Raw genomic sequence first — 120,507 nt, 5'->3', positions numbered from 1 at the left:
ACTGGCAGCCAAATGGCTTGCAGCAAAGTGTCTGTATGCAAATCTAAATCAAAAATTTTCAGGATCAAAATTACAAGATATTGTTAATGACCTAAAATGTACTAAAATATTGAAAAATGTGTGTTATTTTCAACATTTTTAGCATATGGTTATTTCTTTCAGGATTTCAATTCTACTTAGTTCTATTGTTGTTGAGACAAAAACTATGGTGCAGGCAATTGGGAAATAAGGGTGTGCAAATGCATGCCTTTTAAAACTGTGCAGCTTGTGATAATAGTAGAAAAATTTTATGCCTAGCATTAGAACCAATAGCATCTCTAGTTTTTGGAAATTTTAAAAGGATTCCTGTCCTATTTGTAGTTAGGGAGCTAAGTGGTAAAATGTTCCACTTGACTTAAAACTTGATGTTTTAAAAATATAATATGTTTGGCTTGTGTCAATAATATAAATTTTTCATGCATATTTGTAAACTCTTGTAGTTGGAAAAATGAGTACTATTTTCATGCTATTTGCAGTTTAAAAGCTTCGATGAAATATGCAAGAAAGTCTGTTAAAACATTAGCATCTAATTTATTTGTAGCTATTTCTAGCACAGGAACTGTTGTTATGTTTCCAAAAACTAGAGCTTATAGTGGTTTTAAGGATATGAATAACCTTTTCCTACTATTAACACAAGCCTCATAATTTTAACTTAAAAAGTGTATGCATTCCTTTTTCAGTTCCTATACTCTAATATGTAATGATCTATTTGCATGTCAAGTTTTAAGCCAGTTCGGACATTTTACCATCTATGCCTAAGTTATATGTACAACAAGAATAGTTTTCAAAAATTAGAGTTTATAGCAGTTCAAACGGTATGTATAACATTTTTCTACTTTTAACACAAGCCACATAATTTCAATTTTAAAAAGGCCTTCTTTTTTGTTTACACACCCTTTAACTCCATTAAAAGTTGTTTGGTAACCAAAACACTTCACTTTAATTTGACTGAGGATTAGAATGTTTCTGATCAGGTTATTAGATATTGACATTAGAGAAAAAGCTCTTATTTAAAACAGCTTTTTCTGAAGTTTTTTAGTAAAGAATTTTTTCCTAATGATATATTATATGCAGTTAATTTTTTCCCCTATATATCTAAACTAAACTCTTTGACACAGATAAGCATACTTTTAACAGACTTTGTTTTTATTTCAATTTATGGTTACTTAGAAAGCAAAAGAGAAAAGATTTTAATATTATATACAATAACAAAAAAAGAGAGATTTTTTATCAGTATCCTGATTACTTTAGTTTACTAATCTACTACTCACCTTAAATTACAAATATGCAATTTAAATTTATGTCTTTCTTTAACAAAAGGTTTATTCAAGTGTACTAAAACATAAAGAAGTATGAAGTTTAGTGTCAAACACAATAAAACAAGATTTTATCAATTCAAATACTTTTCAATTTATTTGTTATTACATTAATCCTCTACCATCAACAGTTATTAATTTAGGATTCATCTTAGAAATACCCATACAATGGAAAGAAATGGAATAATACATGGCAGCGATGTTGAAAAGAGACTATCCAAGGAAAAACACACAGCTCAATTTGTAGGAATATATTTCGATTAAATCACATCTAATCCTTGTCAACCTGCACAAAATTAACCATATTTCATATATTTATAGTACAATCAGATATATATTTTTAAAAAAAATTAGGTTATTTTAAAGTAAAGAAACAACAAAATAATGAAAAAGTGCTCGAAAATACAAAGAAAAAGTTAAACGTATTATAATGAATATGGTTATCCCTTCTATTATTCTTTACTGTACAAAGGTTTGTTTGAAACTGAGCAATTTAACCACTGGTTTTGGTGTAAAGGGAAGGGGTAGAAGGGATAGGGGTTTAAAAGAATCAAAGTTCAAAAGAATGAAAGTTTTGTAACTGAAAAGAAAAGTTACTCAATTTCTAAATCAAGGAAGATAATTAATATTTTTCTATTATCCCCATAGTTATTTTTATTTTACACAAATAAATGCATTTCTGACAGATAAGCCACTTGTATGACAAATCATGAAAAGAAATATTGAATATAAAGAAATATTTGCGTCAAGTAATATTAGCCACTTATTTTTTGAAACATGTTGCATAATGTATGACTAATTATTTATTATTTTCAGCACTAAAACTATAAGTCTTTACTAAGGCCACAGGTGATAAGAGTTTTTAGTGCACATGAAGAATCTGGACTAACAATAGCTTTGAAAAGACAATAAAACATATTTTGGAACCTAAACAAATTTTTCATTGTAGGTTAGGTGTTAAATATTAACCATAAGTTCAAACTTTCTTGAAAATTCTAGCTTACTTTGCCAGAAAATATAAAATAATTGGTTGGTTCTAATTAGAAGTGTCAAAACTTACTAACCAATAATTTTAATCTGAAAGAGGAATAATTTTTTTTAATTATCATTTGGTGATATACATTTATTTATATTTCATTGTTTCATCAGTAAAGTCATCATCATAATGTAGATCATATATAAATCTAGAAATATATTTAGCCTTATCTTTTATTGTTTCTGTCTTTTTCGTTGTATGTTAGGTGTTAAAGGGCGAATATAGGTTCGATATGTCATGAGCTTATATCAAAGGTGCCATTACATACTTTTAGAATATCTATGCCAAATTTAAAAATTCAAAAAAATCCTTAAGTAGAATTTGCAATTTTCTGTTTTAATTGAACATATAATAAATGAGATTGCCGACAAAATCGTTTATTTTAGCCCTTTACTTTTTTTTGACTATTTTGCTTAAGTTTGATTGACTATTACATTGGCACGCACCTTAAAAGATAATTTAAATGTTTATTATTTTACATTATATACTAGTTTTTTTAATTTTTAAAAAGCATAAAAATAATTTGCGTAGAAGGGCGTCAGGAGTATTGACAGGGTAAATAATAGGTCTTAAAGTTTATTTTCTGTACAGAGATCTTTGATTAATTCATGATGATATAAACAACCCTTGTGTACGTATTTTCAACACACACACACAAGGCCACAAAAAAACAGGGATTTGAAATCATTCTTCCTCCAAGAAAATTTTATCGATTATTTTTTTTTACTTTTTACATTATTTGATGTTTTTTTTTAACTTTTAAATAATTTACTTTATAAAGGTAGAAGGAGGGTATATTTACCCCTGATTAATTGGTTTCCACGTTATTACGACTATCATTTAACGAAAGCTTTTTAATTCAACCTTGCCATGAAGCCTTGTGTGATGCTAGGGTGTTTGAGTTCTTAGGGAACCACACTAATTACAAAATATTTTCTTCGAGATTGACGGGTTTTAAGCTATAAACAGACTTATACAATTGAATATGTCAATATTTTTAAGTTATTTATAATCTATGGAATTGCACCTTTGATATAAGCTCATATCATATCGAACCTATATTCTATCTCATTTCCTGTGTGTGAAAGAGCCCAAACTGCGTGAATTTTTAAGTATGGGTATGACACATAACTGAGAGTTGGAATTTTTTTAATATTTCCATACTGGTGGGCACAGGATGCCAGCAAACCTGGCAGGGTCATCCAGGTAAAGAGCAAATTTTTTTTTGTTTTAAGAAAGCATTTTATCTTACCAAAATACTAAAATCTCCTCTAGTAGTACATCCTCATATAGAATACAGGTGTTTAGGTAAATTTCAGGTTCCAGGTATGAACCTGCAGGTCCTGATCCTCCAGGTCTCCAGAAATATTTAAAGGGTTCTGTGGCCTCATTTTTTAATTAGAGACTTTAAATTTTAAATTTAAGCTTTTCTTACATGTATACATAATGTATTAAAATTTCATAAAGATTCACCGCCTTTTCCTGCCAACCACCAACTGCGGCAGCTTGCAGCTGCCAAGTACAGCTGCGGCCGCTAAAATCTATATTTTGATATTTCAAATATAAAAATTACATAAAGATAAACATTTTCTGCAAAAAAAATTTCTTCTAGCTTCAAAAATAAGAGAATTACAGCCATTTAAAATTTTTAAGTAAAAAAGGACCTGAAAACAAAGGTTGTTAAATAAAAGGGTGAAGGAAGCAAAAATTGACTTCAACTTACTTAAGGTCGGAAATTCATCATAAAACAGGGGACTTGCACAAAAAAATTTAGGCCTCCAGCTCTAATATAAATAACATTAATATATAGCTTTTAATATGGGGCTCTTTATTTGATACAAAATTTGTTAAAGGACCAAGGAAATCTTCTAAAAAAACATAAAGAACGAAGGAAATCTTCTACAAAACGTAAAGGACCAAGGAAATCTTCAGCAAAAAAAAAAAAAGAAAAAGAAAAAAAAAAAAGGAAAAAAAAGAAGAAAAAAAATGGGGGGGGGGGGATTTTTTTGTGTAAGGGGGGGGGGGGGGTTGGGGGTGTCCCATCCCCCTAGAAAATAGCTTATAACCACCACAGGACCAATAGGTATATACCCTGAAGAGTAGAATTTGATCAGTTCAGTGGTTACCGAGATCTTAAGCTTCAGACGGACGGACAGACGGACGGTTAGACAGACGGACGGACGGACAGACCTCAAGCTACTTTGTATTATAGATATCCATACCTACTGAACAAAACCAAATATCAAAAACTCAAAATTTCTTTTTTCAACTTAAGTTTTATAGAATATTTTTTTTACCGGAACCATTATCTGAATTTATGAATTGTTTAAAAGTATCATTAAATGGGTATGACACATAACTAAGATTTGAATTTTTGTTAGAATTTATGTTAGATAATCTTTTAAGTTAAAAGTTTTAAATTCAAAGTCTATAAGTCAAAATTGCACTCAAAATAGTCTTTCAAAGATTGCTGGAGACCTGGAGGATCAGGATCTGCAGTATGATATCCTGAACCTAGTAAAGATATTTATATTTATACTAATTTTTGTATTTACTTGGATGGCCCTTACTGGTTTGCAAAATCACTCAGCAAATTTTTCAAGGACTATTAAAACTTAGCTATGGAATAAAAGGGTAAAGGAAGCAAAATATGAAATTCCTTATCAAAGAGGTTAAGGGCACAAAATGTGTACACAATCTGGCTCGGATATATATATTAGCTCACATCAAGTTAGCTCTAAACCCTTATTTTTACCTGTGAATGTGTTATAAGTTATAGAAAAATTTTAGTTTTAAATTATATGATTATTTCAATACTTTCATGCTATTAGAGGTTTATAAATGGATGAATGTAGACAATCCATCCAATTGTCTGCCCATTTTTTATCATGAGACAGTTAATTATTTTTTGTAACTAATGTTGGCAGGATGTTTTAGTTACTTCTGGCACCAGATTTGGTCAAGAGTCATTTTAGGTTAAAAAAAAAATTTGAAAGGAGCTTATTATCAATGTTAATTTGTGTTTGGAACAAAAAGGGCATAACAAGTATGTTTAAGTATTTTTTAGGAACCTTTTTAATATACCTGGATTTCAAATGGCTTCTGTGACCATTGGAATTAATTGATCCAAAACAAGATTTTAAGAAAATTTATAAATTTGTGCCATTTAAACTACAAGATTTATATGTTTTTATTGGTATGTTTAGAGTTTTTTAATGAAAATTAAATGGATTAGTTACATTATATCTTGGAGACATTTTACATAAGTCCAGGACAAAGAAGAATTTTCCTATGTTGCAAGCTATTTTGTTAAATTTTTTGATAAATTTGCAATTACTTAAGTATAAACTTAAAGTATTTGTGTAGCATTTGGACCATAAATGCAGGGTTTTTACTGTAAAATGTTTTTTTTTTTAATCATATTGCAAGTTTAGCCAATTTTATAGGTCAGTTATATTTTAGACTGCACAGTAAATAATATGAAAAACTTACCTTTCTCTTTAGAAAAAAAATCATAATACTCTACTAAAGGTTTTTTTTAATGAATTACCAAGTTGTAATTGTAATTAATTAAAAATTATCCTCCCAACAAATAGTAAGTTTGAATTTTTGAAGTTTTGAAGTTGAAATTTAGTTATTCTTATTTACGTTTTATTTCTATACAAAATTGTGACAACAGACACGCCTACAAATGTCATTATTTGTCAAATACTATTGAAACTAATAACAAAGACTTCTTTTAAATACACCTATAGCAAATATTTTTATGTCTGAAACATCTTAAATAGTAAAAAATAATTAAAATGTGATTCAAAAAGACTATTGTGACTATGGCATACTTTGATATACTGTTAACATACTTAATGTTAATCCTATTTATCTCTTTTATATGCTTTAGTTTGAACTTTGATTCATGTTTTTACAAATTTGTGATTTATTTGTTTAAAGGACGCCTGCAAGAAATAACACGCTTTAACTGCTGAAAGATTGCCACAAGAAGACCCAATACCCCAAATTTAAAGTCTTCAGCTTCAACAACAAAAAAGTTCTAGGCATTTCAAAATAGCATTTTATGTACAATGGAATTTTTGAAAGATTTCCAATGCTCATAAAAGAAAAAACAATATTAAATTACGTCGCCCAGACACAAAATTATAAACTTATCTTTGTCAGAAACTTAGATTGCCTGTAACTGATTACATTTTTATAATAAAAACACCACATTTCATAGTCAAAATCTATGAAAAAAATTTGATTTAAATTGCACTTTTAAACGAAAATCACATCGGAAACAAAGGGGTAAACTAATACAAGCTTAGCTGTGATTGGTTGTTAAGCTGATTCAGCCTTCTGATTGGCTACAGTACATTCAGTACAACGCAAGTCAAACATAATTTTTTTTAATGATTTTGACTATAAAAATGGTTATTTTTATTGTAAAAATATAATTAGTTACTGGAAACCTAAATTTATGACAAAAATAAGCTTATAATTTTGTTTCTAGGCCACGTAGTTTAATTTCAAAGTTTTCAACATGAGCATTTTAATTCTTTCAAAATTTTATTGTACATAAAATGTCATTTTAAAATGCCTAGAACTTTTTTGTTATAGAAGCTGAAGGCTTCAAATTTGGGGTATTTGGTCTACTTGTGGCAGTCTTTCAGCAGTTAAAGCGTGGTATTTCTTGCAGGCTTCCTTTAAGTTACTTAGAAAAAATGAGGGGCCTTTTGTCTCAACAAGAAATAAAATTAAGATATAAAATATCCATTAAATATCTTTTATTCCTTAACATTCAGGACCCCTTCTGAACCTTAATTGGATGGGGGGTGGTGAGTTATTAATTAAAAACATTAAATAAACTTTAATATTTAAAGCCTAGTTCACAAAAGATATAGGTCAACCTAGAGATGCTTTAGGTTCACTGTTTTATAAAGGTATTTGTTGGTTGTACTTGTTTAGGTTGACCTATATAAAAAATAGTTGACCTTTAAAAGTTATTTGTGAACTTGGCATAAGTCTCTAAGTTAAAAATTAAGGTCAATGGAGTTATTTAAAGATTGCTTGAGACGTGAAGGATCAGGACCTGCAGTATTAATATTTTGAACTACTTTAATCCAAAATATAGTTTTACTTTCTATATAGTTGACCCTAACAGGTTTGCTGGCATCCAGGATGGAGATATTCCAAAATTTCAACCCTCAGTTATGTTTAATATCCATTAAAAAAAAATTTGTATCTATTTCAGAATCTAAATATTAAAATAATGAAAATCTATCAAAATATGCTACTAAAATTCAAGAAAACAAGAATTTAAAATAGACGGGTTCTTAAATTGTTTATTACACAAACATCACAGTAAATATCACATAAAGTTTTAATCTATGAAATTATATTTTCTTGGAAACAAATAATTAGAAAATCCAGCCAAAATAATTTTATTCAATATAAATTTTTTTGTGTGCTAGAAATTGTGTTAATCATTCTTATTGATTTTGTCTGCTAGGATCATAACAAATTTAGCAGCAATTGTGCGCTTGTGTCCAAATTGAGTAAGAAATTGCTAAATCCTTTACATAAACTTTAACTGGGTCCTCAAGGTTAGAAACCTCTAATATGTTGAATATTTGATTCATTGTCTCATCCCTAGATCCCTGATGTTTATACAAGGATGATTAAATGCAAATCAAAATTAAAACAAAATAGCATTAAATCTTATATTAAATCTTACTATTTTTTTATAAATGTTCTTAACAAAACACGAATTGAAACTGGCAAATTATTAAAAAGTTTTTGTAAATTTTTGAAGAAAGACAGTCAAGTTAAACAAGGTATTGAATCAATTACTCTAATAAAGATTTTTCAGAGGTGCAGCTTTTAGGTCAGTCTTCAAGTAAAAATTGTAAAAATTTGTATTGCAACTAGCTTAAAGGTACAAAAACAATATCATGAATTTTTATTTAAACCATTCAACTGAGTTCTTTTCTCTTATTAATATATTTTTCTCTGATATCCAACAGAGTTTTATCTTGTTTGTTGAGTTTTAAAAAGGGTAAAAACCTTATCTGACCATGGACAATTTTAACTAATAAAATGAATAGCTACTGGCTTTTTAAAGTGATCAAGAATTCATTTTTTCAAAATGCATTTTCGTTTACCTTTTCCTATTTTTAAAGTAATTTCCATAGAATAATGCCTTAAAAGTTCAATTAAGTTAGAAAAAAATCAGTTTAAAATGCCGAGATTATTTCCACCTAAAGTTCAAATTAAAATCTGTGCAACAATTAAACTATAAAATAATAAGCCATTTCTTCGCTCACAGATAAAAACAAAAAAACAATACTTAGGAAATATTTTTATTATACATCTCTTTTAATATTTGCCTTCGAACTTTTTTTAAAATGTAATGAAAAAGTTTGGTTTATTTTATAAAATCATTAACCAAATTTTGGTATGTTTGAGCTGGTTTAAAGACAATAGAAAAATTTTTTAAATCTATAGAAAGAATGATATTTAAGAATTAAATTGTTTAAAAAGTAAAAATCTATTATATTTGCTATATACTTCAGCAAAAAATTCAATCATTTTATTAAAGTTTTTCCATAAAAATAAACATTATTTTTTTTATTCCAATGAAAAGTTATTGTAATTCGTTACACACACACACACACACACACACACACACATATATTACCTATCTTTCCACACACACGCACACACACACTATTGTAGTATAACACTAACACACACACACACACACACACTATCGTAGTATAACACTAACACACACACACACACTTAACGCACCCACCCACGAACCCACTTGCTACCTAAATAACCAGGAAACTAGAGGCATAAGACAATGGCCGATAAATTAATGGATATTCACAATGAAAATATACACAAAATTACCCATTTTGTAAACAATATTTGGTGGTTTAAACATTTGGACACTCAAAGTAATAAACCAACCAATTAAAATTCTATGAAAGTCCCCAAAGTTAATTAGCCAACTAACAAAATGTCATTAACTTTGGGAACTAATGTAATAAAAAGCCAAATGTCCATTTTCTCCCTGCATACATCTACATAGGAAGGAAGAGTTTTAAATGAAAAGATTTAACAATATCCTATTTTATAAAGTTGTAAGCTTTTTTTATCTGTAGAGAAGGGACCGCTGAAACGATATGGTTCACTTTTACAGTGAAGCTTCTTATAGTTTTGGGAAAGGTTTTAGGCTATTTTATTTTTATTAAAAAAGTTGTTTGTTGGTTTTAAGCTTTTTTTCTGCCCTTTTATATCCCTTTGAATATCCCTAGATACTAGAGAAGCAGTTGCTTGTGGATTAAATATAAATTAGAAAAATATAAATTTAGATTTGGTTTCTTTTTATACATTAAATAATATTTATTTAACAACTAACCCCCCAGGTAAAAATCTGAATGTTATTTATATTTAAGGAATGATTACTAAATCTTACAGAAGCTGCATTAAATTTTTGGCCAAATATTGCATTGGGCAATGTTTACATAAAATTGAATAAATTACAATACTATATGAACATTTGATATTTGATTTGATTGGGTATTTTTTTGAAAGAAAACTGGCTACATATTCAGAAATACTTTGACTATGATTACAAATATTACAATACTGCATTGAATGAAACTATTTCTTTCTCTTGAGCAAGGTATAATTGGGCTTGAATGAGGTGTTTACCCAAATTTCTTGCTCTTTTGTATCCTATCATTGGCATCAGAGGAATTTTTTAAAAACTGTTTAATTACCTTTAAAGAAAACCTTTTTTTACTTTATAGAATTAGATGCAGAAACAATACAAGGGTTATATGTTATAAACAAAACACAGGTCTATTCTTAATTTTTACACAGACAATTTTTTGTAAGGCTTATGTGCGTATAATAGTCTTCACTTTCTAAAAAGCACTTTATAACTTTAGATTTATAAGATAGATAAGGGAGTATTTAACCCCAACCAACCCCCTCCCAAACAAGCCTGGGTTAGTATTGATAATGGTTCCATCGGGATTGAACCCAAACAGGATTGAACCCAACGGGATTGAACCCACGGAATTGAACCCGCACGGGATTGAACCCAATGGGATTGAACCCAACGGGATCGAACCCACACGGGATTGAACCCACGGAATTGAACCCGCACGGGATTGAACCCAATGGGATTGAACCCGCACAGGATTGAACCCACAAAGGTGTAGGTTTCCCCCAATTTTTCTTTTTTAATTTTTGGGGGTTGTAAGTCTCCCCCTCAATTTTTTTTGTTCAATTTTTTGGCGGGTTTAAGTCTCTGCACCCAAATTATTTTTTTTTTCTTTTTTAATTTTTGGGGGTTGTAAGTCTCCCCCTCCATTTTTTTTTGTTCAATTTTTTGGCGGGTTTAAGTCTCTGCACCCAATTTTTTTTTTTTGGGGGGTTGTAAGTCTCCCCCTCCAAATTTTTTATATTTTTTCAATTTTTTGAGGGGTTTAAACAACCCTCCCAAATTATTTTTCCTTGATTTTTTGGGGGTTGAGAGCCTCCCCCACCAAATTTTTTTTTTCTCCAAAATTCACTATGGTATATATATAAAAATAATTAGGGTGTATCAAAATTTATTTTTTTATTTATTTATTTGTTTATTTATTTATTTTTAATACTTAGTTAGTTAAATCCAGCTTGCACCACGTGGAGGTCAAGTATCATTGCAAGCCATTTTTTTAAATTTTTTTTTTTTAGTTTTTTTGTTTTGTTTTTAGTTTTTTGTTTTAAAAAAATAGATGATTTGTGTGGTTTCAATTCCGTGTGGGTTCAATCCCCTGTGGGTTCAATCCCGTTGGGTTCAATCCCGTTGGGTTCGATCCCGTGTGGGTTCAATTCCGTGGGTTCAATCCCGTTGGGTTCAATCCCGTGTGGGTTCAATCCCGTGGTTACCATTGATAATTACTTGCCTAAAAATTTTTAATATGTTCATGGTCCTTTGTCTAGCCTTTAGCTTAGACCACAACATCTATAAATTTATCCTTTTATTTTTCTGATAAACAAAAATTTTGCTTCTGAGAAAATAAATCCTCTGTAAAAATGCTTGTAAAATCTCAAATTGTGAATAAAACAAAAATTTTAACAATATCTAATTTGTGATATATAAATTACCATTCCAATGGCCTTCTTGTGCATTATTAAATTTAAAGAAACTCATTTTAAAAAGTAGTTTCTTAAACTGAACAATTAAAGTGTTCACAAAGCTGGGAAAAAGTTGATATATGTCACTGATTAATGTTTTTTAAGAGTACTATTTTGAGAATTAAGTCTTAAATACTTCCCATTTAAAAATAAATCAAACTTTTAAAAAACGTATTTATTCCCCTGAAAACATCGTTGTATTTTGAGTTTTATTATACATATCTTAAAACCTATCAAAATCGACAAATAACAATCTTTTTGTTGAAGTTTACTTGCAAATTTAGAGTAGAATAAATTCTTTTGTTACATACATATTAAACTAACCAAAAAAGTTTGTAATTTCTTTTTACGGGGAGATTAAACTATTTCTACCAAATATGGGTATAAGGTCAGCTGATTTATAGTTGTCGATCTTGTGAACATAGCACCCTCATCCTATCTCAATATTTACTACTTGCTAAAAAAGCTTCATCATACTGCAGAGCTAAAAATACGATTAGGCCCCCACATAATTTTAAAGTTTTTACTTTAGATAAAATCTATAAAAATTATTTAAAAGAAACAATCTTTAAAACATGAATTAATTAAAGGTATAAGCGTTTTCTGAGTACAGCCAGGTTGTATAAAATACACACACACACACAAACATACATATGGACTCCACAGAACTTGATTGTTTAATACTTCAAAACATGGAATAAGATAAAGAGCACACAAATTATATTCTTTTAATATTAATCTGTTATTTATGGATGTACATTAATTAAAGCAAGGCTTTTATCTTAATCCTAAACACAATGTAAAGATGGTTCCTGAGGTAATAAATCAAGTCAGTTAGCAATAAACCTATACAAAAAAAAAATGAAATAAAATAACATGTTTTTTCAGTTATGGGAATAAAATTATTTACTTTTTATAGCTGTTAAAATTTTCCGTACTGGTCCAAACTTACAACTTAAAATACACTGAAGGGACTGCGACTTTTACAATATTCAGTAATGTTTGGTTTCTATACTTCAACTTAACAAAATCCGCTGGTACCATTTGTACCAAACGAAAGGTAAGGAGGGGGGACGGAGAATGGAAGAGGGAAACACGAGAATGGCCAATGTAAGTGAGTGAGTGTGTGTGTGTGTGAGTTAGGCAGGTATTTAGACAGGTATTTAATTAAATTCGACACATTATGAGGATTATTTTACATGATAAAATGCTTATTTTTATGTAAATACTATAGAAACGCGCTATATTTTATGCTGAATATGTGCAACAAATAATATTTGTTTATCATAAGGAAAAAGGATGAGAGGATGAATACTCACCCCAATTTCATTGTAAAATATTACTTCCCCCCTACTAAAATAATTTGTCTGCTATTTATGTAAACCGTCCGCGGCTTTTTGCATCTTAATCATAACCTATTCTATATATGTAAAAAAAAAATAAAAAAAATGTTATCTTATTAATTATTATTATTTTTCTGTAATTTATTATGTTTTAAAAAAAATTTAAGAAAATATTTAAAATACAATTTGATTTAGAATCTTAAAAAACAAACAGCCGTGGGCGGTCTTAGTGCAGCAGAAAAGTATGTTTCGCCTAGTTTAAAAATAGGAGGGTTCACCTTTTATGATCAAAAATTTATTTTTATTCAAATTAGCCTAAATGTAATATTTAAATCTAATTAACATGATAAAACTTTTAAATGTTTACTAATAAAAAATTAATAGTTTAGCTCTCAGCCACCAGGTTCGCTAGTTGTCTACTTCAAAGACATACATTAAAACTAAGGCTAAATATTAAATAAAAAATTTCATAACTAAATAATCTAAATAAGTGAATAATCTCTAATGCTATCTATGTTCTTTCTCAGACAATACTCGTTTTAACAATATTTTTAACAATTTCAAGTGATGTTATTTACCCCTCAGGGTTTGGCCCTTTAGTGACAAAAATCCAAAACAAGAAAAATACAGGCAGAATAAAAATTTATGAACGCTTTGATATTCTAGTTCTATATCCAAAGCTAGATGGCACTGAAAAACTGATTATTATAATTTACAATCAAATGTTCATATTAAATTTGTAAAAACGTTTATTTATTAAAAAATATAAATTAGATAGACTGCAATATAAATCTTATAAGCTAATAATGAGTGTTATGATTAAAGTCAGTAGCAAAGTCATGAAAAATTAATAATGATAATTTTATATTCTTTCATTAGGTTTTATCAGAATGGATGATAATTCAAAATATTTCTATATCATCCTATAAAAATTAGATTTATGCTTCAAACAGCAACTATAATTGTCTTGAAAATATATTTAATTTTAAGATATTCCCATTTTGAAAAGTGGTGGAATAACATTAAAAATTCAGCGCGGCAATTGCTCAATATAGGCCTCTAGGCCCACTGCCTATTTTAGTCCTTCAAATACCTCGATTTCTCTCTTTTATTATTTTCTCTATGTTGTTTATTCTTTTTAAACATTTCAATTCTTAACCCATTAATGACAATAGGGTCTTAAACGACGCACAAATTCAAACCTATACTATCACTCTATTTTTTTATGCTGTCCTTTTTAAATGTTTGTAAATAACTGAATAGAGCTTCAAGTTTTGTCCTCTACATTGCTTGGCCTCTCACTTCATTCGATGACCAGATGAAATCATATTTTAATGGCAGAAGTGGAAAAAATAGGAAAAAATTTCCACACCAGGCCTAACTTCTTTCTTTTAAAGAATTAAAACATACTTATTTAAAATTAATTATAGCATTTGTTATATATTTTTAGTTTCTGCTAAGTTTTCTTTAATTTTAGTTAGTTTACATACTTTTTTTTGATAAATTGTTGTGCGTCGTATTCGACGCATTCGGACTAATAATTTTAGCCATTGCGTCCTTTTTGACCTTATAGGACTAATCATTTTAGGATTTTACTGTATAATCTCCTATAATCTACTAGTTGCTACGCCCCTAACCTTTAGGACGTGTGGGGGGTGTCAGGAAAATAGCTTAAAACCATCCCAAGGTATTTATAAAGCTTCCCTGATAAGTAAAACCAATTCAGACCTTCAATTTCTGTAATATTTCGCTTGAGCCAAAAAACCTTACTACTTTATAGTATGGAATACAATACAAGCAGCGGCTACGCCCCTAGAGGCATCTAGGGCCCCTTAGATTGCAAGGGGAGTCAAATCCCCTCTTTTAATTACAATTTTTTAAAGAAAAAGTTTTTTTTTTAATTTTTTTTTTTTTTATTTTCTAGGGATGATTTCTCTTAAGGGATGGTGGTGGTACCCTCCTTCAAAATAGTTATACACCTTACCAGGACCTAGTAGAAGCTACCATGTAACGAAGCACCATATAGGTTCAGTGGTTAGCAAGGTCCTTTGGTACACACACAAAGACATACAATAACATGTTACTTTATTTTAAGGATATAAAAGTAGTAGCGCAGATAATCTACAACTAGGGTCTGTCTGTACGTCCACCTGTATGTATTTCCATTATTGCATCCAAATAAATAATAGCTACCTCACAACTAGGGAATGTATGTATGTCTGTCTATATATCCAAAATTACAGCCAATTAAAGACTCTAAATATGTTTATACTTCCGTAATTTTTATTGCAGCCTAGCTGTTAATACATTCATAAAAATAGCGCAAATACTCTACAATTATGGTCTGTCTGTACATCCGTTCGTCTGTATATATATAATTGCATCCAAATAATTAACAACTACGCTACAACTAAGAAATGTATTTGTTAGGGATCTAAAATAGTAAGTCAATGGCCGATAAATTGATGTACTTACTCAGGGATATTATACCATAAAATCTTTCTGTAGATTACATTTAGTGGTTGAAACATTTGGACACTTAATAAACCAACCAATCAAAATACAACAATTCCCCACAGTTGGTAAGACAACAAATAAGAAAAAGTTATTATAAAACTTTAAGGATTAACAGGGGCTGGGGGGGGGGGGGGGGTGAGGGGTTGTCATGTATTGGGTTGTTCAATATGATTGTCAACAAAATCATATTTCTTTGCTAAACATTGTAATAAAGTGAAAGGGTATCTATCTGTGTATCTGCTTAACTGATATGCTTCTTTTTTTACTTTGTAGCTTATCATAGGTCCTAGGAAGGTTTACAACTATTTTTGGGGAGGTTACCTCCACCCTCCAAAGAGAAATCGCCCCTTGAAGGAGACCCCCCAACACAAGAAAAAATAGAATTAACTTAATGAAATTAGTTCTTTTTAAATAAAAAATATTGTTGTTGAATTCAATGACCTCTCCCCATCTCAAGTGCTCCTAAAGGACTCTAGGGCCGTAGCCACCAGTACTAAATAATTATATTCTGAATTGTTTCATACAGACGAATGGACATACAGACCGACACTGTTTGTAGAGTATCTGTGTTATGTATCCTTTTAATAAAGGAACAGGATATACTTTCTACATGTGTCTGTGTGTTGTGTACCAAGGGATCTCACTAACCACTGAACCGATATGGTTCTCCTTCTCATAGAACCTGGTAAGGTTTATAAATATTTTGGGGGAGAGTACCACCACCCTCCAAAGAGAAATCGCCACTTAAAAAAGACCCCCAGCACAAGAAAAAATAGAATGAACTTAATGAAATTAATTCTTTTTAAATCTAAAATAAAAAATATTGTTGTAGAATTCAATGACCTCTCCCCATCCCAAGTGCCCCTAAAGGCCTCTAGGGGCGTAGCCACTAGTACCAAATAATTATATTCTGAATTGTTTTATACAGAGGAATCGACGTACATACAGACACTGATTGTAGAGTATCTGTGTTATGTATCCTTTTAATAAAGTAACAGGATCTAAATACATTCTACATACATGTGTCTGTGTGTACTAAGGGATCTCACTAACCACTGAACCGATATGGTTCTCCTTTACATTTTAGCTTCTCATATTTTGAGGGAGAGTACCACAACCGCTCTAGGAGAAATCACCCCTAGAAATAGTAAACCCCTCTCATTATTTTTAAAAAATTTTTCTTTAAAAACTGTAATTGAAAGAGGGGGTTTGACTCCCCCCAAACCCAAGGGTCCCTGGATGCCTCTAGGGGCAAAGCCGCTGCTAGTATAGTGTTCCATACTATAAAGTAGTAAGGTTTTTGTCTGAAGCTAAAGATTATAGAAATTTCGGGTCTGAATTGGTTTTACTTATCAGGAAAGCTTTATAAATATCTTGGGATGGTTTTATGCTATTTTTCTGACATTCCCCACCCACCCTAGAGGTTAGGGGCAAGGCAACTAATAGATTATACAGTAAAAGCCTAAGATGATTAGTCCGATATGGTACATAATAGACGCATGGGAAAAATGATTAGTCCGAATGCGTCGGAAACGACGCAAAAAAAAAACTTCTTTGGTATGCCTCAAATCAAAAAATCTAAAAATACAAATGTCTTACAATCCCTTAAGGAAGCTGTGTTTAAAATTTCAAGTGATTCTGACGACAGGGGGGAAGTTCGGCACTAATGGGTTAAATATCATTCTTTCTACAGATTTAAACAATTTTTCTTTTGTCCCTATACCTGCATAAACAAAGCGGTATTTGATTAATGATTTTATAAAATAAACCAAACTTTTTCATTACATTTTAGAGAAAGTTCAAAGATAAATATTAATAGAGATATATTACAAAAATATTTTCTAAGTATAAATTATTTTGTTTTTATCTGCAAGCGAAGAAATGGCTTATTTTAATAATTAGTTTAATTCTTGCTCAGATTTTAACATTATTTTCATGTGGAAATACTCTCAGCATTTTAAACTGATTTTTTTCTAACTTAATTGAACTTTTAAGGCATAATTCTTTAAAAATTACTTAAAATATAAAAAAAGGTAAACAAAAATGCATTTTGAAAAATTAAATTCGCGATCACTTTAAGAGTTCACAGTATATAGAAATATTAAAACTTATTTTAGCATTCTAGAGAAAAAGAAGAGGACAGTTGCAACCATGAAGTTTATATTTTCATTTAAAAATAATATCCAATTATGAAAGCAATGTTTTTTTCTTTCTTTTTTAGTTAGGGATTTTTTTTTAATTTGTCTTAAACTCTTTTGGTTTCTTTAAAAGAAAATGTTTGCTATTTTATAATTTTCATATCCTTGTCTGATATTATATGATGAAGATGAATATTTTTAAAAAGCAATACAGTTAAAGAATTTAAAACTTTATTGTATTACATAAATATTGAAAATCAAAACATGACAAATAAATTAAAACAAAAATTCAAAGTTTCAAAAGTAGCAATCTTCATCCTGAAATTTACAAACTATTTATAAAAGTGGAAAAAATATTTTGAATTTTTCTTTTACATTCACCTGTCAATCTGGTTTTGTTCTTTTTACTGAAATAAAAGACGCATAATTATCATAAATATAGATCAAATGCTAAATACAGTTTGATTTTTTTTTAATAAAAATAGATTAAATGTGTATTAATTACCATAAGCTTCTGACAAAGTATCGGTTGTTCAAATGAACATTGTGCATCGTTAAAAAGATATTCGTTTCGAAGTCCTGCATCTGAACCCCACAACTAAAAAAAATAATTTTTGAACTTATAGTCAAAATTATGTAACTTTTTGTGAATAATATATGAAGTGAATTTCTTTTTCTTTAATAATTAATTTTTAACTGTGGACATACTTTAATGTGATTAAATTGCTGTAGCATTAAGATTTACCTGTAAACAGTGTTCCTTTCCATGAAAATTATCTGGTTGCCCAGGTGCCCAGTATTGACTAGTATCTATAAAAACATTATATTAAATGCTTGAAAATAAAATAAGTGGATGTATTAATTTTTTTCTTGTAAAAATAAAAGTTTATTTGAATTAATAGTTCACATTTACATGGAGGGAATTGAGCTCCGTTGATCCAATAAAAGGCTTTAGCTTGATCAATATCAGTTCCTCCCATCCAAAGTCCAACTTTCACTTTGTATACATACTTTGCAAGGTCTAAATATATGATAAAATATTATACTGTAAATTTTAAAAAAATAAATAAGTATAAATTATGTATCCCAATCAGAAAAAGTTTATAAAAATATTATTGACTGACATTTAACAAATGCCATATCCTGTAGTCCTGTTACAAATGCAAGCTCAGCACCATGTTTGTTGCACTCCCTTACTGCATAAATCCATCTCATTGACAAATTTATAACTTTGTAGCATTTTCCTAAAAAAAAAAAGTAAAAATTGCAATCTTTTATAAATATATACTACAATTTGGTAAAACTTTAAGTATTCTATGAAAATGTATAAAATGAGTGAAAAAATTAACAATAACATGAAATAATTGAAATTATTTTTTTACATCCTAAAGTGAATAGGAAAAATCTTCTGTTTACCTGTAATTGAATATGGATACCATCCTTGTGTAGTATCACAAAATCCTAAAACAATATATCAATATATATATATTTTTAATTCAATTACTTAATTACTTTAGAATAGAATTAATATAATTTTGAGTATTCTAATTGCAAAATGATTTATCTAAACTAGTAATAAAATTAAGGTTTTAAGTTTAATGACTCTTTCAGATACAAATATAATTTTGTCCTTCTTTTACTAAACTAGAAAACCAAATAAAACTATTCCAGTTAAACATTTGTATTTAATATCTTATAAAAAAGGTTTAAAAAAAATGACTACTTGTTATATTTAAATTTTGTTTAAAAATGGTTTTGGTTAAATTTAACATACTTTACCTTGCACATAGACTGGAGTTAATACAGCAAGAGCACACAACAGCAAAAACATTTTCTAAACAAATCAAAAATCATAAATCTACTTATATTATAATGATTTTTGCAAAGAAAAAACGAAATAACTATAAAGTAGTAACACTATAAAGATAATGAGAATGGAAATAAAAATTGCTAAAACAATGACATCTTTATTTTTTAAGAGCAAGGTGATTGTTACTTTAGACAGTTAGAAGGACAAAATCAGTATTACAAAAGTTGAAGAAAAATCCACAATTTCTCTTATATAATTCTAATAAAAGGTAATATACAATTACACGTCTTCTCTATTCATAATGCATTTATTTTGGCCAATAAAATTTTTATAAGGTTAAATTTTGGTTCTCTTGATAATAATATCATTTTAGATGCTAAAATTTCTATAATACCCTTTTACTCTACCAAGAAATACTAAACTAGTAAAGGGTAATTTTCCGGTTTAGCCTCCCTTGAAAGAGGAATTGATTGTTAACACAATAATATTGGTCAAATTATACCATTATGGCCAAATAGTTTTGGGTAGTACAAATTAATATTTGCCAATATAATATCATTATGAATAGAGGCCAAAACAGTATTGTGTATTACAACATAATATATCCAGAGGATATCATTATGGAGGGAGGATAAAATGAAATCTTAGATTATATTTCATATTTTATAAAACTCCTTTTAACCTATTGACTGTGGTAAAGTTTTACTGAAAACATACTAAACAAGCTTACCATTTCAGTCTTGTTTTCAAACTGATGAATTTTCTAATTTTGGTTTGCAATTTATACAAATGAACAAGTGTTTTGTTTTATTTTAGGTTAGTTCTAGTAGCAATTTAGTTTTTAAAAAAAATTATTTTCATAAATTGATTTAATTTAATTTTCTTTTTGATTTTTTACAAAAACTGAATCATTATGATCTGTCTGATTTTATAACAATTTTTTTAAAAGTTTATTCTGCCTATTTGAGAATATAAAATGCAATATTTATACGTGATAAAAATTCACATAAAAGTGTAATATAATTCCTAAAACATCAAAGGGGAATATTTTTTAAATAATTATGAAATATGATTATTTATTAGACTTTTCAGTGAAAGTGGCTTACACAAATGGTTCTTGCTTTAAGATCTCTGGAAATGATGAGACAAGATTCTTTCTATGGTTAGGGTTTATACACCCTTCAACTTGTGAAGTCATTAAGGTACAATTCTCGTTTTTACTGTAATAAGCTAAAAGGTGGGATCATTTAAGTAATCCAACATACAACCAACCCTTTGATTGCACCACCTCTGTCTGAGAATACCTAACTGTGCATGGTAGTGTGCTGTGCCTGTTTATGGGCCAAGGCATTCCCACTACTATAACTTTTTATGTTGCTCATCTGACAAAGCAGCAGTATGAACCATTTTTTTATGTATTTAGTTATGACGCAGTGTTGGGTGGATGCGCTACTGTGTTGCAATTTATCCCCCTTTGACTACAAAAGAAGAGGGTGTGGGGTTAATTATCTTTTAAAATAGTTTCAAAACTAAAAATCAATAAAAAAATAGCAAGGTCTCCAATATTTTTTTATTTTATTTCTGTTTTTTTCGAACATTTAATTAAAATTTGTGTTTTTTTATACTTCAACAAATAAGTTCAAATTTAACAAATATAATATTATGAACTGGAAAGTAAAGAGAATGCAAGTATAGCTTTAAAAATAAATAACTGAAAGAGATATTAAAAAGATAAGAAATATTAAACCCCAAACAAACATAATATGCAAATCGGAATTTTCAAAATAGCAGCCTTATTATTCATTTAGGATGATTTTACAATAAATATGAAATGTAGATGAATCCTTTGGTTACAAAATTCCACTGTTTTTTTTATTAATCAGCACCAATAAAGTACAAGATCTCAAAAACAGCATTTGGGGGAAATACTGGAGAACAAAAATAATATGCAAATCCAAAACAAAGCAATAAAAAAAAGAATTTTTGGCACTTTTTGTCACTTTTAAAGATTGATACTGATAAATTAATATTTTTTTAAGGGATTTATGCATTAATTATTATGAAATATAGTATAAGATAGAAATTAATGATTTTTCTAAATAAGAAATGTTCAAAAAAAATAAATTTGATCCCTATCACTTTAGAAGACAGCTGCTTAACCCCAGTTTTATGGATGAACCTAAATGCATTTTAAAGATAAAAATTACCCTGAAAAGTATAAAAAAATGTTTTTTTTATGTGTTAAAAAGATTCATTTTAAAATCTTGATTTTGAGGGTGATGACCTCTAAGTTGCTCCTGTTGGTGGTGATGGTGAGCCAAATGTTCTTAAAGTGCATGTCCATTACAACAACTTGTCTATTAACCTATGTACAATTTTTTGAAAACATAGCAACCTCCAATGGAGCCTCGAGACAAGAAATATAACCATCTTCTAAAAACTACAGTATTCACTTTATGAATTGGAGTAAATAAAATTGCAATTCTTTTCTTTTTTAATGATGCTGGGCTGGAGGCTGCTATGACTACAAAAATTGGATCATAGTTTAATATATAAGTTGTCATTATGGACATGCACTTTGATAACATTTGGCTCACCATCACCACCAATAGGAGCATCTTAAAGGTCATCATCCTCAAAATCAAGATTTAAAATGAATTTTTTTAACACATAAAAAAACATTTTTGTATACTTTTCAGGGTAATTTTTATCTTTAACATGTATTTAGGTTCATCCATAAAAGTGGGGGTCAGCAGCTGTCCTCTAAAGTGATAGGGATTGAATTTATTTTTTTCAAACATTTCTTATTTAGAAAAATCATTAATTTCTACCTTATACCATATTTCATAATAAATAATGCATTAATCCCTTAAAAAAATTATTAATTTATCAGAATCAATCTTTAAAAGTGGAGATAAGTGCCAAGAAAACTTCTTTTATTGCTTTGTTTTGGATTTGCATATTAATTTTGTTCACCAGTATTTCCCCCAAATGCTGTTTTTGAGATCTTGTGCTTTATTGGTGCTGATTAATAAAAAGATAACAGTGGAATTTTGTAACCAAAAGAGGCATCTACAATTTATATTTATTGTAAAATCATCCTAAATGAATAATAAGGCTGCTATTTTGAAAATTCAGATTTGCATATTATGTTTGTTTGGGATTTAGATTTAAGGTCCTGTAATAATGCTCTGCTGTTTCGTCTCTTATCCACTTATTATAGGCATTTTGATATTTAGGAAAACAAGTCTATTATCATTGCCAATGCAGGTTAAATTTTCTTATTTCTACATTCTAAGAGAAACCAGGTTGAAAGAATGATTTCTGTATTGATAACTATTGTTTTATTGAAAGATATATTATACAGTGCACCCCAAAAAGATATTTCTCAACCCATGTTATGGTTGATTAGTAAATAAAGGTTTTAAAATAGTATATGAGTAAATAAGTATTTGGTGAACAAAAAAGATAAAAATAGTTACAAAGTTACTATTAAAAAAGGATCTAAAATATTCAACATCATTATACTATCTAGGATCCATTGTCCACTGGATGCATATTTTTTCAATATCAGGTTAACCATGACCTGTAACACTGCGCGCGTTAACTCAACAGTTTTTTTATATAAAGAATTCAATAAATCTGCTCCTGATATGTATATAAAGTTCTATAAATGCAACCTTTATTGGTAGGTACTTTTTACATAGAGAAACCTGTAAAAATCAGATGTTTATTTTTAAATCTATCTATGAAAATAGTGAAAATTATTATTCAAAAAAGCATTCCAATGTCTACATACATAGGACAGATAATAAGACAGATTGACAGACAGACAAGAAGAATGATAGACATTTGTAAGTGAAATAATCTAAAAAGAAATCAGCCATATATCTCTAATATGAACCAAGAAAATTACATGTCTACATTACAACAGAGAGATAATTAAATGAAGGGACAAACGGACTGACCAACAAAATTGTTAAAGTTAAACCATATCAGTTCAGCGGTTGGAGAGATCCTTTAATACAGACAAAAGTTAACTTTTTTATAAAATGGGATATACAATAAGTTTTGTGGCTGAATGATAATTTTGTAAAAATTTAACAGAAGTAAAGACGTAAATACTAAAATACAGATGCATTTTAGCTTTTGTTGATATTTTCAATAGGATATGCAGCAATTATTTGAAAAGAAAAAAATACCTAAATAAGAGTGTACACAAGTGTGAAGATGATGTTTGTGGGCGTTACTGCTGTCAGATGATTTCTAAAGATTTGGAGATATAAGACGTAAATAAAAAATATGTTTTTAAGAAAGCTTCACTAATTATATTAGAACTGATAATAATTCAGTAGTAGAGAAATCTTAACAGACAAAGAAATAATGCCTTACTACTTTACATAATAACATTATATAACAAGAAATATTACAATCTTTTAAGAACTACTGTATATATCTTATGTATTAAATAATTTAAAGAACCTGATTGAATATTTAGGGATTTGTCTAGATTTACAAATACAAAAATCGGAGCATAGTTCAATAGATGTATTGTCATAATGGTCATGTACCATATGGTATATCCTTCACATTTTTGGTGTTTATTTTTTCATTTTCCCTTTCAACAAATATTGAATTTGTAGTCTCTACACTCTATTTCTGTTTTGTCTCTGTATGAATATGACTGCTATTTGACATACATGGATGTTTTTTTTCCAGATGGTCCTATTTTTCCTTCTGCATGTCTGAAATGCGCAGCTGCCTAGATCAGAGGGGTGAAGCCTATTTGTTGTTTGAACAGAGAGCAAGGGTTCATCACTGAGAATGTGTACATTCCTGGCTATCTGTCTTGTTCCTGCCCGAACTGTCCATTTGCTGCAAGGAGAGGCTCAGCCACAGCCACAGCTTGCACAACCTATGGCTGGCAGTTGCCACCAAGTCAACATAGCCAAGCCCAAAGATTAATCAATTGGTTAATACTCAGGTTTCCATAGCATTACTATGATTCTAGAAGAACCTGCGGATTTGAGATATGAGTTCTGGGACAATTGGGCCAAGTGTCTGTGGCAGATAATACCCCAACCTATAGGGAGAGATGTCTGTAGAGATAGCAGGGCAATTCAGGGAGAAGATTTGGTCACCCTGGAGACAGCCAACCCACCATAGTTAAACATGATGTACCATACTATGTGAAATATCTAATAAGTAAACATAATATTATTGATAAAAATGCTTTTTATACTATGTCTTGTACCCAAGATAGCTTTGAGAAGCATAGCTTAAAACTTGTCTGACAGTCCAGGGGATATTCCTTGTGAAGGCATTGACAGATTCTTTACATCTTATGTTCACCCCATCAGAACTGCTAAATGTCTGTCCACCTATGGGGGAGGGAAACTATACCTGAGTTATAGCTTGGCTGCTTGGAATCTGCGTGATCCTGGCCACTGCTTTTATAGCGACAGCCTGGGACTGCTAGTTGCTGACTCATGTCACTGCTTACACCCAGGAAAGTAAATTCTCAACTAGCATCATCAAGAGAGAGTGCCCTGTGGTTCAACCCTACGCTGGTCTATACAGCATAGAAAAATGAGATACTAAAGGTTATGCCTGTTCTCAGGAGGTCTCAAGGTAGTCCTTACAATGTGGAATCATCGGACACATGAAAGTGTACCTAAACTGCGTTGGCTAACCAAACTCAGCAGCGAAGTCTGCTGCTCCATGGCAGACACATGCAAGTACAGCATAGCTGGCAGATCTGCATTTGTGAACATAAAACTGGGCCATCCAAACTACCTGATGCAGGAAATGGCCAGCAATCTGGTCAGCAGTAAGGAAGGAGTAGACTGTGAAGGAGACACTGTCCACCTCAATAGCATTATATGCACAAATACGCTCGTATTGGAAGATAGAGCGCTGCTGGTAGCTGAATAAGTATTCTGGTGGAAGGAGACCAGGTGGAATGTACAGTACAACCAACAGGTCAGACAGACAGATTGTTGGCAGATATAATTCTACTTTGTTTTATGGATATGATAGGTTTTGTGATTAAATGATAATATCTTATAAATTATAAAAAAAGTAAAGACGTAAATACTAAAAATTACAGATGTATTTTAGCTTTTGTTATTGTTTTTAATAGGACTTGACACATAATGACATTTGTAGGCGTTCCGATTTCAGCCAATTTGTAAAGATTCGGCATAGTAAAGGATGCATTTTTCAATAGGAATGTACACGTAATTTTAACACACTTGTTAATAAATATAACTTTAGTTTTAGATTAAATCTTTGATTAGAGAGAGGTTTTGTGATTTTTATCATAGTTCAAATTCTAGCTGTTCTTGCATACTACATCTAGCAGCTGCGCCCCTAGTATCTATATAATGAATGACAGAATATAACTTGTAACCATCTCAAGACATGTTATTTATAATGACATCTTCCTAGGTCCTATTAATATGAATTATATAATTGGTTAAGTGGTTGGAGAAATCTTAACAGACTAACAAAAAATTACTAACTACTTTACATTATAACATTTAAGAACCCTTGAATAATCTGTATTTGCTTTAAGTGGCTGTAAATCATTTTGCATTATGGCTTTAAAACTGATTGATATCTGCTGGATAAGAACCAGTTCTCAGACATATTGAAAAATCAAGTATTGTTTCATGTATAGCCAATTTTCCACGAGTATTAGATTAAATATAAAATTATCTTTAATGGATATAAGGATTTTTCTGATTCAGTATCATAATTGAACAAGATTGACAACAGCAATAAAAGCAAAGGTCTGAAATGGTAGAACAAACAAATAATAACTTTAAATAAGCAGAAAGCAGAATATAAATGTGTATTTTTAAACAAAATTGTAAGTACATTTGTTGCAAAACTGCTTAAATACAGGATAATGCGGGATAAGTTTAGCAGGCCTTTTTCCACAAATGACAGTGCCAAATATGCTACTCATCATCCTTGTATAAGGTGTATATAAAAAAATTGTGACAGCCAATTGAATAGAAGCTATGCTCCTATAATATATAGTGGTGGATAATTCATGGATATTTGAGATATTCCACCCCAACCATCAGTGTATATAAACAGTAATTTCACCCTTTTTTTGATGTCCTTAACTCCCTGTGTTACCCTATTCTGGTGGACTCAAAATCTGAGATTCGGGAAATGAATGAACCCCTGAATTCATATAACCTACAACAATTATAATAGATATCAAGCTACACCCTAAAGCTAAGATGTTTATTTTTAAAATTCAGGAAAATTAAAAATAATTTTAACATTAAAACAAGTGAAATGGTAGAAAATCTGAAAGAAGTAAAATTTGCATAAAATGTTAATATTTTCTTGAAAATTCAAAATTTAATATCTTTTACTAACAGAAACTGTATGATACAATAGCAATTTATATTGCAAGGAGGGAGAGGACATTAGATTGTTAATTACACTAGTCACTGAGGTTTAATGATAAGGTTTTCTTATTTGTTGGCTAAGAAACTTTGGGGACTTTTAGTAAGTTTGATATGTTGGTTCATAAGTTGTTTGTCCAACTATTAGGATTTCTGGTATATTGGCAACAGTAAATATTATTTTTATTTTGATAGGATAAGTTTTGTGATTTTATTCTAATATCTTACAATTTAAAAGAATTAGAGATGCAGATACTAATAAATTATACAGATGCAATTAATCTTTGTTATTCCTTTCAAAAGGACTTGACACATTATGACATTTGTAGGCGTTTAGTTGTCAAAGGATTTGTAAACATTCTAAGATAAATGACGTAAATAAACAGATGTTTATTAAGAAGAATTCTTTTATCATTGGCTAAATCAGAACTTGACACGTAATTTAAGTCCACTTGTTTTGTTATTTTCTTTCTTAATACATAATATAGATTATTTAAAGGTTAGGTAAGGTTTGGTGATTTTTATGTAAATCTATAAATTCTAGCTGTTAGACTCCATCTAGCGGCTGCTGAGCTGCATCCTGGTCTCCCTAGCCACAGTGCTTAGCCCCCTAGCCTGCCTAGCCATGGACGCTAGCCTATAACCTAACCTAACCTTAATTATCATTTTCAGCCATAGTCTTAGTTCTAGGTGAAAGGGGAGGGGGTTGGGTTAGTTAACAAAATTTTCAAATTGAAAAAAAAAATATTTAAAAGAATATACCAGTTTTTATAATTTGTATTTATTACTATACCAACTTTCTTAGAAATATAACTTACTTTTCTCTGTATGTGAGTATATCCTTAATTTGGATTGCTTCTCTATCAAGCTGTCCAACGTTCACACTCAATTCTAGCCTTGCACGATGGTGACAGCTGCATAGATACAGTGACAGACAAAGTGGATTATACTGATATTAGGACTGAACTTGAACCAGCAGTATCATTCTAGCTGCAGGTTTCTGTCAACAAGGAGAAATCCTATTCTAACAAGAAGAGCTGTTCCAGCTGAAGATTTTGGTCAATGGCAAGAGAGAGAAAGCACTACCATCTAAGAAATACAGATGCAGGGAGGTATTATAATTAGTTTAAACCGCCTGCAGAAAAGATCTACCCCCAAGAGCAAGGGGCATAGCCCGTGTAAAGGAGCGCTGTTCAACCAGAGAGAAAAGGGTACACAAACAGTAATGGGAGCAGAGTGCGTTGTTGTCCCTAGGAAAGAGGAAGCAGCCACTTTTAAATGCTAGTTTTAGTAAACCACGCAGTTAGCCGTGGTAGCAGCTATTAGTTCATGTAAAATTGTGGAATTAGTGAAATTAGCATAGAGATATGAAGCCACTGCCAACTTTTGAAAGGATCATGATGCCTGGGTATCTACACTTGTGTTGGAGTAATGGGGATTGGACTGCCCCAGCTGCGGTCAGAAGTGATACCAGCTAACTGTAAGACCAAAGCTAGCCAGCCAAACACCAGCAGCAGCCTCCCTTTGCAGCTACAGGAAGGGCAAGTTACCCTGAGCATGACTATCCACCTTCCCAAGGTTCTGTAAACTAATACCTGCTTCTGGGGTTACAAGCCAGGAAACCTGAGTGCAAGGAGCCTCCAGTAGCCTACAAGCTACACAGCCTAGGTTGCAGCAAGGAGTCAACAGCTGCAGGCAGTTCTGTGACTAAGGGCTGCAACCACTGCTATGTCAAGGGTCACCTCTCCTATGATTACCTTGTTAAAGGTGAAAGAGACAGAAGCATATCCTGTGCCTGCTGCATGCTGGCAGTCAAGACCAGCAACCTCACCAGCAACGTGTTAGGCAGCCAGGCTATGACTGCAAGAAAAAGAGGGGACAGGAATATTATTGGGAATACTCCATCCCCACCATCAGTGCCTAAACAATCATGTCACCCCTTTTTGGGTCCTGAACCCTCTAGGGCTAATAAAATTTTTTATTATGTGAAATATGACTGCTCGATATATAGATATATATGGCTGATATATTTTCAGATGATTTTTTCTTATATTCTTGGAAGATATTTGAGACAGATTATTAATTTATTTGATAAAGAAATACAGTCTATTGTCAACCATTATCCCAGGCGATTAAGTACAAGTGAGGACCAAGTGATCACATGTTTAAAGGATGCGTGGTGGCAGTATCCATAAAAAGACATTTGATTGGAAATCTGGAGGGAGCAGGATATGTGGGAGGACTATGGGGACCTGGCACAGATTTTTTGGAGGACAGACATTATTCTACTTTGTAATGATATAGATATGATAGGTTTTGTGAATAAAGGATAATATCTTAAAAGTTTTAACAAAATTAAAGACGTAAATACTATAAAACACAGATGCATTTTAGCTTTTGTTGTTGTTTTCAATAAACTTGAAACATTATGATATTTGTAGGCGTTACTGCTGTCAAATATTTTCTAAAGGTTTGGCAATTTCAATAGAAATGCACACGTAATTTTAACACACTTGTTTATTAGGGTGGGTTGATTTTTATCTGAGACCATAGCGGGAACTTGCACATGATTTTTATGATACAGCTCTGGATGATTTAAAATTTAAAAACCATTTTCTAACACAAATTCAATTGTATAGCTATTTGTGACTAGAACTAAAACAGTTATGGAATCACAACTATGGCTTCATGGTGCTCACGGAAAAGGCCTTGAGGTGTAGAATAGGGAACTTTTCATATCCTTAGAAATGAGTAAAAAAAAACATTTTAAGTTATGTTTCAGAATTGGCCAACATTTAGAGGTTTTTTGGTAATTTCTACGGCTAGGAATCATAAATTTTTAAATAAAATTCAGATTCTACATTGAAGGCTTTTTTTGGAAGCTCCATGAAGCCATATTTCTGATTCAAAAATTGTTTTACTCCCATTCATAAATAGCTATACAATTTCATTTATGCTATTCAACGGTTTTTAGACTCAAGATAAATTTTAAATCATCCAGATACTTATAAAAATCATGTGAAAGTTCCTGCTATGGTCTAAAAATGTCCAAATTCGACCCACACTATTGTTTATAGTGCTATTTCATTCGTTTTAGATTAAATCTTTAACCATAGAGAGGTTTTGTGATTTTTATCATAATCCAAATCCTAGCTGTTCATATATTACATCTAGCTGCTGTGCCCCTATCATATCTTGGAGAATATAAACAGAAACTATCCAAAAACCGAAATTCTAAAATAAAAAAGCCTAAAACCCTAAGGGAACCTTTATTATCTAACATTATAAATAACTCATTTAATTGAGAAGAAAGTAAGAAGCTGCAATGTTTTACCCCTCCACCCTCATACCATTATCTAACTGAAAGATAATTGTTTAATAGCTCAAGCAATTCACTGCGCACCCAGGGGTAAAGTGTGCTAAAGCTCCTTTTCAATCATTGTGATCCATCATAATCCCATTACCAACTCAGATATTTTCGTTGTGATATTTGATTATTATATCAAATTATACCTGTAAAAATTAAACCATTTATGTACAGACATTCCAATGATATAATCTTTTACATCCACTAGACCAACCCCTCTTTTTGGGGAAAGTGGTTTAGTTTTTTCTTTATTTAAATATTGGAAAGGACTTCATTTTCTGCAAAACCACAATCATTATTTGCTTTATGGTTAAGGGTTAGGTTTCAAATAATGGAAGGATGTTGGTTTTTATTAGGGTTGGGCCGGATACTTTTTTGGCCGGATACCGGATACCGGATATCCGGCTGATTTCAAATGCCGGATATCCGGTAACCGGCCGGATATCCGGCCAAATTACCAGATATTAAAGTAGTAAAAAAAAATTTCTTCAGAAATCTTATATAAATTTACATAAAGTTAAACTTATTCAGAAAAAATGTTCTTCTAGCTTCAATAATAAGAAAATTATAGCCATTTACCGGATATCCGGCCGGATAACCGGCCAAATTACCAGATATTAAAGTAGTAAAAAAAAATTTCTTCAGAAATCTTATATAAATTTACATAAAGTTAAACTTATTCAGAAAAAATGTTCTTCTAGCTTCAATAATAAGAAAATTATAGCCATTTAAGATTTTAAAAAGCAGAGATTTTTGGTGTAAAGTATAAAAAATTATAGAGCCGGATATCCGGCCGGATTATTTCAATATCCGGTATCCGGCCGGATATTGAAAATGGCCGGATATCCGGCCCAACCCTAGTTTTTATGATGAAAAGTTTGAAAATAAAATTACTATATTTCCTCCAATTATCAACTTTGATTATGTTATACTAGAGACCTCTTTTAAACAAAATTGTTCTAGGTACCATGGTAGAACTATGAATGAAAAAATAGTATAAAACTTAAAGGTCACCTTTACCAACAAACAAAAGTTTTTCCTTTTTTTTCTGGGATGAACACTAAGAAAAGTCAATTTTAACCCATTAGTGCCGAGCGCCACTTTTATGGGCCGATCGAGCTGTAAGTTTCAGGGAAGCTTTATAATGGTCAAAACGGAATTCGTATTTTTTTGTTTTGCTCTAGTGGCGTGCACAGGAAAGTTGCAAAAAAACCCGGTTCGGCTTGGCCATAAATACCAACCAGGCATTAACACCCGTTTTTGGTGCTTTCCCCCAGTTTTAAAACCCGGTTGACCTGTATAAACCCGGTTATTTTGACCAAAAATCGAAAAATGTAATTTTTGAACGCCAAAAGTGAGATGAACACTTTTTAGAACTTTGATACGATCCGTAATTGAAAACTACACAACCTCATGTAATCTAAAGAGCTACAAGTATAATACGAAGCGATTTATTTCAAATTTAGTGTTTCGGCTATAGGTGCCGCCGTTTTCGGGTAAAAAAACCCGTTGCTCGAAGTTTTAAAAGACACACACTACAAAAAAAGAACATATAAAATTTGGGTGTTACATATCAGAAAACGATCATGAAACTATTGGGTGACACCTATAGAGATTACTAGGGTTATTATGGTGGCTCAAACCCTTACTAATGACGTTAATTGTTATTTTTATTGGTTGAAAAGTTAAAACCGGGTAATAAAAACCGAAACCGAGCCGGGTTTTAAAATTTTCGGGTATGTATGGCCAAGCCGAACTGGGTCATAATAGGGCGTAAAAAAACGATAAAAAAATCATATAAAAAATAATAATTTGAATAAAACGAATTCACATATAGATGTACTTGTCAATAAACATTAGATTTCACGAAAAAAATCAGCGACTTTACTATAAAAACAAAAAAAGTTAGAAGGGGTATTTTGAATTTCATGATTTTCAAATTTTGTTGAGCTATACCATAAAACGGAAGTAAGCTAAACTGCCTGCTCCAGGGGGAAATGAAAGCCAGGGTAGTAGAGGAGGGATTCATACTGAGAATGATGCAATTATGGAGCCGGAAACCGTTTTTTTTTCCATTTTTCGGAACCGGGTTTTAATGTCCGGTTCAGCACTAATGGGTTAATTAAAATCAATAAAAATTTTGGAATTATAGTGCAGAAGTTACCTTTTATAATACAAATAAGGATTTTAATTGCCATTTATCTTAAAAGTGTATTTTCTCAATATGAAACGCCTAAAAACATTGGGTTTTTAAAACTAATAATTTTTGTAATAAGTTGTACTAAAACAGTAGCTTTAGGTCTTATTAGAATACAAATAACGAAAAACTGCGACAAATCTACGTTTAAAGACTTCAAACAGGAAAAAGTATTTAAATAAAGTTCATGTCTCAACAGACATTGTCACCAATAAAGAAAGAAATATTTAAATAAAAAAAAATAATGTAGGTTAAACGTGTTCTACAATTAGTCTCATATTCAATAACTTTCAAAAAATTATACTAAATACAAAAAAAAATATTACATCAAAATAACTATATTGTTTATACATGAACCAGGAATAAAGGCCAAGGTAAATCTTTAATTTTTTCACTTTAATAATTTTGCAGTATGAATTAGCTTTCCTCAAAGATTGTAATTTTACAGAAATATATTTTAATCCTTTTTTCTTCATACATTTATCCCTAGTGATTTATATTTTATATCATTGTTTTTAAAATTTAGCAGATGAAAGCTGGTATAAGACATTCTTAATTGGGAAAGATAAGATGAAAGAAAAGTGTGATTTAATATCAATTTAATATAATAAAATATTTTTTTTAATTATGAATTATTGTTTAACTGTCTTTAATAAAGTTTCTGCAATATCATTCCAAGGAATAAAAAATATTGACTGCACCTAATGAATACTATTATTAATTTCCTGGATGTTTTATAGCTATTCTATCTTAAATTTAGGTTTTGGAATACTTTTTGGACATTTTATGGCTTTCTCAAAGATGTATTGACACCGCTTCTACTTGTAGAATATACCAACAGCTAGGATTTGGATCAATATAAAAATCACAAAACCTCTCTCTATAATTTAACATCTTCTTATCTTCAGGAGTAAAGAAAAATGTGTTTTTAGTCTCTGGAAGTCTAGATATCTAATTATCTATGTAGATAGTTATGGAAACCCAAAACAAATCGTATTTCTTCACGATTTGAAATTTTTTTTTTGTAATCAATCTTTTATTAATCCTATACATAGCATACACCAAAATGATAGTTTAGAGGTACTAAAAATAAATCCATACAGATAGATACAGATTTTGACTGAATGAATAACTCTCAACAATGCCAACATAGAATGTAAACTGAAAATAATACATTGGAATTACAGTGGTATAAAAACCAAGAGACCAAAACCTGTCTCATTCACCAATGAACATCAAATTAAAATATTGGTTTTACGATCAGCTCCTACTTACAATCTTTACTTTATTTTGATTTATAAAAATAGGGGGTGGAATTATAATCTTTGTTTATGAAACAATCTTGCTTTAAATCTCAACATATAAATAGGGAATGTATACATATCATGAGTATGATATTAGCTTTGCTCTAGGATGTAAGCTGAAAAATTTTAGATATTAGTTTTATAAATCTTCATATATGTATATATCTAAATTTTGAATGGCATCGGGGCTGCCAGGATTAATTAATCAAACTTTTGACCCTAAACCTTAATTACTTAAGTAATAACATTCTTGACTTTTTCTACAACTAAGGATAGAAAAGTTAAATCCTTATGTTATTTACAAAAAGACATTTGGAATTTTATATTAATGTAAAATGAAGTAATTAATAATAATACAGAATTATTAATTTTGATCTCTAATGGGGGTGGGACTCAAATTTTCACAATTGGATAACGCCAAAAACACTTGTTATTTTATATAAATTGCAAGCCTAATATTTCTAATTTAGCAGATTTCTACTCATTTGTATATTCTACAAGTGATAGGTAAGTCATACTTTTAACAAGCCTGGTCTTTATTAGCACTGTATTTAATCATGATTAGTAGATTTGTTTCTAGATGAGGTTGGCTCCGACTTTTTGTTTGTTTAAAAAAGAAAGAAAAAAATTAGATGGAAAATGACTATCCCCCCAAAAAGTAGAATATTTTATATAAAAGGTTTTCTGATGACAGGTATTTTTAAGGACAAAGAGGTCTAAAAGGTTAAGAACTTTAAAGTTAGTGAAACTTTACCTATAGTGTGTAAAACAGTAAGACAAATTTTAAAAATTCAGCTTGTAAAAAAGTTATTCAAGATTTACTTTTTGGTTATAGTGATTTTATTTACATAATTTTAAAAATATCAAGAAAAGATGTTGTGTTATGCAAGGTTTTCAAATGTTTTTCTTTTTCTATGATAAATTATTAGAATTTCTTTTCTTTTTTTTACACATTATGATCATTAGGAATTTTGTTCAGCTATCTTTTAATTGCATTAACTGAGATCTTAAGTCATTTTAAAGCTATATATTGATTGTACTGAAGAGATAAAATCAACCTTATTCAACATTCACTCAAAGCCCCAAAAATAATGGACTTAAAAGTGTATTAAACTGTATATAAGACATTTGCGAATATATTGATACCATTAATTTGCCTCTTAAATCAAAAAAAGTAAGTTTTTTTAATATTTTTCTCTTGCTACAAATCAAATTTCAAATTTGAGTCACCAAAAATCCTAAACTAATTTTTGCTCTAGAAGAATCAATTTTTGGAGTTAGAAAGTGCTTAATACCTCATTTTAATTGCCTGGCATTGCTTTATAATATATAGAAAATAACTTGGTTGTTTATAGAACAGCTGACTAAAAAATCAAGGTTTTTCTGATAAACCCACTATAGTTGTTGCTCCATAAATGATATTTTTTTCCCAATTTTTTTGGCTGTAAAGAAGCTTTATATATTAATATAACATCCACCTAAATTTGACTTTTGGTATTTCATTTATAACATCACCAGAGGGAATTGAATTTTGGAAAAAAATATCAATTTATATTTTACACTGCTATGCATTGTTCTTGTTCTTGTTTCTAAAAAATATTTATATTATTAAAAAGAGAATTATTTAACGCTTCTATAGGTATGTTTATCATTTTTCTAGGCTAAATATAACTATAATTACACCATTTTAAAGTTAGACATCATAACATATTAACACAATTATTGAATCAGTCTGTATTATTAAGCTGGCAACCCTTAAAACAGCTGCATTTCATTATCCTATTATATAAAGTAGTAAGCTTTCTTGTCTTCAGCTTAAGATTTCGACAATTACAGTACCTATTGAGTTCTCTGTTTTATGGAAGCTTCTTATAGGTCCCTGGATAGTTTTGGAATTTTGAAAAAAATATCAATTTATATTTTACACTGCTATGCATTGTTCTCGTTCTTGTTTCTAAAAAATATTTTATAATTAAAAAGAGAATTATTTAATGCTTCTATAGGTATGTTTATCATTTTTCTAGTCTAAATATAACTATAATTTCAGTATTTTTTAAACATCATTATATTCAAGTTATTGTAATTTTAAATAAAATATCAATATCAAGAACTATTGGAACAATTTTTACCTTGCAAAACAAGGTGTTATAAAGTGTAGGATCCCTCACAATACCTATCTGTCTGTCTATAATGCATTACACATGTAATGCTAATAAAGAGGATGCTATAAGAGTGTTATTATAATGTGAACTTCTCATAATTGAATGGGCTTCCTGAAACCAGAGACCATGAAGTTGGCCTAGTCACTACAAGGGGGAGTGCAGGAATATCCAGGGGGAGGTGCTTGTAAAAGGGTGATTTTTTTAGGGATGGGAGTAATCACCCCCTATAATATATTATGGGGGGTATAAACCCAGCCTTTTAAATTTTTTTTAATAGAAGTAAAAAATCCTGAAAACTTAAAAATCTAGGAATCAAACTAGCACCCCAACCAATAATCAGTTCCATGCCAAATGTAGGAGTGGAAAAACATTGGAGGGACAAATGCATGAGTCCCAAACGTCAGAGTGGAACAAACGCAGGAGTGGGACAAACATTGGAGTGAACAAATGCAGGAGTCCCAAACATCGGAGTGGACAAATGTAGGAATGGAACAAACGTCAGAGTGGACAAACATTTAGGTGGACAAACGTCGGAGTAAAAAACATTGGAGTGAACATTGCTTAAATAAAACCTAGGAGTGACTGCTATTTTAATAATATTACAATTTTGAAATTTTTATACCTCTGTCTTCAAAATAATGACTATGGCTGCAGCGCTCGGCTGGGTTTATACCCCCCATAATATATTATAGGGGGTGATTACCCCCATCCCTAAAAAAATTACCCTTTTGCAAGCACCTCCCCCTGGATATTCCTGCACTCCCCCTTGTAGTGACTAGGCCAACTTCATGGTCTCTGGTTTCAGGAAGCCCATTCAATTATGAGAAGTTCACATTATAATAGCACTCTTATAGCATCCTCTTTATTAGCATTACATGTGTAATGCATTATAGACAGACAGATAGGTATTGTGAGGGATCTTACACTTTATAACACCTTGTTTTGCAAGGTAAAAATTGTTCCAATAGTTCTTGATATTGATATTTTATTTAAAATTACAATAACTTGAATATAATGATGTTTAAAAAATACTGAAATTATAGTTATATTTAGACTAGAAAAATGATAAACATACCTATAGAAGCATTAACCCTTACAGCTCGGGCCCCAATTCCCACCTTAATAGATTGGGGGGGGGGCTCCAAGAGCCCCCCCCTTTATCTCGGCTCCTGTTACAGATAAAGACGTAAAATTTTTATCTGGTGGTTCATGTGTATTTTTAGAGAAAATTACTTTTTCTAGTCATAGCAGCCAGGGCGCTCCTTAGCCGCTTTTTAATGGCCAGCCGCTAAATTTTAAAACAGCTGTAGAGCAGCCAATTTTGCAGCTAGGATGACCAAATTTTAGGATGAACTTTTATTTTTCATATCAAAAAAATTATTTTTTCTGATCATCGCCAAAAAACGGCAAATAACGGAAACCGCCAATTTCCGCGGTTAGGGCGGTAAAACGGCGGTTGGCGGCGCTGATTAATATTTTTATCTGTTTGATGTTGCTCAAGAATTTACCAAAAAAAATTATAGGACTCTAGCTGTAATAGAAGCCACGATATTCATGATATATGTCTGTAGTAAAAGCTGGACAAAAAGCGGTCATAAAGTCGGTCAGGGAGTGGTCAAACGGTCATAACACATTTTTTCTCAGAAGGTCATTGATATCTAAGTATTCACCAAAAAAATTTTAGGTTTCTCCTTATACACAAAAGTCATAATGTAGAAATTAAGATTTTTTTAGAATTTGTTTCTAATTTTGGTTCTACCCAACCGACTTTGACTGGACACCACGACCGACACAGACCAGATATCCTAATAAAATCAACTCTTGCTGACGTATAATTACTAAACTTAAAAAGTCATAAAGTCACAGCACTCCATCTTACCTACAACAAAAATGAGATCGAAAAAACTAGAGGGGGGGGCTCTTGGAGCCCCCCCCCCCCGATCTGTAAGGGTTAAATAATTCTCTTTTTAATTACAAAATATTTTTTAGAAACAAGAACGAGAACAATGCATAGCAGTGTAAAATATAAATTGATATTTTTTTCAAAATTCCAAAACTATCCAGGGACCTATAAGAAGCTTCCATAAAACAGAGACCTTAATAGGTACTGTAATTTTAGAAATCCTAAGCTGAAGACAAGAAAGCTTACTACTTTATATAATAGGATAATGAAATGCAGCTGTTTTAAGGGTTGCCAGCTTAATAATACAGACTGATTCAATAATTGTGTTAATATGTTATGATGTCTAAATTTAAAATGGTGTAATTATAGTTATATTTAGCCTAGAAAAATGATAAACATACCTATAGAAGCGTTAAATAATTCTCTTTTTAATAATATAAATATTTTTTAGAAACAAGAACAAGAACAATGCATAGCAGTGTAAAATATAAATTGATATTTTTTTCCAAAATTCAATTCCCTCTGGTGATGTTATAAATAAAATACCAAAAGTCAAATTTAGGTGGATGTTATATGAATATATAAAGCTTCTTTACAGCCAAAAAAATTGGGAAAAAAAATATCATTTATGGAGCAACAACTATAGTGGGTTTATCACAAAACCTTGATTTTTTAGTCAGCTGTTCTATAAACAACCAAGTTATTTCCTATATATTATAAAGCAATGCCAGGCAATTAAAATGAGGTATTAAGCACTTTCTAACTCCAAAAATTGATTCTTCTAGAGCAAAAATTAGTTTAGGATTTTTGGTGACTCAAATTTGAAATTTGATTTGTAGCAAGAGAAAAATATTAAAAAAACTTACTTTTTTTGATTTAAGAGGCAAATTAATGGTATCAATATATTCGCAAATGTCTTATATACAGTTTAATACACTTTTAAGTCCATTATTTTTGGGGCTTTGAGTGAATGTCGAATAAGGTTGATTTTATCTCTGAAAGAAATGAAAAAACTATACAAACATTTTGAAAATAATTACTTATGACATTATTTAATCTTCGAATATATAGAAAATGCGGATTTTGATCCTTTTACTTGCTATATTGGCGCCAACATTATCACAAGGTAAATTTATTAATAAACATTATATGGTGGTGTACATATATTTGCACAAAGGTTTTACATTCAAATTTAAGTATTTCTAAACAAAATTTCTTGAGCATAATAACATAAGCTTTAAATAAATCTAAATTAATAAATAAAAAATTTTAGGTGAAGTAGTTTCCCCAGAACTTTTTTTTTTTTTTTTTGGGGTGGGGAGAAATTTTAAAATTTAGGGGGGTAGAAAATAGCTTAAAACCATCACAGGACCAATAGGTATATACCCTGAAGAGTAGAATCCGATTGGTTCAGTGGTTACTGAGATCTTAAGCTTCAGACAGACAGACGCAAGGACAGAAATCAAGCTACTTTGTATTATAAATATTATTTTTGCAGAAGTTAACTGCCCTACAGGGTGGACTGGAAATCAGATAACAGGTAGACATTTTAAAATCAAATCATGAGCAGCAAAAATTATACATAATTTATTTCTTTTCTTATATCAATATTACCAGCGGCTTCGCCCCTAGCCTCTAGGGGCTTTTTTCTGAAGGTACAGGGGAGAATTTAAAAAAAAAATTACATTTTTTTTGATATTTTCTGTATTTTATAACATTTTATAACTCTTTATAACATTTTATATTTATTATATTATTTAAACCTTTGAATTATTTTCTATTTTTTTATTATTTTTTAAAATTTCTTTGCCATTAGCCTTTTTGGGGCTTCGCCCCTACAGGAGAAGGAAGTTTTAACAATCTTTTTGAATTTGATAAAACAAAGTTTTAAAAAAGAAAAGAAATTTAAAAAGAAGAAAAATAATTGAAAATATAAAAGAATAGAAAAAACTATAAAAAAAATAAAAAAATTTATAAAAAATATATAAAAACATAAAAATAACGTTAAAATTAGAAAAAAATAAGAACAATTTTTTTGGGGGGGAAAATTTTCATTTTTAGGGGGTTTGGGTTGCCCCACCCCCCAAGAAAATAGCTAAAAACCACCACAGGACCAATAGGTATATACCCTGAAGAGTAGAATCCAATCAGGTCCGTAGTTACCGAGATCTTAAGCTTCAGACGGACGGACAGACATCATTCTACTTTGTATTATAGATTACAAAGTTTTTTAGCTTTATTAAAACAGACAGACAAACATCATTTTACTTTGTATTATAGATTACAAAGTTATTTAGCTTTATTAAACAGTCACCTCAACTTTTCTCTGATGCCAATAATCTAATATTATCTTTATTGTAAAAACTAAAACAACAAAATAAAGATTCAATCCTACCCACTGCAATTTAATTAAAAATGTAGGGGCATTTAATTTTTCTCTTCATTCTTGCAGTTTTCAGGGCAATATATACAGATTTAGCTGTCAATATAATCATATTGAATATTTGAATATAAATTAATTGATTTAATTAGAATCAAACTTATAATGGTTTTAATGGTATATTTAAGCTTTTTATAATCTAACAGGATCATGTTTTCTCTTGGTAAAAGAATCACTTGACTGGGAGACAGCTAGAAGGAAATGTGAAAGTATTGGTAATGGTGCAGTTCTTGCAACTATCCATACCAGTCAGGATAATAAGTTTGTTAAAGGTATAGTTACATATAAATTTAGGAAGTGTAAAGGAGATTAACTAAAGAAGTCATATTAAGAAAAATATTCAGGAATTATGGATAGATTTTGAATGGAAAATAATAAAAAATATATAGTTTTGTTTAATTAATATTTTACTTGTCATATATAGTTCAAACCAATTTCTAACTATTTTATTTTATAACATTTGAAAATCATATCAAAAATTATAGGCCTCTCAGTCACGTTAGCTATAAATTAAGAAAAAGGAAAAAGCAAAATTGATTAGTTTGTTGAAAATTGTTTTTCAGGAAAAATTTTTTTTATAAAAAAAATATTTAAAACATTAAGAAATTAATTGTGTTTATTTGCAGAAAAAAAGATATAAAAATCAATTAATTTTATTGCAGACATACTTGCCAAAGAATCCTCTATACCTTTTGCAGCGTGGATGGGGGGGACAGATTTTTATAATGCAGGCAAATGGATGTGGACAGATGGAACTGCAGGTAGATTATATTACAAAGAAAAATCTAGATAAGATAATCTTAAAATTTGTACACCTAATTGTATTTTTTGGCAAGTAAAATAAATATTTGAAATTTAATTAAATTTATCAAACTACAATAGTAAATTAAATACAATTCATATTATATTTAAAAGTATGATTTAGTTTTAATTCAAAAAATCAATTAAGAATATTTACTTTTTGTTTATAATCAATAAATCACATATTTTTGGTTTGTAACTTTTTAAAATGTACACTTGATATAGAATCATTTACATGTATTTAGTTTCTTGCTTTACTGATTGGGATAAGGGACAACCCTCTGGTATATATGATAACAAAACCGAAGACTGTCTTGCAGTAAGATTTAAGATTATTTCATAATTATTGATATTTTGTTTTCTGTAAACCAATATTACAAATTATTTTCAAATAAAGTGGTGGAAGGGTTTTTCTTGGAATTGGAATGATGTGAAATGTACAGCAAAACTTTCATCAGTATGTATGATACCAGGTATAAAAGATATTGTCAGAAATTTTAATCTTACTTGGTCAATTAATAAATAAAAATAAAATACTTTCTTTTGCTGTAATTTATATTCTTGTTTTGTATAAAATAAACCACAAATTTGGCATGATCATCTCATATAGAAAGTAAAACCTGATTTTTTTTCAGTCAATAAAATAAACCACAAATTTGGCATAATCATCCAACTTAAAAAGTAAAATCTGATAATTTTTCAGTCAATAAATGTGGAAATGGATGGACAGAAGATCCTGTGTCAAGTAAATAAGAGTTGTTAAATCTTTTATTCTGCTATAAGAAATTAAACTTAAGAATACAATAAACTTAATTTTAGGAACATGTTACAAAATACTTGATGATAAAAATGACTGGGAAACAGCTAAAAAGAGTTGTGCTTCATTGAATGCAGAACTTGCTTCTATAAGAACATATCAAGAATACATGTTTGTTAGAGGTAATACTCTAAATGTTGGGATCAGGTGCAGTTCACTGTAAAATGTTCCTGGAATCAAAAATCTATAAACTTTCAATTCTCATAACAGTGTAATTGCTTACTTTATTCATTAAGTTTGTACATTTTTTTATTAATAAAAGAAAATAATATACATCATTTTAAATCTTTCAGACTTTTTGAACCCATCTGATGAGCAGAACTTTTGGTTAGATGGTAATGTTGCAAAAGATGGTTCATGGGTTGGAGTTCCAATGGCTCCCCAATATCTTTAGGTACTTAATAGTTGCATGATACTTCTTAAAAATCTTGGAACATATTGATTTCATTTAATTTTAATCTAGCAACTTATTCCAAATGGAGCAATGGACAGCCAACTTTTTCCAGAAATGAAAACTGTCTTAAGGTGATTATTGCTGTAACAATTTTCTTAAAATTATCTCTAATATTAAAATTTTTCTATATTATTTTGCTTTTAATAAAGAATTCAAAAAAAGGTATAGAAATAATTTATCAAGAAAATCTCTTTAACCTCTCAAGGTTTACATTTTGAGATAATCTGATTTCTTTTATATGATTTAGTTGAGAAGATCAAATATGGATTGGTTTTCAGCAAACTGTGGAAGCAAATTATCAGCTGTTTGTAAAAGATATCCTACACATAGCCCAACTTCTAGAGGTATGAAATTAGATTATGTTCACAACTAAATGATAAAAGTTTCTCTTCTTAAATTGAATACACTTTATTTAGGTAAAAATGTTTAAAATTCAATGTATCATGTGTTTAAAGTAATATCAGTTTTAAAAAGTGAATTTGTTTTATAACTAAGTTTAGCCCCTTCATAATTTCTAGATTGAAGATCTGATTGTTAAGCCTAAGTTTTTAAGGATCTTTCAGCATTGTCGATTTTATGTTACTACATTTTATTTGTATAATTATGTGCGATAATTAATTAAGAATTAAGATTTTATGTTGATTAGATAGATACATCAAATGAATTAGCTAAATATACATTTATGATTTTAGTAACTTGTAAAGAAGGTTTGACAATAAATCCAGAATCAGGTACACTTTTTGCAACTCTAAAATGATAATAAATAAAGTTTTATGGTTATTTGGAATTATCCTTGACTTAAACAGTGTTTGGCTGTTTGCTCTTGTTGACTTTATATAGTATAGTTTTAAACCAAGATACAAAAGCATATTTTCAAACTTATAATCAATTAATATTTAGGATCTTGTTACACATTAGTGAAAAATTACACAGATTGGTATACAGCAAAAAAGAATTGTTTGGATATTGGTGGAAAACTTGCTACAATCCGCACAAGCCAGGAAAGTGAGTTTATCAAAGGTGTGTAAAATTTGCATTTCTTTTCTTGTTCACTAATGTAATATAAATTGTAGGTTATTTCATCCAAAACAATAGAGGTGTAGTTTGATTACAACTATATCTATTTAGTATAGTATTCAAAGGAAGTTTTTTTTAAAAGTTAAAAGAAATTATTAAAATGAATTTCTACAACTTGAATTGCCCTTCCTAACAATCTCTATTTAAAATTCTCAGCAACAAGACAAAAAATGAATAATTTTTGGAAATATTTCAGATTTTTTGATTACTGAAATGACAACCTTTCCAAATGGAGCCTGGTTGGGTGCCTCAGATGAAGCTACAGAAGGATCCTTTGTGTGGACAGATGGATCCCCAGGTATTAACTAACCTATGAATATGTGAATTCCTTAAATCAGATATCTATAATTGAACACTAAACTACCTCAATTCAATTAATTTTTAATTCAACTTTTGGTGTATATTTTTATTTCATATGATTTAATTTAGAAAAAAATATTTACTTATAATTTTAGAGCAAAATTTTTTTTTCAAGTTTAACAACCAATCATTAAAATATTTCAGTTACTTTTACTGATTGGAGAAAAAATCATCCAGCTACATCTCCAAGTTATAGGCAAAAGTTCAACTGTGTTGCGGTAATTATGAACACATTATTTGATTTCAATTTAATATTTAGTTTTTTTGTTTCATTTTTTATATATATGATTATATATTGAAAGCTTTTCTAGAAATCCTGATATTCAACATCTATTAATCATCTATCATCTAAACTAATTGTCAATAAAATAAAATAATTAAGTTTAAACTTTCAGGCAAATAGATATGGTAATTATACGTGGATAGATACGAAATGCAGTGTTAGTGCTTATCGTTCTCTGTGCCAAATAGAAGGTAATTTCTGATTTTGTACACACTTGTTCTATCACTTGTTTTGCTTTATACAAGGATCTACTTAACTATCAAGCAATCTTACTGTATAACACTTTACTAGAATTTAATGTAATGAAAGTGTAAGTGTGCAGAACCTAATAAATATTTTAACAGCTGGCTGATATATTTGTGGGCAGTATACACATACAATGGGGGACAATGGGACACACAATGTGGGGGCCCAGCTCCAAAGGGGGACATAAAATATTTTACTTCTGCCATAAGATTTAATAAGCCAATATAAAAAATGAGATATTTTCAAAAAATATCTGTAAATCTATATTATTTTCTTTTTCATTTTAGCATGAGTGGATTGTAATTACCCTGACTGAAATAACAAGACTTTTGGATTACTTTTCTTTTTTCAGTATTATTTATACTTTTTTTAAAGATTAATAAAATTAACCTATAATTCATTTAATTGTATTTTTAAAATAAAAGCTTTAATGCGTGGTTTGGTCTGTTTGTCAATAATGGTTAGATGCACAGGGACTAAGAAGCAAAAATAGTAGACCTATTATTAAACCTTTATTTAAACTTATGTCTTTTTTTACTTTAAAATTGATATATCAGGCATATATTTCCTTAAATTAATAACAAAAAAATAATAGGTTTTATCTATCATTTTCCAAGTAACTTCAGTTGGCTCATAATTAATTACAAAGGAAACAAATATAGGCAATATTTCATTTTAAACAGAATAATAAAGTAAGAGTATATACAAACTTAAAAGTGGGTAATTTGTGGGTATTAAAAACAATATTTTTTACCAGTGCAATAATAACTTTAATTTGGAAAAAAAAATTTGTTAACAAGAAGTGGTCATTATTTGACTAACACAATAAAAAGGATACTTTTATATAAAATGTACCCTCTGAAAACAACCTCTTTGATAAAGACAATGAGGTATTTTTTTTCTCAACAATACATTTAGAAAGTTCTATCCAGGTAATAAGTTTAAACAAATGCTTCCCAGTTCCAAGGTTTAATAATCAGATGAAAAATGTTTTCTGGCTTCACTACGGACGCCACCCTTAGGACATATTTTGACAATTGTCTCATAAGGGCAATGCTGCTTTCCATCAGTCTTTTTCTCTTCTTTTACTGTCCAAAAATACCCAAAACAAACAACTAACTTTTTGATCTCACTATCTGTTTCTGAAAGTCCTAACTATGCATGGTAATGGGTTGTGCCTGCTTTGTGCCATGACATTTATTAAGCCTTCTCTAACTGTAAGTTTTAAACCAAACACCTTGCTGGTAATGAACAGATGCGCTACATGTTAAGGCATTTTTACTGGTTACCCTTATTTAGTTAAAATTAAACCTAAACTTTTTAATGATTTTGACTAAGAAAGAGAGTGTTTTTATTGTAAAAATGTAATAAGTTACAGGCAACCTAAGTTTATGCCAAAAATAATTATTGGACAATTGGAAACTTCAAATTATCAAGTACCTAAAATTTCATTTTATAATATCTATTGAAGGCTTCAAATTTGGGGTTTGGGTCTATTTCGGTGTATTTCTTGCAGGTTTTAGATAAGATTTATTTTTTTAGAAAATAAAGATTACATTTATCTGCATATTATCTTTTTTATTTTGGTCTAAAATATCAACGACTTGGCTGGTATGTAGTAAAAAGATTAGGTTCGCTCATTGTGCATTCTTCTATCATGTTATACATATAAGGTTGAACCTAGTAATAGTGTCTAACTTTTTATCTTTGTGACGTAATAAAAATCCATCTCTTTTTTAGGGGTTTCCTTTCCCACCTCCCCTCTCAACCTTCCATTTTTGTTACGTCACAGAGATGAAAAGTTAGACACTATTACTAGGTTCTATAAGGATGAAATATTAGCAATAGGTTAAAATATAAAAATAACATTCTTATGAAATAAGTAGAAAAAAGTTAATTGCAACATTGGGGTCATTGGACAAAATCTTAGCCATGCCAGCCCTAAATATCCACTGTATTGCTCCTGAAGTCTTCTACTATAACTATATCAGAACATACTTGAACATACTGTGCATTGATAAGGTAACACCAAACAGACAACCAACTCATTGATTGAAAATACTTTGTCTTGAAGACCTAATTGTGCATTTTAATGGCACTCTCCTTACCCTAACCATCAATGTTGTGCATCTGTCAAAGAAGCAGTAGGAACCTTTTTAAACATCATTAGCTTCAATGCAGGGTTGAGCAAAGACTCTAGACCATCACCTTCCTGACACTATCAGATGTGCTAAGTAAGAATAAGCAAGATTTGGGAAGATTGGAATAAGGAAGAATAAGTAAGAATATGTCAGAATAATTAATTATTTTCCAAAATTAGGTAATATTGTACAAAAGCTAGCTGTAAAATTTGAGCTTATAAGATACAAACCAAGCTAAGCCAGTACAGTTATACCAATTGAATAATTAGTCATTAATGCTCCAATATTGTTATTATATATCTCTTTACAGCAGAAAATATCAGCAAGTGCTGCAAAATTTAGAAAGCACTTTTAAGAATTCAGAATGTTAAGTGAGAATAGATAAATTGTGTGAGATAAAAGAAAAATTGGTGAGATTAAGGAAAATTTTCAGAAACAAGAATAATTATGATAACAATTTATATTTTTTAAAATAAGGAAGAAATACATAGAATTTATAAATATTATTGAGATTTTGTTTGACTCAGAAAGAATGTGTAGGAATTATATAAACATTTGAAAGATTTACCAAAGTTCTGTGGTAATAACAAAGAATCTGTGAGAATAAGTAATATTTTGTTAGAAATAGGAAGAATTTGTTAAAATAAGCAAGAATATGATGTGGCAAGTAAGAAGGTGTAAAATTAAGCAAGAATTTTTGAGAAAAAGAAGATTTTGTGAGAGTATGCAAAATTAGGATAAATGTGAAGAATAACCTATATTTTGATGATAATTAGGAAGATTCTTTGAGAAAAGAAGGTGATTTGTGTGCACTATTTCACCTATGTGAGAAGGTAAACTATGTAATTTTTAAAAGCAATTTATGGGAGGTTAAAAGAAAAATAATCAATCAATTAAGGTATGATTTACAATTGTTTCAAGGAGAGAGTGATAGAGTAATATAAAAAAACAATAAATAAACAACCTCTTTGAAAAATGGTCAACTGTAAATTTGTAAAGCTTAATTAACCTATAGTCTTTTATTAACCAGGCTCTAGCAACAATGTTGGTAGCTCAGTGGTAATGCACTGAGGTACGGTGATGAGAGTTCGAATTCTAGTCCCCATGTGGCAACTCGAATTTCTCAGTTGAATACATTCACGCAACTTCTCTGGTTGTGTAAGAAGGGGATTATTGAGTAAGTTTGGATACTCAATAGTCACGTACATAATATCAGTACTACCCTTATCCCAAGCTCCTCTGCAGAGAGCGTCAATCATTACAGTGACTTAATTTGGGACACCTGCCATACTCGGCGAGGGTGAGGTAATAATGAGTAGCTCTCATGAGATAGCAGGTTAAGTCATAATGGGCATGAACGTGGAGCTTGATAGCCCTAGTGGCTATACAAAAGTGTCTCAGCCTACTCCATGAGTACTTGGGTCCAAACCCTAAGAAACTATGGCTAATCAATCAATCAAAAAACAATGTTGGTACATTTTACAAATAATGCTTCTGATGGAATCTTGAATTTTTTAAAAGTAAAAAGAACTCAAATTTTAATAATACAGGACCATTGCAACTAAAGAGATTTAGTAAAAACTACTTTTCAACTTATTAAATTCAAAACACCAAGAAAGCATTATAAAATCATACACTTAATTTGATTATTTTTTTTTTCTCTTTGTTTAAATTTATCAAAACGTCAACTTATCATCCTTAATTTCATTAATAACCAACTTTGCTTTTAGGTGAATTTTTTATTTTGAGATATGTAATGTCTTTTCCCTTCCTTCAGATATTCTTAGACTCCTAATTCCTTTACTTCTTTTTTGTAATTTTTGACAAATTAACTAAGCACAGATTAGTAGTAGCACAACACAATTTTGTAAAATAAATTAACAAAAAATATTAAGTTCAAAGAGTGTATTAAAAATAAACATCTTAAAAATCAATTAGCAAAAATTTTTAAATACAAATAAAAAATATTTAGTGAAGTTATGAAACTTTTAGTGAGTAATGATTATCTTTTTTTATATCTGGATAAATCATTACTCACTCAAAGTTGCATTTTGATTACTCATATGATTTCCATTCAATTTCAATTAGAATTTTATTTTCCATATTAGTTGTCTTTTCCCTTTCCGCCTCCATTACCTTTTCCTTTCCCACCTCCATTGCCCTTTCCCTTTCCTTTTCCACCTCCATTTCCACATCCATTGACATTTCCCTTACCACCTCCATTCCCCATTCCACATCCATTGCCCTTACCACCTCCATTTCCCTTTCCACCTCCTTTGCCCTTACCACCTCCATTGCCCTTACCACCTCCATTACCCTTACCACCTCCATTTCCCTTTCCGCCTCCATTTCCATTTCCTCCTCCATTTCCATTTCCACTTCCATTTTCACATTTGTTAACTAAAAGTGTAAGAAACATATTAGTATTAGGAGTAAGTATGTTTATAAATTAATATTTTAATAAAAATTACCAGGTTTCTGACAAACAGAATTGTGTTGCTTAAAACATGCTCCACTTCCCCATTTGTCCTCATCCCACTGAAATTATAATATAGTTTTTCAGCATAATGCAAATATTGATGTGAATAAAGTAAAAAATAATCAAAGATTTAATTGAAGTTTGATTAAAGTAGTAAACTAAAAAGTTGATTAGTCAAATTTTACATTTTTTAATTTGCTAAATTGCAAAATTTTATTAAAAGCATAGATTGTTTGTTACCAGTAAACATATAGGATATCCATTGGGATTAGGACTGGGTTCTCCTTCAGCCCAGTTGGTAAAATTCACTAAAGTTATTTTAAGTAAAAACAATTAATCTATAATAAACAACAAAATAACACTATTTTAATAATATGTGTGATTAAAAAATGATTTTAAATACACAAAACAATGATTAATATTAAGGCCTTTCACAAAGAGCAATTATATTTCTTTTGATAACCTCTGAACTTAGTAGACTTAAGTGTTTAGGAAAGCTTAAGAAAAATTACTGTTTGATCCATCAATCCACAGAAGGTCAGTATTAGGAGAAATGTTGTTTGCTCCCAAGTAGAAGCCCCACATTCTTGCAACAGCACTGTTTATCAGATCTAAATATACATTTTTATTAGTAGTAATATGAGCCCTAAACAAAATGGCACAACTGGAAATTTGTATACATCAATTGACTAACCATTAACAAATTGACTTTCTTCGGAGGAGAGAATTGTTACAAGTTCAGCATTTTCTTGTTTACAGTTGTTAACTGCACTTTCCCAGTCCATAGATGTATTGACAACCTTCATGCATTTTCCTAAAAAATATAATTGTATATAACAGAGAGTAATCTTTTATGCAATTTAGAATTATATTGGAATTATCTTCACAATATATATAAATGCTTATTATGTTCATTGTGTTGTACCTGTTCCTGTATATTCTGTCCATCCTTCATCACAAGGTGTATCTAAAATAGCATAGTAATGTTTTAATATCAAATATAAAAATATCATCTTTTAACAAGTTTTGATTTACAAGTAAAGTCTTACCATTACACTGTCCATTTCCATTTCCATTACATTGGCCATTACCATTGCATAAGTTTCCATTTGCACATGAAATAACTTTTAAAAGCAGATTAATTTCAACATTTCAAATATTATGAATAAGATTAGTTTTGTGATACCTGGTTTCTGGCAAATGAAAGGATCTATGTAATGACATCTTGAATCATGCCAGTGCAGTCCTTCACTAGTTATTTCTCTGATCTATATAATCTAAGCATTAGATATGAAACTTATTTTTTCCCATAAAATAGAATTTTAAAAAACTCTACCATAACACAATGTTCAACATCCTTTCCATTATCTGGTTCTCCAGTTTCCCAATCAGTGTAATTCACTTAATTATATATAATAGATTAAGTAAGCAAAGATGTAGAAGTCAACATTTTGTGACTATGTTTGGTGCAATTTACAGTTGAGATAAAAGTATAATTAATCTAAAAAATACAATTGGTTAGTCTGCTTGAGGCAAGCAGCACTTAAAATTTGAGAGTGATAAGTTGACCCCAACATTATCAATCAAGTTTTAATAAGAAAACTAAATTTTTAGGGTGATATTTTATTTTATGGTATTTTTCATTGGGAAAGTAATGGAAACCTTGCCTTATCTAGTTAAAAACCTTCAAGGAACCCATAAAAAGCTACATTGTAAAGGAGAACAATATTGGTTCCTATAAAAATATTACCTGGAGACCCATCCATCCAAAAAAACTTTGTTGTTTGATCGATATCATTTGCTCCTATCCAAACACCAAATGTCCAAACACCATGTGTCCAAACACTATCTGTCCCTTTAGCAGCAATTATAAGATCTAAAGAAAATATTCAAATATTCAGTCAGGCTAACAAGTATTACCAACAGCATATTTTCTTCAATATAAAAGTAAAACTTATCATGATGAAGATTTTAACTAACCATAAACAAATTGATTTTCCTGGGCTGTATTTATAGATACAAGTTCAGCATTTTGCTTAGAACACTCAATAGCAGCATCAATCCATTGCATTTTCTTGAAAAAGAATTTGTAACATTTTCCTGAAATTTATAGAAAAATTTTAGTTTCTTCAATTAATGTGTTATGAGATATTAAAATCTCTATACATGCTGTTTTTGTTTAACCTGTTTCTGGATTTTCAGTCCACCCAGTGCCACATCTTTCTGCTAAATAAAGTATATAAAAGATGGAACAGTTGAACAAAGATAAAATATAAAATGGAAAAAATTAAATAGATCATTTATATAATATGTTTAGTTAAAATTTCATTGATACATACAATCCTAACAAAAGTAATAATTATTTTAAAATTTATATTTAATTACCTTGGGCCAAAATTGGTGCTATAATGGCAAGAACATACAGCCAAAAAATCATATTTCTAAAATTTTATTTTTTTATGATTTTGATTATGTCCATACTTGAACAAAGGCTAAATTGGACTGTAAAACTTATTCCTAATTTTTATCCTGAGAAAAATTAATCCTTACCTTTAGCTGCAAAGCTATGTGATAACTGATAAAGTTAAGACATTTACAGTTTTTTTTATAAGGATAAACAGATGTAAAATTAATTATTCACAATTCAATACATTTAGGTGATGTAGGGTAATTTTGGACAAAATTTAACCTTTCTTGATAACACAATAGATATTAAAAAGTCATATTACCTGCTTGATTGACATAAATCCATTATTGTATCCTTTACAAATTACATTTTTTGTCCAAAATTAATTTCTGATTTAGTATGTAAAATTAAAAAGATAGCTTTAATAAAATGTCAATACTGAATTTTACACACCTATAAAAGTATATCAGGTCATCTTTAATATTGAAATAAAAAATAATTATGTATGACTTTGTACTTTTTTTTTTGGGGGGGGGGGATTTTTTTCTAGGGGCGATTTCTCTTGGGTGGGTGGTGGTACTTTCCCCCAAATAGTTATAAACCTTCCCGGGACCTAAGAGAAGCTACCCTGTTAAAGAGAACGGTAAGCGGTTAGCGAGATCCTTCTGTACAAACACACAGACGCACAAACTCACAAACATCTTTTTACTTTAGTATAAGGATATGACTTGTACAGAGATGTATTTGCTAAATTATACTTGGATTGGGAAAGATATTGGCTTTTTACACCCAAATCAGGATAAAAGGCTAATTATAGTTGACTTTTTAATTAATTGGAGTATTATTAACAAACATGTTTTATTAAAACCATTTCTCAAATAACAAGAAAAATTATTTTTACTTTGAATAAAATACCACTAATAACTTTATACAATATACATAGTATATTGCTTGTCTATTAAATGGTCTGACCCCTATGACATAAAATTTGCAGAAAACTTCCCTTAAAAAAAAAATATGAGATAAACATTTATCTTTTTACATAAGTAGTTCTTTAGTTTAACTACCCATGGCTTATAAGCACTTGTTATTAGCTGGACTCATTAGTTTATCAATTTTAGGGAATATTTAGGAAAAATCATGGGAAGGTTTTAGAATTTTGGATCAGTAATATTTGGCATAAAATCACTTTACATAAATTCATTTCACATAAAACATTTCACATAAAGTATCATTTGATATAAACTCATTTCACATAAAGGTACACTTCACATAAAAACGTTTCACATAAACTCATTTTACATAAAGGTACACTTCACATAAAGGTACTTTTGACATAAGGGTACACTTCACATAAAGGTACATTTGACATAAAGGTACATTTGACATAAAGGTACATTTGGCATAAAGGTACACTTGGCATAAAGGTACATTTCACATAAAGGTACATTTCACATAAAGGTATGTTTGACATAAAGGTACATTTCACATAATGGTACATTTCACATAAAGGTACACTTGGCATAAAGGTACATTTCACATAAAGTTACATTACACATAAGATACATTTCACTTAAAAACATTTCACATAAAGGTATATTTGGCATAAAGATACACTTCACATAAATTTTTTTTTAACAAAATTGTATATTTTACATATAGGTAAACTACACAAAAAAACGTTTCACACAAAGGTACATTTCACATAAAGGTACATTTCTCATAAAGGTACATTTGACATAAAGGTACATTTGACAAAAAGGTACATTTCCCATAAAAACATTTGACATATATTTTACAAAAAAAAAACTTTTCATATAAAGGTATATTTGACATAAAGGTACATTTCCCATAAAAAATATTTCACATAAAGGTATATTTAACATAAAGGTACATTTAAAATAAAGGTAAACTTGACAAAAAGATTCATTTAACATAAAGGTACTCATCAAATAAAAGTAAACTTGAAATAAAGGTACATTTCATATAAAACTACACTGCATAAAATCATTTTTTTTTATAATTTTATTCTGGTACCCAAAATTTTATACTGGTACTTAAAGTTTTATACTGGTACCTAAAGTTTTATACTGGTACCCAAAGTTTTATACTGGTACCCAAAGTTTTATACTGGTACCCAAAGTTTTATACTGGTACCCAAAGTTTTTTATTGGTACCCAAGAATTTATACTTGTACCCAAAGTTTTATACTGGTACCCAAGTTTTATACTGGTACCCAAAATTTTATTCTGGTACTTAAAATTTTATACTGGTATCCAAAGTTTTATACTGGTACCCGAAGTCTTATACTGGTACCAAAAGTTTTATACTGATACCAAAATTTTTTTTTGGTGCCCAAAGTTTTATACTGGTACCCATGACAAATATAATTTATGATAAATTTTAATTTATGTGAAATGTATCTTCATGTGAAACGTTTTTATGTGAAAAATTCTTTAGTGAGAAATTTTTTATGTGAAATGTATCTTTATGTGAAGTGTTTTTATGTGAAATGTACCTTTATGTGAAATGTACATTTATGTGAAATGTACATTTATGTGAAATGTACCTTTATTAGAAATGTACCTTTATGTGAAATGTACCTTTATGTGAAATGTACCTTTATGTGAAATGTACCTTTATGTGAAATGTACCTTTATGTGAAATGTACTTTTATGTGAAATGTACCTTTATGTGAAATGTACCTTTATGTCAAAAATACCTTTATGCCAAATGTACCTTTATGTGAAACGTTTTAAGTGAAGTGTACCTTTATGTCAAATGTACCTTTATGTTAAGTGATTTTATGTTAAGTGTTTTATGTGAAATGAATTTATGTGAAATGATATTATGTCAAATATTACTGATCCAGAATTTTTAGCTATTTTTGAGTTTTTTAAGTATTTTTCTCATAATTTTAAATGGAAATTAAAGTTTTTAACTTAATTGTTAATTTAATCATCTAATGTTATTAAAATTTCTAATTAAAAAGTGCTAATATTTTATATATTTGTGTACTTAGATTTTTTGTATGGCAACAATAACAAGTGCTTTATATCTGAATAGGTTGTGAAATTGTATTCAATAAACAACAAAAGTCTTTTATTTGCAGCAAAGCTAATCTAAATTTACTTTGACTGTCCTTCTGTAAGTTCTACCATGGAGAAATGTTTTTTTTTTCTAGACTCCTGTTTTTAAGGAAGATTTGCATCACCACAGAGCATCAAGTACACAACTAAATTTGTTTGACAGTCTGGAGATAATGCTACATAAGAAATTTATATATTATAAGAACACATTTTACCAGTTTGTCAATCTATGTTTTTTTGGTTTTGCTACTTATGAACGTTGTCATCCCTGTCTTGAAAATGCATCAGGCAAAAGAAAAGATTAAAAGATTTCTGGCAAATGGTGTTACAAAATAAACCATAAGTCAATCTTTTATAGAAAAAAAGATGTGTATTATCATTTAGTCCTCTATTTCCACAGAATCTATGTAATGTATCTAAGGACTTATAACACTGAACGTCTTAATAAGAAAATGTTGAAGAAAGTCTATTTAATTCACACCGGTAGTTATGACAACCTTTTGTGTTTTATGCTTTATTGTTAAACAAGATCATTTGTAACTAATTGTAGCACCACTATTAATACTTTTAAAAGAATTGTATGTTTAAAAGTACTGAAATAAATTAAATTATTTAAACTAAAATAAACATAAATCTACCATGACAATCATGTTCCTAGGAATGGAGAAGAAGATCAAAGTTTGAAATTTGGGAAAAATTACAATTTAAAGGGGAAAAAAATTTTAATTGATTACTTAGATAATTAGTACAAAGCCCTAGGTAGTGATGGTTTAGAATATTGTATAAAAGCAATTGATAAAATCAATTAAACGGTACCAAAGTCAAATTATTCATAACAAAAAATTAGAACAATAAAGTTTGATAGTTAGTTATCTATAATATTTTTTTAAATATTGATAATGCTAGAATGAGTAAAGCAAAACTTAAAGTTTTGCTCCCTCCTTTGTAGCCAAAGAAAGTATAAGTTACAAGTTTTGCCATGTGATCATTATTTTGGAAACCTACCCGTTTGTGCAATCATACAAATATGTTAAATATAACATTCTTTTTTATTTGATTTTTTTACTTGATTGATCTGATTTTTGGTATATTGATTCCTGGGACACCAAAGTATAATGTTATAGTCGAAGCAACGCTATAATCAAGTCCTAAAAGTATGTCCATAAACATTATTCTGTATCAAGCAGTTTTTCAACAAATTTACTTACAATGTTGCTTCGACTCTTATCCATTTATATTCTAATTATTCAGTTCTGACACTATATAAGTGTTAATGTCCGTTTGTCCTACCGTTTCAGTGCTTCGCTTTCATGGATGTTGTCATCCTTGTTTTTTATAATATTTTAATTACTCTGCTTTTCTTGCAGACAGATTGCTAATTTTTTTGTAACTAAAAGTCATCTATGTGTTTTATACCTTATTTGGTCTGTCTGGTCATCTATAATGCTTTAGAGTATGATAAATTTTCCTTATGAATTTGTGTTTTCTTTTCTGGTATTCATTACAAAAATCTTGTATTCTACCCTGAGATTTGTAGTTGAACATCTACTCTACACCTTACAATATCCATCATATAAATGGGTTTTGTGAGAGAAATATGATTGTTCTTAGTTGCTTAGAAAGAATAATGTTTAATGTAAAGATTCCCATGAAAAACGATTTAATTTCTTGCATACAAATATAAAAAAGTACTTTTCATAAAAAGGCGTAAATAAAAGTTTTTACAAGTGTATCAAGGAAATAGTCTTTGTTGTTATTTTCTATAAGATTTGACTTTTTTTAAAGTTTGTGGGCGTAACTGCTGACAAATAATTGTAAAGATTCTGCAATAATCAGATGTTTTTTTTAGAGAAGAATTCTTTTGTTGTTGTTTTCAATAGGAATTGAACTGACACGTAGTTTTATAGCACTTGATAGGTTTTGTGATTTTCATCAGAATACAAAATCTATATTGTAGTATCACATTCAAACAAAAATTTAATTTTTTCATCAAGGTTTTATTCGTAGCTTTTGAAGGCTGCCATTTATAATTGTATTTTTATGTCCCATGTTTACCCTCAAAACATCGAAAATGGCCTATTTTTTGACAAATAATGTAGACTTTGGAGTTTACTATCCTACCAACATTGATTACAATATGATATTTGCCATTAAAAATTTATAGGATATTACCATACGATATCTTTTTAGTCAATAATTATTGCATAAAATGACTATTAAATAGAAAATTGTGTCCAATAATAATACTAAAGAATAAGAAAATGCATACATTATAAAACTTTTTTAATGATCATCATGGTTTGTTCACAGTGCAGTAGTTAGTTTGCTCTATATGGTTCTCAATCCAAGCAAACTCAAGGTGGGAGACTCACTGCACGAAACTAATCACCTGTTGTAGAAGTAGAAGCAATATTAGATTGGTTGTATTAGACTGCAAAGATGAATTTATTTAGATGGTAAATACATTATTTATAAGTTATTCATCTTTTATTTCATTTTAAGATGTTATGCCCTTACTCGTCCTTGGTAAAGTGCTTGGTTATTAAGTTTTTTTTTCTATTTCATCCTTTCAAAGGGGCTTGTACGCTCTATGCTATTGAATTTAAATTATTAGTTTAGTAAAATAAGGATCATGAAACATCATTATAGGTGAAACCCTAAATAAACATAAAAAAGATTAAAGTAAGTTTGTTGCAAAACTGATAAAATATAGAATATGTTAAGGACATACCTACATTTTTAGGAATTGATTTTATTGATATTTTTACTTATATCATTGTCCAAAAATAATAATTAAATACATCTTAAAATGGACCTAATGACTTTCTGTTAACGATGTTAGTTTTCTTAATTATAACTGACTGTTACTTGGATCATTTTTTAAATCGATAGGACAATTTTAACATGCCTAAATTAACAATAAAAGCTATGTATTACATAAGAACGAACCGACTCTAATTATAGAAAAGCTTTGCTTCTTAAAAAGAGTTAAAGAAAGTACGTACTTAAAATTTCACTCTATTTCTAGGGGGCCACTTGAATTGCGCCAATTTATTGAATTAACTATAAAGCTGGGAATTACACAAGATAGTGCATTTAGTAGATTATATACAGATAAAAGATACCCTGAACTCTAATAATATACAAGAGCAAATAACCACTAAAAAAATTGTGTAAGTCAAATTTTGCAAATAAACCTTATTTAAAATATTAGTTAAACTGGAGAAAATTGGGCCCTATTTTTGTCCGTCATAAATATTCATACTAAAATACTTTTGTGGTTGTCTGCCAGTCTATGAACTTTAAATTATTATAAATTTCGTCATGTTTCTTTACTTTCACTCCTTTAATTTTTTTGAAAAAAAAACAATCATCTATAATACAAAGTAGAACGATGTCTGTCTGTTTTTTTGTTTGTCTGTCTGTTTGTCTGTCTGTTTGTTTGTTTGTAGCGAAGGATCTCGCTAACCGCTGAACCGATCGGGTTCTCCTTTACAGGGTAGCTTCTCATAGGTCCCGGGAAGGTTTATAACTATTTTCTTGGGGGGTGGGACACCCCTAACCCCCCCCCCCAAAAAAAAATAATTTTTCTTTTTCTTTTTAAAACTAAAATTAAAATAGTGGGGTCGACTACCTCCCCCCACCAAAAAAAAATCCCCCCCCCTAAATTTTTTTAAAAATCTAAAATACGAAAAAATTGGTTTGATTAAACTTCTTGGGGCAAAGCCCCTAGAGGCTAGGGGCGAGGCCGCTAGTATTTTATAAAGTAGTAAGGTGCTTGGTCTGAAGCTTAAGATCTCGGAAATTACTGGCCTGAATGGGTTGTATTTTAAAAGTATTATAAATGTTTTAAGCTGGTTTTAGAATATTTTCCTGGTTAAAAAAAATCTGGGTACCAATTTAATTTACAGTCCCATATCCCATCCCTTTATGACTTTGTAATTTACTCATAGAGTGAAACTTGTAGCTGGCTAAAATAACAACCTTAATTTACCTCCTTTACTCCATCCTCTCCCCCTCTACTGGATGAACAAATTGACCAATAAATGAGATCCATATTAGCAAGCTAAATTGACAATAATTTTACTCTGTCATAATATCCACATATATTCTATAAAATTATAAAAGACGACCTATTGAAACATCTTTTAATATAAAAATATACAATAGGGCCGGTTAATGAGCTGAAATACAAGATATTTATTATTTATTTTTATGCTATGGCACAGGCAATAAAAGCAATAACAAAAAAAAACAATCAAAGTAAAGGCTTACATTAATTTTAAAAATCATCCAGCTTTCAAGTAGTATAGAATATATTGCAATATCAAATTTTCTTATTTATTTGTCTTTTTTTGGCGATGGTCAGAAAAAGTATTTTTTTTGCTTGAAAAATAATAGCTTGTCATAAAATTTGGTTTTCCTAGCTTTAAAATTGGCCGCTCTACAGCTGTTTTAATATTTAGCGGCTGGACGCTAAAAAGCGGATAAGGAGCGGTCTGACCACTATGACTAGGAAAAGTAATTTTCTCTATAAATACACATGAACCACCAGAAAAAAATTGTACATCTCTATCTGTAACCATAGCCGAGATAGAGGGGGGGTCTGTTAGGGGGTTAAGTAGGGGTACAGAAGTTTAACTGCCTGTTTTTGCCGGTTTTGGTGCTGGTGGCGCCAATTTTTTTTAACTGAGAATAATATCTTAATAAGTTGTAAGTATAAACAGATAAAAATATTATTTAGCGCCGCCAACCGCCATTTTACCGCCAAAATTGGCGGTTTCCATTATTTGTCGTTTTTCAGCGACGATGGTCAGAAAAGGTAATTTTTGTTATAAAAAATAATAGTTCGTCATAAAATTTGGTTTTCTTAGCTTTAAAATTGGCCGCTCTACAGCTGTTTTAATATTTAGCGGCTGGCCGCTAAAAAGCGGATAAGGAGCGGTCTGACCACTATGACTAGGAAAAGTAATTTTCTCTATAAATACACATGAACCACCAGAAAAAAGTTTTACGTCTCTATCTGTAACAGGAGCCGACAAAAAGGGGTGGTCTGTTAGGGGGTTAAGTAGGGGTACAGAAGTTTAACTGCCTGTTTTTGCCGGTTTTGGTGCTGGAAGCGCCAATTTTTTTTTAACTGAGAATAACATCTTAATAAGTTGTAACTATAAACAGTGAAAAAAGGGACAAGTAGCCACTTGTGAAACAGGAATTAGAGCTCTTTACTTTACCTTATCTAATGTTTATGCTCTTTCATGTGCCTTAGTGTTTTCATTTTTACAATATAGAGCTTCACTAGTTAAGCATGTTGTCTGTTCATCTGGCTTTTTTGTAAACATAAAACAGGTATTGCTGTATTTAACCCACTTAACATTGACAGAAATTTAGAAGCAATATCCTATTATATGCATTGGCTTTGAGCATTTTGTACAAGAATAAAAATATTTAGCAGCTTTCAATAAAAATCTGAAAACTGTTCTATGCCTATTTTAGAAAAATTTATTGAGGTTTAACTGTTGGAAAATGTGAAATTTTTTTCTTCTTTTACAACAAGGCCCCAAAATAATGATGAAAAAAAAATATTGCTCATTAATTTTTTAATTTTAAGGTAAGTAGGTTATAATAAGCAATAATTTTGTTCCATTAAAATAACACTTTCCATACCATCAGAGGTTTCATTGCAGTATGATCCAAATACTGTTTTCTTATTTGGTTCAACTATAAAAATATTAAATTCAGATCAAAGGATACAAAAAATAAGTGGAACATTTAATATATTAAATTCTTTGAAATAAGAATAATGATTTTGTGTTGTTTTACTTACTTTCAAGATCAGAATTACTGTATGTGTGGTATCTGCCTAGGTTAAATGGCAGACACCAGAGTTCAAATGACTACGGCAGTGCGAACAGACGTGGACACATATATTATAGAGAAGCTACGCTTCTCTAGCAATCACTAAATAATAAACAGAGTCTATTCAGTTGTTCCTTTATTCAGGGTCTAAGGTTTACTAAAGTTATATACAACAAACCATAAATACACAGATAGGAATAAGTAATCATAAACAGAATCAATATAATACATATACAATAGTCAGTTTGGGCAATAATGATCCCCCATCCCTGGAAAGGGTGGGGGGAATTAACAATACAGCTTAACCATAATAAGGCTGTCAGAATCTATCATTAATTTTAGTCATAGGGAGGGGGTCGGCAGACCCCTTCCCCAGGACTCGGGGGAGGGCCCTCGGCCCTTCCCCGAACCCAGGTCAGGGTTGCCATAGGCATGGCTCACGGTTGCCGAATACTACAACTCTCCCCTCGGAAGGCTGGGAGGGGGTTTCCCTGCCAGACTTCCAACAGTGGTTGAGGCCTTCGGCCCGCTCCTTAGGGCTAATCTATATACAAGCGATAACGATTCAATGGAATCCTTGTGGTGATTTTCAGGGCTGATGGGCCCCCAACGTGGGATAGAAGGTAGAGGCTGGCTTATGTTGGACACGTAGCTCGGCGCCAGCAGGTGTCAGGTTGGCGTGGGGCACAGCCGCTGCGGGGCCGGTCAGTAACGGGGCATTCTGGTTGTTGTTGGCAGCGGCTGGGGCACTGGCTACCAGGTTGACCGTCTGGGCGACAGCCTGGCCTCCCGAGGGGCCGCGGGGCTTTCCAGAGTGTGGCCCAGGCCTGCCTGGGCGGTCATTCCCACTATCAGCTGATTGCATGGATACCATTTCCTCGGCTGCCTCCCGGCCGATAGGAATGGCATCCCAGTCTACTGAAAAGTCCCGGGACTTGGCATGGGTGAGCCTGGCTCTGGCCAAGGCCTTGCGATACAAGGTTGGGTGGTACAGGAATACTTGTGACATCGCGTTCATGGCGGCCCGTACACCTCCTTGTGCGGCTGCCAGGGAAATGATGGTTAAGTCTCCCAGCAGCTTGAGGATCAACAACAGCAGACACAGTATGGCTGCGCCATCTCCCCACTCGTGAATAGCCTGTCTGAACCCAGCCCAGACATCCAGGGTTGCTTCTCCTTCCTCCGCCAGTCGGTCAATATCGTAGGACATGATCCCATGGTCTCCAGTGGCTGAACAGCTACCTTGCTGGACGCATGAGCCATACGACAGGCCGGTCAGCATGGCGGCCTTATACGCTGGGAACGCTAGCAGCTGCTGCCAGTCGTTCAGCTCAGCCTGCGAATACAATCCTCCCGAACTGAAGTCATCCAAGGGCTCGGTCAGCAGCTGCTTGGGTGTATCCAGCGGGGGCGGCCTCTTCTTAGGTGCGGGGGTTAGCTCTATCCATCCTTCCTCAGCGTGTACAGTTAGGGGGTAGGTGGAGGAGCAGGGAATTTTGGTGGCATGGCCACTATACACCTTGGTCACGGCATCTACAAATCCTGTGGGCTCCACCGGCACCTTGTCCCAACATTCATTGCTCTCCCTGACCACATATTTATTGCGTTGGCAGGTAAGCTGGAGCAATACATCTCCCCTCAACACAGAGAACGTGCTCCCCTGGACACGCACCGGATGGGCCGGGTCTAGCTGCTGGAGCTTCCAGCAATTGGCCGCTACTTCTTCTGCTGCGGTGCTTCTCATTCGAGTTTCCAGGGTAAATCCGATGTAACCTGCATGTATCTGGGCCTGCAGGGGGACATCCACGTCCCTGGCCGATACTCTGGGCAGCGCTCAAAGTCGCAGTTCACTATTGAGGTGGGGGTAGTCATGTTGATGAAGAATTGGGCTTGATGGTCAACCAGAAACGCATCCATCACCAGGCTGGGCTGGAGGCTGCGGATCAGCCTCAAGGGGCAATCTTTCCCCAGGTGGTCCCACACGTAGGTGGCCTCTCCAGTGATGCAGGACAGCTCGGAATGGGGACACTCTAGGGTCAGGTGGTCAGACTGGGACTCCACCCGTCCATTCTCGACTACATAGGTCTCTTCCTTGACCAGCAGCCTTCGCTCCTGGAGCACTAATTCATTGCGGTACAGCTGGCCCTCGAAATGGACGTCCTCCCCTTCACAACCCATCCCCTCGGGGCTGTTGACCAAGGCGCCCACCATATCGAGGGTGAAGAACAGGGGGTGGTTCAGCTGAAACGTCAATGGCTGGGTCTTGCCTGGCAGAGTGTAGACTCGGTTCCTGGCCAGGTCTCGGCACGTTTCTGGATCAATCTTGGTTGGCCGCATGAGGGTGGGGACCGAGGTCACCTTGAGGTGGCCCCATACTCCACACCTAAATGTCCACTGGGACACTGTGAGTTGACAGCTATATCCCGTGGTTTCCCTAATCTTGACTTGCTGCAGGACATGTACCTCATGGCCCAAGGGCACCTCCTGGTGTAGTGGCTCCGTGCTACACATCTTCTCCTTGTTGTAGGCGGTGACATGGGTGGGGTTGGCACAGTCCCACCCTACCAGGACATAGCTAGTTGTAGGCCACACAGCTGCGAGCAGTAGGCCCCACAGGACCATCCACCAGTGTGAGAATCTACCAGACAGCCATCGACCTCGCGCACGCATCTGGGGATCCTCGGCTCGGGCCACGGCTGCTTCTTGGGGCTGGACACTACTAGGCTGCTCCTGGCTAGATATAAATTTCCATTGAGCGTTATCTTTGGGTGCCCGGGGCATCCCGATACCCTCCCCAATGACAGACTGACAGGCGACTGGCGCCTGCCTGGGTGTCGGCTCCCCTAGCCCCAAGGGGTCCCTTCCCTTGTCCATGGCATGCCCAGTGGCATGGGGCTGGAGTGCGTGTGGCACAGGCTCGCCCTGTATTACATCCCTCCCCTGCCCTAGGAACTCAGGTGCATGTGGCACAGGCAAGTCCTTATAATCCCAAATCTCAATCTCCCCAGCCTCTGGTGCGGGAGGCACAGGCAAGGCTGGAGGGTTACAATACTTTGGATACAATACATTTGTCAAATTTAACTTATCCTGGCTCAGTTGAGAATGGTGGGCAGCTGGGTTCCCTCTGCTGGCAGGGAGCGCTGGATGGTGTATGGCTGGGCTCTCCCTGCTGGCTGGTGGCGCTGGCTTATGGATAGCTGGACCCTCCCTGCTGGCTGACTGGGGGTGACGGATGTCACCCCTTCCTCTGGGGCTGCTGGCTCGTTCCAGGATCCAGGTATCTCGGTGGCAGCGACGGTTGTCGCCCCAGGCACCAGGGTGGGGGCGCTGGATAGCACCCCCCAGTCATCGCAGGTGGCGGCAGCGGTTGCCGCCCCAGACATCAGCTTGGGGGTGCGGGGGCGCACCTCTCGTCCTTCCCAGGTGGCGGCGCCGGATGGCACCCCATACATCGACTCCGATGCGCTGGCTAGCACCTCCTGCCTCTCTCGCTCAGCGGCCGCCAGGGCCTCCCCGTACACTGTCTCGGTGGCGCTGGGTAGCGCCCCTCCACTCTTGCTGGGTAGACTCGGTCTGGCAGGCCCCATCATGTTGAGGCTGAAGGGTTGAGGCCTCAGGACTTCTGGCTCTGCAATGTTGGTGGGCTGCACGAACTCCGGTCCCAAGTGGTTGAGGCTGAAGCCCAGGCCAACCTGATTGGGTTCAGCCGCTCCTCCCAGCACGTTGATCCTAGCTGGGATGGTTCCAAACTGCGGCATTCCTTCGGCTCGGCCCGTTGCATTGGGGGCGGCTGCTTGCTGGAGTGTTGCTGGGGGCGCGCTCCCTTCCATGTTGGCTACTCTGCTGGGCTTTCCTGAGGGGGCGCCCTTGTCAGCGACGCGTCTCCGGCTGGCTACCTGGTCCCAGTCAGCCTTGCACTCGGCTGCCGTATGGCCTGCGTAATGGCAATGTTCACACTTGGCAGGACGGTCTCGGCGTGGCTGGGTGCGTCTCTCTTCTAGGCTGACCTCCATAGGCGTAGGACAGTCTCTGACTCGGTGGCCCTTCCCATGGCATCGATAGCAGCGGCCTGGAATCTTGTCATCTGGGGCGACCTTCCCCATCTGGTGGAGACCCGGAGCCAAGGCGCCAATCTCCATTAGCTCCGACTCATCATATTGGGGCAACTGGACGCTGGCCGATCCCGTGAGCCCGTCGGTGGCGTCCACTAGGCACACACCCTCCTTCAGCTGCTTGGTGATCATGGTCACGGTAAACATGGCTCGCCTCGTGTACTCAGGTACCGAGGCGATCTCATGACCCATCATTTCACGTTTCACATTAGCATTACGAATGCCACAATTTAATTCGTCTATCAATAACTCAAGATCCTCGTGGCTATAGGCCTCCCTATACAATGCACACTTTGTGGATATGTATGCTTGTATAGGTTCTGTCGAGTGCTGCCTATAATCTCTGAAGGCTTGCTTCAGGGTCTGAGATTCATAGGCTGGACGAAATAACATTTCACATTCGGCCTTGACTTGTTCGTATGTCAAGGCTTGGCCTGCCTCGCCAAACAGATGAGAGGCCATCTCCGCCGCTTGCCCCGCCAGGGATAGTAAAAGGGCGTTGCGGCGATTTAGTGTGTCATGGGGGGGCACACGGTAAGCCGCCCATGACATTTCTAATCTCCTGATGTGGGAATTCCAGGATTGCTTGGGCGGTCCTCGGTACTCCGGCAGGTTACTCAGCATCAGCTTGCGGTACTCGGCTGGAGCCGGCTGGGGATCGTCCTGGAGCCATCCTTGGAGCTGGTTGCCTCCTTGCGCTTGTGGCTGCTCCATCGGGTCAAAGGTTCAGCGGCGGGACACGAAGTTTTAAGTCACTACTATAAGTGGTTTACACTTGAGGCTTTCTAGCCTAGCAGCCAACACTGTTTATCACTAGGTTGGTAGTTTAACTACAAAGATTTAAATTAGGTGTACCTAGAGTACTTGTCACTAACTTCTGAGTTGTAGAGTAGGCTGGTAGGTGTAGATAGTTGTTGAGGGTCTGAACTGCTGTCAGGAACTGATTTGGTTTTCCTTATCACACTATAGATAGGAGGGAGGAGCTTGCAAGTCTTCTTTTTTTTCTAAAAATATCTCTGTTGGATGCTATGGAGTAGCTCCGCTCCTGTGTGTGTGTGTGTGTGCGTGAAATCTCCTTTCCTTGCAACGCGCCTACGCGCCGTCAGATTTGCGCACACAGGTAAAACGCGCACCTATCCCTCAATCTGCTCTCTCATTGGTCCGCTTTGTCTTATTCGTCCGTTGAATTTTTTGTGCGTCCCAAGCTCTGCTGCGCGACCCGTAAATGGCGCTCTGTTCTCCCGGTCGCTATCTCCACACCGTGGGCGGACTTATTTAAGTGTGGGTAGGAGGGGGAGCGCGTGAGGGGACGGGGTAAAACCGTCCGTTCCCCCCTATGGGGAGGGGGGTGCTGTAGGTTTGAAGTAACTGGGTGGTGAGGTGATTGTGCCTTTTCCTTAATCCTGAGCTTATTGTTATGTCACCTCAATTGTATTTGCTTCAATTTGTGGTGGGCCCCTCCCCTTCCGTTGGGATAAGGGGTGTATTTGTTGTGCTGAAGGCTTGGGGGTCAGATTGTTTATCAATGCATTGTTATATTACATCTAGGTTCTATTTTTGGCTTTATCACAATACACAACAAATTTGCTTACCAAGCCTGTTCTATTTTTGGCTTTATCACAATACACAACAAATTTGTTTACCAAGCCTTGCCCATAAATCTATTGTTCAGCTTTCACACTAGGGTGGTAATCCCTAAAATGTGATATAATATCTGTTTTCTAGATGGGTGGCTGCGCTGTAGCCTCTCAGGATACTTGGAGTTAACGTAGGTTTTCTTCTGCTTGGTACACTACACTCGTATTTTCGCTGACAGCTCGCAGCTATTTGGCTTGTTTCAGCCTGTCGGCGGCAGGGAATGTCCCGTCCTGCAGCGCCGTGTATCCGAATCCGGCTGGTGGCGGCAGGGAATGTCCCTTCCTGCAGCGCCGCTGGTTCGGATCCTGCTATCTCTTGCAGTAAATGTTGGCCTATTTTCAGCCGTTTGCACTTATTTGGCCTGTTTCAGCCCGTCCGCAGGCCTGTTTCAACCCTTGAGCGCTCAATCCTCCGTTAGATGTCGGCGCTTCTCGCGGTTCTCCGTCAAGTTTTGCTGCTCTCCGCAGTCTCTCGTCCGATTTTGCTACTCTCCGCAGCTCGGGTTCCGCCACACTTAGTGGTCTTTCGCTAGGTTTCGCTTCCACAACTGCCGGATACAGAGTTAGACCTTGCTATCCAGAGTGGGTAATTCAGGTTGCTTGTGTCAGTTTTGCCAGTTTCACTGCTGGGAGTACCTTAGCCTCAGCTGCGCGTCTGCTCTACACTTGTGGTTTGCCGTAATCTCACACAGCTGTCACCAAAAGTTGTGGTATCCGCCTAGGTTAAATGGCAGACACCAGAGTTCAAATGACTACGGCAGTGCGAACAGACGTGGACACATATATTATAGAGAAGCTACGCTTCTCTAGCAATCACTAAATAATAAACAGAGTCTATTCAGTTGTTCCTTTATTCAGGGTCTAAGGTTTACTAAAGTTATATACAACAAACAATAAATACACAGATAGGAATAAGTAATCATAAACAGAATCAATATAATACATATACAATAGTCAGTTTGGGCAATAATGATCCCCCATCCCTGGAAAGGGTGGGGGGAATTAACAATACAGCTTAACCATAATAAGGCTGTCAGAATCTATTATTAATTTTAGTCATAGGGAGGGGGTCGGCAGACCCCTTCCCCAGGACTCGGGGGAGGGCCCTCGGCCCTTCCCCGAACCCAGGTCAGGGTTGCCATAGGCATGGCTCACGGTTGCCGAATACCACATATGTGCTTGATTGTAAGTTGTAGTGCCACACAAGGCATCCATCTTCAGCCTTACAAGCTTCAGCACAATCATCTTCTGAATAATATTTTACCAGATGTGGTTATGGTAATAATGAATTTTTAATTTCATTACTTAAATGGTGTTTTAGATAGATTCTTGTTCACTGTAATGCGTTTTATGTAATGCTTATGTTTATTTCAGCAATATTTTAGTTATTTACAGTTTAAAAAAAAAGTTTCATTTTTTCTAGTCAACATACTGACACCAAACTCAGTTACTTTTTAATTTGGGCAATTTGTTACTTAGGAGAAATAAGTGCAAGTCAAAGTTCCAGCTACAGCAGTCATGGTAATCAATCAAAGTTACCTAGTTATTAAATTTATAATAAATCCTGGTATATAGTAAAAAAATATCAATCTTTATTTTTAGCCTTAACACTCTTTTCTGTTTTTCTGTCTATCTGTCTGTTGTATATATATGTTGTATAGATAATATATATGTTTTTTGTCTGGCAGCCCTATTACACATGTTTACTTAATTTTTGCTTTATATTTTGATAATTGTTGATAAAATCGTTATTCTTTTTAAAAAGTATATAAGATAAATAGGTATGAATTCTTTAAAACAATGACTTACCACTAATACAATCTAAACAATTAATGGTAGCAAAGCAAGTTGTCAAGAAAAAAAACTTATATTTGCTTATTTTTGTAAACCTTAATTTCCTTTTTACTTGGAAAATAGAAACAAGTGCAAAAAATTGATTTTTTTCATGCAAATATACGTGTGATAGCAAAATATTGACGCACATTCAAGTATTAACAGATACATTTTTGTTTTCAAAAGAATTGTTGTACACGTAATGTGTCATTTATAGATTCCTGCTGCCAGTGGCGTGCAAAGCATATTGTCTAGGGGGGGGGGGGGGGGCATTTTGAAGATTTTGTAAAATTTTGTTTTCACCCCACTAAATCATAGTGCCCCCAGGGGGCACTTTGCTTTAGGGGGGGGCATTTTGATTATATATACTAATATTAAATAATAAGGACGTTTAAGGGAGTTGGATTATTTGATTATGGGCCTTCTAGTCCTTATCCCTTCTTCCCCATCCCTTCCCCATCGCTATTTCCCATTTCTATCCCACATCTCTTCCCCGCCATCCTTTTACCTCCCATCTCTTCTCCCTCATCTCTTCTCCCCCATCCCTTTTCCCCATCCTGCAATGAATTCAAAAAAAAGCACAGAAGATAATTTACCTCCCCCCCCCCCCACCACAAAACTTTTTTTATGGGTGGAAGGGAATGTTATAAAATCTCAGCAGGAAGGATGAATAACCCCATTAAAAAAATTAGGGGAGGGGGAGATAAAAACACTCATTTTGGAAATAATTTACCAAAAATTTACCTAATATGTAAAACTGATTTTAAATATTTCTTTATTGTATGACAACAAGGATGACAACATCTATAAGTAGCAAAGCACAAAAATCATTAACAAGAATACAGACAAGAAGATTTAAAGAGCATTTTTTGAAATAAATATACATATTAGGTAGAAAAAGTCAAAAATCTTTTTTCCTGTATGTTGTGTGATGACAGTCAAAGTAAATTACGTACTGGATGCTTCTGAACAACAAGAATTTTTTTTTATGATATTATATTCCACAAAAAAATTTATCATACCATAAAAACCAAAGATATAAAGTACTATGTTAAAAATAAGAAAAAATTACTTGTCCTTTCATCTATAGATATAAAAATCTTTTAGAAATATGGAAAACTTTGGGGTAGAGTCTCTTTTATGGCAACACCTCTAAAGGGGAATTTCGTCATATTTTCACAGTATAATAGGTTATTATAGGTTATGTTAGGTTAGGTGATTTCCCCGCATTGTTAGGCAATTGGCCCCGCAGGAGCTATAAATAGGGGTAGGGGAAAAGCTACTGTGAAAATACGACAAAACACCCCTTAAGAGGCAATGTCACAAAAGGGACTTTACCCGAAATTTGATTTTGATACCCTTATCTACAAAAATTTTGTAAATTGGACCAAACAATGGGGGAATAGTGAAAAATACAAAAATAGGCAAAATTGTCCTGAAAAGCAGTCCGACCTCCATGAATTTTTAATAGTTAATTATACTCCATAATGATGGGAATGTTAACATTAAGTTTTAGCCTTCTGTCTTTAATTGGAGTTGAGAAAATCGCATTTCCCACTTAGCATTATGAACTGACAACCATGGGGAATTATAGAGAAGCTAAAAAGTTATATCAACATATCCTTCCCTCTTCAAATGGCACTTTAAAGTGATCGCAAAGCAATTTTTTCAAATTGCATTTTTATTTACCTTTTCTTATTTTTAAAGTAATTTTCATAGAATAATGCCTTAAAAATTCCACTAAGTTAGAAATAGATTAATTAAGGATGCCGAGATCCATTTCTCACAAAAATAACACAACAATCTGTGCACTTATAAGACTAAGGAAAAATCACTCTTTTCTTTGCTTACGCATAAAAAAAATGAAATTTATACTATAAAAATTTTAATGTACTACATTTCTTTTGAAAAAAATTTTCAAACTTGGTTTACAATAAAATATAAAACCTGCATTAATTTCGTAAAATCAGTTACCAAATATTGATATATCTATGCAGGTACACTAACATATGAAAAATTGTTAAAAATTTTCAGAAATTACATCATATAAGAATAAAATTGGGCAAAAAGAATAAATAGATATTATTTGCTATACATATCCAGCAAAAAATTAAGCAGATTTACTAAAGTATTTCCATAAACATAGGCATTTTTTTTTTTTTGTCCAAATGATCGCAAAAGAGCCATATTTTAATAAATTCTAGATATCCAAATTTTGTTTTTTATTTAAAATTTTTTAAAGCCTTAAATTTGTATTCCTATAATCAATATACATATTTTTGACTAAACATTCATTTTAAATCAAAAAAATTTATATAAAATAAACTTTTAGGGCCCATTATTGTTAGGTAATATGTCTGTTTTCATTCAACAGAGTTGGGGATTTGAAACAAAAAGGTCATCAATCAAATAAAATCTGGATAATATATAAAATGATTTTAAATAATTTTTATCCAGTAATATGCCCAAAAAAGACCTATTTTATTCGTTTTTTCTTCAGTGAAGCTTTCCCTGTGCATAATTGGATCTTGGCTATTCCAGATTATTTGTAGGCCTTCTTATGCCGCTTAAAATGGTGTGTGGGTATGATCTGTACGTTCAGCCGTTTGGCAGCTAGCAGCCTTGAAATTTCATAGATTTTTGGAAATATTGCTTACCAGCAATATTTTACCATGAACTGCAGAAGATCCAAATCTTTAAATAGGCCCTTTCTGAGAATAATAGAAAAAACATACTCTTGTGATTTGTTTGGTAAATCATTCACTACAAAAGTAAAGATCTTTATTATAATCATAGTTTTGGTTACATTTTCATTGATAAAGCATTAAGTTGTCATTAATTCTTTGACCATATCCAAAAAAATTTCTCATATATTTTCTCATGACACTTCTTTAGGAAGTGAAATAAGCAATTTATGTTTGGTCGTTTTATACAAAAATGAAAAGTTACCACTTATTATATATATAGTTTTGATTGCAGGTTAGTGCCTGGAGAGTACTATAGTAAAAAAATAAAGTTAGAGTAAAGAGGGGTCGAGGGTTTTTGATGATTATATAGAACTAGCGCAAAGACCTAACACTTTGCAGAAGGTTGTTTTCCATAGAAAATTTTGCTTTTTCATTTAGCTGCTAGAAAGCTCATAAGCTGTCATTGGAATAAGGTTTGAAGCAATAATCAAAATCACCAAACTTGTTAGTACAAGGATTTGGAGAACCTTTATTATTAATTAAAGTCATGTGACAACATATAAGGGTTAACTTATGTAAAACAAAAAACTCAAAATATTTTAGTGTAAAACAATTTATAAATGAGACTATAAGAATAATATATTCCTATCAACAACAAAAAATAAGTGTTTTGCTTAGTTTTTGAAAATTTAGAGCATATTTATCATTTTGTCCATAAATTTTTTTGTGTTTTGTATGAAAAACTCGGATGATTGTCAGAATTTTTTTAAAAAATAAACATAATAATGTAATTATGATTAGAATATTAAGGCCTTGAAACTAAGCAATATATTATAAGATTAAAGTTATCATTAAATTCAACAGAATTTAAACATAATTATTATAAAGCTAGCTTAAAAAGTTTTGCCAAAAAATAATAATCTTATTATGGTAGTACATTCTAACAAGGATGATGAAATCCAGTAGAGCAACATTTAATAAATACGTCTTTTAAAAATGTTTTGATTTAATGTATAAAATTTTGAAAATGCATATATCAATATACAGATTTTTTTAAATTTTAAGGAATGAACAACATATAAAACAGACATGCGCATATGGATCAGTTCATATTGCTATGGACAATTGAAATATTTAGGAAAGTTGAACGGAAGAAATTTATCTTTCTGGTACTAAGATAAAAAAAATTTAAAAGCTTCAAAAAAAGGATCATATTTTAAAAACAAAATAAACCTATATTGCTTTTTATTTGAACCTTAATGTTGTTAGTTTTAAAAATTGGTAATTATATCTACTTACTGAAATGATTATATTTTAACGCAGCTTAAAATAAAAATAATTTACAGAAAGTCCAAATTTTTACAGTTTTATTATTTTTGATAACGTCAAAAATGTTTTCTTTACTTTATTAATTTTGAGGTATATGCATTAAGCTAAAAAAATTTGAAAGAATTTTAATGAATATAATAGATTTGAAATCTGCATAAAATTTTAAGGAATTTTTATAAAATTCGTTTTTTGTATAATTCTTTGTATAATTTTATAAAAAATCCTTAAAATTTTATGCAGATTTCAAATCTATTATATTCATTAAAATTCTTTCCAATTTTTATAGCTTAATATGCATTATTTATAAAGGACATACATAAATACATAATAAATATTATATTTTGGGCATTGCTTCTAAGAATGAAAAACCCTAAATAAAACTCCGCCATTTTTGGGTCCAAGCTGTTAAATTTATCAGGCAATGTGGTTGTGTTTGCAGGTCTTTGTTTGCAGTTCTATATAGTCATATACCCTCGACCCGTCAATACTCTAACTTTATTGTATACAAAATTAGTACATAAGGTACTAGGAAAAACATAGGGGACTTTAAAAGGTTAAACAGTTCAATTTTAGAAAAAAATTATTACAATAGTACTCTTGTATGGGATCTAGAATTTGGAAAAAGATAAAAATCACGAAACCTCTTTCTAATCAAAGATTTAATCTAAAACGAATTTAATAGTACTATAAACAAGTGCATTTAAATTACGTGTTTATTTCTATTGAAAACAACAGCAAAAAACGTCTGTTTTATTTACGTCTTATATCTCCAAATCTTTAGAAATTATCTGACAGCAGTAACGCCCACAAACATCTAGACACTTGTATACACTCTTACTTACGTATTTTTTTCTTTCAAATAATTTGGCAATAATGTATCATATCCTATTGAAAATAACAACAAAAGTTAAAATTCATTTGTAGATTTTAATATTTACGTCTTTACTTATGTAAGATATTATCATTTAGTCACGAAACCTATCATATCTATAATACAAAGTAGAATGATGTCAAACTGTCTGTCTGAAACTTAAGAGACAGCTGTCTGGAGACCACCATAAGTTTAATGGCCATCCTCAATACTCCCTACGGACTATGAATGAAAAATGATCCACTAAAGAATATAATCTTTTTCATCTTCTCACTACATTGATTAAAATCTTGAATTACCTAAACTTGAAGATATGTTGAATGCCTGAAAATCCTAACAGGAAGTGCCTTATTGTGTTAACACAAGCAGGGATTTGAACCCATTCCCAAAAATAATCAAAGTGGAATAACTGGATATTACAGCATGACAACAGTAATTTTAATATTGGGCTCATGCAACGCATGCCCCTCTGGCTGTTGTTTATGATCAGCAGAGTCAGCTCCTTGTTTGACTTGTACCAGTGGAAGTTTGACCTGGTCTTGACAACCATCTTTGTCCTGGGGGCAGTTTGATGCGTAACCCCACCCCTATCCAGTTTGCTACTCCTGGAGGCACCTTGAACACCATGAAGGTGTACAATTAAGAATAGCCTTGATGGGAATGGCCAGCAACTCCATACTACCCATATCCTGGTCATTGGTCAGAGATGGGTTCTTAAAAAAGAATGCCGCGTTTTTTTCGACATTTTTTAGACATTGATTGATTAAAATGAAGACGATATCGTTATACAGAGTATACAACTTAAGAATTCTTACTGCAAGGAAAGTGTGACAATGGTCAAGCTAAAAAGTTGAACAAGAGAGCAGTGTCAGTGATAACAAGAGGTCTGGCGTTAACGGCGGTTTACCTACCGGTTTTCACGGGTAACAACGAGGATGAGATTGAGATAGAGAGAGATATTCTAGCGGAGCACAAACAGTGTGCAAGAAGAAACATATTTGTCTGTGGAGGAGATTTCAATGCGCATGTAGGAGGAGGAGAGGAGGTGCAAGGAGTCAGGGGGAAGTTTGGTCTAAGAGTATCCACTGAACGAGGAAGGGAGCTGATCAGATGGTGTCAAGAACAGGGATTAACATATCTCAACAGTTTTTTCAATCAGAAAAAACGCAGTACATGGTTCAACAGGATGCTAGGTTGGTGGTAAAAGATTGATGGTTTCATCATGAGGCAAGAAGACAGGCATAGATATGTTAGAAAGGATAATGGCGAACAGAATTAGAATATGGGCGGAAAAGTTGGAGCTGTTTGATGATGACCAGTCAGGTTTTAGGAAAGGAAGGTCAACAGCGGATGCAACTCAGGTGATGATTAGGATTCACGAGGATGCAACAGATCTGAGATGGAGGACGGAGGCTCAAGGACAGAGACAGGATCCAGAGACAGTTCCAGTGGCGAGGCTCCTGGACTTGAGAAAGGCCTACCCCAGGGTAAATAAACCTGCCCTGTGGGGAATCCTGACCAAGTATGGCATGGGACCAAAAGCACTGAGGGTTCTGAAAGGACTTCACGAGTGTACAGAGTACAAGGTCAGAGGCAGAGAGGGCATGAGTGACCCATGGGTGCCAGCCAGAGGGCTCCGAGAGGGAGATCCATCATCTCTGGTGCTCTTTAATGTTTACCATCAGGTGGTTATGAGAGTAGCTGCGGACAACAGGAAGAGGAAAGCAGAGGAGGCAGGTTTAGAGGTAGGGATTGCATACAAATGGGTCCCAGGATCATTAATCCCATCAGATAAGATCTGGGAGAAACCTAACTCAGAGGCCAAGAGGATTCGCATTGACAAGGAACTGTTTGCAGATGATACATCGGTTATAGGTTGCAAAAAGGAGATGGAGATTGGATTACCAGCTATTAAGGAGGTGATGGGTTGGTATGAAGAAAGGGACAACGATGACAAGAAGGAGGAGGTGTTATTCGTTACGGAGGAGGGAGGGAAGATAAGGATGTTGGGAACCTGGTTAGGACCAGACAACGATATCAAGCAGTGGAAGAAACAGGTGGTAGCAGCGTGGTTTAAGGTCAAAGGACAGCTTAGAGGCTCAAAACTGTCCAAGAAGGCCCAGGCCAAGATCACACAGGCTTGCGTCGAGAGCTTGATGCTCTTTGACTGCCATGTATATACCTGGCAGTTAAGAGATATCAAGAACTCCAGAGCTGTGTTGACCGCATGTACAGGTACATCTGGAGCAGGAAGAATAAACCCCCCCTGATCCAGATGCAGGAGGAGAGAATGAACATGCAGGATGTCAGGTCGGAGCTAGAAGTCAAATCCATTAGACTTAAGGTGGAAAAGAGATGCTTGGAGAGACTAGGTCACCTGATGAGGATGGAGGATGACAGGATTGTCAAATCTGTCACCTTGGGATGGATGGAGCAGTTGGAGGATCTACCCAAGGTTCCAGATAAGAAAAGAAAGACCGTTCTTTTCTATAAGAAGCAGGGTGGGACTATAACAAGATAAGCACACTGACTGAAAGAAAGACGTGGAAGAGGCTAGTCAAGGCAAGGATAAAGCACCTGGACAAGTGGGTGAAACAGTTGGGGAACAAGAACCAGGAGGAGAGGATTGAGAGAAACATCACAAGAACAGAGGATGAATCCCTAATATGTGACTTTGAAGGGTGCGGCAAAGTCTGTCTAAGCAAGGCAGGCCTGGCCGTCCATGCTAAAAGATTGCATTATATATCTAGTCAAAAGGTAACTTTTACCTGTGATAAATGCAACCAAGTCTTCCAACAAGAGGCGAACCTATGGAACCACAAAAAAAGCTGTGATGGAATAGTACCTGACAGAGATAACCAAAGAAAATGCAACTTCTGTGATAAATATATTAGTAAGGCGAACTTAGCAAGACAAAGGAGATCTTGCAGGGATAGGGAGGGACAAGAAACTCAACAAGAACAAAGACAAGCAAGGGTCTATGTAGCGAAAAATTGCCCCTGTAACAGATGCGGACGAATACTTTCTTTCACAAATATGGCCAGACACCAGAAGAAATGTCAATAACAAGGGGAGGCGGAGCTTCAAGAAGCTGAAAGCCTTATCAAGATCAAGTTCAACTTAAGAATTCAAAATTTTAAAATTATTATCTTAGCCATTTGTAGTATAGTTCAGTTTTAAGTTTTGGCTTAAAAGTAGAAACATCATTTACTCTTTATTGCTCTGTAAAAGTTAAGAGCACATTTAAGAGAACATTTAAGAGAACATTTATTTAGTTAGTCAGTTGATATTGAGAGTCCTAACACAGAACATTATCTGGTTTGGGTTCGAGTCTTTATTAAGACCAATACAGCTATTCACAGACATCCTACTACTTTAGATAGTTTGCATAGGCAGATATTCTACCCCTTCAAAGTGCATAGTTAATTAATACATTGTATTAATTAAACAGACAGTCATCCTGTTGCTTGGTGTCCTGATATACAGACAGACATCCTGCTACTTCAGAACTTTCCAGCTTTGAATAATCAGTAGTTTTGACTTATTAACATATTTAATCATTTCTAAATATAGTATCAATATATAATCTTATTTACTCAAAAACTGTATTTAATCCAATATAATAAATACTTAAAAATCTGTTTGCATTTTGAATTGAATATTAAGTCTACTCTATCATTAACTTATGTAAGTCTGTCTTTTTCACATTTGGCGCAGTCTTATTGTGCTACGTGTTATTTAGACCTGCTGCTGAGTTAAGGGTGGGGGAAGTGGTGTTTAATTTGAATTCAATCACTTTTTGAGATTTTTTTTATCTCGGATTTTTCACAGTTTTGTTTTATTTTTTTATATTTCTAACTTGATTTATATTTTAGGTTTCTGTGGAATTTCATTCTTTAACTCTTCTGATCTAAATTTCACGGCGAATCTAGTTCTAGTGCTCGGATATGGCTGATGGAGAAAAAGGAGAGCGGGTTAAAAATGAAGGCAAGCGTGGACGGCCGCCTAAGCGTCTTAGGGAGACTGACAGTCAGGATGATGATGGAACTCCCGAAAATTGGGAGGAGGATGATGCTGTGGCTGAGGATGTTGGTGCAGGTGCTAATGCAGAAGTGGAGTCGGCTCTGGGTGCTGTGGAGAATGATGCTGTGCCTGAAAGTATAAAGAAATATGTTAGGGCAATGATAAAAGAGCATACGTCTGTTAAGAGCCGAGTGGATCGGTTAACCGCGGCGAATAAACGGCTGGAGAATAAGGTGAAAGAGTTCAAAAGTTCAGATGAGCATAAGAAATTAGGTTATGATGTTGATTTGGCTACTATCAAGAAAAAGGTGGCTCAATTGCCACCAGATGGCGACATTGGTGGATTCTTGTATGAGACAAGTTTGGGGGCTAGTGTGGCTACAGCTAAATCGATGGGGGATGATTCATTTAATGCATCTTTTATTAATCGATTGAGTGTGGAGGCTAAATTGGATTCTACTAGTTTCGAGGCTAAGAGGGTAGAGAGTGCTCCTGGACATTTGAAGTTTTCGCAGATAGATTTTTTGGGTCCAGCTGGTAATGGTAATTGGATGAATGTACGTGAGAGTTGTTTGACCGAGTATGAGAATCAGTTATTGGATATATTTCCTTTAATCGAGGAAAGGGCTGAAGTGCTTAAGGCTTACAAAAAGGTGGCTGGTGGCAGTGTCAGTCAGCAGACTGTAGAGGGACAGTTTAAGGAGTTTTGTCTGGTAAGGGGTGTCAAGTGGGACAGTGATTTTGTGCGGGACGCTCCATTTTGGGATGGAAATATTGATTTTGAGGATTATTTTTTGTCCTTGTGGAGGGTTGCTCGGTTCGCAAAATTGGAGGATCCCATGCTTTTCAAGGATGTGTTGTACAATAGGATTTTTGAGTGCAAGGGAAAGAAAATGGGGAGGCTTATTACTCCGGAGGCTAATGCCTCCCTGAGTGCTTTAGGTTATTACCTGTTGATAAGGAGGTTGGTGATACCGTTTGCAGATACAGAATCAGCTACTGAATTCTTCTACGCCTTGAAACAAAAGAGTGGTCAGAATGTGGATGTGTTCTTTAATGAGAAATTACGGTTGTTTAGACTTATGCATCCTGGTCATATTTCTAAACAATCTTGGCGTGATTTTTATAACAATGTGGCGAAGAATTTAATGTTTACAGATTTAGCTAGAGATATGGCCAACTTTGTTGAATCTATGCATTACCTGGAGGATTATAGCTCATTCTTGACTTATTTGATTCGTAGAGGTCAACATTACATCAGCTGGGCTCGTTCTGGACACATTTCACCTGAAAATGTGACGTCATGTTATTCCCAGGCTATGGAAGGGTTGAAATTGGAAGAATCTAGGGAGGTGAAATCTAGGCCTGTGATTAGTGAGGTGCATGTATCCAATTTGGCTGACAGAACTGGGACTGGCGATAATAATGCTTGGATTGAGGGAAAGGATGATATCCCTTGGGATCAAGTTGAGAATGTGATTGGGGCTTTGAATTCGAAGGCTAAGAATATGATTTGTTGGTATTGCGGGAAAGAAGGACATATAGTGGCTGATTGTTGGCAGAAGAGGGATGGTAAGCCGCCTGCCCCTGATTCTCGCATAGGTAAGACCAAGGCTAAGTTTTTTCCGGTCAATAATGAAAAGGGAGAGGGGCCTGGAGTGCCTAATAATCGGGTGATACCTGAGCAGTTTCTGAAGAAATCAGTCAATCAGAGGGGGCCGGCTGTGGATTCTGAAAAAAGCAGAGATGAAAAACAATACGAGGCTATGATTGCTGAAATGGCTAGGTTCAATTATCAATAATATCCTATGTAGTAGTGTGATGATTGATTCGATGTATAAACCTTATTTTATATATTGTTTCTTTGTTCACATATATTATATCTAGGTTATATTAGTGTAATTGAGTTTTTAAGCTATGTAAAATTTGAAAATTTTTGCTGTTTTGTATTCGGATAATGGCTTTCAATGTTGTGAAGAAGTTTCTGTTTTTGTTTATTTTAGTCAATGTGTGGAGGTGCTAGTAACTGTTAATGGGAACAATATATTATATAATACATTTAGTACAATTAAGTATAAAATTTGGTAGGTATCTAAATAAAGTTTTAATGAATATTAAACCTTTGAGGGGTACTTACTTGTGTTGCAAGGAGTTTGGTGTCTAGTCACGAGGGGCTGGTGTTCTGCAGGCTGTGCATGACATAATATGTTGATCAGTATGATGGCGGCTGGTGGATGGCGGAGGGCTGGCTGCTGTGTTGTAGATTGATGGCTTTGTATCTGAAATTTGAAGTTAATTAATTAAATATATACATTAATTATTTATAACACGACATTGAAATTTTAATCCGACGGAACGGTGGCAGAAGTTACTAGGGCTTTAAAAGGATCGTGAAGTCTTGAAGATAAAGAAAGAAAAATGCCTATTTGCGCGGATTTAGAGTTTTTGTACCAGGAGCTGATATTACAGTGGAGGAATTAGGAATTGTTGATACAGGAAATAATTTTAATTCTTTAATATCTAGAGAAATTTTTGATAAACATGAAATTGGTTTCTGTCCTGCTAAGTTATCAGCCTATTCGGTAGATTAAAAGAAAGTTAATATTATTGGATATGTTGAGTTAAAAGTTAGATTTGTGGGAACCAAGCTGTGTTTACAGAAATATTTTATGTACCTGAGGTAACAGGCAAGTTGGTGAATCTCAGTTCTGATTTCCTGAAGAAAAATAAAATTAATATTTGTTTGGAAGTGGATAAATTTGAATTTCATGGGGAATCTGTTCCTATTAATTCTTGTTTACAATAACAGGTAGTGGCTGAACCTATTCTGTCAGGGATAAAGGAGGGGTTAACGTAGTTAATGCGTCGATAAAACCTATTACCTTGCTTAAAAATGTGAAGATGGGGCACTGTTTTGTCATGGACAATCTGGATTCCACCTGTAAGAAAACAAAAAATGTGTTAAAGAAACCAGAAAAGTTGTCAGGACAGAAAATGCATGAGCGAGTACAGTTTATTATTCAACAATTGAAGTTAGAGGAAAATCAGATGATTAAGGAAAATCCAGAATTGAAACCGAAGATTATTAAAATTTGCAACGCGCCATCCTTGTTTTGTGCTTTGATGGACAAGGTGTTATCCATTTCACTAGGGATGTATGGTTTCTGTATCAGTTACCTGGATGATTTGATTGTGTTTTCGGTTAGTCCAGAGGAGCATGTAGAACATTTGCAGACGTTGTTTCCGGTTCTCAGACAGGGCAACCTGGAATGGAATCTGGATAAGTGTGGTTTACTGACTAGAGAATGCCACTATCTGGAGCATATTATTAGTGCCGCCAGATTGAAGATGAATCCTTCATATTTGGAACGGATTAAGGATTGGGGCAAGCCTAAGACAGGAAAGGAGTTACAGAAATTTTTGGGATTCACTAATTATTACAAACGGTTAAGTTTGTTTTAATCATAATCTGCTTAGCTTATTTTCCGGGTATATATTTACGTGTCAGCTAGTTGATGCTAAGACTGAGACAGCAGTGAAGGCTATTTTGGAGAATTTTGTACCTCTCTATGGTTTATTTTGGAGAATTTTGTACCTACCTATGGTTTATTTTGGAGAATTTTGTACCTACCTATGGTTTATTTTGGAGAATTTTGTACCTACCTATGGTTTATTTTGGAGAATTTTGTACCTACCTATAATTTATTTCGGGCTTTGAGATCTGACAGAGTTACAAAAAGGGGGTAATGAAAGGATTACTTGGGAAAAAAAAAAAAAAAAAATTACCTGTGGCAACATTGGTGATTAACTGCTCCAAGAGCTCGAGGACAGGTTATTCGTTTTTTGGTCGTATTTGGAATTTCTGAAACATATGGAGGATATTATTAAGAGAATTTTAACAAATTCCAAACTATATTTGGAGGTTCAAAACAAACACAGAGTACAGAAGGAAGCATTAAGAGTGACGTGTCCAAGAAGTTACAGTCTTTCTACGGTGGGCCTTTTATTTTGGTCAAAAAGTTTTCGGATGCTTTGTATGAATTAGCGCCTTTTGGGAATCACCCCCTCCTTCAAGGGATTGAACATAAAAAAATATTATGTATCATTCAAGTCAATGTTGAATTCTGTTTTAAAGGGACTGTGTATGAAATATCTCCCTTTAAATATATGATGGCGGTTGAGTCTGTAGTACCTGTTTCTAAAGCTGGAACGAGTGTTGATGAGGTCAATTTTCCATTGGATTAGTTGTTTCCATTTGCTATCTTTGCCTGAAAAAGTGGTGACGATTAGAATGAGTGGGTCAGTAGCTAAATGGGATACAAAGAGGAGGTTAAATCTCAAGTAGGAGGTCCTGTGGTACATGTGCAGATTAATAAATATAAAAGTTTTATATATATATTTATATAATGGAGATTCATTAAATTATTGTTTAATTATTTTAATAACAAATATGTGCTTATTAAGCTAGTAAGTTGGAAAGTTTATCTACAATAAAAGTTAAGTCCAGTTGATAGTTGGAACTGAGATTGTGAGCAATTAAATCATAATATCGAGTTATAGTGGTAAACCATCAAAATCAGGTAAACATTTTTACTTTGTCTGGTTTTGGGAAATTGTCTTTTACATTTTTATGTGATGCTGAAATGTACCTGTATTAATGACAGAGTGGAATGGCAGAACTGTGAGATTCTGATTGTTCGGTTTTTGGGCTGGTTCACAACAGATCACAAGAAGATAAGTGTCATTTCAGTAATTTTTGGGCTGTAGAAATTGCAAATATCACCTTGTTTATTATTTTTAATTTTAAATATGGCGTCTGAAGTCATGGTGGCCAAAATTGGTTGGCGATTTCTCCACATTTTTCATTAGGATTGGAGTAGGAGGAAAAATTGGCATTTTCAGATTTTTTTGATGGATTTGTATTATTTTATTCCTGAATAAAGTAATAAATATTCCTGATGTGTTTTTGTGGGTTACATCAGCCAAGCTGAAATTTGTCCTGGATGCATAAAGTGGAGGAGAATAGTGTTTTATTGTTGCAGCTGACTTCTATATATCATCAAGTGGAAAGGATTGGTTTGTACATTTATTATGGTTGACTGATAGCTGGCAGCATTTTGTCATGGTGGTGATTGGCGCGGCTGGAGTGTGAAATTTTCTTGGTATCTTTCGATTTGTACCTTGGCATCCCTGATATAAAATTGATATGATGATTCGTATAATGTAATCTGTTTTAAATGTCGTCTTAAATATAAAAAAATATTGAAATTGTAATTATCAGGAAAGATGGATGATAGAGAGAGACATCGGCTGGTTCCTGGTCGGTTGCAAGAGGAGCACGAGAGGTCTTTAGAGAGGTTGGAGGATGGTAGGACCAACAGGCGGCGGGTGGTGTACAGAAAGGATGATAAGGCTGGTCCCAGTAGAAGACAGCATAAGGATGGGCGGCAGGTGGTGTACAGAATGGATGATAGGGCTGGTCCCAGTAGAAGACAGCATAAGGATGGGCGGCCCAGGTATGAATTTAATGATGAGTTTCTGAAGTTTCTGAAGAATAATGATGATATTGGCAACGACGGTTTGGAAGTGAATCTTGATGCATGGGACAGGTGGCCGAGCGGTCAAAGTGGTCTGGAGGAGGGCGAAGGAGGGTCAGGAAGAGGTGTGGCCAAGCGTCCTGCTGTTGGGTTAGATAATTTGGGTTCTAAAAATAAAAATTTGAGAGTAGAGGTGACATGTATTTTAAAGGTGGAAGCAGTAGTTCAACAGGTGGAAAATGCTTTGACAAGTCATGGGGCCAGTGTGAAGGGGGCTAATTTAGACATGTCACAGAAAGAGGCAGAAGTTCAGAGACATTTGACAAATATATTCAGCGAGATCAGGCGCAAAATAAGTAAAGATCTACCTGCTGTACCTTGGCAGCTGCAACAGGCTGGGAGTACTAGTGGGGCGGTGGCTGCCAGTGAGGTGATGGTGGTTCAGGGAGACGTTCCAGATATTGGTGCTGAGTTGGAGGTTCAGGCTTCAGTGCCTGCTGAAGAGGGTTCTGTAGCTGCTGCTGTAGATAATGCGGTAATGGCTGCTGATGTAGATTCAGATTAGTGAAGCCTTGACGGCGTCAGGAGGGGGAAAATGTAGTATAGTTCAGTTTTAAGTTTTGGCTTAAAAGTAGAAACATCATTTACTCTTTATTGCTCTGTAAAAGTTAAGAGCACATTTAAGAGAACATTTAAGAGAACATTTATTTAGTTAGTCAGTTGATATTGAGAGTCCTAACACAGAACATTATCTGGTTTGGGTTCGAGTCTTTATTAAGACCAATACAGCTATTCACAGACATCCTACTACTTTAGATAGTTTGCATAGGCAGATATTCTACCCCTTCAAAGTGCATAGTTAATTAATACATTGTATTAATTAAACAGACAGTCATCCTGTTGCTTGGTGTCCTGATATACAGACAGACATCCTGCTACTTCAGAACTTTCCAGCTTTGAATAATCAGTAGTTTTGACTTATTAACATATTTAATCATTTCTAAATATAGTATCAATATATAATCTTATTTACTCAAAAACTGTATTTAATCCAATATAATAAATACTTAAAAATCTGTTTGCATTTTGAATTGAATATTAAGTCTACTCTATCATTAACTTATGTAAGTCTGTCTTTTTCACACATTTGTATAATGTCTAATACAGCTCAAAAAAAGATGCATTAATTAATATGCAGCAAAAATTAATTGAAATTAATTTGTTTTTCTTCTATGAAGGCCGTACCAACAAAAGCGAATTATACAAATGGCTAAAATAATAATTTTAAAATTTTGAATTCTTAGGTTGTATACTCTGTTAAAATCTTTATGTGATCATTAAGATCAATGCCCCGTACAATTTCGACAGAGTATACAACTTAAGAATTCAAAATTTTAAAGTTATTATTTTAGCCATTTGTATAATGTCTAATACAGCTCTAAAAAGATGCATTAATTAATATGCAGCAAAAATGGATTGAAGATAATTTGTTTTTCTTCTATGAAGGCTGTACCAACAAAGGGAAATAATTAAATAAATAGTTGTATACTCTGTCAAGTCAATCAATCAATCCAGAAACGCGGCATTCATCTTTCTAAAACACATCTCAGGTCTAAACAGGTGCTCCTTGACCTCAGGGAATTCGATAGGGACAAGGGTTGTAACTTGCAGTGGCCCCATGAATGCTGCATTGGCCAGACAGTTGATTGAACAGTTAGAGTGCTTCTTGCCTTCAGTCGCTGGTGGTGGGAGGGGACCTGGGCCTTCACCAGGCTTGGAAGGGCTGGGGTTACTTGTTTAACCCATTAGTGCCGAGCGCCACTTTTATGGGCCAATCAAGCTGAAAATCTCAGGGAAGCTTTATAATGGTAAAAACGGAATTCCATTTTTTTGTTTTGCTCTAGTGGCGTGCACAGGAAAGTTGCAAAAAAACCCGGTTCCGCATGGCCATAAATGCACAACGGGTATTTTGACCCTTTTGGGTGGTTTTCTGCCGGCATTAAAAGCCATTTTTTCCTAAATACCCGGTTATTTCGACAAAAAAATGAAAAATGTAATTTTTGAACGCCCAAAGTGAGATGAACACTTTTTAGAACTTTGATACGATCTGTTATTGAAAACTACACAACCTCATGTAATCTATAGAGCTACAAGTAATATACGAAGCAATTTATATCCAATTTAGTGTTTCGGCTATAGGTGCCGCCGATTTCGGTTAAAAAAACCCGTTTGTCGAAGTTTTAAAACACACACACTACAAAAAAAGAACATATAAAATTTGGGTGGTACATATCAGAAAAAGAGCATAACAATATTGGAGGACACATATAGAGATTACTAGGGTATACTGATTAGGGTGGCTCAAGAATAATAAATCATAAACAAATATTTAATGGTTGAAAAGGTAAAACCGGGTAATAAAACCAAAACCGAGCAGGGTTTAAAAACTGTCGGGTATTTATGGCCATGCCGAACCGGGTCCTAATAGGGCTTAAAAAAACGATAAAAAAATCATATAAAAAATAATAATTAGAATAAAACGAATTCACAAATAGATGTACTTGTCAAAAACTTTAGATTTATTGAAAAAAATCAGCGACTTTACTGTAAAAACAAAAAAGTTAGAAGGGGTATTTTGAATTCACCTAAATTTTCATGATTGTTGAGCTATACCGGCAAACAGAAGTAAGCAAAACTGCCTGCTCCAGGGGGAAATGAAAGCCAGGGTAGTAGAGGGGAAATTCATACTGAGAATGATGCAATTATGAAGCTGGAAACCGTTTTTTTTTACATTTTCTGGAACTGGGTTTTAATACCCAGTTCGTCACTAATGAGTTAATGGGAGTGTGGGCGATGATGGTTAGCTTATAAACTGATCCATACCATCAGCTCAGGTCCATCAAAAAGTAACTGTGTCCCTGACTCCCTCAGAAAGAACCCTCCCAGCTTTAGGGCATGGTTCAATTTGCACACCATTATGCTCTCCTGGAGGGTCAAGATCAGGCTAGAGGTAACTTGCATATTGGCTAGTTTTGGGAATGGGTTCAAATCCCCGCTTGTGTTAACACATTAAGGCACTTTCTGTTAGGAACTCCAGGCAGTCAGTTTGGCCAGAGGAGCAAAGATACTCTGTTTTTGGGATGTCACACTAAAATTACACTAAAAAAGTTTGTATTTGGATATTTAGTGTAATTTGACTTAAAATCTTCAAATGGCAATATCTGGCAAGAAGGAACAGCTAGGGTTTTGTTCTCAACTGATTCTAACTAACACTTGTTCCTATTAGAACGCCACAAGTAGACCCAATACCCCAAATTTGAAGCCGTAAGCTTCAATAACCAAAAAGTTTTAGGCATTTTAAAATGTTATTTTGTGTTCAATGAAAATTTTGAAAGCTTTTCATTGCTCATGTTAGAAATTTTGAAATTAAACTACGTGGCTTAGAAACAAAATTATAAGCTTACTTTAGTCATAAAGAAGCACGTACATCTTGATTTTAATAAAATATTTTCCCTTATAAGCATAGAACAGTTAATATTACAGGTTTTCTAGTGCTTATTTTTTGCTTACATTCAGTATTTCAAGCCAGTTTACAAGCAAGATTCGTTTTTTTTGAGATATAGGACCTAATTGAGAGCCCCTTATCAATAATTGTTTAATACCCACAAAACTTTAAAAATACACACCACAGTGATTTAAAATTAGAAAACCGCATCCAATCTGGAGGATAGATAGATAGTAATCTAGAACATATAATTTTTCTTAAACTTTTTCTCATTTAGTAAAATTATCATACCTTGCCCATTTTATTTGATGGGAAGGAGGTTGAAGATTAAAGTCATCCCAAGTATTTCAAGGGCAAAGCTTCTATCCTTTAAGAGTTCTGATATTGATCATATTAATTCAACTATTTTTCTACACTAGACCTAACAATCGGCCTCAAATTGTAAAATAAACTCCTATTTTGTGGGTTTGCATGCCTCATAGATGCAATACAGAATGGAGTTGTGTCTCTTTTATACATATGATGCATCAAAAGGGTAACCACGGGATTGAACCCACACGGGATTGAACCCAACGGGATTGAACCCACGGAATTGAACCCACACGGGATTGAACCCAACGGGATTGAACCCAACGGGATTGAACCCACAGGGGATTGAACCCACACGGAATTGAAACCACACAAATCATCTATTTTTTTAAAACAAAAAACTAAAAACAAAACAAAAAAACTAAAAAAAAAAAATTTAAAAAAATGGCTTGCAATGATACTTGACCTCCACGTGGTGCAAGCTGGATTTAACTAACTAAGTATTAAAAATAAATAAATAAACAAATAAATAAATAAAAAAATAAATTTTGATACACCCTAATTATTTTTATATATATACCATAGTGAATTTTGGAGAAAAAAAAAATTTGGTGGGGGAGGCTCTCAACCCCCAAAAAATCAAGGAAAAATAATTTGGGAGGGTTGTTTAAACCCCTCAAAAAATTGAAAAAATTGAAAAAATTTGGAGGGGGAGACTTACAACCCCCCAAAAAAAAAAAATTGGGTGCAGAGACTTAAACCCGCCAAAAAATTGAACAAAAAAAAATGGAGGGGGAGACTTACAACCCCCAAAAATTAAAAAAGAAAAAAAAAATAATTTGGGTGCAGAGACTTAAACCCGCCAAAAAATTGAACAAAAAAAATTGAGGGGGAGACTTACAACCCCCAAAAATTAAAAAAGAAAAATTGGGGGAAACCTACACCTTTGTGGGTTCAATCCTGTGCGGGTTCAATCCCATTGGGTTCAATCCCGTGCGGGTTCAATTCCGTGGGTTCAATCCCGTGTGGGTTCGATCCCGTTGGGTTCAATCCCATTGGGTTCAATCCCGTGCGGGTTCAATACCGTGGGTTCAATCCCGTTGGGTTCAATCCTGTTTGGGTTCAATCCCGATGGAACCCATCAAAAGTACTCAACATCCTTACCATACTTAGACATAGGCAAGGTATTCCAATTTTTTTGTATATGATGTAGAATAAGAAAGGAAGGAGAACAAAAGCATATTGGAGATTCAAGAAAAAGGGGTGAATTATGCTGTTTCTCAAATAAAGTATGTACTGATGGTTTGTTATTAGACTTATATTTTACTGTGATTATAATATTGAGGATGTTTAAACCCAATATCACGCATCAGCATAAGCTTATTGTAAAGTAAACCAAATCTTAAATATTATTATTTTAATTGATACCATAAACTTTATAATTTTTACATGAAGCCTATATTGTGGGTATTATTTTTAGTGGCTTTGTGGACAAAAAAAATGTATTAAAGGGCTTCTTAATAGGTCAAATATCTCAAAAACTACAAATTCTCTATTTAATATTGATTTAAATATCGAATCTACACTAAAAATAAGCACAAAAAAACCTATAATTAAGAGAAAATATATGTTCCAAAATTAAGATGTACATGATTCTTTAGGTTACCAGTAACTAATTATTTTTTTACAATAAAAATACCCATTTTTACAGTCAAAATCATTAAAAAAATTAAGTTTAACTTGCGTTGTACTGAGAGGACTGTAGTATTTCCAACCAATCAGAAGGCTGAATCAGCTCAACAGCCAATCACAGCTGAGCTTGCATTAGTTTTTATGATAATGGAACAGAATTATAGGCTGCTTTCTGCACACCTTAAATTTACTTTATTAAAACTGCTGACATCATTGCATCATACTAAAGACAGTATAATTAAAGCCTACTGCTGCTATGATAGGCATGTTATAGCAATAGAAAGTAGAGGAAATTGCTTGGTTTAAATCAGACACTACTAATTACCATGCAAGAATAGGACCTACATGCAATCAACGGTTTGGTTGTCTGTAGGATAACTCAGTACCCATCAGGCGCAAAGATGCTTCACATTGCAACTATAATATGAGATGTGTGGGCTTAAGAAACTCCTCCCGCGCAAGAGGTAATTTGTAGGTAATCATGAGTTTTTAAACTGGCAGATATCATCCTAATTCTAAACAAACACAGAATTTTAACTGTCATATAATATGCATAAGGTAACTAATTTCTTTTGAATTCTCAACTACATAAAAAATACTGTAACAAAATTAATATGATACCACCTACTGGTTGTCTGAAAACTTTACTCAATTAATTAAGATAAAATAACTACAAAAATGTTATTATTACAAAAAAAATATTAATCAAACACTTGTTTGTGCTTATAAAATGCTTATGCAGTAACTAAACTTCATCATTTTCTGTTCATCATTTGATCTGAAAGGTAATAGTTGTTTAGATTACAGATTAAATTTTTTTGGCATCCCTTATTATTAGTAGCGAAGCTACTCTATAATTCACAATGTCCGTCCGTCCGTCCGTCTGTCCATCTGTCCGTCCGTCTGTCCATCCGTCTGTCCGTCCGTAATTAATGAATTGGGGGAAACGTGATTTTTTCGGCTCCTATAAAAGATAGAGAGCTGAAATTTTTTGACAACATTCCTATCATTAAGGAGCACAATTAACTATAAAACATCAATGGCGGTCGGACTGCTTTTTAGCAGGTTTTAGGCTATTTTTTATATTTTCCAAATTTTCCCTATATCTTTGGTGTTTATGGTCCGATTTTCAAAATTTTTTCAGTTAAAGATATCAAAATTAAATTTCCCGTCATTTGAAGAAAACAACAATGACGGTCAGACTGCCTTTTTGCAGGTTTTTGGCTATTTTTATATTTTTCACATTTTTCCCCATATCTTTGGTGTTTATGGTCCAATTTTCGAAATTTTTTCAGTTAAAGATATCAAAATTAAATTTCCTGTCATTTGAAGAAAACAACAATGACTGTCAAACTGCCTTTTTGCAGGTTTTTGACTATTTTTGTATTTATCACATTTTTACCCACATCTTTGGTGTTTATAGTCCAATTTTCAAAAATTTTTCAGTTAAAGATATTAACATTAAATTTCTGGTGTTTTAAGAAAAGAAACAATGGCGGCCAAACTGCCTTTTAGCAGGTTTTTGGCTATTTTTATATGTTTGACATATTTCCCCATATCTTTGGTATTTTTGGTCCAATTTTAAAACTTTTTTGCATTAACAGTTTAAAATTTTTCCCCCCCTATTGTTATGTGCATCTAGTATGTAATTTACTTTAACCGTCTTCATCATACAAAATAAAACAAGGTTTCGTGTTTATTTTCTCCAATAAATATATTCTTGATTTTAATAAATACACTTTAAATCTACTTCTACGTATTTCTATCCACAATTTTTTGTGCTTCGCTACTTATGGATGTTGTCATCCTTGTTGAATTCATATTCTTAGTTTATGCTTTACTACGCTTTAGTTCAATTTTTCTCATGTTGGTCTATCTTTGCTGCTTTGATATGAATTGAATTATTATTGGAACTACTTTTTATTACAAACAGAGGCATGCAGAGGAAGGATGTAAGGGTGTGTATCTACCCCCTTGACAAAATTATAAGAGTCATAGCCCCTAAACCCATTTACACCCCTATGACAGGGGCCTAAACCCCCCTGATACATTTACTAAATGAAGCCAAGGGGAATGTCAAAATTATTTTAAAATTCCAAATCCATTACAGAGAGTTTTATATTTACCTAGTTTTGGCTCAGTAATTTTTATCATAAATTCACTTGTCATAAAAACATTTTTCATAAAGGTACATTTGTCATAAAAGATACACTTGTCATAAAAACATTTGTTATAAAGGTATGTTTGTCATAAAAATATTTGTCATAAAACATTTTCATGAAAACATTTGTCATTAAAGTACATATGTCATGACAAATGCACCTTTATGACAAATGTTTTTTATGACAAATGTACCTTTATGACAAATGTTTTTATTACAATTGTACTTATGGCATGTGCATTTATGACAAGTGATTGATGACAAAAATTACTGAGCCCTATTTTTTTTGTTTGAGAAATAGAATGCAATTTATTCTTTCATTTTCATGATAACTTCACTGCATTTGTTGTGTTTAAGCCTTGTTTTTTAAGTGACTATGAGGAAAATAATTCCTTTGTTTGTGTTTGCCCTTGTCTTCTTGGAAGTATCAACACTGAAGCTTGGTAGGAATACTGACAATTCTGAAAATGATGTTGAAGACATAGGTATAAGTTAAAATATATTTATTCCAATAATAATAATAAGATAAGATAATTCAACATCTGGAATAATGGATTATTAAAAAATGACTACATAAAACATGCCATTTTATTTAATAAATAAGTAAAATTTATTTATTGCTTAAGGGGCTCCGCTTGATATAGAGTACTACAGCAAACTTCCTATTAATAAGACAGAGCTCAATCCTGAAGGTATTGAAGTTTTTGCCCCTGAGGAGTTATTTGAAAGTAGCCTTATTGAAGAATCTAGAAATATTATTAATGATGATAAAAAGTGGCCTGGGGCTGTAATGCCTTACACTATTGATGCAAGATTTTCTGAGCAACAAAAGGGTGCACTTGCAAGAGCTATGGCAAGGCTACAGTCAGTTTCTTGTATTCAATTTAAACCAAGAACAAATGAGGTAGATTATATTCACATAGCACGGTCTTCTCAAAGCTGCAGTAGCTCTGTTGGCAGAATAGGAGGCAAACAAACTGTAAGAATGAGTGATGCTTGTTTCTGGGACATTACTAATGGATATGCTGTAGCTTTACATGAGTTTTTGCATGCAGCTGGATTTTGGCATCAACAATCATCACCAGATAGAGATGAATATATTAAGATAAATTTTGAGAATGTTTTTCCAGGAACTGATTATAACTTTAAACTTCTACCTGGTACTAGAACTTTAAATGTTCCTTACGATTATTGTTCTATTATGCACTATGATGCATATGCTTTTTCTAAGAATGGAAAGCCTACAATTGAAAAACTAAAGTCTTCTGGCTGTGTTCTAGATCGGAAAACAGAGCTCTCAGATGGTGACATTAGGAATAGTATATATTCAATTCTTTGCTTATTACAATACTAGCGGCTTTGCCCCTAGCCTCTAGGGGCTTTGCCCCAAGAAGTATTTTAAAAAATGTAGTACATGGGGTGGATCTTAATCTTCATCATTTGCATCATCAAAAAAAAATTGATGATCTGGCTCTGCATCTTGATATGGCTTTGCATCTTCAAAACATGGCTCTGCATTTTCAAAAAAAAAAATATGAAGAGAATTTTTTTATTTTTGGTTGGGTTTGGGGTGTCCCACGCCCCAAGAAAATAGCCTAAAACCACCACAGGGCCAGTAGGTATATTCCCTGAAGAGTAGAATCCGATCGGTTCAGTGGTTACTGAGATCTTAAGGGACAAACGGACAGACAGACGGACGTGCAGACAGACAGACATCATTCTACTTTGTATTATAGATATATAAATGTATTACTATATTTTTAATCTAATAATTATATATGAAACAGGACAATTTTCTTAACAGACTAATTCTGAAGTGAAGTATTGAGAATATGTATTAATTAGGAAGCTGAATCTTCTTTATAATTGTAACCCATGTGGTGGAAATGATTGGAATTACCATACTTCTTCAGGTAATTAATTGAAATAGTGATATTTAAAGATTTCAATATTTTCAGTATTGTTGGCTAAACTTTTATGCTACAATCCATAAAATTTAATTAGTAGCACAATTCTGATTAAAATGAATCTTTTACTAAGGAAAATGTTACCAAATTGTTAATGTCACAAAGACTTGGCAGGAGGCTAGATTGGCATGTCAGGCATTACCATCTAAAACTGGGTATAAGTCTGATTTGACTGTAATCAAATCTCAGGCAGAAAATGATTTCATTCATTGTAAGTATTTTTTTTTAATCATTATTTTTTATTTTTATCAAAAATTTCTGTATACAAAGTAAACTTATGTAATTAATGTGTTTCTTATATTCTGCTTGTCCATCCATAATCTTACATGCTTTACACTGTGTTTACAATCTTCTCAAAATTTTCAACAGCAATTCCTGAATTTTGCAAGGATTTAAAATTTTAATACCAAATAATCTTTTTACATATTGGTCAAAATGAAGCATTTGTCTATTTGATATATTTTTTAGCCCTGTTACAACCATGGCAATATTGGAATTGGATAGGACTTCATGATTCTGTAAATGAGAATCAGTTTCAATGGATTGATGGTTCTAATGGTTTGCTTTAAATTTAGTTTCTGGTTATGTATTGTATATACATATACATATATGTTTATCCAAATAGCATTTATTCTTTTTTATTTTTTTCATAAATATTCATATTTTCTTATTCTAGTTGACACATTCAATAATTTTGCCTATGGAGAGCCCAACAACGACAGAAATGAAGATTGTGTAGAGGTATAATTATTTAGATTTTTTATAGTTTATTAAGAATCCTAATATAAAAGATCCTAAATAATAGGCATATATTAAATTATTTTATTGACAAGTATTGCATAGAGTGATAACTAAAAATGAAATTAAATAACAATATAATTTTTTGCAGCTGAATATATGGAATAAGTGGAATGATTGGAAATGTGACTTTGAATTAGACTATCCTATATGTCAACAATTCATTGGTAAATATATTGAATTTGAGAAAGATATTGATTAATATAAAAGATATATTTTAAATAGTATAATATTTTTGGACTATGTGAAGAAGGAATAGAGCAAATAAAAGGTTAATGTCACCCCTTTATAAATATCTTTTATTTCAGCTCAATAAATAAGAAATTGGAGGTTGTTACTGGATGATGTTAGAATAATGGAATTTTTGCTACTTTTTTTCATTTGTTAATTTAATTTGGTTATTTTTACAAAATTAATGAAAAATATATATTTTTTGGTTTTTACTGACTGTATATCTATTCTTAGATGTAGGATGTTTTTTTGTCAAAATATTTACAAATCCTGAACAAATCTATACTTTAGTTTTATTCCTGTATGTGAAAAATATATTCCAGTATTGCTTTGAAATTGGTTAAGATCATGGATCAATTTTGACCTCTATGATATTAACCATTTTTGGCTTTTCCTGTATAATCGACTAGTTACTTCACCCATAACCTCTAGGGAGATTTCAGGAAAATAGCATAAAACCAACTCAAGATATTATAAAGCTTACCTGATAAGTAAAACCAATTCAAAGTGACAATTTCCATCATCTTCAGCTTCAGACAAAAAAACCTTACTACTTATAGGATAGGATACTGTATCAGCAGCGGTTACATCACTAGAGACATCTAGGGGTCCTTGGGTTGTGGAGGAAGTCAATCCCCAATATTTCATTTGCAGTTTTAAAATAAAAAATAAAAAAAAAATTGGGGGTTGGTCATTTTCTAGGGGTGATTTCTTTAAGATGGTATTGGTACCCTACCCAAAAATAGTTATGAACTCTACCAGGAGTTATGAAAAACTACCATGTAAAGGAGAACCATTTCGGTTCAGTGGTTAGCGAGATCCGTCAGCACACACACATATCCTGTTACTTCATGATAAGGATATACAATATGTATGTAAAATATAAAATAATTGCATCCAAATAAATAACAGCTACTCTACAACTAGGGAATGTGTGTATGTATGTCTGTCTGTCTATATATACAAATACTGGCAACTAGGGACTTTATGCATATTCATAACTCTGAAATCTTTCATTGCAGCCTAGATGATCATAGATTCATAAAAATAGCGCAGATACTCTACACTTCTAGTCTCTCTGTACATCCCTCCATCTGTATATTTACAAGTGAATCCGAATATTTAACATCTATTATACAACTTCCCCTGTGCCTTCACCACACTGGATACAACCCCTGCCATGGACTTCTAGTTCACTCTACCTTTTATCACCACTGCAAATATTCCATTGTTATCACCACTCCTTATCACCAGTCCATTCATTGTTATCACTACCCACAGACCTCCTACTATCTATCTATTCTATGTATCATTTTGTATATAAATGACCATTTTGAATATCTTAAGTTAGTAATAAAATGTTGACCACCGCCTTTGTCACTGCTAGCTGCCAAATCCGTAGTTTGCTCTCTACTGCAGCGCCGCCATCGCCAAACTCAGAGCCGGTATGTTGTCCAGCCGTTTTGAGCACTCCATACAATAATAAGTCAATGGCTGTTAAATTAATGTACACATGCTGGGATATTACACCAAATTATCATTCTGTAGATTACAATTAGTGGTTGCAACATTTGAACACTTATCTTAATAGACCAACCAATCAAAATTCATTAAAGTCTCCAAAAATGGTAAGACAATAAAGAAGAAAATGCTATTACAAAACTTTAGGGACTAACAGGGGGGGAATGGAGGGTTGTCATGGATTAGATTGTTCAATATAATTGTCGACAAAATCATATTTCTTTGATAAAGCCTGATCAAAATTGAAAAAAAGAGGATAAAGCCGGTTCTTTTTTACTATGTAGCTTTTCATAGGTACTGAGATATTGAAAGCTTTTTTGGGTAGGGGTACCTTCACCCTCCTGAGAGAAATCGCCCTTTAAAAAGGACCCCTCCGCTAGTACCAAATAATCATATTCAGTATTGTTTTTATACAGACAGATGGACGTACCGAGAGACCCTGATTGTAAAGTATCTGTATTACTATTTATGTACCTTATAAAAAAGTAACATGATCTATGTGAGTCTTAGTGTACCAAGGGATCTGACCAACCACTCATTTACATGGTATCTTCTCATAGGTCCTGTGAAGGTTTATAAATCACCCCTAGAAAAAGACCCTCCAAAAATAAACAAAAAAAATGTTTTAACTCATTCTAACCACTGAACCAATATGGTTCTCCTTTACTTGGTATCTTCTCATAGGTCCTGCAAAGGTTTATAAATCACCCCTAAAGACCCCCCCCCCCAAAAAAAATGTTTTAACTCTTTCCAACCACTGAACCAATGTGGTTCTCCTTTACATGGTATCTTCTCATAGGTCCTGTGAAGGTTTATAAATCACCCCTAGAAAAAGACAATCTTTCATCCAACATTTACTTTTTATACGCCAAAATGATCGTTTATTCATTTTAAAAGCGCACATAATGCTATTTTGGCCAAAACTGTATTTTTTACAAAAAGTGTATTTTGGATATAATAGCGTAATATCCAAACTACCTGTCTGAAAAAAATCGTTTTTTTTACTTTAACCCTTTACAGTCGGGCCCCTTGCTGCACCTTAATCGGCCAGGGGGGGGGGGGGCGTTCAACGCCCCCTTAATATCTCAGTTCCTATTAGAGCTAGAGGGCTAAATTTTTTGTGCAAGTCCCCTGTTTGGTAATGAATTTCCAACCTTTTATACTAAGTCAATTTTCGCCTCCTTCACCCTTCTATTTAACAACCTTTGTTTTTACTTAAAAATTTCAAACAGCTGTAATTTTCTTATTTTTGAAGCTAGAAGTAAATTTTTTTTCCAGAAAATGTTTATCTTTATAAACAAAATCATTTTTCCTAAGTTCACTATTAGTGTCACATGCCAGGAACTGATTTTCTTAAAATCATAGCTGTTCCTTCTTGGGGTTTATTCAATTCTAAAGTTAATAGACCAAATCAAGGTTGTTTGTCATGATTTTTGTTGCTTTGGTTTCAAACCCTTTGGTTGTATAAAAGACTCATGAAAGCCTAACCTACCATAGAAAGCTTATTGAATGACAATTTCAGACACAGGCATAATTTTTTTGTGGCTTTCTTACTTTTTGCTCTACAAGGAAAATTGTAACCAAAGGAAGAAAATTCAATGATAAATCTATAATCAGACCCCCTCCCCAAAAAATGGAGGAAGGGTGGAGGTGACCTCCTCAGGGAGTGGGTAACATTTTTCTAGCTGAAAATTTAGCAAAATTTTAATGCTATATTTTGGTGCTTATTTAATACTCCTCTCTCTTTACGCTCTAGGTGCTTTAAAGGGGTAATATAACCCCCCCCCCCCCATTTTAACAGGGAATTTTTCACATTTGTGGAGGGTTGGGGAGGTAGGGGGAAAATTGTATGAAGCATACTAAATTATATTTCATTTCTCTTAGGGATAAAACTTTCTTGGGGTAATACAGTAATTCCCAAAAAAAAATTTTCTTTTAGTATCTGGGTTTTGTCAAACTTCTTTGGCCCTTAGGACCACTGTGAGTAGATTGCTCCTTCCCTTTACAGCAATAAATCCAATTTACATAAATAAGTGAATGTAGTTGAAAATACAAGTGTTATATATCTTTTGATATCAAATTATTTGAAAAGAAATAAGACGTAGGTATAAGAAAAGACGTAGGTATAAACATGTGTTTCTAAGAATCCTGTGGCTTACGTGTATAAGAGGCAAACGCATTATACACTAAGCTATATGAATTAGAAAGAATTTTAATGTATATAATAGATTTGAAATCTGTATAAAATTTTATACAATTTAAATTAATTAATTTTGACCAATAGGATAGGTGGATTGGAAACTACCTGAGCTCTAATTGGTTGAATGATGTACGACACTTAAGCTTCTCCAATCAGACCGCAGATTGTTTTGAACCCACCAATCACAGATGTCAAATTAATTAACTTTAATTGTATTTGAGCTTTTAAATTAAGAATTATACAAAAAACAAACTTAAAATTTAAAAACTTAAAAAATCCTTAAAATTTTATGCCGATTTCAAATCTATTATATACATTAAAATTCTTTCCAACTTATATAGCTTACTATACACCCCACTTGAACAAAAATTCGGTTTGAAACAATACTAAGTTTTCTTTCATAACTTCACTTTGGTCTCTTTTGACCAAGTTTAGAGCAATTTGGGCTGTTATGATTATTTAGCCAAATATTGTTGTGGATTAAACTTAACCATTAAGATATATAAGTTGGAAAGAATTTTACTGTTAAAGGGAGATTTGAAATCTGCATAAAATTTCAAGGATTTTTTATAAAATTTGATGCAGATTTTAATTCTCCCACTAACATTAAAATTCTTTCCAACTTATATATTCTATTTACCATGTATTGCCATATTATAGCAATTTTTAGTAGCGATGCTACTCTATAATTTGAAATATCCGTCTGTCCGTTTTGGGAAAAACATGATTTTCTCGGCTTTTTCATTCTTCATATTTTCACAAAGTTTCATCAAGATATGTCAATTAATTGGGGTGCTAGAGCAATTCCTAGATTAAATAAGGTTTCATGATTTTATTTAAACTTTTATTTTGTATCTAAAGGCTCTATAGTTCATTCCGGATGCTAATCCATAATTTTTGAGCTTCACTACTTTTGTTTTTATATATTATCCATAATATTGATTACTTTTAAGACCATATTGCCTTTTATGTTTTATATAAAAAAACTTGTATTTAAATACCTCACCCCCCCCCCCCCCCCACTTTTTTCATCTTATGTTATATCACCCCATCCCCTACATCCCCACTCCTATCTCACCCCACTGGTGAAAAGATGCATCTTAATCTTCAACAATCAGTACATATTTTTGGCTCATCTAAATATGATGTCTTTTTATTTATAACCAACTGATGATTTGTTAATTATTGGACTTATCAAATAAGAATAGCGTGTTTAAATAAACTGTGTTGATCACTCTTGGAAATAGATTGTAGTAAGAAAGATTTGTTTTTTTTATAATTATTTTTTTCATTATTCATACCTAAGGAAAACACTTGATAAATTGTATAAAATGAAGATTGAAATCTAACATTTTATCAGTTTCAGCTCCTGTTATAATGGGAAAGGTAATATATATTATATATATGAAATACCTCCTGGTTTTGCCACACACAACCCACCCGAAGGCTTGTAAGGTTAGAAAAAAAACCATGGAAACAGTTTACACAGGATATACTGAGACTTTATGGTGAGTTCAGATCATGCTTTCCCTAAATTGAATTAGTACCTTCCCATAATAGAACATTTTTAGAATTACTTTTGGTGATCCAATTTTACTTTTATTTTTAGAGTACCTTCACTTAACCTCCTGTATTGTCTTATTTTGTCTTTCCTGGTTATCATGCAAATTTGTTCATATTACCTGTCATTTCAACCATAATGTGAACGAATTTGCATGATGAACATGAAAGACAAAATAAGACAACAAAGGAGGTTAGGTGAAGGTACTCTAAGAATAAAAGTAAAATTTGATCACCAAAAGTAATTTTAAAATTTTCTACTAAGTAAAACCTCTAATTCAATTTAGGTAAAGCATGTTCTGAACTCACCATAAGGTCCCAGTACATCCTGTGTAAATCGTTTTCACGATTTTTTTCTAACCTAACATGCCTTTTTTTCAAAGAATGTTATATGTTATACTGTCTGTCCTTTCTATAAAATCATCAGTTTTTGTGTACTACTCCCATTTTCTAAAACCTAAAACTCAGAGTTTAACAGCAGAATAGTGCTGCAGCTAATCCAATGCTAAAAAACCAACTACTGTTGCAGCAATTTAATCTAAAGTTTAAATATTGTATTCAGAAAATGGAACTGATTTTGTGTATTCTTGCAATACTTACTCCAGTATTTTCAAGCTATTTTCAAGGTCATTTTTTTTTCTTCTCTTTGATGCTATATATGTTAACCAGCGTATTTGCCCTAAGATTTTTTTTCTTTATAAGACAATTAACATGGCCTATGCGCGTTGATAAGCTCCCAACTATGATTTAAATTTAAAACAAAACCAGGATTGTTAGATATAAAATTAGGCGTTATCCTCTTAGATTTTTTTTTTAATTTTAAAAACTTGAGTAATCCCCCCCCCCCCCCCTCGACAGCGAACAACTATTTTAGGTTAGGTTAGGTTATAGGCTAGGGAGCCGAGTGCTGCAGCTAGGCAGGCAAGGGGGCCAAGAGCTGCGTCCAGAGTTCATACTTCGCTGTTGGGGGGAGGGGGGGAGCTTTGTACTCAAATTTTCAAAATTGAAAAAAAAATTTCTAAGAAGATCTGAAAAATTTATACATAAATGTTTCCTCCTATATTGTTGAAAATAATGATTTTTCATTTTATTGTGTAAGCTGGAGAAATATTCTTAAGATTTTTAGGTAACTGTAATACAGGATGGTTTGAAGATAGAGCAACAGGTTATTCATATTAAAAATTTACTTTTTTGTAATTCTAAGATTGTGTAAATATATTTATTATTCATAAACTAATTCAAACTATAGAGTAATAATAACTTCTAAACTTCAGATAAGTCTTTAGATAATTTTTATTTAAAGATAGATGGATATTTGTTTATAGGAACATGTTACAAAGTTGTGCACAGGAATATGAACTGGTGGAGTGCACAAAATGAATGTTCATCCATGAATTCGAGACTTGCAATAATAAAAAACAGTGCTGACAATGAATTTATCAAAGGTTCATTAATAATCATTAGAATCAATGCAGAATTTGTCTAAAAATATAAAAATCGTCTTAAATCAGATTTAAGTTTGATATTAGAGTTAATGTTATTTAGGTTTAGTATTATGGTCTAACTCATATGGATTTAGTGGATATTGGATTGGAGCTAATGATCTTGCCTCTGAGGGTTCCTGGGTCTGGGATGATGGATCTTCAAGTAAATCTAATTTCTGATCCATAATTTTTGTTATAATAACTCATGAGATCATTTAATGGAGCATTTAATGTATATATTTAGTGACATTTAAAGATTGGCATCGAAATGAACCAAATAATGCTGGCAATGAAGACTGTGCATTGGTATCTATAATTTTATTTCTAATAGCTAATAAACATTAACTGACATGTATACTTTTAGTCCTTGATAGGAAAAAGATTACATAATGTCAATTAAAGGGAAAAAATAAATATTAATCATAGAGGGTTTTAAAGAAAAATGTACAGGAGTGAGGTTGTCCTGCTGATGGGTTTTTGCAGCTCACAAAAAAAACGGTTCTTATCAAGGTTTAATACTTTTATTGTAACTAAAAGTTTGGCCCCTAGCTTCTAGGGGCTTTATCTGAAGAGGTAATTTAAAAAATAAAAAAATAAGGGTGATTTTTTTGGGGGGGTTGGAGGTGTCCCACACCCAAGAAAATAGCTTAAAACTACCACATGACCAGTAGGTATATTCCCTGAAGAGTAAAATCCAATGGGTTCAATAGTTACCAGGATCGTAAGGGACAGACAGAAAGACAGACATACATCATTCTACTTTGTATTATAGATGATTAAATTTGGCACTTAATTATTTTTTATTTAGATTCATTCTAATTCTGTGTGGTGGGGGTCAGGTTACAAATGGAATGATGCATCTTGCTGGTATGCTGGAAATTTTGGTGCAGTATGTCGGAAACCTGTTTGCAAGTAGGAAAAAAAATTAATTATTTATGTTTTTTAAATTGCTAATTTAACCCATTAGTGCCGAGCGCCACTTTTATGGGCCGATCGAGCTGAAAGTTTCAGGGAAGCTTTATAATGGTCAAAACGGAATTCGTATTTTTTTGTTTTGCTCTAGTGGCGTGCACAGGAAAGTTGCAAAAAAACCCGGTTCGGCTCGGCCATAAATACCAACCAGGCATTATTACCCATTTTTGGTGCTTTCCCCCGGCGTTAAAACCCGGTTTTCCTGTAAAAACCCGGTTATTTTGACCAAAAATCGAAAAATGTAATATTTGAACGCCAAAACTGAGATGAACACTTTTTAGAACTTTGATACGATCTGTAATTGAAAACTACAGAACCTCATGTAATCTATAGAGCTACAAGTATAATACGAAGCGATTTATTTCAAATTTCGTGTTTAGCTGGCGATTTCGGGTAAAAAAACCCTGTTTTGTTGTTGTTGTCAAAAAAGATCTATTAGTGAAACCGGGTAATAAAAATTTCAGACTCCAAATGGAAATGCCGAACCGGGCATATATAGGGCGTAAAAAACGATAAAAAAATCATATAAAAAATAATAATTTAAATAAAACGAATTCACAAATAGATGTACTTGTCAATAAACTTTAGATTTAACGAAAAAAATCAGCGACTTTACAATAAAAACAAAAAAGTTAGATGGGGTATTTTGAATTTTCATGATTTTCAAACTTTGTTGATCTATACCGGCAAACGGAAGTAAGCAAAACTGCCTGCTCCAGGGGGAAATGAAAGCCAGGGTAGTAGAGGGGGGATTCATACTGAGAATGATGCAATTATGAAGCCGGAAACCGTTTTTTTTTACATTTTCTGGAACCGGGTTTTAAAACCCGTTTCGGCACTAATGGGTTAAGTATCTCACATTTTGATAATTAGCATATGATAAAAATTCTAACATATGTAAAGGTTACCCTTAATTTAAATATTTCAATTTAATTACATGTGTTCAAATTGTAATTCCATGTCATAATTTGAGTGTTTCATTTTTAATATACCTAAACTTAAAATTTATTTATTTAAACAGATGAAGCCAAGCAAAAAGAACAACAAGAATTGTTGGAGGAATCACTACTGAAAAGAATGAGTATCCTTGGCAGGTATGTTTTTGAAAGTAGTCTCATGATTTTTGGTTAAGTAAAAATGAAACTTTTTTAGGTAGGTAAAGATAGGATTTAAGATTGGGTTCTGGGGAGAGTGGGATCTATGAAATTGTTTTAGGTTTATTACATACATTATATAATTGACAATTCTGGTTTTGTGTGCTGCCTCTCCTCCTCCCGCACCCATGTGGTGGTTTTCAATGTTTTAAAACAAATACATTTGAAAAATTATTGAAATCAAATTTAAGTTAAAATTTGGTTTAAGTCTTTATTGCAAATTTTACATACAACATGGCCTTTGCATAGGACTACTCTTGTTACATTTGTACTTAATCTTGCCAAGCTACCTGCCTTAGTGGCAATGTGAGACCTTGCTAGCTTATCTAGGTACATACAAGCAGTCGCGCTCTGCATGTCCTACTTTGTACAACCATTCTTTCAATATTTCTGTATAACATAATGCATTGTGACACTGAAATTAATAAAGCATAAATGAAAAGAGCGTTGTTGAATTCCTGAAGTTACAGTAAATATTTGTTTCATCTTAAAAATCCTTCTTTGTTTGCACAAATTAAAAAAAAATTAATGAAGTTACCACTAAGGAGAATTGATACCCATGGCAGGTAAACATACCAGTCCGTCTGCTATGAGGATGAATCATTTTCTCAGCTGCTATTAATGAGATATGGCATACCCGCCTTGGCCCGAAACAGGCACAACTTGTTACCATGCACAGTTGGGACTTCTCAGACAAAGGTTGTGCATCTCAAAGAGTTAGTTGTTTGATGGGCCTATGCACGCTTTACACCGCAATAATAAATGGAGTATGTTTCAAGGTGCGTTGAGATGTCTAGTACCCGAGGTTACATAAAGCCACGTAGAGTCATCATCATCAATGAGACATTGATGTAATTTTGTTAATTGTGTCTTTTTACTATTTAAAGTGGCTGTGAATTTGCAAATAACGTTATATATATAGGTAGATAACTGACAATTGAAGATAAATCTTTAAAATATTGCCTAAAAAAATGATAAATATTTAATTAGATGAAAAAGAATTTTCAAATTTTCCAAACAGAATGATACTGCTCCTATCATTATTATGAAAACTGAATAATAAATGCATTAAACACGAACAATCCCAGTGATTTATAGGGAATTGTATTCAAAATAGATAAAGCATTGTGTATTTTTTAAAATGTCATTTAAAAGTAACACAACATGATTATCATTTTAATGATAAAAAATGCAAAAAAGAAAAATAGTTGAAGTTCGAAAAATAAAATGTTTTTTACCGGCACGACATTTCATTACCTCTCTCTCTCTCTCTCTCTCTATCTATCTGTCTTTCTCTCCATCTCTCTCTCTCTCTCTATTCTCTCTCTCTCTCTCTCTCTCTCTCTCTTTCTCTCTCTCTCTCTATCTCTTTCTCTCTCTCTCTCTCTATATATATATATAGTTTACAAAAGAGGTAATATTTTCAATGGAAGAAGTTGGAGTTCATAACTATTTTCAGAAATCTTCAAACTTGTTTTACCCCTTCTCTTTTTCGTTTCCCTTCTTTCTGGATAAATCTGGAGAATATATAGGTGTACATACAAATGCGCCAATTTTTTTTATAAATCTTTTTAAAAATCTTACATCTGTTTGGTTTTACTTTGCAATTAAGATCTTTTAGGAATGAGGAAGGTTTTGAACTATTTTAGGAGACCATAGCTCCACCCTCCCAAATTAAAATCCCCCCCCCCCAAATTTTTAAAAAAATATTTCTTATTAAAACTCAAATTAAAAAGTAGAAGGGTGGTTGAATTATCCCCCTGCCACCTTAAGAACACCTAGAGGTTTCTATGGGGGGCGTTGCCCCTAGTCTTTCTTGAATTAAAAGCTATGTCTTGCATTTTTTTTTCAATTAGGTGTTTGATCATGAATTGCATCAATGCATATGGTAAAAATATTTTTCTTATTTAATTGTTATCATAATTAGATAAAATAGTTATGTTTGAAAATTGTTTTAATAGCTATTATTATATTTTGCATTTTTAAAGAAACGTGAAAATTTAGATCAGAAATTTGCGTAAAGTGTATAAATTTTGCGTCATTTTATTTTCTTATATTTCTTACCCGTCATCATATTTTCTACCTAATTCTACAACTCTACCTAGGGGAGTGGGCGTTTTAGGCAGAAGGAGTGTGTGTGGGTGTGTTCGTGTGTGTGTAGCTACGTTGGGGGAGTGGACGTTTTAGGCAGAATGAGTGTGTGTGGGTGTGGGCGTGTGTGTGTGTGTGTGTGTAGATACATGGGGAGAGTGGGCATTTTAGGCAGAATGAGTGTGTGTGGGTGTGTGTGTGTGTGAATGTTAGGCTACGTAGTGTGTGTGTGTGTGTAGATAATTTGGGTGTGTGTGTGTGGATTATTACTAATCTTTCATTGACTTAAAAAATAGAATACTAATTTTTAAGGAAATATTTAGTAAAATGACTGAATCTTTTGCTAAAAGTGTGTAGCAAATATAATATACTTTTACTTTTTAAACAATTTAATTCTTAAATATTATTCTTTATAGAGATTTAATCAATTTTTCTTTTGTCTTCATAACGACTCAAAAATACCGAAATTTGGTCAATCATTTTATAAAATATAAGGAATTTTGTCATTACATTTTAAAAAAGTATGAAGACAAATATTAATAGAGATTTATCACAAAAATCTTTCCTAAGTATAGATTTTTTAGTTTTTATCTGCAAGCAAAGAAATGGCTTATTTTCTCATAGTTTAATTATTGCTCAAACTTTTACAGTAAGTTTGTGTGGAAATGATTTCAGCATTTAATCTGATTTTTTTTAACTTAGTTCAACTTTTAAGGCATTATTCTATGAAAATGAAGGTAAGGTAAGAAAAGGTAAACAAAAATGCATTTTGAAAAAATAAATTCTTTATCACTTTAACACTTAACAGCTTTAACTCACGTTTTTTGAACTTCCAAAAGGCTCTAAGAGAAGGGTTAGCATCAACTAACTTTATCCATTCATATGTTGGACAATTTATAATTATTTAATATAACTTATAGGTTGGACTAGTCCAAGACATTGGCCTTACCCCATTCTGCGGCGGCTCTATTGTCAGCAGAAAGGTAAAGACAACTGTTTTAAAACGCGGCACTTTGATTTCAACTGAAATTGAATTACCAAAAAGCCCTTTTTACTTTTAAAAACTAAATATTCAAATTTTCATAATTGAGAAAAATATTAAAGCTGTGTCAGTAATGTCTCTGATTATCCTTGTTTTAGACCATCGTGACTGCTGCCCATTGTACAGAAGGAAAAGCTGCCAGCAGCATCTGGGTTCTGGTAAGTAGGATTTTTATCACATTTTTAGTAATGCAGATATATCTATATAAGTAACTAGCGGCTAAGCCCATAGAGGCCTCTAGGGCACTTGAGGAGTGGGAAGTTCTCCTCCCCCCTCCCCATAGTTTCAAAGACAAACATCAAGCTACTTTGTATTATAGATTACTACAGACAAACATAACCACACAGACAAATACATATAGAATAACTTTACTATTACAAATGCTGTTGTTAGGTTGCAGAACATGACCTGACCAAATCTGATGGAGAGAGATATGTTAAAGTTTGTGGAAAGGCTGAACATCCCAACTATAACTGGAGGTGCCCTCATTGTTTTCATAGATTAACTTTTCACTAATTTTACTTATCATTTTATCAATTGCATACTTTAAGAAAAAGCTGAAGATTTATACTCTTTTTGGAAAGTCATGAAGCCCAAGTAAAAGTACATTTCCGTCATTCATTCACTTCTAACTTAATGGTAGGAGTCTAAAAAGGGATAGCAATCCTTCATTGCAAGTTAGTTAAAAGCTCACACTGAATTCAGAGTTCCAACTCTAAATCCTAATATATCAAGGTATGTTACTGTTATATTCAACTTAGCTGAAGTAGCTGTTATATATTTTTTTAGACATAATGTTCTTATACTATGATATTCCTATGAGTTATTTTTAACTATATTAATAATAATGTTAAATAATCTGATTTTATCTATAATGCATCAGTGTGTAAACTTTGGTTGCCTTTTTTTACACTAAATTGTAAAATACATTTATATATTTTAAAAAGCCTTTAATTCACTCGTTTAAACATAATAGCGGTGTAACTATAGGACATTTTAACTTTTGCAGCTTAGTACTTATTAGATTGCTATAATATAAGGTATATATATAAGGACTTAGTCTTTAAATAAGATATCATAAGAATATCATACAAACTTTAACTACTGAACAACAATCTCTTTAACAACTTTTTTGCCAATGATGGTATACTTATTTTAAAGAAAATCGGTTTTGCAGGAAAATAACTCCAACTATTCAAATTTAAAAAGTTATTTACAATTTTAACTTGCAAAGGTTGTTAAATTTAGAAGATGAAAAACATACATCAAAACTATTTATTTGATAGATATTTTATATTTTTAGCACAGATGATAACGATTATGCTACACTTCTGCTCTGTGAGGAACTTACTTGGGCTGAGGTAAAAACATAAAACTATTTTGGATGTGAAGATACTCTCTAGGTATATGTGTTGGAATGACGTGTTTTCCTCCTTCTGTCTGTCTTTCTCTGTAAACTTTTTTTTCTTTCTACTTTCCTCTATTTTTCTGTATTTCCAATTTTTAAAGCATTGTATGATCAATCATTACAGACATACAGTTACAGTTACTAATATATAAAGTAAGGAAGTCAAAGCTTAATTGCAAAGGTTTGTTGATAAATGGTGGTAAACATTCTTTTCTATATCATATATATACGTCTAAATAATAAAAACCTTTTTCATCTTAGATAATAGAAAATAATAGAATAAACAAATTTCAGGATGTTGCCCCTGTTTGTATGCCAACTTCCAGTATAGGTAAATGTTAGCAACAATATTATATTCTGTAGTAGAAGTTTAGGAATTGAAGATAAGGGGAAGAAAAATACAAAAAGATAAACAATTAATGTTCATTAGGTATCCTTCTTTTCTCATAGTGACTAGCTTAATAGGATACTTCATGATTCATAACCAAACTATTATTTCCCTCACAGAGTGCAATGTTGAACCATCTCATCTTTTAATTAAAATACATTAAAATAAGTGGGCGGGGTAGTTTTCATTTGATTGTTTATTACTTCAGCTCATATGTCATATTGGATGCTTGGTAATCCTGCAGGGTTAGGCATAGGGAATACATTACCCCTTTCAATTAATATAGTATACTTCCTAAAATAAGGTGGAGGGAGAAAAATCTGTTTGTAGGAAAACACCTTGGACACTTTTTATCTTATTTCATAGATGCGGGGGGGGGAGCACTGGACTCATATAATTTTTAAGTATTGGGCACCATGTTTCAAGTAACTATCATATTGCCTTAATTTTTATCCCCTTTGATAATGTATCTGTATAGCTAACCAATATGAGAACAAGGCAGCTGTTGTTACTGGATGGGGAAACCTGTACTCTGGTGGTCCTAGTCCTAATAAGCTCCAGGTATATCTAACATTAATATAAGGATATGACATTCTATAAAAAATTCCTTTTTTATGTCTTGTACTTTATTGGTAAGAATTAGGGGAACATTTCTTGAGTTTCCAGTAGACCAAGTTCTTTTAACTTTATTTAGTCACAATTGAATCACACAACAAAAAGGACAATAATTTTTGGACAATGTACTGTACCTGAGCAAGGACCTGTCTGCTATTTATAGCTAGATGACTTTTTTTATAGATGAAATAAAAATATGTCCTCATGTATTATGTGTATACTTTCTAACCAATAATATAGTTGGATTGTACCCTTTGTTCCTCGTGGCCTAAATAAGTGATCTAGACTTTTTATATTTATTTGCAAAAGAATCTTGAAGTAAAAGTTATATGTGTAATTATTTGTAGGAAGTGACAGTAAACACAATGTCTAATTCAGCCTGTTGTACCTCTACTGCTTACTCTTGTACCTTAATTAAAAGCAGGTATTATAGTTAAAGGGACTGTGAACGAGAAAATTTCTCATCAGATTATCAAACCTTAACATCATCTCATTCACATAATCTCAAAGATAGGGCAAAAATGTCTCTAGTTTCCTTAAAAATCAGCTTTTTCCACCGATTTTCAAAAGGTTCAGGAAAGGAAGAAATTTTCTGGACTATATAAATGTGAATTAAATTTCTTTTTCTCCCACTATAGCTAAAACTAAACATTTTGACATATTATTATTTTATTACTTTAAATAACCTCTGAGATTCAACCCTTTGTAGACAGTGAGGTATTTTTTGTCAATAATACGAATTTAAAATAGATCTTTATTAACTAATTACTACATTATTAAAAAAACTAATTAGCAATTTTATATCATAAAATAAATCCTTAACAGTAAGTAAATTGTTTTAACTATATATGACAAGTTAAATATCCCTACAAACATTATAAGAAACAAAACCGTTCAGATTTTCCCTGTTTCATCCTTTTTACCTCCCAAAATATCATAAAATCAAGACATTATTTCTGGATATTTTTGTTAATAGGACGTTTTTGGTTGATCAGTGTAGTGAAATGTGCTTGAAAATGTTAAGATTTGATAAACAGATGAGAAATTTTTACGTTTACACTCCCTTTAATCAATTACAAACAAAAATTTTTAGCCAGGGAGGAGGTCTGCTTCATAATAAAGTATATTGGAAATGGTACCTACTGCTACTTTGTTAGATGAACAAAATTAATCACTTGGCCATAAAAAGGATAAATTCTTAACTTAGTTATTTTAAAACTTAGTGTTGTGCAATGAAAGGGTTAGTTGTGTGCAATATTTGTATATAAGTGCCTTGGGACCTACAGGAAAGGTCTGTCATTCTGGATGAATGTTTTTTTTTCATAAAACACTCAAGCCCTTCCAACAAGGATTCTGGCAGGGTGGTTCTGGATTGCCTTAGAGTTTTCAGTGAATTCATTTTGATAATAAACTATAAAAAGGCCTATTCTTAATCATTTTAAGGTTCTCATACTGATAATTCTTTTTAGGTAATGCTCTCCCACATATTAAATGGCAATCATATTGCCATAAGGTCTTACAGCCCCCCTCCCCTTCTACATCTAAATAATTTAGTATGATCTGTGCCTCTGCACCCAACAAGGATGCCTGCCAGGGTGATTCTGGAGGACCTTTGGTGGTCTCTGAGAATAACTCTTACACACTTGCTGGTCAGTATTTTACAGTAACAATTTCTGGTATTATGGTTTTCTATTTCATTTTTTCACTCTCTCTACCCATGCTGTCTCTCTGTCTCTTTCTAAAAAACTACTAATGTATGATATTTTTATTTGAATCACATCTATAATTGTGATGTAAAATGGTGTATCAGTCATATTTTTAAAAACAAAGATAAAAAAATATATACATATATAAGTAAGGGCAATAAATTATTCAATCTAACAACGCACAATAACAAATCATTGGCAACATCAAATGGATGAAAACAAATTATTGAAAAGACAAGTTAGCTGTGTCATATCATAACAGTAAATACAATAGGATAATTCACTTTCTAGATTGTTTCTATGATAATCATGTGATTTTAAATTAATATAAATTTATAATTTTTTTAGGTATTGTAATTGCGGGCTTTGGATGTGCTGAGGTATATATTTGATTACAGTAGCTATAGTTTAGCTGCACACATTCATTTTTATGTTTTGTCAAATTTACAACAATGGACATAAAATACGAGGGTGTTCTGAGAGATTCTCAAATACCCTGATAAAATGTTTCTCCAGCTGGCTATAAAATGATACAACCTATCCCCCCGCCCCTAATCATGGAGGAATGTATTAACTAATATCTGTATTGGATAGACATGAATACAACATCAATTATCTTGATATGATGGTAGAAAGAACCAATTCTATTAACTCATGAATGTGATCAGAAAATTTTTAATGGATAGTTTTAGATTTGAAGTAGTAATGTTGAATTAACAGAAGCCTAATTACTCTATAAGTAAAAAAAATACAAAATTAAATTCCTCAGTGGTTATAAAAGAAATATTTCTGACTTTTTCATAATTTAGACCTACAACTGACATAAGAATTGGTTCTACTCGACATTAGTATGGCTTTACTGAATTACCATGAAACAAATTTTCTATGAAAAATATATTGTCCTTCAATAAAGCTCATATAAAAAAATTTACACAATATTTTGCTTAACCTAACCTAACATTTTAGATAACTTTCCAACAATATTTTTAGGCTAATGCTCCTGGAGTGTATGCAAGAGTCACATATCAATTAGGATGGTTGAATGTAAGTTTTTTTTCTAATAATTGTTGGCAGAGGAATATGAATGATGATGATAAATCATCTTTAAATTCTTTATTTATACTTAGTCAATATCATTTATAGTCTATTTTTTTTACCCTTTCTTCTTTTGCTTGTAAATACAAGAATAAAGAATAAAGCAGGCAGAGAGTAGTGCAAGATAGACAAGTAGATAGAGAGAGAGAGAGAAAAAAAAAGAGGGAAAACAGGGTGGATAGAGAGGGAGAGAAAGAAATACTACTAATACAAGAACAGCATTACTGAAGGATTTAAGAACAGACAGACAGACTAAAAAGGCAGGAAATAAACAAATGGACAAACAGACACTATCCTTAACAGTTTTATTACTCAAAGTCTTATTAATTTTTTTTTCAGAGTAACATTCAAGGTTCCACATGTCCTCCCTGAATAACCTGAAAACAACACACATGAACTAACCAATGCAAAAAAAAATTTAAATTTAAAAAATATATTTTTTATTTATACTTTTTCTTTTAATTTATCACAAAATACATTTTATCAATAATTTATTTTAATCATTATTTAACACCTGGATTCCATGACATGACTGTTTGGAAAAAGGTATAACATAAGAATTATGAAGCAACCTTAATTTTTATATTTAATCAGGCATTAATTTGTGATTTCTTTTTTTTTAGAATAATGGTGGCAAATAAATCAATTAAGGCCATATCAAAAAGTCATTTTCTTTAAATACGTCAAAAAAAGACTTAATAATTCTATTGCATTTTTTTTTAAATTAAAATTTTGCTTTTCAGAAATCTCTAGTGAAAGTTTATTGACTGATAAAATGTGTCTTGCATTATATTTATAAGAAAGTAATTGAATGTCTGTGACACTGTCTGTCTTTACCAAAAAATCTTGCTCACTGCTAAACCTATATGGTTCTCATTTACAATGAAGGTTTATAACTATTTTAGTGGAGGTTACCACCACTCTAACTAAAGAATTTGTCTCTCCAAAAAATAATCCCTCCAATTATTTTAACTTTTATTTTTAAAACTGAAATTGAAAGTATAAAGGGATAGTGGGTCAACTTACTCCACACACTAAAGTGCCCCTAGAGAATTGTAGGTGCATAGCTACTAGTCAATAAATAAGGTATGCAATTTATTATCACCTTGGTAAGAAGAAAGGTACTAAAAACAGGTGAACACCAAAACTTCATACTAAAATTATTGAAATGGATAACTTTGATTAAACAGATTATCATCAGCCTGGTTTTTATCAAGCTGTGTAAACTAAACCTATTTATAAAGATGTGATGATGTTAAATAATAATGAAAAAATTTTTCTGTCCATGTACATATTTTAAACCACACTAGTTGATTAGGTTACCTATTGCCTGCAGTAGAACATGAAAGCCATTTCACATTATTTTTTTAATACCATAAAATACTGTAAATGTTATAAAATACTACAATGCAACGTAATAAAACTATGAAGGTCTTACCTTGAATTTATATTGCCAGTAGTTTGAAGCAACTGATAAATAATTCAGAATTCACAATATATTCAAACAAGTTGACAAGTGTTATTAAAACTGAAGCATTTCAAAAGCCATTGCTGACTTATTATTGACACTTTTTTAAACAGAGAGGCATGATGACATATATTTAGATAGTGTATACATTTGTGATTAATAAAAGGTTCGACCAAAATTGCTTAAAATGTTAAAATACAAGCATATGCTGGCGAATCTTAAGCCAAGTAGTGTCATCTATTGTACTGCAGAATATGAATATAAGTGATAACCAAACTAAACTTGATCATGTACACTGCACTGGTAGTATTTTAAGATAAAATTGCACACCTTGGGAAAAGACAACAATGCAAAGGCAATAATTTCTGGCCTAAGTTTTCAACAATTATAGCAAAAGATGGGCCGAAACACAAGATAGTTGTAATAACTTACTCTCCCTCCTAAAAAAAGTGCTTCAAGAAAAAAACAGAACACGACAAGAAGGGGTGGGGGGGGGGGAGTTGTAAGTGTAAGGGAACATACAAAAGCAAATACATGGGAAAAGGAAAAATAGAGCAGGTCATGGGAATTCAAGAAATGGAATTAAAACTGATTAGGTGCATATTTCATTGATATATGCTATTTATGAGCTACATTTGGCCAGCCCTAACATAAATCAAGGAACAATTTATGCTGCTATTACTATATATACACACCTCTTAGTGCAGTAAGTCAAGCAAATATAAAGGGTGAGCAAAAAAAATGCGTAGATTTTTAAAATTTAAATTGCGCGGCTTGAATTAATATTAGAAAAATGTTATGCATATTGCATACCGTTAGAATCCCTATGAAGTGTATTTTTTGAAAATATAAGAATGATTTCTCTGCTGCATATGTTAGGGAGCTACTTGGTAACATGTCCCAACTGACTTAAAACTTGACTTGCGAGTAAAATTGGGACGCTTTACCACCTAATTCCTAAATTATTTGTAGTACAGGCACTGTTTTTATATTTCCAAAAAATAGAATTCAAACGATTCTAACGGTATGCAATACATTTTTCTAACACAAGCCACGCAATTTGAATTTTAAAAATCTATGCAGTTATTTTTGCACACACTATTCTCTAAAATTTAGTAATATACTCGCAAGTCAAGTTTTACGTCAATTAGGACATTTTAACGCGTAGCTCCTTACCAATGCGTAGCACAGGAATCGTTTTTATATTTCCTAAAAATACAGTGCATAGTGGATCTAACGGTATGCATAACATTTTTCTACTACTAACACAAGCCGCGCAATTTGAATTTTAAAAATCTAAGCAATTTTTTTTTGCTCACCCTTTAGCTTAGTCAGAACTATTAATTAAATTTGTCACTTTTAACACTAACAAGTAATTTCTTCATGTTTCTTTACTTTCTTTCACTTCTTTTTTTAATAAAATAAAAACAATTTTATTATATAAAGTAATAAGGTATTTGGTCAGAAGCTTAAGATTTTGAAATTCCTGTTTTTACTTTAAAGAATTTTGTCTTTACATTTTTGAATTGTTTTAAACAGAGAGGATTTGTTAATTTTTACAAAGCCAAGGTTGTGTGATTAAAAAGATAGCATTGTCCTGTAATTTTGAATGGTTTATGCATTTCTATTTCTAATTTAATTTTTGTTTTTCTATCTAATCTAGGTTGTGTGATTTTAAATATAAGAAATGTTGAGAATTTCTAAATTGATTTTAAGAGATTTCGTGATTTTTTAACATAATAAGGTTTGTGAGAGTTGCTATCCTTATTCTTCTATATAAAGTGTTTTTGTACCTACGTGGCTTTGCTCATCTTACTTAGTATAACCTAACCAAACATAGGCATGAAAACTATATCATTTTTTTTCTGATTGATTAAGATTACCTTGGTATGCTTTTAAAGTATAATTTAATTTAGCTTGAAAAAAAGGAGCGATTTAAAAGGATAAGACAATGACCAATAAATTTATGTACACCCCTAATGATCTACACAAAGTAATCTCTTTCTGTAGGTTTCAATTAGTGATTGAAACGTCTCCAACCAGTTGCGTAAGATCTATGGGCGAGTAAAGTTTTGGTGCCAAAAATCAAATTTGTGTTTTGTTATAATACAAGTTAACCCTTAACAGTGGGGGGGGGGGGGTGTCCACTAAACAAAGATATATACTGTACATATATGCAAAAGTATTTATATGCTGCGTAAATAATGCATATTCCCTGGTCAATTAGTATTCAATTTGTTCATCCAGTAGGATGGGAGGTAATGGGGTAAAGGGAGGGGCAGACTTTTTAACTCAGGCTTCCTTACATGTCTACATTGTTAGGCTAATTCTTACATAATTAACAATTAGAGGAATTCTTTTTTTGAAGAAAATTCAAACTGACTGATCCTAATTGTAGAAAATCAACATTGTTAAACACATTGTTCATTGCAATGAAAATTTATTAAAAATCACACACATAAATAAAGAAAATAAAAAAGGATAAATATTGGTGTAGGTCCAAGGTTAAGTGCTGTATTTCATCAAGTCAAATTAATATCTTGGGCAAGTCTGAGATCCAGAAGTAATTTTATTTATCCAAGGCATTACTTCGGTGACCCTGTAAAAATTAAAATAACATTTGAGTTATAATTATTTTAATTTAAAAAAATACTTTCTCACAAGAGCTATAAATTAAATCATACTGTTGGGCGATTTGACCTCAAAACTAGAAAAGAAGTACTAGAAAATCAGTCACTACTAATAAGATTTGTAGAGTCAATATAATAAATGGGTTCTAATAATTTAATGACATTATATACTAACAGTGAGTTAAATTGCAAAATCAATAAAGGCATTTTTAGTTAGTATAACCAGATTGCCATTGCTTACATAAAAAGTGTAAATATTTAATCTTAAAGAATGTCTGTATAACTATTTCTATAAATATATTCTATAGAGTCAGCAAAGAATAGAAGATACTGCTATCAACACTATTAAAAGACATAATTATACCTTCCATAAACTCCTGGCATCTTTGCATATGCACAAGGTTTAGGACCAAATGAAGTGACGCCTACTATTTCATAGTTCTGCCCAGGTGTAACACCATTCCTAGTCCCAGAAGTTATCAGAGGACCTCCAGAATCATCCTATATCAATGATAGATTAAACAGTATATTTAACAGTGGGTTCCAATTTTAGAAATAAGGCTTATGGTATTATTTTGAACTAGTTAGCTATTTATATATTTACCATTATATTATGATAAAGTCTAGCAAGAACACCTGCTCCCCCTTGGATCGATATGAACATATTATGAAAACCTATAACCATGTATCATACATATTTACATGATAGATATATTACTAGTATAGTACTATGTTGAACTTGTGCTGCAGAAATCTCAAAATATATTTTAAGACTTTTATGCCCTGTGTGCAGCTGTTTTATACATCTTTGTTTATAAAAGGTGTTGAAAAAACAATTGCTTCACATTCTCAATATGAACGCCTTAGTTTTGGTCAAAAAAATAACAATTCATGCTCATGTAATGATATTAATAAAACAATACTGAATTTGAATCTCCTCACCTCTCAAGAGCAATTCAGCCCTTGTGAAAAATTTTGCCTTACCAGGAGATTTTATATTTTATTACATATTAAGACAGGTTCATCTTTTTTTTTTAAAAAAGAACAAACCTTCTTAAAACCCTTATTGGTCAGGTCTCTTTCCAGACCTTAATTAATTGGAGTGGGGTTGTTAATGCCCCCTATTATCTCGGCTCCTATTAGAGATAAAGAACGAAAAATTTTTGTGCATTTCCCCTGTTAGATAATGAATTTCCAACTTTGTTTTAGGTCCTTTATTACTTTAAAAATTTAAGCAGCTGTAATTTTTTTATTTTAGAAAACAATTTCTTGTGGTCGTACACGGTCATGCGTCATATTAGAAGGGTGACAAAAATTTCAAATCTCATGTTTTTGCTATTTTTCTTTATGAGATAAAAGCAATGATTGCAAGATTATTTAATTAGCTATATCATAAAGAAAATTTTTTCTCAAATAGCGAAATATGAGATCTGAAATTTGCGTCATACTTCTAACATGGCATGAGAAATGGCATTTTATTAGACTCAATCGAAATAATATGTTATTGTTGTCCCTCTTTCCTATTACAGTTATTATTTAGTTTACAGTAAATTGGGTTCTTGGAACTTTTCAAACCTCTTTTATAATTTTTCTACAGTTCAACAAATTCAAGTTGTAAATTGTCATTACTAATTTATTCTTAATTTAATATGTAACAATGTACAGCCAGAAGTAAATGAATTTCTATAATTAGGGTCGGTCTGTCCTTACTCATAAAAAAAGATAAAAGTTGTCATTCACTCCAACGGTCAGGCACCTTTCCAGCAGTTCAGCAATTAGCGAGATCATTCGGTGCAAACAAACAGACAGACATAATGACAAAGGTCCTGTTGCTTTATAATAAAGAATACAAATAAAATAGCCTAAAATCATCTAAGGACCTATAGGAAGCTTTTGTGTATTGGAGAACAATATTGGTTCAGCAGTTAGCAAGATCCTTAGGTACAGACAGACAGACAAGGTCCTGTTACTTTATTATAAGGAATATAAGATAAAAAACCCTACTATTTTATATAAATGGATAAGGATAATATTTATTTTCCAATAGTTTTATAGACAGCTTTTTCATTTACATCATTTGCCTTGACATTTACAAGCTGTCAATTCAATTTAATTTCATTACAAATACTTTTACCTGTAGCAATCCCAGTGTAACCATCATAATTTGGAAATCTACCTCTTCTGGCTAATGGAAGACATATCTGAATTTGAAACAAGTAGATTATGAAATTAGCTGGCCAAGTCTATAGGTATATATTCAGATTCTTATCAATATTTTGTCTTGTTTTATTATTTTTATGCCACCAACAATAAAGCGGTCAAAAAAAAAACAATAAGATAAGACTTGATAATACTGCAAAATGTCTTTTTAGATTTAATTGTGAATGTAATTGGTGCATTATTTCATAATCTGTGTTGTATAATTGTTTTCAATATAGCACAAAATTCTACCAGAATAAGTATCAATGAAACTTTTTAAATTCTTTAAGCTAAATAAAATAAATATTGTTTTAGGAGATTTTTTGTAACCAGAAAAATTTTATGACATAGTATTTAATTTTGTTTTGTTTTATGCAGGATCATAGTAGAAACAAGGAAACATTATTTTTCAGTAATTATACAATGATCTTTAAAAGATCCTTATTTTTTTCATTTTAATTTTCTAAATACTTTAATTGTGTGAAAAGAAACAGTTTGAAATTATTTCTATGCCTTTCTGGTTTCAAACGCAAAACAGATTTGCTAAGAAGCCATTCTTTTTACATCAGAAAGGATGTGAACAGGTATACCTTTTGATAGACACAGAAATTTAACTTAAGAAAAATATTTCTCTCAAAATAGTATTTTGCATATTTGTATAAACTTACTGGTCGAATGTTAGGATTATCCTCAAAGTTCACAGGTTTTATTTTTACCAGGGCAAAGTCAAAATTGTTATATGTGTCATTGTCCCTGTTGTATAGGATTGTGTAATTTGGATGTATTACAATACCTTCAATCTTCAATAGTTTTCTAAAATATAAAAAAAATAAATGGAAAAAATTGATTAAGAAAATTATCTTCTAGGCAGACAAATAGTTTAGAATAGCTAGAAGAATGCTAAATATTTAGCAGAAGTTTCACAACAAAATCTGAACTAAGAGAAATGCTAACTAGGTATTGAGTTAATGTTCTTTAGTCTTTCTTATAAAAAAATTCAGCCATATAAAAAACATTTCATCCATACAATTGAAATGTTGCCTATTAAAGTTGCTAAAAAAAAACATTTTTCCTTGTAAAATTTTTCTTTAGATGTTATTTAAAAAGGCCCCATATATCAAAAAAGAGCTCAAATCATTACATTTCTATGAGAATATATTAATATTTTGCTAAAGAGAACCAGGTCCATCCTGAGAATCTTATCTAGAACCTAAAATAAACTTGGACATCTAGGTATATTTTATTTGGTTTTTTTTGTATAGGAAATTAAATGCTTTGTTGAATTTAAATGATATGTTTGCTCCTTATCTGAATGTCAAGGTTTGTTATATACCTGACAGAATCCATTTTTTCAAAGACTTATGTGACTGCTTTTAATTTTGTCTTAACCTCTTTTCAAGGAAGCTTTGTGTTTATCAAGATCAAAATTAATTCCCTTATTCATAATCCCAATTCGGCGCAAATGTCGTCTTTGTTTGACTTTCCTTTTCTAAAGAGACGCGGCATGAATGTTGTTTATGTTTTGATGTGTCCACGTTCTTTACTTTTGAATGATATGTGAGTGGATGAAGATTTCGGAGAATAAAGTTGGGCATATCATTGGTCTCATAGTGCGTGAACAACCCTAGTATACCAGGGGCTTTAAACCATAAGAACTTCAGGTAGATTTTGTTCATTTTATTTAAATTGAATGGCGTATAGGACGAATTTATTAAGTTTAAAAGGCTTTAGCCAGCTAAACATGAAACTTTATTATGATTCAATTATTATGTTTTAGTAATTTATTTGTGCCTTTATTTTTGCATTTAACAATGATCTATTAAACCAAATAATTTTCCTTTAAAGCCAAAGTACCCAAAGAGTCTTAACCGTAGAAAAAAAAAAGATTTTTAAAAAGCAAATAATATTACGTGGTTATAAAATACTGGAATTTTGTATTAATTGATTTTGTAATTTCAGGACTTTGAAATAGTTTGTATCAATAAATCTATACTCAAACCTGCTGTTGAAACTTGATGGTTCCTGGTATTGGGGGTTTTTGTCCGTCAAACAAGATCTCTAGAACTTCCCACTAATTCGGAAGTCACACTTAACCAAAGTGTCATGGTTAAGACAAATTTACACTCTACAACTCAATATATACTCTAAAACTCAAATTCCCTGTTATTTTCATTTGGTTCTTCCAATTCTTGCCTGAGGTGGATTCTTAAACAAATTTGCCCCACTTTTAGCTTAGTGGGGCAAAAAATTGTTTTCGTGAAAAATCCTCCAAAATCACATAAAAAATCTTCAAAAATTAAACAAAATCTTATGTTAATAACCCTTCTATGATTTTGTTTAATTTTTGTTGATTTTTAATGTGATTTTGATGGATTTTTCACGAAAATGATTTTGCCCCACTAAGCGATTAGTGGGGCAATTTTTTTTTTAAGAATTCACCTCTGTTCTTTTAAATTGAAAGATTCACTGATTATAAATGTTGTTGTTAATGTTTTTTTTTTACTTGCAACTGATTTAAAAAAAAATTACTCGTTCTCCTCCTCTATTCCACGTTCATGGTCTCCCAAGCGAACCTGGAAAAAACCTGCATCATTAAAGTAGAAAACAATCCAAGTTTTAAAACTTTTGAAAATATTAATAGTATTTGATTTTTATAAACATAATAAATAAATATATGTTCAGCTTAAAGGAATCCTGCAAGAAATACAACGCTTTAACCAAATACCCTAAATTTGAAAGTTTTCAAGCACCTATAGAAATAGAATAGAAATTTCAATTTTAAAAAACGTCAACTAGAAGCAAAATAACAAGCTTATTTTGGGTACAAAATTAGAATGCCTGTAATGCATAACATTTTACAAATCATCATTTACATACAATTTAACTTTGTGCCCATACTTTTGCTTCTAGCTAAGGTAATTTAATATTGAAATTTCTATTATGAGTGCTAGAAAACTTTTTAAATTTTCATCTACCTTAAATGTCATTTTAATATGCCTATAACTTTTTTGTTATTGAAGCTGAATTTTGGGTATTAGGTCTACTTGTTGCAATCTTTCAGCAAACAAAGCAGGCGGATAAAAAGAAGAGGAGTGGTAAAACTGAGCATTTAGGGTGGTAGGCAGGTATATTTCACATAATATGAAAGTGATTAGTTTTCACAATATCTAAAGCCCAGTTCACAAAAGAGAAAGGTCAACCTCTGGCAATTTTAGGTTGACCTATAAAAGCTTTAGGTTGACCGATTTTATAAAGGTATTTTTGTGTTGTACTTGTGTAGGTTGACCTACAGAAAAAATCGGTCGACCGTTAAAGGTTATTTATGAACTGGGCATAATATTGCATTGGTATTAAATAGGATAGACCACTTTTACAAATTAACACTTAAATGCAATTATTGAAAATCAAACTTAAATAGCATGATTATAATGAAATGGTCAAATAAAGAATACATTATAAAAAATGCCATTATTATTCATACATATAATTAAAAACATTTTCTGTAATATATAAAAATTGTTTTATTTAAATGCAAAGTAATGATATTGCCAATTTAAATTTATAATTATCAAGAATTGTTACCCAATAAAATAGCAAACTTATTTTAAAAATAGAAAAGGCTCATAAAATTCATATTTTACAATCTTTTATTAAACTGCTAATAATGAAATACTGTAAATATTTAGTTTCCAAATCCTAAAGACATTCTGTTACTTTCATATTATGATGTTAAAATAATATCTATTCTTCTTACCCCTAACAATCTAGTACCTACAAAACAGTGAGCAGCAGTTAATATCCACCTATTACATAAAATATTTTATTTATGTATATTAAAAAATAAATGTTTCCAAGCTAGTTAAATGAAAGATTAATTTAAGTTTTGTTTAGAACCATGTTTTATCTTAAAGCACAACATACAAAGATTTTCACAAAATTAGCATTTGTTGAAAATTATTTTTGGAAGTTTTAAATAAAACCATGAAATTTTATATTCTAACAAAATTGTTTTTACTGATTTGTAATAAGAGAGCCACCACATTGTCCTGAGTATCTAAAAAGCAATCTAACCTGAACAGAT

At 32.4% G+C, this 120,507-nt stretch overlaps 8 protein-coding genes and 2 long non-coding RNA genes across 15 annotated transcripts in view; 5 read left to right on the top strand and 5 right to left on the bottom strand.

Moving 5' to 3' along the window:
* Positions 1-17,795: 17,795 nt before the first annotated feature.
* LOC145334725 (salivary C-type lectin 2-like) lies at positions 17,796-20,143 on the bottom strand. The gene is made up of 9 exons (XM_080180311.1): positions 20,122-20,143; positions 19,361-19,415; positions 18,998-19,042; positions 18,706-18,825; positions 18,495-18,602; positions 18,327-18,391; positions 18,087-18,179; positions 17,963-17,988; positions 17,796-17,899 (listed from the first exon to the last, which is right to left on the bottom strand). The coding sequence occupies exons 1-8, from the start codon at positions 20,122-20,124 to the stop codon at positions 17,986-17,988; spliced, it is 492 nt and encodes a 163-aa protein (XP_080036437.1). The 5' UTR covers positions 20,125-20,143; the 3' UTR covers positions 17,796-17,899; positions 17,963-17,985.
* Positions 20,144-34,161: 14,018 nt separating this feature from the next.
* On the top strand, positions 34,162-44,630 carry LOC145334809 (perlucin-like protein). Of its 3 annotated transcripts, XM_080180416.1 has the most exons (12): positions 34,162-34,193; positions 38,823-38,877; positions 39,250-39,291; positions 40,338-40,463; positions 40,854-40,952; positions 41,238-41,311; positions 41,390-41,465; positions 41,696-41,737; positions 41,812-41,931; positions 42,103-42,203; positions 42,273-42,334; positions 42,511-42,585. In XM_080180416.1, the coding sequence occupies exons 2-10, from the start codon at positions 38,826-38,828 to the stop codon at positions 42,201-42,203; spliced, it is 732 nt and encodes a 243-aa protein (XP_080036542.1). In that variant the 5' UTR covers positions 34,162-34,193; positions 38,823-38,825; the 3' UTR covers positions 42,273-42,334; positions 42,511-42,585. The 3 variants fall into 3 exon arrangements, with proteins under 3 accessions (XP_080036542.1, XP_080036544.1, XP_080036545.1); XM_080180418.1 differs by lacking the exon at positions 41,696-41,737; XM_080180419.1 differs by lacking the exons at positions 34,162-34,193; positions 38,823-38,877; positions 39,250-39,291; ... (3 more) ...; positions 41,390-41,465; positions 41,696-41,737 and adding exons at positions 42,956-42,994; positions 43,164-43,283; positions 43,537-43,638; ... (1 more) ...; positions 44,096-44,174; positions 44,517-44,630 and having other exon boundaries at positions 42,511-42,607.
* Positions 44,631-48,260: 3,630 nt separating this feature from the next.
* LOC145334808 (C-type mannose receptor 2-like) lies at positions 48,261-51,430 on the bottom strand. 2 transcript variants are annotated; one of them, XM_080180414.1, is made up of 14 exons: positions 51,400-51,430; positions 51,235-51,290; positions 51,034-51,075; positions 50,830-50,949; positions 50,600-50,725; positions 50,186-50,250; positions 50,036-50,117; positions 49,899-49,973; positions 49,775-49,816; positions 49,544-49,663; positions 49,362-49,460; positions 49,090-49,157; positions 48,842-48,908; positions 48,261-48,770 (listed from the first exon to the last, which is right to left on the bottom strand). In XM_080180414.1, exons 2-14 carry the CDS (start codon positions 51,284-51,286, stop codon positions 48,475-48,477), a joined length of 1,254 nt encoding a protein of 417 aa, XP_080036540.1. In that variant the 5' UTR covers positions 51,287-51,290; positions 51,400-51,430; the 3' UTR covers positions 48,261-48,474. The 2 variants fall into 2 exon arrangements, with proteins under 2 accessions (XP_080036540.1, XP_080036541.1); XM_080180415.1 differs by having other exon boundaries at positions 51,034-51,072; positions 51,400-51,416.
* A 22,502-nt stretch (positions 51,431-73,932) lies between these two features.
* LOC145333377 (uncharacterized) lies at positions 73,933-74,940 on the top strand. Its single transcript, XM_080178495.1, has one exon. The coding sequence runs from the start codon at positions 73,933-73,935 to the stop codon at positions 74,938-74,940; it is 1,008 nt and encodes a 335-aa protein (XP_080034621.1).
* Positions 74,941-77,894: 2,954 nt separating this feature from the next.
* On the bottom strand, positions 77,895-81,879 carry LOC145333112 (uncharacterized). Of its 2 annotated transcripts, XR_013884464.1 has the most exons (9): positions 81,343-81,621; positions 80,886-80,961; positions 80,480-80,555; positions 79,871-79,957; positions 79,576-79,632; positions 79,369-79,409; positions 78,831-78,972; positions 78,374-78,424; positions 77,895-77,980 (listed from the first exon to the last, which is right to left on the bottom strand). It is a non-coding gene; the product is annotated as an uncharacterized LOC145333112 (long non-coding RNA). The 2 variants fall into 2 exon arrangements; XR_013884465.1 differs by lacking the exon at positions 80,480-80,555 and having other exon boundaries at positions 81,343-81,879.
* A 26-nt stretch (positions 81,880-81,905) lies between these two features.
* Positions 81,906-83,267, top strand: LOC145333110 (uncharacterized). The gene is made up of 2 exons (XM_080178266.1): positions 81,906-82,081; positions 82,145-83,267. Exons 1-2 carry the CDS (start codon positions 81,980-81,982, stop codon positions 82,793-82,795), a joined length of 753 nt encoding a protein of 250 aa, XP_080034392.1. The 5' UTR covers positions 81,906-81,979; the 3' UTR covers positions 82,796-83,267.
* A 5,197-nt stretch (positions 83,268-88,464) lies between these two features.
* On the top strand, positions 88,465-93,105 carry LOC145333535 (low choriolytic enzyme-like). Its single transcript, XM_080178694.1, has 9 exons — positions 88,465-88,521; positions 90,269-90,382; positions 90,524-91,214; positions 91,746-91,810; positions 91,938-92,075; positions 92,333-92,422; positions 92,541-92,605; positions 92,754-92,829; positions 92,971-93,105. Exons 2-9 carry the CDS (start codon positions 90,274-90,276, stop codon positions 92,976-92,978), a joined length of 1,242 nt encoding a protein of 413 aa, XP_080034820.1. The 5' UTR covers positions 88,465-88,521; positions 90,269-90,273; the 3' UTR covers positions 92,979-93,105.
* A 5,629-nt stretch (positions 93,106-98,734) lies between these two features.
* On the top strand, positions 98,735-110,621 carry LOC145333772 (trypsin-1-like). 2 transcript variants are annotated; one of them, XM_080179001.1, is made up of 12 exons: positions 101,649-101,724; positions 104,796-104,858; positions 105,016-105,075; positions 105,311-105,396; positions 106,221-106,278; positions 106,620-106,656; positions 107,192-107,274; positions 107,676-107,752; positions 108,883-108,977; positions 109,383-109,414; positions 110,025-110,078; positions 110,469-110,621. In XM_080179001.1, the coding sequence occupies exons 6-12, from the start codon at positions 106,638-106,640 to the stop codon at positions 110,499-110,501; spliced, it is 393 nt and encodes a 130-aa protein (XP_080035127.1). In that variant the 5' UTR covers positions 101,649-101,724; positions 104,796-104,858; positions 105,016-105,075; positions 105,311-105,396; positions 106,221-106,278; positions 106,620-106,637; the 3' UTR covers positions 110,502-110,621. The 2 variants fall into 2 exon arrangements, 1 of the variants encoding a protein (XP_080035127.1); XR_013884596.1 differs by lacking the exons at positions 106,620-106,656; positions 107,192-107,274; positions 107,676-107,752; ... (2 more) ...; positions 110,025-110,078; positions 110,469-110,621 and adding exons at positions 98,735-98,800; positions 99,301-99,339; positions 99,500-99,619; ... (1 more) ...; positions 99,903-99,964; positions 100,467-100,570 and having other exon boundaries at positions 101,652-101,724; positions 106,221-106,279.
* Positions 110,622-116,360: 5,739 nt separating this feature from the next.
* On the bottom strand, positions 116,361-119,000 carry LOC145333913 (uncharacterized). Its single transcript, XR_013884646.1, has 3 exons — positions 118,956-119,000; positions 117,095-117,239; positions 116,361-116,428 (listed from the first exon to the last, which is right to left on the bottom strand). It is a non-coding gene; the product is annotated as an uncharacterized LOC145333913 (long non-coding RNA).
* A 1,147-nt stretch (positions 119,001-120,147) lies between these two features.
* The window catches only part of LOC145333376 (C-type lectin domain family 4 member M-like), a 5,598-nt gene continuing 5,238 nt past the window's right edge, over positions 120,148-120,507 (bottom strand). Inside the window, exons 9-10 of the mRNA XM_080178494.1 lie at positions 120,442-120,497; positions 120,148-120,229 (exon numbers count right to left, since the gene is read on the bottom strand). Of these exons, the coding sequence (XP_080034620.1) occupies positions 120,148-120,229; positions 120,442-120,497 (138 nt within the window). The remainder of the gene's footprint in view (positions 120,230-120,441; positions 120,498-120,507) is intronic.

The sequence above is a fragment of the Acartia tonsa genome, chromosome 12 (genome assembly GCF_053477335.1).
Source record: "Acartia tonsa isolate MP-2025a chromosome 12, ASM5347733v1, whole genome shotgun sequence".
NCBI lineage: Eukaryota > Metazoa > Arthropoda > Copepoda > Calanoida > Acartiidae > Acartia > Acartia tonsa.
This window is presented reverse-complemented; position numbering and strand designations above follow the sequence as displayed.

Bases quoted from the DNA above. Each gene is read 5' to 3' on its own strand.
- LOC145334725 (XM_080180311.1), bottom strand. The intron at 18,826-18,997 runs GTAAACAGAAGA...TTTTTTTTTTAG, and splicing joins GTATCCATATTCAATTACAG to GAAAATGCTACAAAGTTATA. The intron at 18,180-18,326 runs GTAAATCTTAAT...TATTTTTTTTAG, and splicing joins GAAAGGAACACTGTTTACAG to TTGTGGGGTTCAGATGCAGG.
- LOC145334809 (XM_080180416.1), top strand. From the start codon at position 38,826: ATGCGGATTTTGATCCTTTTACTTGCTATATTGGCGCCAACATTATCA. The intron at 38,878-39,249 runs GTAAATTTATTA...TTATTTTTGCAG, and splicing joins GGCGCCAACATTATCACAAG to AAGTTAACTGCCCTACAGGG. The intron at 41,738-41,811 runs GTAAATAAGAGT...ACTTAATTTTAG, and splicing joins GACAGAAGATCCTGTGTCAA to GAACATGTTACAAAATACTT.
- LOC145334808 (XM_080180414.1), bottom strand. From the start codon at position 51,286: ATGATTTTTTGGCTGTATGTTCTTGCCATTATAGCACCAATTTTGGCC. The intron at 49,817-49,898 runs GTAAGACTTTAC...ATGCTATTTTAG, and splicing joins TGGAAATGGACAGTGTAATG to ATACACCTTGTGATGAAGGA. The intron at 49,664-49,774 runs GTACAACACAAT...TATATTTTTTAG, and splicing joins GACAGAATATACAGGAACAG to GAAAATGCATGAAGGTTGTC.
- LOC145333377 (XM_080178495.1), top strand. From the start codon at position 73,933: ATGGCGAACAGAATTAGAATATGGGCGGAAAAGTTGGAGCTGTTTGAT.
- LOC145333110 (XM_080178266.1), top strand. From the start codon at position 81,980: ATGGATGATAGAGAGAGACATCGGCTGGTTCCTGGTCGGTTGCAAGAG. The intron at 82,082-82,144 runs GTGGTGTACAGA...GATGGGCGGCAG, and splicing joins GTAGGACCAACAGGCGGCGG to GTGGTGTACAGAATGGATGA.
- LOC145333535 (XM_080178694.1), top strand. From the start codon at position 90,274: ATGAGGAAAATAATTCCTTTGTTTGTGTTTGCCCTTGTCTTCTTGGAA. The intron at 91,811-91,937 runs GTAATTAATTGA...TCTTTTACTAAG, and splicing joins GAATTACCATACTTCTTCAG to GAAAATGTTACCAAATTGTT. The intron at 92,606-92,753 runs GTATAATTATTT...AATTTTTTGCAG, and splicing joins GAAATGAAGATTGTGTAGAG to CTGAATATATGGAATAAGTG.
- LOC145333772 (XM_080179001.1), top strand. The intron at 108,978-109,382 runs GTCAGTATTTTA...TAATTTTTTTAG, and splicing joins TAACTCTTACACACTTGCTG to GTATTGTAATTGCGGGCTTT. The intron at 110,079-110,468 runs GTAAGTTTTTTT...TTTTTTTTTCAG, and splicing joins ATCAATTAGGATGGTTGAAT to AGTAACATTCAAGGTTCCAC.